Source organism: Oncorhynchus gorbuscha, linkage group LG14 (assembly GCF_021184085.1).
Source record: "Oncorhynchus gorbuscha isolate QuinsamMale2020 ecotype Even-year linkage group LG14, OgorEven_v1.0, whole genome shotgun sequence".
NCBI lineage: Eukaryota > Metazoa > Chordata > Actinopteri > Salmoniformes > Salmonidae > Oncorhynchus > Oncorhynchus gorbuscha.
In genome coordinates, this window is record NC_060186.1 from 26,300,826 (window position 1) to 26,433,325 (window position 132,500).

The following is a 132,500-nucleotide window of genomic DNA, read 5'->3' on the forward strand; positions in this document are numbered from 1 at the left end:
GCACACACACACAAACACACACACAAGCACACACACAAGCACACACACACACAAGCACACACACACATTACATTACATTTACATTTAAGTCATTTAGCAGACGCTCTTATCCAGAGCGACTTACAGTCACACACACAAGCTCACACACACACACACACACACACACACACACACACACACACACACACACACACACACACACACACACACACACACACACACACACACACACACACACACACACACACACACACACACACACACACACACACACACACACACACACACACACACACACACACACACACACACACACACACACACACACACACACACACACACAAGCACACACACACAGGTCAACTAGTGCTACGCCCAGCAGGTGAGGAGTGACTGGCTGGAGGAGGGAGGTATATACAGTACCTGGTAGAATATTTCAGACACACACAGCTGGCCTCTGGCAGTCAGCTAGGCTCCAGCCCCAGCAAGCCTAACTCTTAGATCAGAAGGCTTCAGACACGTTAGCTACAGTACAATATTGTTGTAGGCCCTCTGGCTAATGTCTCAATCTATAGGAGTTTGGAAAAGGTATGACTCTAGCATTATGTTCAGGGAAAAGAGAGAAAACGGGGGGGGGGGGATTCCACGTTATCCAATGCCCAGGTGAAGTTCGTCATCATGGCCTCCCGAGTGGCCCAACGGGCTAAGGCCCTGCATCGCAGTGCTAGAGGCATCACTACAGACCAGGGTTCCATCCTGGGCTGTATCGCAGCCGGCCGCGACTGGGAGACCCATGAGGCGGCGCACAATTGGCCCAGGGTCGTCCGTGTTAGGGGAGGGTTTGGCCGGCAAGGAAGTCCTTTTCCCATCGTGTTCCTGTGGCGGGCTGGGGCGCAGTGCACGCGGACACGGTCGCCAGGTGTACGGTGTTTCCCCCGACACATTGGTGCGGCTGGCTTCTGGGTTAAGCGAGCAGTGCGTCACTAAGCAGTGCGGCTTGGCAGGGTCGTGTTTCGGCCTTCGTCTCTCCCAAGTCCCTACGGGAGTTGCAGCGATGGGACAAGACTGTAACTACCAATTTGAATATCACGAAATTGGGGAGGAAAAAGGGGTATAAAGTAGAATAAAAAAATGAATTTCGTCATCAGTTCTTCTGCAGCTCTACAGTAAGTTGAAAGGCTCCAAGGTGATTCCACCCAGCTGTGTAACTAACCTGTGTTTGGCCTGCTCTCTGATGTAGGGGTGACTCTGGCCAGAAGCACAGTGTATCGTCAGGGACAGCTAAAGCAGGACACACTGACCTGGACGGACCTCTGTTCCACAGGAACGGCGCTAAAGGAGGAGACGGTAAGCCGTGATCTGATTCAAAACTCCGTCAAACTGTCCTTGTTAGAAGAGTTGATGGAGATGCTGTGTCGTCTTCACAGCAGTGAGCTGTGTGTCTGCATACTGTGTTCAAGTGTTGCTCTTTCTCTCCCTTTTGCCTTTTGGTCTGCCTCTCTTTTTTCTCTCTCTCTCAGACTCGGACTCGGACAGTGAGTTGTCTGTAGACGAACACAGCTCGTCCTTTGCCTCGTCTCACTCTTCGGACAGTGAAGATGATGACATGGACATCAAGCCCAAGTGGAACAACGAGAGACCGCCTCTACACAGCACACCTAAAGGGTCCAGCATCAAAGGTAGCCGTCCATTTCTCATCCAAAACACCCCTCACCCTAACCGGGAACCTATCAGTTACCCGGAACGTCCATGGTCTCACTGCTCAGAAAGCACTGCAGTTTCTCTCATTTAGCTTTTTATTCATTCTTAATGACTCACTGATAAGATGACACAAGTATTAGAATTAGAGCTGGATTATAGTGCATTATACCGTGTTCTCAACAGTGTTATCAACATGATTTATTATTGTGCTGTGGTGTGGTAGGTACTACCTACAACCAAAATAATGATTGGCTCATGTTTCTTCTTCCTCTGACCCCAGTGGAAGCAGTGTCCAATCATGTGAGGCCTCACTGGCCCAAGGAGGCGATGATAGCCAGTGACAGCGAGGATCCTGGGGGTGCAGAACGTCTGAGGGTGGAGACCAAGGTGAACGTGGAGCTGCACCAGGAGAACAAACACAACCACGTAGGAGAGACACCCCAGGACAGGGAGACCCCCACTAGGGAGAATGGACCTCTCAGTCTGTCCTCCAATGGGCCTCCCAGCCTGGGCCCCCACCAGCCTGAGCCCAAGAAGGGTGAGAGATGTAGACAATTTCATCTTTTATTTGTTTCTTTTTTTGTTGGTGGGTTGGTTTGTTCATTCAATCATTCATCCAAGCATACACTACATTGGCCCTGTGACTGAGTCTTCATGGATTTGTGAAAGCTTTGTTATTACACCTAAAACAAATGTCAGAAGATTCTGTATTTTTCCATCTCAGGCATCCTGAAGAACAAGATCACGTACCCTCCTCCCTTGACCGACAAGAACATGAAGAACCGACTGCGAGAGAAGCTGAGTGACTACAACCCTCCCACCATCTCTTCCTCCATCCCTCCACCCATCATCCCTCCGTCCAAGACCCCCTCCGTGGCCTCCAACGACGGGGTGCACCCTGTATCTGTGGGCAACAGCGCAATCATCAAGCCGCCGCTTGCCCCACGGCCACAAGTACCACAGAATGGGGGCGTGGCTATGAGCATGAAGGCGATGACGACCAACGGAGGCCACGAATCAGACTCGGAGTGAGTGGGTAGTCGTGTGATGATGATGCCATAGTGTAATTCTTGTGTGTGGTGTTTTTCAATGGAACAGACAATGTAGTGTCACTCAGCGTAAAGTAATGAATGATTCCTTTTTGCCTAAATAGTGAAGGATGAAGATTAGTTTTTTATATCAGATTGCTTCTGAATGGTATTTCATTATCGACACTTTAATGACATGTATCTGCTGACCTGCATGTATTAGGTGAAGTTTTTACACGAGGACATATTTCGCTATTGTCTATATGTACAGTATGAATGAAAGTTCCCATCCCACATATGAATGCTGCACGTGGTTGTACACTGTCTAGTGGTGTTAGCCTGCATCCCTACCTGCACACATCTAACCCAGCATGTCTCCCCTCCCTCTATCCTCCCCTCACTCCCTCTATCCTTCCCTCCCTCCCTCAATCCTTCCCTCCCCTCCCTCTATCCTCCCCTCCCTCTATCCTTCCCTCCATCCTTCCCTCCCCTCCCTCTATTTTTCCCTCCCTCCCCTCCCTTTATCCTTCCCTCCCTTTATCCTTCCCTCCCTCTATCCTTCCCTCCCTCCCTCTCCTCCCTCTATCCTTCCCTCCCTCCCCTCCCTCTATCCTTCCCTCCCTCCCCTCCCTCTATCTTTCCCTCCCTCCCTCCCCTCCCTCTATCCTTCCCTCCCTCTATCCTTCCCTCCCTCTATCCTTCCCTCCCTCTATCCTTCCCTCCCTCTATCCTTCCCTCCCTCCCCTCCCTCTATCTTTCCCTCCCTCCCCTCCCTCTATCATTCCCTCCCTCCCTCCCTCCCGTCCCTCTATCCTTCCCTCCCTCCCTCCCGTCCCTTATCCTTCCCTCCCCTCCCTCTATCCTTCCCTCCCTCCCTCTCCTTCCCTCCTTCCCTCCCTCCCCTCCCTCTATCCTTCCCTCCCTCCCTCCCTCTATCCTTCCCTCCCTCCCCTCCCTCTATCCTTCCATCCCTCCCCTCCCTCCCTCCCTCCCTCCCCTCCCTCTATCCTTCCCTCCATCCCTCCCTCCCTCCCTCCCTCCCCTCCCTCTATCCTTCCTCCATCCCCTCCCTCTATCCTTCCCTCCCTCCCCTCCCTCTATCCTTCTCTCCCTCCCTCCCCTCCCTCTATCCTTCTCTCCCTCCCTCCCCTCCCTCTATCCTTCCCTCCCTCCCCCCCTCTATCCGTCCCTCCCTCCCCTCCCTCTATCCGTCCCTCCCTCCCCTCCCTCCCTCCCCTCCCTCTATCCTTCCTCCATCCCCTCCCTCTATCCTTCCCTCCTCCCCTCCCTCTATCCTTCTCTCCCTCCCTCCCCTCCCTCTATCCTTCTCTCCCTCCCTCCCCTCCCTCTATCCTTCTCTCCCTCCCCTCCCTCTATCCTTCCCTCCCTCCCCTCCCTCTATCCTTCCCTCCCTCCCCTCCCTCTATCCTTCCCTCCCTCCCTCCCCTCCCTCTATTCTTCCCTCCCTCCCCTCCCTCTATCCTTCCCCCCCACCCTCCCCTCCCTCTATCCTTCCCACCCTCCCCTCCCTCTATCCTTCCCCCCACCCTCCCCTCCCTCTATCCTTCCCTCCCTCCCTCCCCTCCCTCTATCCTTCCCTCCCTCCCCTCCCTCTATCCTTCCCCCCTCCCTCCCCTCCCTCTATCCTTCCCCCCCCCCCCTCCCCTCCCTCTATCCTTCCCTCCCTCCCTCCCCCTCCCTCCCCTCCCTCTATCCTTCCCTCCCTCCCTCCCCTCCCTCTATCCTTCCCTCCCTCCCCTCCCTCTATCCTTCCTCCATCCCCTCCCTCTATCCTTCCTCCATCCCTCCCCTCCCTCTATCCTTCCTCCATCCCTCTATCCTTCTCTCCCTCCCCTCCCTCTATCCTTCTCTCCCTCCCCTCCCTCTATCCTTCTCTCCCTCCCCTCCCTCTATCCTTCCCTCCCCCCTCCCCTCCCTCTATCCTTCCCCTCCCCTCCCTCTATCCTTCCCTCCCCTCCCTCTATCCTTCCCTCCCCTCCCTCTATCCTTCCCTCCCCCTATCCTTCCCTCCCTCTATCCTTCCCTCCCTCTATCCTTCCCTCCCTCCCCTCCCTCTATCTTTCCCTCCCTCCCCTCCCTCTATCATTCCCTCCCTCCCTCCTCCCTCCCGTCCCTCTATCCTTCCCTCCCTCCCCCCGTCCCTTTATCCTTCCCTCCCCCTCCCTCTATCCTTCCCTCCCTCCCCTCCCTCTCCTTCCCTCCTTCCCTCCCTCCCCTCCCTCTATCCTTCCCTCCCTCCCTCCCTCTATCCTTCCCTCCCTCCCTCCCTCTATCCTTCCATCCCTCCCTCCCTCCCTCCCTCCTCCCCTCCCTCCCTCCCTCCCCTCCCTCTATCCTTCCCTCCATCCCTCCCTCCCTCCCTCCCCTCCCTCTATCCTTCCTCCATCCCCTCCCTCTATCCTTCCCTCCCTCCCCTCCCTCTATCCTTCTCTCCCTCCCTCCCCTCCCTCTATCCTTCCCTCCATCCCTCCCCTCCTCCCTCCCCTCCCTCTATCTTTCCCTCCCTCCCCTCCCTCTATCATTCCCTCCCTCCCTCCCCTCCCTCCCGTCCCTCTATCCTTCCCTCCCTCCCTCCCGTCCCTTTATCCTTCCTCCCCTCCCCTCCCTCTATCCTTCCCTCCCTCCCCTCCCTCTCCTTCCCTCCTTCCCTCCCTCCCCTCCCTCTATCCTTCCCTCCCTCCCTCCCTCCCTCCCTCCCTCTATCCTTCCTCCATCCCCTCCCTCTATCCTTCCCTCCCCCTCCCTCTATCCTTCTCCCTCCCTCCCCTCCCTCTATCCTTCTCTCCCTCCCTCCCCTCCCTCTATCCTTCTCTCCCTCCCCTCCCTCTATCCTTCCCTCCCCCCTCCCTCTATCCTTCCCTCCCTCCCCTCCCCCCTCTATCCTTCCCTCCCTCCCTCCCCTCCCTCTATTCTTCCCTCCCTCCCCTCCCTCTATCCTTCCCTCCCACCCTCCCCTCCCTCTATCCTTCCCACCCTCCCCTCCCTCTATCCTTCCCCCCACCCTCCCCTCCCTCTATCCTTCCCTCCCTCCCTCCCCTCCCTCTATCCTTCCCTCCCTCCCCTCCCTCTATCCTTCCCTCCCTCCCTCCCCTCCCTCTATCCTTCCCTCCCTCCCTCCCCTCCCTCTATCCTTCCCTCCCTCCCTCCCCTCCCTCTATCCTTCCCTCCCTCCCCTCCCTCTATCCTTCCTCCATCCCCTCCCTCTATCCTTCCTCCATCCCTCTCCTCCCTCTATCCTTCCTCCATCCCTCCCCTCCCTCTATCCTTCCTCCATCCCTCTATCCTTCTCTCCCTCCCCTCCCTCTATCCTCTCTCCCTCCCCTCCCTCTATCCTTCTCTCCCTCCCCTCCCTCTATCCTTCCCTCCCTCCCTCCCCTCCCTCTATCCTTCCCCTCCCCTCCCTCTATCCTTCCCTCCCCCTCCCTCTATCCTTCCCTCCCTCCCTCTATCCTTCCCTCCCTCCCTCCCCTCCCTCTATCTATCCTTCCCTCCCTCCCCTCCCTCTATCTTTCCCTCCCTCCCCTCCCTCTATCCTTCCCTCCCCTATCCTTCCCTCCCTCTATCCTTCCCTCCCTCCCTCTCCTCCCTCTATCCTTCCCTCCCTCCCCTCCCTCTATCTTTCCCTCCCTCCCCTCCTTCCCTCCCTCTATCCTTCCCTCCCTCTATCCTTCCCTCCCTCCCCTCCCTCTATCCTTCTCTCCCTCCCTCCCCCCTCCCTCTATCCTTCTCTCCCTCCCTCCCCTCCCTCTATCCTTCCCTCCCTCCCCCCCCCTCTATCCTTCCCTCCCTCCCCTCCCTCTATTCTTCCCTCCCTCCCCTCCCTCTATTCTTCCCTCCCTCCCCTCCCTCTATTCTTCCCCCACCCTCCCCTCCCTCTATCCTTCCCCCCCACCCTCCCCTCCCTCTATCCTTCCCCCCACCCTCCCCTCCCTCTATCCTTCCCCCCACCCTCCCCTCCCTCTATCCTTCCCTCCCTCCCTCCCCTCCCTCTATCCTTCCTCCATCCCCTCCCTCTATCCTTCCTCCATCCCTCCCCTCCCTCCATCCCTCCCCTCCCTCTATCCTTCCTCCATCCCTCTATCATTCTCTCCCTCCCCTCCCACTATCATTCTCTCCCTCCCCTCCCTCTATCCTTCTCTCCCTCCCCTCCCTCTATCCTTCCCTCCCTCCCTCCCTCTATCCTTCCTCCCTCCCCCCTCCCCTCTATCCTTCCCTCCCCTCCCTCTATCCATCCCTCCCCTCCCTCTATCCTTCCCTCCATCCCTCCCCTCCCTCTATCCTTCCCTCCCTCCCCCTCCCTCTATCCTTCCCTCCCTCCCCTCCCTCTATCCTTCCTCCCTCCCCTCCCTCTATCCTTCCTCCCCCCCCCTCCCTCTATCCTTCCTCCCCTCCCCTCCCTCTATCCTTCCTCCCCTCCCCTCCCTCTATCCTTCCTCCATCCCCTCCCTCTATCCTTCCTCCATCCCCTCCCTCTATCCTTCCTCCATCCCCTCCCTCTATCCTTCCTCCATCCCTCCCCTCCCTCTATCCTTCCTCCATCCCTCCCCTCCCTCTATCCTTCCTCCATCCCTCCCCTCCCTTTATCCTTCCTCCATCCCTCCCCTCCCTCTATCCTTCTCATCCCTCCCCTCCCTCTATCCTTCTCTCCTCCCTCCCCTCCCTCTATCCTTCTCTCCCTCCCCTCCCTCTATCCTTCTCTCCCTCCCCTCCCTCTATCCTTCTCTCCCTCCCCTCCCTCTATCCTTTCTCTCCTCCCTCCCCTCCCCTCCCTCTATCCTTCCCTCCCCTCCCTCTATCCTTCCCTCCATCCCTCCCCTCCCTCTATCCTTCCCTCCATCCCTCCCCTCCCTCTATCCTTCCCTCCATCCCTCCCCTCCCTCTATCCTTCCCTCCATCCCTCCCCTCCCTCTATCCTTCCCTCCCTCCCTCTATCCTTCTCCATCCCTCCCTCCCCTCCCTCTATCCTTCCCTCCATCCCTCCCCTCCCTCTATCCTTCACTCATCCTCCCCTCCCTCTATCCTTCCCTCCATCCCTCCCCTCCCTCTATCCTTCCATCCCTCCCTCTATCCTTCCCTCCATCCCTCCCCTCCCTCTATCCTTCCCTCCATCCCTCCCCTCCCTCTATCCTTCCCTCCCTCCCTCCCTCCCCTCCTTCTATCCTTCCCTCCCTCCCTCCCTCCCCTCCTCTATCCTTCCCTCCCTCCCTCCCCTCCCTCTATCCTTCTCTCCCTCCCCTCCCTCTATCCTTCTCTCCCTCCCTCCCCTCCTTCCTCCCTCTATCCTTCCCCTCCTCCCTCTATCCATCCCTCCCCTCCCTCTATCCTTCCCTCCATCCCTCCCCTCCCTCTATCCTTCCCTCCCTCCCTCTATCCTTCCCTCCATCCCTCCCCTCCCTCTATCCTTCTCCATCCCTCCCTCCCTCTATCCTTCCCTCCCTCTATCCTTCCCTCCCTCTATCCTTCCCTCCCTCTATCCTTCTCCTCTCCCTCTATCCTTCCCTCCCTCTATCCTTCCCTCCATCCCTCCCCTCCCTCTATCCTTCCCTCCCTCCCTCCCCTCCCTCTATCCTCCCTCCCTCCCTCCCCTCCCTCTATCCCTCCCTCCCTCCCTCCCTCCCTTCCCTCCCTCCCTCTATCCTTCCCCTCCCTCCCTCCCTCCCTCCCTCCCTCCCTCCCTCCCTTCCCTCCCTCCCTCCCTCTATCCTTCCCTCCCTCCCCTCCCTCTATCCTTCCCTCCCTCCCTCCCCTCCCTCTATCCTTCCCTCCCTCCCTCTCCTCCCTCTATCCTTCCCTCCCTCCCTCTCCTCCCTCTATCCTTCCCTCCCCTCCCTCTATCCTTCCCTCCATCCCTCCCCTCCCTCTATCCTTCCCTCCATCCCTTTCTCTCTCTCCCCGGAACAGCGGCAGTAATGAAACTTCAATCTGACCCAGCAGGAAAACCAGAGTCTCTCTGCCCTTATGAGAGGAGCAAAGATGACCTCTCTCTGGAGTAGAGGAGAGTAAAGGAAGAAGAGAAGAAAGGACAATGAAAAGGAAAAGAGGAGAAAACAAGAGAGTAAAGGAGAAAAGAGGTGGGAAAAGGATAGGCATAAAGAAAAAGAGAAGGCTTCATGCCTATGTGCAATGGAGAAGTGACCTCTCACCCTTGACCTCTCACCTTCATCTCCTAAGGAGAGCAGTATTCCTTCAGAGCCACACCTGCCGAACTAAAGACAAGGGAATGTATGTGTCAGACTAAACCAAGTAAAGGAGGAGGTCCTACCTACAGGACTAATGGAACCTCCTGTGCCAAACCACTAAAGAGGAGGTGAAGAAAGAGTCCATCCCCCAGAATGAGTGGCTCGCATTGGTTGGACATAGACTCGAGAGCCTCAGGGCTGATACAGACATGGATATATGACCACTGTGTGCTGGTACAGTCAGTTGTAGTCCAGAGAAAGACTTCTAAGACTACAAGTCCCATAGAGGCCAACAGGAAGTTCAGGAGAAACTCAGAGACGTACCATGTGCCCTGTTCCTCCAAGCTACTCATAGAAAGAGGAATTATAGCCTTTCACCCAGTGTGTTTAGAGTGTAATTAATATGTAGATATTTCAACAACAAAAAAATCTATATTTTGTATTTGAACTGTGTCATCATGGATGAGAGGCAAAAATACATGTTTGTAAATTGAAAAGAAAATGCTTTTGTAAAAACAACAATTCTAGAATCCCTTTCTGATTGTGGAGAAATCACACTCTGTTTATAGGACATGTTCTTCTGTGGCTCAGACTAGCAAACCTGTGCCTTATCACTGTGCAAACCATACCCATCCCAATGCCCCCACCCCCAAAAAAAAAAAATGTTTTTTTAGTATTTAAAGAAAACATTTGAACACAGGTCAGCTGCACACACCCATTATTCTGCTTACCAAAGTAGGTAAAGAACCACTTTACCATACCATACATATATGGTATGGAGTCTCTAATGTCAAGCTAACCACTACATAAGTAACACCTTTACAGCACTTCCTATCATGTGATCGGCACTGTACAAAATGTCTTTTTTTTTTGTATGATCAAAGACACTGGAATTGTTTTGTAACATATGTATATTTATTTTTATGGTTTCAAGACACTGGGGGAAAAAATGATGATTGTAACTGTAAAATTAAAGAGGACATGTTGATTTTTCTTTTTAAGCCGTCTGAATTCCGACCTCAGACACATTACAAAAAAAAAAGAAAAGAAATACCCTTGAGGGAGATAAAACGGTGAAATGAGGATAACTGTGAACGAGGTAACGGAGGAAAGAAAAGAGATGTACTTTGAATGGAATTTTTGTTCCTTAAAAAGCTAGTGTAGCTATGTCTTCATTGACTCCCTGTATATCATTACACTGTCCAAGGAATGTATTGTCTCTTTACACCTTGATACTGTCCTGTGCCAGGCACAACTGGGAGTGTATGTCTGGCTGGCTGATGGACTGTCTGCTGTGGGGTCCAAAGTCCAGACAGTGACTGAGGTCCAGGGCTAATCCTTTATGAAACAATGGTGCTTACCGGTCCTGCTGTGTGTGACCCTTCCGGGGTACCGTACTTTCTCTCTCTCACACACACACACACACACACACACACTGTGTTATCCACTTGACAGGGGCAAAGTCAGTGTGTAATAGAAGAGACATTTCTGAAGTGCGTTGAGTTTTTCCTGACACCCTGATAAAGGGTTTAGGTATTTTATCACACTTTCTTAGTCGTTCTCTGACAAATGGCTCAAAGTTTATGGAGTAGGTGACCTGAGGTTTAAGCAATGAGTATTGATGATGACAAGGAGGAGGAGCAGGAATGTGTCCTGATTGAGACCAGACCCTGTATTCACAAAGCGTCTTAGGATAGCTGATCTTGGATCAGTTTTGTATTTTATATCATAATGGGTTATATGGATTTTATTTGACCAGGTAAGTTGACTGAGAACACTTTCTCATTTACCAATGACCTGGGGAATAGTTACAGGGGAGTGGAGATTAATTAGGAGAAGCTGGGGATGATTATGTGGCCATGATGGTATGAGGGCCAGATTGGGAATTTAGCCAGGACACCGGGGTTAACACTCTTACTCTTACGATAAATGCCATGGGATCTTTATTTTTAGTGACCACAGAGAGACAGGACACCTGTTTAACGTCTCATCCGAAAGGTGGCACCCCACACATGGAAATGTCCCCAATCACTGAACTGGGGCATTATAAAAAATATTACCAGAGGAAAGAGTGCCTCCTACTGGCCCTCCAACACCACTTCCAGCAGCATCTGGTCTCCCATCCAGGGACCGACCAGGACCAACCCTGCTTAGCTTCAGAGGACGGGGAGAACCTGAGCCTAGATCAGCACTCCTGCTCTGAGACACCTTGTGAAAACGGGCCCTGACCCAGAAAGAAAACAACGGGTTCCTAGTTATATAGACTTTTAACTATGACCCAGAGTTGTTCCTTACCAAGTGAGGAGGTCAGGGAAACCCCCTGGCCTAAATGGTGACACTCACAGCACCCTTTAAAGGGGCATTTACAGTTGCCAAATACACCTGTGAGTTAATGATATGTACGCATTGATTCTTGAAGAATATAACTTATAAATGCCTCATGAGCTTAGTTCAACTGTCACACTCCACGAGAACCCAAAATATACGCTTGTTTTTCTCCAATGTTTATAAACATTGTAAATTTAAACAAACACTGACTGTATAGCCTCATGCCATGGTTAAAACTATGATGTCGATACCATAGATGGTCAGTCTTTGCATTCGTAGCTCTGTATATGATTTTGAGTGGTTACATTTTTACTGAAACAGGCTGGGAAACCATGTGTTGTTGGTTTCAATTGCTGATTGCCTCTTTAAAGTAAAGCCATGTGTTTTATTAGACATTTGACATCACACATTCTGTTCGTGTACTTTATAACCAACCTAAAAAGCAGGCAGAATTATCCACATTTCAGACCTGAATTCCAAGGCAAGCGCCTCGCCCTTTTCAGCTTTGGGTATTTCAGCTCCAGCGCGACATCGCCTTCGCATGGAGTTGATCAGGCAGTTGATTCTGGTCTGTGGAATGTTGTCCCACTCGTCAATGGCTGTGTGCAAAGTTGTTGGATACTGGCGGGAACTGGAATAAGCTGTCGTACATGTCGATCCAGAGCATCCCAAACATGCTCACTGGTTGGTGAGCATGCAGGCCATGGAAGAACTGGGACATGTTCAGCTTCCAGGAATTGTGTACAGATGAGCTTCCAGGAATTGTGTACAGATGAGCTTCCAGGAATTGTGTACAGATGGGACCTGAGTTGATGGCGGTGGATGAATGGCACAACAATGGGCCTCAGGATCTCGGCAATGTATCTCTGTGCATTCAATTGACATCTATAAAATGCAATTGTGTTCCTTGTCCATAGCTTATGCCAGCCCATACCATAACCCAACATCCATCATGGGACACTGTTCACAACATTGACATTTTAGAGTGACCTTATTGTTCCAAGCACAAGGTGCACCTGTGTGTAATGATCATGCTGTTTAATCCGCTTCTTGATATGCCACACCTGTCAGGTGGATGAATTATCTTGGCAAAGGAGAAAATGCTCACTAACAGGGATGTAAACAAATTTGTGCTCAAAATTTGAGAGAAATACACTTTTTGTGCACATGGAGGGTACTATTTAGCAAAACATTATACAGTAAGCAACTAATATCAACATACTACTCATCCTTTTGAGAAGGCGTAATTAGTCACTTTCCTCTGCTCAGACATTGCGTGCATAAACCAATGGTTGCATGCCACATCATCGACTGACAAGTTTGCTATAAAATATGTGATAAACGGATACGTAAAATACATATTCAGGCGATGCAAGATCTGGTGTGAGTCACCAATGCCTGGGCAGAGGAACGTGCCAATTGAATGTGCAATATATCATCGATTGACAGATTGCTACAACATATGTGGTAAACTGAAACGTAAAATACTTATCCAGGCGTAGTAATACTTGGTTTGCGTCTTCAACGCTAGGGCAGAAGAACGGGCCCATCGAATGCCCAAATTGCGCTTGTTCCCCGTTATTCGTACATTATTCGGATTATCAGCTGTTGTCGAACACACACATATGGGTGTGAAAAACTATTTTCTTCCTCACTCGTGTGCGGTGAATTCTACTAGATGAAAAAACGACGTCAAAGATGATCTGTGATATTGACAAAATAACAGATGTGTGGACTGGAGTCGCATGCCTTGGACTCGAGTTGCAAATATGATGATTTTAGACTCGACTTGACAAAATCAAAAAGACTTGCAACTCAACTTTGACTTTAACACCAATGACTCGTGACTTAACTTGGATTTGGGCCTTTTGACTTGAACGGACTTGATACCCTCCCCAAGCCCAAATATGAAAAATAATGCTATTTAAAAAAACTCTTAATTTAACAGATTACAGTTTGAATCGGACAGCAGCCAATCAAATTGTGCCAGCAGAGAAAAAATGCGCATGGCAGTTTAGAGGACTACAGTGTTGCCAACTTAGCGACTTTGTCGCTATATTTAGTGAGTATTCAGACCCCTCTAGCGACACATTTTCAAAAAAGAGACTAGCGACAAATCTAGCGACTTTTTCTGGTGTTATTGGAGACTGACGCGAAAGCACGTATCGTTCTTACTCTTCTCAACGAGCAGCGGGTGCTGCCGTGGGCCCCACCCATGTCCCAAAGCACTCACAGGCAGCCCAGTCCTCGAGCAGCTGTCCCTCCCAGCTGCAGTCAGAGCAGGAGATGTTCACCCCTCCTCAGACTGCAAATTAATCGTGCATGTGGGAAGCAGCCGCTGGCAGATCCCGCCCTGGCTTACATTAAAAAAATTTTTTTAACCTGAATCAGGGCCAGACTAGGTTATCATAATTTTCTCACATTGCCACTGACAGTTTTTTCTATTGTCTCTTTTTGGTCCATTTAGATTGTATACAAAAAAATGTTATGGTTAAAAATGTTAATGTTTTACTGTGACATGTGGTAGGCTCCTAAGTGGACCATAAGGGTAAAAACCAAACCAAATTAAGAAAACTAAACTAAAAATGTTTTAATACAAATAATAAAAAAATAAGTAACTCTGCCAAAAACTCTGGTTTGGGTCACTTTTGCTGGTCTCAAGCCCCCAATCAAGGAGGGCTGGAATTGTGACAATTAAAAAAACAATAATTGACATAAGAAAGTTCATTTGTTGTTCTAAACATATTTAGGGTGTTTTTTACTCACTTTTTGTCTCTCCCACGACGTTAATCCTCTCTCCTACAGCATCCATCACAATTACATGCACATGGCCAATTATGCAAATTAGGTGATGGCATTATTTAGCGACTTCTAGCGACTTTTTGGACAGCCAATAGCTACTTTCCATACTGAGGAGTTGGCAACACTGCAGAGGAACGTCGGTGGGTGAATTCAGACGGAGCCCTTGGAAAGATGCACCTAATCTTGGCACCTAAAATTGAGCTACAACTGGTAGCTGCTGTTCCTAAAACCATTGACATACGTTAGCCTACTGTAACCCCACACAGGGGTGTGTTAAGATTGGGCGATTGTGTACATGCCTACATCGCCCGATTCCGCCCCATATCGATCCTCGATAGTCGAGGGGGGTGGTGCAGTGCAGGTTTTATCTCCCATCTTTGGGATCTGTATTTTTTTCCACAGACTTTCAGGAAAGTGTTCAAATTGTAGGCCTACTTGAAGTTCAGTAGCAGTTATTTTGATGTACCTTTTAGCAAATGATTGTAACTTTATGGCAGGATTATTTTAGGTTTCTAGAGTATATCTGGAGAGAGAGAGCACTACAATATTTAGTTTTTGTCATATTGATGTCTTTCCCATGGCTACCCATGTATTTCCATGGAGATAAAGCTTATTTGGAAAATAAATATACTGTAGATATTTTTAAAAGCATTCATGATTTGTGTAAATTTAATATACTAACTATTATTCTTGTTAAAATTAAAAATATGAAATGGTATTAAATTTGGTGAAGAGCACATTATGACTTGTCTAGGACTCGAAAGTCAGTTTAGGACTTGAGACCTGACTTGTCGGTCTTGACTTGAGACTTGACTCGGACTTGCCTGTCTTGGCACTTGAGTGCTAAGACTTGAGACTTACTTGTGACTTGTAAAACAATGACTTGGTCCCACCTCTGAAAAATAGCCAAGTGACTTCTCTGACAATGGAAATATACGTCCTCAATTGATTGAAAGCAGGCGAGATCAGGTGGGGCCATTCTAGCCAATGAGAGGGCAGATACTCGTGTGGAACAACAGGCACAGCTTTAGTCCTTTTTCTCAAATGCCACATGCATCCACTTATATCAGTACATTTGTAACAGCCTAAACATTATCAAACTTCTATTCAATCAAATACGCCTCCCCTAATTTGACACGCTCTCATAGACCTCCATACAAAAAAGGGTTTGTCTCATGCGGACAGTTGTGTAAATCCTCTCGCTTTGCCTATTCCTCTCTTTTATTTATTTAACTAGGCAAGTCAGTTAATTAAGAACAAATTCATTTTTACAATGACGGCCTACCCCGGCCAGACCCTAACCATGCTGGGCCAGTTGTGCACTGCCCTATGGGACTCCCAATAACAGCCGGTTGTGATACAGCCTGGAATCGAACCAGGGTCTGTAGTGACACCTCTAGCACTGAAATGCAGTGCCTTAGACCACTGCGCCACTTGGGAGCCTCTCTGATGACATCCGGGCATAGTATAGGCTAATTGATTTTCAAATGTTCTGCCCTGCATACATTGTTTGTAGTTTTCCTCTGGACATTTAGGATTTCCATGTAGGTGAAATCTTGTTTTACAAGTGGAAACCCACTACTCGCTGCATAAAATGCAAATGGTTCAATGACACATTCAATTAGTTTTAGCCAAATTTGTATAGGAATTTCAATTTGAATTAGCTTTTTTATTCTGTAGAATGCCCTGCGTGCTTTCTCAGTTCATTCACTGCCTCATTTAGGTGTCCAGTTGAGCTTATTGTTTTATTGTAGCGTGTGAAGTACTCTATGGGCCTATTGTAACCATCGATGGCCACTAAATTATCACCAGCAGATCTCTTGTTAAACATAAATATGTGCTAAATTCATCCGCACAGCTGATCTCAATTGTAACCATTACCTCATCTCCGCTCCCTAAAAGATAGTGTTACCCTAAAAGCTTGCTACCGAAGTATTTCAAGATATGTTTTGCCCTCTGGTGGGTATTATCATCAGGACAACTTTGTCCTACTTTTTGAGCAGTCTCGGAGCGATGTATCTATGAGACAATTATTCCGTACAACTGAAATAAAGTATTTCCTAATTTCATAGGAAAAATAGCCACGGGGGGATGTGCCCCCCAATATTCAGAACAGGTCAATTCGTCCCCTACAATAATTGATTTAAAATCAATGTTCGTTAGCCCCCCCCCCCCCATCCTCATGGCATATTGTGAGGAATGGCATGAGATGAGCTATAAAAAGTACATTTTTCTCTCTGCTCATGGTAAAATATGTAGAATTGCAGGAAATTAGCTTTAAAACGGCAACATTCTTTTAGCCTAATGACAAAATGTTTTGAAATGCAGGAAGTTAGCTGTTTCCCCGCTCAAAAAGTAGTTTTCCGTAAAACTTTTATTTTTTGGGGGGGGGGCTTTGCTTTACCATTATACTTCTCATTTCGTACACTCATTCTTTGTAGGAACACCAGTCAGCCATGACCACTGTCAGTAGCTCAAACACGGAGTTTACCTTGCACTTTCTTCACACACTTGGCTAATCCAACTCCAGTAATAACATCTGCCTCTCTCCCATGGTCCACCTGGGGGCCACACGAGACACTTCTGCTCTGATGAAACCGGTGCACAGTCACAAAGGAATATTTTGGAAATACTTTGTCATTCAACATTCAACGGTGAAACGGGCCTGTAAAAAGCACACATCAAGTAGTCTTCACCTCTTTCACTGGAGTTAATTGTCCAGCTGTGGAGTGGTTCTACGTTTGAATTCTTTGTCCACAGATAAAAATGAAAGATTGTTAAACCAGGAAATGTCAACGAAATGACCAGACTGGTTCTTGCGAATGCTCTGTACTTTAAAGCAACTTAGTTACATACATTCTCCAGTGCTCGTACCTCTGACCATCCATTTAAAATCAACCAGGTGAGTGTTATCCCTTTTAAGCAGCACTGGAATAGAGAATAAACATCTGAAATCCTGTATATTGGCATTTCAAATGACCCCACTACTACTAAAGGTACAGAACCTTCCAGTTAGCCTATACTGACATAGAAAACAGAACATGAATAAAACCACTACTGAAGATTGATAACCTCCAAGTACAACTCCGTTAATGACTTTATACTGAAAGTATAGAGCCTTACAACATCTATAGAGTTGAACTAGTTAAATGTGTCAATTAGCCAGCTAGCTTGGGTGCTTGACTGCCGTTGTAAGATCAGAAGGCTTGGATCAACCGTTCTCTTCAGCCAGCGCGTCCAGTATGTGTTCTGGATTAGCAAACAGACAACGCTCTGAATTCACAAATTACCCAGAGCGCACTCTAACACACCGGAGGAATATTTACGAAGGCACCTGACAGAGTGAGAAGAATGAAGCTTGTACAGGATAAAAAAAATACTCTAAAACATGCATACTGTTTGAAATACTTAAAAACAATGTAACTTTTTGTCCTGAATACAAAAGCATTATGTTTAGAGCAAATCCAACACAACACATCACTGAGTACCTACCACTTCATATTTCAAGCATGGCGGTGACCACATCATGTTATGGGTATGCTTGTAAAGTTGTTTTCATTGCAAGTTTAAAGCATACTGTTAGCTGGCTAGCTAACGTTAGCTGGCTCGCTAGCTAACATTACGTATAGGATCTGTGTAGAAACCATTTGCATTTCTAGTTATAGCCTAATGTTAAAAAAATATAGATAACATTAAATCTAGTTGGGGTGATTACGGGTCATTTATTGGACTCGATAAAGTGGATTTTTGCTACTACATCACTTTTACACTTGACATCTTTGGTTGTTTACTACACGACCTTACTCTGTTTAACACCTGGCCTAACGTGAATACTTAAAGAGATGGGTTGAGCTAAGGCTTAAGAAGGTGAATGATGCTGAATGGGTGTAGACAAAGAAGAGCTATCCAGTAGGTGTACCAAAACATTCAAGGGCCATGTTATGGGTACATCCCTATCCACATGGACGGGACAGTAGTGGAGAAGGTAGTAAGTTTTAAGGTCATCTGCGTACACATCACGGACAAAGTGAATTGGTCCACCCACACAGACAGCGTCGTGAAGAAGGTGCAGCAGCGCCAACCTCAGGAGGCTGAAGAAATTTGGCTTGTCACCAAAAGCAAGCCAAGCCAGCCTGTCGGGCTGTATCACCGCCTGGTATGGCAACTGCTCTGCCCACAACCGTAAGGCTCTCCAGAAGGTAGTGAGGTCTGCACAATGCATCACCAGGGGCAAACTACCTGCCCTCCAGGACACCTACACCACCCGATGTCACGGGAAGGCCATAAAGATTATCAAGGACAACAATCACCCGAGACACTGCCTGTTCACCCCGCTATCATCCAGAAGGCGAGGTCAGTACAGGTGCATCAAAGCTGGGACCGAGAGACAGCTTCTATCTCAAGGCCATCAGACTGTTAAACAGCCATCACTAACCTTGAGTGGCTGCTGCCAACACACTGACTCAACTCCAGCCACTTTAATAATGGAAAAATGTATGAAAAAAATGTAACAATAGCCACTTTAAACAATGCCACTTAATATAAGGTTTACATACCCTACATTACTCATCTCATATGTATATACTGTACTCGATACCATCTACTGCATCTTGCCTATGTCGTTTTGTACCATCAGTCATTCATATATCTTTATGTACATATTCTTCATCCCTTTACACTTGTGTGTATATGGTAGTTGTTGTGAAATTGTTAGGTTAGATTACTCGTTGGATATTACTGCATTTTCGGAACTAGAAGCACAAGCATTTGGCTACACTCGCATGAACATCTGCTAACCATTTGTATGTGATTTGATTTCCAACAGACGCTGGGAGACAAATTCAACATTTCAACATGAGCTTACCAAGATGACATTGAATGTTCCTGAGTGGCTTAGTTACAGTTTTGAAAATCAATGGCAAGACTTGAAAATGGCTGGCTAGCGATGACCAACAACCAACTTGACAGAGTTTAAAGAATTTGTAAAATAATAATGTGTGCAAAGCTGTTAAAGACTTACCCAGAAAGACTCACAATTGTGGTCGCTGCCAAAGGTGATTCTAACACAAATTGATTCAGGGGGTTGAATAAATTATAGCTAATATATAGTATTAGTGTTTTATTTTCCATTAATAAACAACAACAACAAAAATATGTATTTTGTATCGATCGTTGACAAAAATGAATGACAATTAAATCCATTTTATTCCCACTTTGTAACACAACAAAATGTGGTAAAAGTGAATGGGTGTGAATACTTTCTGAAGGTAACCTGTTCTATTATAAGTGGTCTCTTCCATCCTTATGTCAAAGCTGGAAAGAGAGCTGACACCAGAGAAAATTAACTAGTGGACGGACAGGAGAAACATGGATGCCGACACTAAGGTCACCGTCAACCTTCCGAAATTCCCTCTTTCACCTATTTTTTTTTAAAGACATCTCAATAGGTCCAGGGCTTTCCTCTTTTCTTCTATATTGCTTGTCTATTGTTCCTCAAGGGGGAGGCCAATGACAGGAATTATTCCCATCAGACCAACTCCTTCAATGCTCTACTTCTTGAAGTTTGCCAAAAATACATATATTTTGGTATAAAATGTATTTTTTGACCCTTTAGTGTGTGTACTTTACTGTATTTATATTTGGGATATCGCTTTTCAACAGTAAAAGTTTTTTTTAAACGTCACTGGAGGATGTCTTTAAAGTTGAGGACAACCAAGACCATCTGTCTCAACTTGACGTGACTAACATGTTTGACAATGACAAGGCAACCCTGTCTGGGATGAACCGAACAAAAGCTGACGCATGTAGTGGGGTTAATGCGAGGCAAGTCACGTTATCCTAAAAAGAGGAACTACTTCAATGCAGACCACCCCTTACTCTTCTTCACCAGACACAAGACACACTCCATCCTCTTCCTCGGCAGATTTGAGTCTACTACAGAAGCCCTGAAGTCCACCCCACCCCCCCCAAAAAAGAATTGAACTCTTGGAATCATCTCGTCTGAACGACTTACGATCTCGTTGGAACGACTTAGTATCTCATTTTGATTTTTTTTTTTTACTAAGTCATTCCAACAAGATATATAGCAAGGCCACACTTAGCAAGGCACAATTAGTACGAAGTAAGTGGAAATGCTAGAATGAATGGTCTTGCTGAAGCAAGGCACACTAATAAGTACAGTACGCTGTGTGAGGGAAAGTGAGGGAACGTCAGTCAGCCCAGAGACAACAGGCTCTACCTCAGGTGACAGAGCTGGTGTGGGACAAAGACAGTTGAGGATGCGTGCAGGTAGTAATGGGGGGTGTTAAGGATAGAGGTAGTCTTGGGGGCACCTGAGACCAAGAGCTTTAAAAATCTCAAGATGTTGTGCTCTCGAAGTTGTGATTTTAAAAAAATGCACAAAATGTCATAGTGTTTTTCGGTCTGAGATGAACAATCAGCCAATACTCCTTTTATTTCATACTCTTCAGAATCATATGTTCACTGTATAATCACACTCCGTGTGTATCGTTGGGGGTTAAATAGGAGACACTTTAGCCTCCTTGGAAGACTGGCACTGACCTTTCCTCTCTAAATGATCTCTGCCCCACCTGAGTATCTCTCAGGCACTGTTATCATTTTAGTAATTCATCTTCCTGTAGGCGGGCCCATGGTGGCACCACTGGAAGACAGTGCCATACAGCAGATACACAGACTTCAGCAAACTGTCCCCCTTGTCGGCTCAAAAAAGCCCATGACAATGATCCTACACCGCCACCTATTGGTTGTGAAATAGTATCACAACAAGTACATTCTATTGCAGATACATTCATCTCACCTGCCCTGCAACAATAGATACCAGGGCTGATGGGTAGGGGTAAGGGCCCTGATTGAATATCTCTTGGTATGCTCTACTTGTCTTAAATCTGGACTAAGGGCTCCCTTTTAGGATTTTCTCTGGTGTGTGTGAAGTCTAGACTACACACACGCAAACACACGCACAGTTAGTGTCACTGAAATTTTAAAAGTCACCCCTGCCACCTCTCAGCGAGGCGTGTCACCCCTGCCGCCTCTCAGCGAGGCGTGTCACCCCTGCCGCCTCTCAGCGAGGCGTGTCACCCCTGCCGCCTCTCAGCGAGGCGTGTCACCCCTGCCGCCTCTCAGCGAGGCGTGTCACCCCTGCCGCACTCTCAGCGAGGCGTGTCACCCCCGCCTCTCAGCCGCACCCCTGCCGCCTCTCAGCGAGGCGTGTCACCCCTGCCGCACTCTCAGAGGCGTGTCACCCCTGCCGCCCTCAGCCGCACCCTGCCGCCTCTCAGCGAGGCGTGTCACCCCTGCCGCCTCTCAGCGAGGCGTGTCACCCCTGCCGCCTCTCAGCGAGGCGTGTCACCCCTGCCGCACTCTCAGCGAGGCGTGTCACCCCTGCCACCTCTCAGCGAGGCGTGTCAAACATACGCGAGGGGGATCAATCTGGCCCACAGGTGGTTTGAGCTAAAACAAGATGTTAAAAAAGACCAAATGGAAAGTGTCTAGAATGGAGATACATTTATACCATTTCTGACTGTATCCATCTCTCTAAATCACAGAAATTAAAGCTAAACAGTCAGTGACATTGTGTTGGTTCAGGATTATACATTTTTTGGGGGTGGGGGGGTGGGGTATCATTTAAGATGCTCTTTGACGAGGTACTGTTTTAGGTGTTTTCAGAAGATAGGCAGGGACTCGACCTCGTTGAAGCCCGAATGCGGAGTTGGACACCCCTGATCTAAAACTCAACCATCTCTGCACACCAGCCTCTTGACATCTTACAATGTATTTACATTCATTAAGGTTGCCAAGGCAGCAGCTACTCTTCCTGGGGTACAGCAACATTAAGGCAGTTACATTACATGACCAAAAGTATGTGGACACGTGCTCCTCGAATATCTCATTCCAAAATCTTTGTGCAGACCAGTCAAGTTCTTCCACACTGATTTCGACAAACCATTTAAGTATGGACCTCGGTTTGTGGACGAGGGCATTGTCATGCTGAAACAGAGAAGGACTTCCTCCAAACTGTTGCCACAAAGTTGGAAGCACAGAATCGTCTAGAATATCATTGTATGCTGGAGCAGTATTATTTCCCTTCACTGGAACGAGGGTGCATAGCCCGGACCATATGAAAAACAGCCCCAGGACAGTATTCCTCCTCCACCAAACTTTACAGTTGGCACTATGCATTTGGGAAGGTAGCATTCTCCTGGCATCCACCAAACCCAGATTCGTCCATAGGATTACCAGATGGTGAAGTGTGATCCAACGGTGGCGAGCTTTACACCCCCTCCCAGCCGTGTGTGGGTGCTCGGCCATGGAAACCCATTTCATGAAGCTCCCAACGAACAGTTATTGTGCTGATGTTGCTTCCAGTGGCAGTTTGGAACATGGTAGTGAGTGCTGTAACAGACAGACCATTTTTAAGCAGTACGCGCTTCAGCACTCAACTTTGAACGTTTCTTCAAATGCAGTCGCAAAAAACATAATGTGCTATGATGAAACTGGCTCTCATGAAGATCGCCACAGAAAAGGAAGAACCAGAGTTAAGTTAATTCGAGTTACCAGCCTCAGATTGCAGCCCAAATAAATGCTTCATGGAGTTCAAGTAACAGACACATCTCAACATCAACTGTCCATTGGAGACTGTGACTCAGGCCTTCATGGTCAAATTGCTGCAAAGAAACCACTACTAAAGGACTCCAATAAGAAGAAGAGTCTTGCTTGGGCCAAGGAACATCAGCAATGGACAGTATACCGGTGGAAATCTGTTCTTTGGTCTGATGAGTCCAAATTGTTTGTTCTAACCGCCTTATCTTTGTGAGACGAAGAGTAGGTGAACGGAGGATCTCCACATGTGTGTTTCCCACCGTGAAGCGTGGAGGAGGTGTGATGGTGTGGGGGTGCTTTGCTGATGACACTCGTTGTTTAAAAAAAAAATTCAAGACACACATAACCATCATGGCTACCACAGCATTCTGCAGCATTACGCCATCCCATCTGGTTTGCGCTTAGTGGGACTATCATTTGTTTTTCAACAGGACAATGACCCAACACACCTCTAGGCTGAATAAGGGCTAGTTGACCAAGAAGGAGAGTGATGGAGTGCTGCATTAGATGACCTGGCCTCCATAATCACCTGACCTCAACCCAATTGAGATGGTTTGGGAGGAGTTGGACCTCAGAGTGAAGGAAAAGCAGCCAACAAGTGCTCAGCATATGTGGGAACCCCTCCAAGACGGTTGGAAAAGCATTCCAGGAGAAGCTGGTTGAGAGAATGCTAAAGGTATGTAAAGCTGTCATCAAAGCAAAGGGTGGCTATTTGAAGAATCTCAAATATAACATATAATCTCAAATATATTTTTCATATATTTTTGGGGGGTTACTACATGATTCCTTATGTGTTATTTCATTGTTTTGATGTCTTCACTATTATTCTACAATGTAGAACATAGTAAAAACAAAGAAAAAGCCTTGACTAAGAAGGGGTTTCCAATGTTAATGTGGGCTATTTCTAGCACTTCTCTGGGATGCTTGGTTGTTTTTATTGCTTTACTTGGAAGCTTATCAGAAGTAGACATGACAATGTTATTTATGTTTGAGCTGAGAGTGCAGGGTGAGCTTCACACAGTGGACTTCCTACTAGGACAAACCGCCTCAGTGCTAATAGTATAACTCTGGTTCATAGGCACATGATTATCGTATACAATATCTGTATGATCGACAGAGGCATTCAGGGGAGTTAGAGGGACATGAATTAGGCTACTTACATTGTGACTGCCAACCCCACTGGGATAATGTACATTTCCTGCAGCATTACGACAACTCAGCGACACTATGGTAGGGATTATCTGATCTGGGCTTGGGTCATTGATAAGTCATTGTCTCAATGTAGCCTTGAAAAGCGTGGACAGAGTCCAGGAGCCAAGATGATTTATCACAGGGGCCAAGCTTCCTGCCATCAAGGAGCCTCTACACCAGGTGGTGTCAGACGAAGGCCCTAAAAATGGTCAAAAACTCCAGCCATTCTAATCATAGACTGTTCTCTCTGCTACCGCATAGCAAGTGGAACCGGAGCACCAAGTCTAGGTCCAAAAGGCTCTCAACAGCTTCTACCTCCAAGCCATAAGACTCCTGAACAGCTAATCAAATGGCTACCCAGAATATTTGCATTGGCCCCTACCACCCTTTTACGCTGCTGCTATTCTCTGTTTAATATCTATGCATAGTCACTAACTACATAGTCACTACCTACATAGTCACTACCTACATAGTCACTACCTACATAGTCACTACCTACATGTACATATTACCTCAAGTACCTCAACTAACCGGTGACATTGACTCTGTACCAGTACCCCCTGTATATAGCCTCCACATTGACTCTGTACCTTTACCCCCTGTATATAGCCTCCACATTGACTCTGTACCTGTACCCCCTGTATATAGCCTCCACATTGACTCTGTACCTGTACCCCCTGTATATAGCCTTCACATTGTCTCTGTACCAGTACCCCCTGTATATAGCCTCCACATTGACTCTGTACCTGTACCCCCTGTATATAGCCTCCACATTGACTCTGTACCAGTACCCCCTGTATATAGCCTCCACATTGACTCTGTACCAGTACCCCATGTATATAGCCTTCACATTGACTCTGTACCAGTACCCCCTGTATATAGCCTCCACATTGACTCTGTACCAGTAGCCCCTGTATATAGCCTCCACAATGACACTGTACCAGTACCCCCTGTATATAGCCTCAACATTGCTTCTGTACCAGTACCCCCTGTATATAGCCTTCACATTGACTCTGTATCGGTACCCCCTGTATATAGCCTCCACATTGACTCTGTACCACTACCCCCTGTATATAGCCTCCACATTGACTCTGTACCAGTACCCCCTGTATATAGCCTCTACATTGATTCTGTACCTGTACCCCCTGTATATAGCCTCCACATTGACTCTGTATCGGTACCCCCTGTATATAGCCTCCACATTGACTCTGTACCACTACCCCCTGTATATAGCCTCCACATTGACTCTGTACCTGTACCCCCTGTATATAGCCTCCACATTGACTCTGTACCTTTACCCCTGTATATAGCCTCCACATTGACTCTGTACCAGTACCCCCTGTATATAGCCTCCACATTGACTCTGTACCAGTACCCCCTGTATATAGCCTCCACATTGACTCTGTACCAGTACCCCCTGTATATAGCCTCCACATTGACTCTGTACCAGTACCCCCTGTATATAGCCTCCACATTGACTCTGTACCAGTACCCCCTGTGTATAGCCTCCACATTGACTCTGTACCAGTACCTATCAGTGTGGATGACGGATCACCACCTCAAGCTGAACTTCGGCAAGACGGAGCTGCTCTTCCTCCCGGGGAAGGACTGCCCGTTCCATGATCTCGCCATCACGGCTTTACCAAGCAAAGACTTATAGATGACCTGGAGCCAGTGGGTTTGGTGATGAACATAAAGCGAGGGTCAGCCAACGAGAGCATACAGGCCACAGTGGTGGGTAGTATATGGGGCTTTGGGTGACAAAATGACAAATGTTTACAGTCTAACAAGACATAGGTATTTGTAACTGTCCACATGTTCTAAGTCTGAACCGTCCAGAGTAGTGATGCTGGACGGGAGGGCAGGTTCGGGCAGCGATCGGTGGAAGAGCATGAATTTAGTTTTACTTGCATTTATGGGCAGTTGGAGGCCATGGAAGGAGAGTTGTATGGTATTGAATCTCGTCTGGAGGTTAGTTAACACTGTGTCCAAAGAAGGGCCAGAAGTATACAGAATGGTGTCGTCTGCATAGAGGTGTATCAGAGAATCACCAGCAGCAAGAGCGACATCATTGATGTATACAGAGAAAAGAGTTGGCCCGAGAATTGAACCCTGTGATACCCCCATAGAGACTGCCAGAGGTCCAGACAACAGGCCCTCCGATTTGACACACGGAACTCTGTTTGAGAAGATGTTGCTGAACCAGGCAAGGCAGTCATTTGAGAAACCAAGGCTGTTGAGTCTGTCGATAAGAATGTGGTGATTGACAGAGTCGAAAGCCTTGGCCAGGTCGATAAATACGGCTGCACAGTATTGTCTTTTATCGATGGCGGTTATGATATGGTTTGGGACCTTGAGCGTGGCTGAGGTACACCCATGACCAGCTCAGGACCCAGATTCCATAGCGGAAAAGGTACGGTGGGATTCGAAATGGTCGGTGATCTGTTTGTTAACTTGTTTTTCGAAGACCTTAGAAAGGCAGGGTAGGATAGATATAGGTCTGTAACAGTTTGGGTCTGGAGTGTCTCCCTCTTTGAAGAGGGGGAAGACCACGGCAGTTTTCCCAATCTTTGGGGATCGCAAACGATATGAAAGGGAGTTGAATAGGCTAGTAATAGGGGTAGTAATAGGGGTTGCAACAATTTCGGCGGATAATTTTAGAAAGAGAGGGTCCATATTGTCTAGCCAAGCTGATTTGTAGGGGTCCAGATTTTGCAATGCTTTCAGAACATCAACTATCTGGATTTGGGTGATGGAGAAATGGGGAGGCTTGGGCAAGTTGCTGTGGGGGGGGGGGGGGGGGTTGCAGGGCTGTTAATCGGGGTTGGGGTAGCCAGGTGGAAAGCATGGCCAGCCATAGAAAAATGCTTATTGAAATTCTCAATTATTGTGGATTTATCGGTGGGGACAGTGTTTCCTAGCCTCAGTGCAGTGGGCAGCTGGGAGGAAGTTCTCTTATTCTCCATGGACTTTACAGTGTCCCAGATATTTTGGGAGTTTGTGCTACAGGATGCAAATTTCTGTTTGAAAAACTGCCTGTGTATTGGTTCCTAACTTCCCTGAAAAACTTCCCTGAAAAGTTACATATCGTGGGGTCTATTCGATGCTAATGCAGTACGCCACAGGATGTTTTTCTGCTGGTCAATGGCAGTCAGGTCTGGAGAGGGCTATATCTGTTCTTGGTTAAAACAAAAATTGAATGGGGCATGCTTATTTAAGATGGTGAGGAAAGCACTTTTAAAGAATATCCAGGCATCCTCTACTGACGGAATGAAGTCAATATCCTTCTAGGAAACCCGGGCCAGGTCGATTAGAAAGGCCTGTTCGCTGAAGTGTTTTAGGGAGCGTTTGACAGTGATGAGGGGTGGTCGTTTGACCGCAGACCCATTACAGACGCAGGCAATAAGGCAGTGATTGCTGAGATCCTGGTTGAAGACAGCAGAGGTGTATATAGAGGGCAGGTTAATAATAATAATAATAATATATGCCATTTAGCAGACGCTTTTATCCAAAGCGACTTACAGTCATGTGTGCATACATTCTACGTATGGGTTGGTCAGAATGATATCTATGAGGGTGCCCGTGTTTACGGATTTGGAGTTGGACCTGGTAGGTTCATTGATACATTTGTGTGAGATTGAGGGCATCTAGCTTAGATTTAGGACGGCCGGGGTGTTAAGCATGTCCTAGTTTAGGTCACCTAATAGTACGAGCACTGAAGATAGATGGGGGGCAATCAATTTACGTATGGGGTCCGGGCACAGCTGGGGGCAGAATGTGGTCTATAACAAGCGGCAACGGTGAGAGACTTGTTTTTGGAAAGGTTAAAAGTAGAAGCTCAAATTGTTTGGGCACAGACCTGGAAAGTAAGACAGAACTCTGCAGTAGATTGCAACTCCTCCCCCTTTGGCAGTTCTATCTTGTCGGAAAATGTTATAGTTAGGGATGGAAATTTTTGGTGGCCTTCCTAAGCCAGGATTCAGACACGGCTAGGACATCCGGGTTGGCAGAGTGTGCTAAAGTAGTGAATAAAACAAACTTAAGGATGAGGCGTCTAATGTTAACATACATGAAACCAAGACTTTTACAGTTACAGAAGTTAACAAATGATAGTGCCTGGGGAATGGGAGTGGAGCTAGGCACTGCAGGGCCTGGATGAACCTCTACATCACCAGAGGAACAGAGGAGGAATAGGATAAGGGTACGGCTAAAGGCTATAAGAACTGGTCGTCTAGTGCTTTAGGAACAGATATTAAAACGAGCAGGTTTCTGGGCACGGAAGAAAAGATTCAAGGCGTAATGTACAGACAATGGTATGATGGGATGTGAATACAGTGGAGGTAAGCCTAGGCATTGAATGACAATGAGAGAGGTTTTGTCTCTAGAGACATCAATTAAACCAGGTGAGGACACCGCATGTGTGGGAGGTGAAACAAAGGGCTAGCTAAGGCATATTGAGCAGGGCTGGTGGCTCAACAGTGAAATAAGACAACAATCACTAACCAAAACAGCAATGAACAAGGCATATTGACATTAAGGAGAGGCACGTGTAGCCGAGTGATCATAGGGACCAGTGGGTAGCTAGGAGGGCTGGAGACACGACGATTCAGACAGCTAGCAGTCCGGGGCTAGCAGAAGGGTCTTTGGGGGACGTTGCGACGGAAGAGTCTGATGTAGCCCCCACGGATGGTTACGTCAGCAGACCAGTCGTGTTGGATCGGCAGGGCTCCGTGTAGGCAGTAAAAGGGTCCAGGCCAATTGGCAAAATAGGTATTGTAGCCCAAGAAATTGGCTGATGGTCCTCTTCAGCTAACAGTCCGATATGCTCTAGACAGCTAGCATGCTGCTGCTAGCAGGCTAGCATATGGGCCTTCAGGGGACGTCGCGACGGAGGAGCCTGTTGATACTCCTCGGCCGGTTTATGTCGGTAGACCAGTTGTGATGGATCGGCGGGGCTCCGTGTTGGCAGTAAAAGGGGTCCAGGCCAATTGGCAAAATATAAATGTATTGTAGCCCAAGGAGTGGCTGATGGACCTCTTCAGCTAGCCGGGAGATGGGCCTAGCACGAGGCTAGTCCCAGGCTCACTGGTGCTTGCTTCTGGACAGAGACGTTAGCCAGGGGGTAGCTACTCGGATAGCAGCTAGCTAGCTGTGATGATCCAGGTGAAAAGGTTTAGAGCTTGCGGTAGGAATCCGGAGATGTGGAGGAAAAGCGGTCCGATATGCTCTGGGTTGAATCGCGCTGTTCAGACTGGCAGGACTTGACCGGGCTAAGGTTAGCTGATGACCGCTAGCAGTGGCTAACTGACTACTAGCTAGTTAGCTGGCTAGCTTCTGTTTGGTGTTCCGGTTCTAAAATCTAGAAAATAGCAGATCCATACCACATTGGGTGAGGCGGGTTGCAGGAGAGGATGTTGAAACTGAGGTTAAAAATATATAAAATATATACGAAAGGAAAAAATATATACACACGGGACAGGACAAGACGAAGACAAAGACGTCTGAACTGCCACGCCATCTTGGAGACCCTTTTGGGTAGGGATCCCTGCAAAGTACCGGCCAGTCGGCTGCGGAGAGACCCATGGTGGGGGCGACACTTCCACCAAACCAGAGCGGCATCCAGCTACTGGGGTAGAAGAGAAAGAAAAAGTAGGCGGGCGTGGATTCCCCAGTAAGTTCTCTTCTTGACAGGGAATTCTCACCTGTCTTACATGTCAATCAAAAACGTCAGCCCAAGATAAGCCTAAAAGAAACACACAACTCATTTGAATTGTTGTAAAATTCACAATGCGTTAAGTGAAGTGAATGTCAACTCATCAGATATAGAAATAGGATATCGATATATCAAATATCATTATCAACGGCTGGGGTCACTTTACGTCCAGGTCCATAATTTCAGAAAGTGAATTAAAATTCAATAAATCAACTTTTTATTTTTTTTTACAATTGACATGCATATCAATTCATATCTGATCTCCTTTCTATCTCTTACAAAATGTCTAATCTCATTTCCCCTCATACAATTGTGTGTTTACATCATTAAAGCAGCACCAACCCCTCCAAGCTGTTCCATAATTGACTCAAAGTGTGTTAGTCGTGATTGCGTAAGAAGACAACATGTGCAATGAATGCTCTAGAAAACGTTCAATTGGGATTAGGACTTTTCTTAATAACATGGAGCGAGGATTTGGGCGCCTCAGCCCCACAGCTCTGATATATATATATATATATATATAATATATACAGTATATATATAAATAAATAAAAGAGAGAGAGTTGTGTTTAGGCCAGAAATAGAGTAAGGATTACTTACTGTAAAACCATGGTAAAAAATAATTGAGTTTCCACAAAACATACCTCCTGCTACTGTAACATGTCCAATGAGAAATTTGGGATCAGGATTTTATGTCTTAGCACTGCGATATTGTGTCAAATAAAATGTGTTACAATATTGTAAGACGGTCATTGAATTACCTCAAATATGGTCTCAGTGGATTTACGTAACACAACGCATATGCACAGTGGTGATTGAAGTTTTTAAGTCTTGAGTTCAATTTTCCTCTTAATCTTGCATGCTGCTGTATTACTTAACAATGTACGATAGTGTTGTGAGAGGATGACCTGGCATTTTATCTGATTGGTTTTACTGTAAGATGCTTGAATTGCAAAACAGTGCTTGCTTTGCTCATCCAGTGCAATGACGAACAGCTCAGTGACATTTTAGTGGGGTCCATCTGTTTCATGTTTGTTAAGTGATCCTCACCTCGTGGAGGACATTAAAAGAGAGGGAGAGAGAGTAAAGAGAGAGAGAGTGGAGAGAGAGAGATTGGGTAGGAAGAGAGAGAGGGAGACCAGACTTCTGCCTAGTCCAAAATCAAACCTTCTTCTCCTAGACCACTTTGTTGGTCTGAATGGATCAGATGGATGCAAACCATCATGAAAGCATGAATATTACAGCAGCTCCACCTAGCCCTCCATTCTCAGATCTAGGTTTACAGGACAGACAAGCGACAGAAGGAGGCTGGTTTTGGACTGGGCCAAAACACTGAACAAAAGTCCCATGTTACATGTGGTGAAATAAAAGATCCCAGAAATGTTCCATACGCAAAAGAGTTTATTTATCTCAAATCTGTACATCCCTGTCACTGAGTATTTATCATTTGCCAAGATAATCCATCCACCTGACAGGTGTGGCATATCAAGAAACGTATTAAACAGCATGATCATTACACAGGTGCACCTTGCAAAGGCCACTCTAAAATGTACAGTTTTGTCACACAACACAATGTTACAGATGATTCAAGTTTTAAGGGAGCGTGCAATTGGCATGCTGACTGCAAGAATGTCCACCAAAACTGTTGCCAGAGAATTGAATGTTAATTTCTCTAGCATAAGCCACCTCCAAAAGAGGTTAGAGAATTTGGCAGTACGTCCAACCGGCCCCACAACCGCAGACCACGTGTACCCATGCCAACACAGGACCTCCACATCTGGATTCTTCACCTGTGGGATCGTCTGAGACCAGCCACCCTGACAGCTGAGGAAAGAAATACAGAGGAGTATTTATTTCTGTAATAAAGCCCATTAGTAGGGAAAAACTAATTCTGATTGGCTGGGTATGGCTCCCCAGTGGGTGAGTGGGTGCCCAGTCATGTGAAATCCATAGATTAGGGCCTCATTTTTTTATTTCCATTGACTGATTTCCTTAAATGAACTGTAACTCATTGAAAAAAAAATCATTGAAATTCTTGCATGTTGAATTCATATTATTGTTCAGTATACATGCCAGAGAGGCATGTTTGTTCTACATAGCATATTACTATCTGAACATTCCAAAACATTGCATCCTGCTGAACATGCCCCAGTGTAAGTCTATATGCCTACTGAAGGGGTGTCCACATACTTTTGTATATATAGTGTATGTGGACAACCCTTCAAATTAGTGAATTTGGCTATTTCAGCCTCACCGTTGCTGACAGGTGTATAAAATCAAGCACACAGCCATGCAATCGCCATAGACAAACATTGGCAGTAGAATGGCCTTACTGAAGAGCTCAGTGACTTTCAACGTGGCACCGTCATAGGATGTCAGTTTCTGTCCTGCTAGAGCTGCCCCGGTCAACTGTAAGTGATGTTACTGTGAAGTGGGAAAGTCTAGGAGCAACAGCGGCTCAGCCGCGAAGTGGTAGGCCACACAAGCTCACCGAACTGGACTGCCGAGTCAGCACAAGAACTGTTAGTCGGGAGCTTCATGAAATGCTGTTCATGGCCGAGCAGCTGCACACAAGCCTAAGATCACCATGCGCAATGCCAAGCGTCGGCTGGAGTGGGGTAAAGCTGACCACCATCGGACTCTGGAGCAGTGGAAACGTGATCTTTGAAGTGATGAATTATACTTCACCATCTGGACAAATCTGGGTTTGGCGGATGCCAGGAGAATGCTACCTACCCCAATGCATAGTGCCCACTGTAGTGTTATGAGGAGGAATAATGGTCTGGGGCTCTTTTTCATGGTTCGGGCTTGGCCCCTTAGTTCCATTGAAGGGAAATCTTAACGCTAAAGCATACAATGACATTCTAGACCATTCTGTGCTTCCAACTTTGTGGCAACAGTTTGGAGAAGGCCCTTTCCTGTTTCAGCATGACAATGCCCCTGTGCACACAGCAAGGTCCATACAGAAATGGTTTGTCGAGATCGTTCTGGAAGAACTTGATTGGCCTGCACAGAGCCCTGACTTAAACCCATCGGACACCTTTGAGGTGAATTGAAACGAGACTGCGACCCAGGCCTAATCACCCAACATCAGTGCCCGACCTCACTTAATGCTCTTGTGGCTGAATGGAAGCAAGCCCACGCAGCAATATTTCAACATCTAGGGGAAAACTTTCCCAAATGAGTGGAGGCTGTTATAGCAGCAAAGGGGGATCAACTCCATATTAATGCTCATGATTTTGGAATGAGATGTTTGACGAGCGGGTGTCCACATACTTTTGGTCATGTTGTGTACTTTTGGCCATGAAGTGTATCAACAGTCTCATCACTGAGTCACAGACCTTGTCTCACAAAAGACTGACGACAGACAGACACAGGGTTCTAAGTGTCAGCCTGTACAATAGAACAAATTACTTTCAGCTGCTGGAGAGTATAGAGAAGACCATTCATTGTATGGTGACAATTGCATGTTGACTAGTTTACATTAGTTTTTGCGACAACTGCAATACAGGTCAAACGGCTTATACATTGTTTTGGAGCTCAATTCTGTAGATGATGTATGTTTAGATTTCTGCCTTGCTCAACTGAGTGGACACATGCAAAGGTTTGTATTCCAAAAACACTTGCCAACTGTTTGGTTATTTCATAAACAAATGGTTTTGTTGCAGTTTATATATAAATAATGTTTATATATGTGCAAATGTAAATTAATTAAATGTATGTATGTATGCAATATTCAATTATCACCTATATTACATGAGAGAACTGTCCCAATAATATATGACATCAACTGTGCACATGCAATACTGTAGGTAGGCCTACATCGTTAAAATACTGTCAGCCAACAGAGGATGCTGATGGGCATTATGAAAGCAGACGAACACATAGTGAGAAGTACAACAACAGCAAGGGCAGGCTTGTTGATAACTTTGAAACTCCATAAGCGGCCCCTTTAAGAAAGGACGTCTGCTGACGTGACGAAATGTCCTGGTCTTGTGTGTGAGAGCTATGAAATCAACAAGCGAGAGAGACTGGTTTCAAACGGTACTGAATGAGATAGTCTATGCTATTCTCTCTTAGGGGGGGGGGGGGAGTTGGCATTTCTACAAAACTAATCAAGGCTGCAGCGGGATGTAAAATCGTTGCTCTGGTTTACAAAAGAGCGGATTGTGATGGCGGGGCTGAGGCTCAATAAGCAGCTTGTGTCTTGGCGGTTGTGAGCAGGTGTACGCTACTGGATACATTCAAAGGCAATTCTCAGTGTTAATGAAACTTTGCTACGATTTACGGGCTGGGTAAGAACTTGATATTTTAAATATAAATAATGTCCATGCAAAGTAGCCTAGCTCAAGTATTTACGTGTGGTGTGTATGTTGGCTTTTAGTTGGGTAAATCATTATTATTTAATGGAGCGCAAGGTCTACTGTGCGGAGTCTCAGTTACGAAGATTACAATTTAATTGGGAAATATGAATTGGCCAGTACAAATAAACGAACGTTGCATCGCCATAGCGTCAAAAAAAATGACTGGTGGGAAGCTGAGACTAACCTAACGGACTTGTTACATTATGTCACAGCGGGCCAACACCTACTGTTGCTTACGCGCTTTGTTACAGTCGCGAAGCAACACAACACTGGTCCTTCATACTCCGTCAATCACGGTGTTTTTAGGCTCATATCTTACCAGTACCTTTTAGCCTTTTGAGCAGAAGTCTCAGTTCCATTAGTTCCATTCCACAAGTCATTGGATCAAGGCGTCTTCTGTACGGGGAAGGTTTGTTAAGAAACCCCCAGACGCTCGGCATGAACATTACATGCATCGCTTGCCGTACGGTTTTGGAAGCATACGGATCTTTCATATCAGAAATAAATCATTTGTGAACAATGTTAAATTTACACTTTTTCTATAGTGTTGGGAGGGGAGGGGGGATCAGTGTCCCCACATGGACACATATCCATGTTTGTGTGTGTTTATAGAAGACACCTGTTCTAATTTGCTATCTGGCATGCTCCCAAACACCTGTATGTAACAGAAGGCCTCTAAGAAACATGTTGTCACTGAAAAAATACGGTTGGCTGCAACTGTGGAAAAAGTTGTTAAAACGGTACACAACACAGCCTTGTTCACAGTGAAGGCCTTAATTCCACTATAAGTTTTGGAATACTGACTATCCAAACAGCAAGAGACAAGTGACCTAATTTGGATTTGTGTGTGTTCAGACCGCTGACAATAACTACGCTAGTTGTCATAATAAGTGTGTGCTCAGCCTCCCTTCAGAAGTGATGTAGTAAGCTATGGTGACAAACAATGCCTCCTGCCATGGATGTTTCCCAGTAAGAATACTTTTTTTTAAAAGCCTCAAAGGACGAGATGATCCAACTTTCAAAACGAAGTCCTTTTTGGATGGGCAACTTAGTTACCAACCTAGCTAGCTGTTTAGCCTTCTAGCACATTCACTCGCTTGTTTGGAAACCAATAAGAAATGCCAAGTAACAGTCTAAGAACCAGACGGGTAAATTAATCCGATTTGACCGTTCAAACAAAAGTCCCATGGCCGGGAATGAGATTTGTATTTGACTTCAAACCACCTACGAAGTTTCTTTGAAATGTGGCTTGAAATATCTACCACCATGTGCTTTTTGGCTGTTTAGATTGCAGGGAAAAATAACCGATTCTTATGGGATATGCAAAGAAACAGGATTTGAGTCGCTTCAAACTGCCAATGCTTAAGTGTTTATTTTGCATCTGTGAAAGGATTTTAATGTGACATGAAAGTAAACGGATTTAGGTTTCTAGAACCATATCGCAATTGAGAACCGATTCATGCTTAGTTTTTGGCTGCCAGAGCCTGTCTACCTTTGAACATAACATATATATATTCTACTTTGACTCTTTTAAGGAGTAATGGTAAGCTCCTTCAGAGTACATCTTGGCCTAGCAGTGCCTGTCCCTCACCGATTATGTGTTCATTGAATAGAGTTATTAGCAAAGTTGACATGGCGATTGGAATAATGGGGTCAGCTGTGGCTAGTTAGACTCGGTAGCCTACTGTAATTTATATTTGGGTCATAATTCGATCACCCATCATAGCCTTAATCACAGCACATTATCAAACATTGTATTGTGATGATGAGTCTTCTTTTCAACCTAACGATTTACAGTGTGCCTACCTCGGCAATATGGCCATCCGCATTGATTCCGACTGTAATCAAGTTAATTCCTTATTCGTCTCGTATGTTGTCATCCTGACTTAGCCTAGCTTCCATTTGTAAAATATGTGAGCTTGGACCAAGTGTAGTGAGACTCCTAGACCAAGTAGAATCTCAGCAACTTGGATGAGAGAGAAATAAGCATGACTATCTTTCTGGTGTCCTCAGAGAACTATACCAATGTCATTTTATAAATCCTAATTGTTGAAATTAGTTGTTTTTTTGTTCCTATTCCACAAAATTTGTAATAAAAATGACCGAACACTCAACTCCTTCACTAAAACGTTTCAACATATAGCCTAACTTTGACATTCATTCAGAAATCACTCTCTGAATGAACAATCACATGTAGACTACAGGTTCAGTGGGTCTGCAACCAGGAATGACATTGCCAGGGGGTTGGATGGTTGAGTGTATTTCATGTGAAACTAAACCTATATAAGGTGACTGTTCCTAGTAAATGTAACACCTACAGGTGGGTATGAGATGTGTAAAGCACTTGCCAATGGGGGTTTCCGGGTGGGCGTTTCTAGTTGGTATTATTCTCAGAAATCTCTCAATTTGTTTTACTATCCCTCACCCTAAACCTAACCATGTTTGATTTAATGTTTCTGTTGAATTCAAAAATGTCCTATTTTCTATGCAAGTGTGGGGTCTTCCATCACTGCTAACAATGCCCGTGACTATCCAGTTCCTAGAATGCTGTTCTCTTCTCAGAATGTGCTCAATCAAACACACACTAGGCATTGAGGAGAGCAGAGCCAAGTCTCTCTGTGGCCCCTTCTTTTTTTCCAGCAGACCCACATCAGAGGTGGGAAGCTCATTAACGTGAGACATGACAGCACTCATGGCTGGCATACAGTATCAATGGCTCTCATAGGAGTATATAGACTGATGTGCAGTCATAAGTACTGTGTGTCAATGTGCCTGAATATTTATGAGGTGTGTGTGTCTTGAGTCTGTGTCGTCTAACTGTGTATATGTTTGACTGATTGTATGATTAAGCAGTACTTCAGACCTCTCTGGGAATATCCCATTGAAGAACTCGCTCTTCTCTGAACAACATGACAGCTTTACCCTATAGTACCACCTCGCCTTGCTCCCGCAACTGTCCAAATGCTTCACTAAGCTGATGGTGTTGAGTTCTGTGGTCAGAGGTTCATCAACTCCTTAAATGGTCATGGTTAGGATTAGGGCAATGGTAATCTGATTCTAGATCTATGGTTAGGGGTAACTTCTACCTTGATCATCATTGGCAGGGGCTTAGTGACACACTGACCATAGACGTGTATAATGAGGTGAGCAGAGGACTTCCTAGAGATGCACATGAGGACACCACAAGCTTAGATGACATCCACCTTGAGAGCCAGATCAGATTCCCCTGGCCTGAACTATCCTATAGGAAGTCCTGTGCCTCCATGTGTGTCATCCTTTTTGTTCTGCTCTAATGGTGTCATCACTTGTAGGACACAGAGCTCTGATGCTCACCATTTTACATTAGAGTGAAGGATCCCTTTGCTGTGTAGATGTGTCATTGGTGCCATTCACATCATTCGATGCTCTGTCAACATTTAGGTTTGTTTGTGTGGGATTTTAATGAAGTGTGAATGAGCCAAGGCCTTTCAGGTAGGTGTGTGTGTGTATCGTGTTCTTTCTCTGTTCACGTGGGTGGAAAGGTTTTTTGTTTGTTTTTCAGCTGAAGGAAAGGGATAGAGGTATGATGGTCCTGATGGTTTCTCTGCCCACACAGAGACCGGAGTCAGTGTTGTGGTCAGAGAAACCTTGAGTATAATTCCTCTCCTCTCTTTCTCTCATCTACTGGGTGCCAGGCTTTCCAGCTCCTCTATCTCACTGTTACTCTGAGACGTGCTGCTTCTGCTCCAAACGAATACAAATGTGAAGGCTGTAGATAGAAAGATGCAGTAGGCCTATAACAACACAGCTAGAACCTTGAGAGCTGCATGGTGTTATCATGCCAGATCTGTTTCTAAGGGGAGGGGTGTGTGTGTGTGAGAGCTATTGTGTCACCCACAAAGTTTCCGCTAGCCCCTTTCCACCCCCTTTCCAGGGCCGGCTCCAGACATAAGCGGTCGCTTAGGTCCCCGACCAATTTGTTTTCTTCTATTCTTGTTTACAATGAAAGTGACTTGAAAGTGAATTCCCAACCATAACAAACTGAAAATGCATCCAAAAAGTTTGTAGAGTCACACTTGATGTAATCATTGCGTGCTAGGAATATGGGTCAAAATGCTGTCAAGTTTAATGTCATACACTATTAGTGAATTTGTCCAAATACTTGTACCTTCAAATGAGAGAGGGGGGGGATTTGATACAGAGTGAGGAAGTTAGACCTAAATGCTAACCTCCCTGTTATTGGTAATGGTGAGAAATTAACATGTTTTAGGGGTATGCTATTATGATACCTTTTGAATGGGAGGGGGGGGCTAGATGCATAAAGTGCTTTTATTTGTAAATGGTAGAACGGTGTATGTATGAAAATCCCTCAAGTTAAAGGTGACATTCTGCACTGTTGCATCATACGGAACATTTGATCTCAAATATAAAATACTGGAGTAGGCTATAAAACCAAATTAAACGTTTTTTTTTTTTAGCTTCACTGCCCAAATATATACTCAGAGGGGGTAGATCTAGGTCAAAAGGATTCGCATGAATCAAGTCGTTAAGTCATATTTTTGGAGTGTTTAGATGCGATCACCCTCTCACTTCAGTCTCCATCTCGCTCCACGCCTCGTTCTGGGGTTGTGATCATTTCCTAAGCAGGAAGGGTTGTGGCCCTGGATGATGGCTGACGACTCAACCACTGATGGGCCTTTGATGGATCTACCGCTAGACCTATATGGCTGTGTTCCAAATGGCACTTAATTCCCTTTTCTAGCTCACTACTTTTGAGCAGGGCACTGTAAAGGGAATAGGGTATTTTTTTAAACGTTTGTATCGGTAACACTCAACGATTGTCTTAACTTGTGCATCTGTGTTCCGTAGTGTTTAGGTACTTATTTACAAGAAACTACATCTGTGCAAAGAAATGTCTTGCTATCGACCCCACCCTTTCATTTTCAGTGCTTTTCAAAGGGGAACCTCTGACCCTTGTCTGTTTGTCTTTTCAGGATTGCTGTACACCATGCTAAGGTAAAGCCGCTGAAGAGAGGGGTGTTGAACATGCTTAAGCGGCTGGACAAAATCAGGTTCAGAGGTCAGAAGCGAGACGACTTCCTGGATCTAGCAGAGTCCCCCAACGGATCCGACAATGAATGTGGCGATGACATCCTGCTGAGGACGAGGCCTTCACTCAAGTCACAAGACACGGAAGAACTAGGAGACCCTGTAAGAATGCGTTCCACTTTGCTGTGTTCTTTGACTCAAATGAGAGACCGTGAGTAGGGCCACAAATTTTCCTTGCAATGTTACCCGACCAGGAAAAACTCTGGGCCATAGTTGGTCTGGAAAAACTCCACGTCAGTGTTTCCAAGCGGCCATGTTTTTACCTGTGCGTGCGCAAGCTTAGGGTTCTGTATACATATTGCCTATTATTTTGGCTGGCATGGCTAGAATAAGCAGTCTGACTTTGAGAGGCCTCAAAGGAGCATAGGGGGTGTGTGTCAGTCACCAGATTCTTGGAACGGCGCTTGACAAAACACACGGCATCAACAAAACACAAAGCTATGGAATTTATTGTGCAAGAGTGGTGTCGCATCCCTCCAAGAGTTCCAGACTCTTGTAGAATCTATGCCAAGGTGGATTGAAGCCGTTCTGGTGGCTCGTGGTGCCCCAACGCCCTATTAAGACACTTTATGTTGGTGTTTCCTTTATTTTGGCAGTTTCCTGTATATTGTGTCAGTTAGTGATGTGCAGGCTGACTCAACCTGCAGTTCCCACGGTTATATCCACAAGGCAGATGGGTTTAGGGTGGAAGTCGACCGATTAATCGGATTGGTCGATTAATTGGGTCAATTTAATTAAGGCCGATTTCAAGTTTTCATAACAATCGGAAATCGGTAAATGTAAACTCTGATTTTGCCGATTTAAAAAAAAGAAGTTTTTTACACCTTTTGATTTACCCATTCAAGTCAGTTCAGAACACATTCTTATTTTCAATGACGGCCTAGGAACGGTGGGTTAACTGTCTTGTTCAGGGGCAGAACGACATATTTTTTACCTTGTCAGCTCGGGGACTCAATCTTGCAACCTTACGGCTAACTAGTCCAACGCTCTAACCACCTGCCTCACGAGGAGCCCACCTGTTACGCGAATGCAGTAAGAAGCCAAGGTAAGTTGCTAGCTAGCATTAAACACTAATCAATCATAATCACTAGTTATAACTACACATGGTTGATGATATTACTAGTTTATCTAGCGTGTCCCGCGTTGCATATAATCGATGCTGTGCGCATTCGTGAAAAAGGACTGTCGTTGCTCCAACGTGTACCTAACCATAAACATCAATGTCCTTCTTAAAATCAATACACAGAAGTATATATGTTTAAACCTGCATATTTAGCTAAAATAAATCCAGGTTAGCAGGTAATATTAACCAGGTGAAATTGGTCACTTCTCTTGCGTTCATTGCACGCAGAGTCAGGGTATATGCAACACTTTGGGCCGCCTCGCTCATTGCAAACTAATTTGCCAGAATTTTACGTAATAATGGAACAGGAATATTTAGACATGGATGCCACCCGTTAGATAAAATACGGAACGGTTCCGTATTTCACTGCAAGAATAAACGTCTTGTTTTCGAGATGATAGTTTCCGGATTTGACCATATTAGTAACCTACGGCTTGTATTTGTGTGTTATTATGTTATAATTAAGTATGATTTGATAGAGTAGTCTGACTGAGCGATGGTAGGCACCAGCAGGTTCATAAGCATTCATTCAAACAGCGCTTTTGTGTGTTTTGCCAGCAGCTCTGCTGTTTAGGACTTCAAACCTATCAACTCCCGAGATTAGGCTGGTGTAAAGATGTGATGTGAAATGGCTAGCTAGTTAGCGGTGTGCGCGCTGATAGTTTCAAACGTCACTCGCTCTGAGACTTGGAGTAATTATTCCCCTTGCTCTGCATGGGTAACGCTGCTTCGAGGGTGGTGGCCAATTAATCGGTATCGGCCTTTTTATCCTCCAATCTGTGTCGGCGTTGAAAAATCATAACCGGTCGACCTCTAGTTTAGGGTCATGAAATATTGTGTGTGTCAGTTAGTGATGTGCAAGCTGACTCAACCTGCAGGCCCCACGGTTATATCCACAAGGCAGAGATGGGTTTAGGGTCATGAAATGTTGCGTGGATGAAGGGCAGGTGGGCGGTCGTGTTGAATAAACTGAATACATAAAAAAATACAAATTTATCATTCTTATGCCATTTATATCTATAGGTGACATTAGATTTTTCTTTCATAGTAAAAAAAATGTAATTAGTGTGTATGCCTGACTTGACGCGTGACAAATAGCCTTCACACCAATTTCCAAATGGGCAGAAAAAGTTAACTTGGATCCACTGAGGTTAAAAGGACAATGTCTGCGTGTTTAATTCAATAAGAGAGAAGCTACAAAATGGAGAGTTAAAAATAAAAGAAGGGAGGGCCAGAAAAGTGATGTTTGGTAAAGATTTGATGATGGTAATAGAGAATGATCAGTGCCTATGTTGTTTGAGGAGCTATGCAAATTCGCCAGTCACAAGAGCAGGACTTCAAATAGGCCTATGGCATGTCAAGGGAACTGTTGCCTACTGTTCAGAAGGATTAAATGTAAACTGAAATCTGGACACTGACTATACAGTGCATTTGGAAAGTATTCAGACCCCCTTGCATTTTTCCACATTTTGTTACTTTACAGCCTTATTTGAAAATGTATTAAATAGTTATTTCCCTGATATCTACACACAATTCCCCATGACAAATCAAAAACAGGTTTCTAGAAATGTTTGCCAATTAATTTTTTTCAACTACTGAAATATTACATTTACGTAAGTATTCAAACCCTTTACTCAGTACTTTGTTGAAGCACCTTTGGCAGTGACTATAGCTTCGTCTTTTTGGGTATGACGCTACAAGTTTGGCACACCTGTATTTGGAGTTTCCCCCATTATTCCCCCATTATTCTCTCTCTCAGGTTGGCTGGGGAGCTGCCCAGCTATTTTCAGGTCTCCTGAGATGTTTGATCAGGTTCTAGTCCGGGCTCTGGCTGGGCCACTCGGACATTTAGAGACTTGTCCCGAAGCCACTCCTGTGTTGTCTTGGCTGTGTGCTTAGGGTCGTTGTCCTGTTGAACCAGTTTGGCTGGGCGGCCAGCTCTAGGAAGAGTCTTGGGGGTTCCAGACTTCTTCCATTTAAGAATGATGGGGGCCACTGTGCTCTTGGGGACCTTCAATGTTGCAGAAATGTTTTAGTACCCTTCCCCAGGTCTGTGCCTCGACACAATCCTGTCTCCGAGCTCTACGGACAATTCGACCTCATGGTTTGGTTTTTGCTCCGACATGCACCGTCGACCTTATATAGACAGGTGCGTGCCTTTCCAAATCATGTCCAATCAATTGAATTTACCACAGGTGGACTCTAATCAAGTTGTTGAAACATCTCAAGGATGATCAATGGAAAAAGGAGGCACCTGAGCTCAACTTTGAGTCTCATAGCAAAGGGCCTGAATACTGATGTAATTAAGATATTTGTTTATATATTTGCCAAAATGTCAACCTGTTTTTGCTTTGTTATTATGTGTGTGTGGAGATGAGGATTTTATATAGTTCATTTTAGAATAGGGCTGTAACGAAACAAAATGTGGAAAAAGTCAAGTGGCCTGAATACTTTCTAAATGCACTGTATGTCTATGACCTGTCTTTAATATCTCCTGTTTTAATGTTACTACAGACGTGTGTGTGTGTGTGTGTGTGTGTGTGTGTGTGTGTGTGTGGTAGCTTCCAATGGAGTTGATTACATGTCCCTCAGGGAGACATAATGGACAAACTTACTTCAGGGAGGAAGGGAATGAGAGTGAAGGAAACACAGGGCGGTTTGATATGCTTTGTTCCTGTTTACTCTGCTCATTCTTCAGAGGGAGGGTTGGCTGGATGGATGGATTGATGGAGGGAGGGTTGGCTGGATGGAGGGAGGGTTGGTTGGCTGGATGGAGGGAGGGAGGGAGGGTTGGCTGGAGGGAGGGAGGGTTGGCTGGAGGGAGGGAGGGTTGGCTGGAGGGAGGGTTGGCTGGATGGAGGGAGGGTTGGCTGGATGGAGGGAGGGTTGGCTGGATGGAGGGAGGGTTGGCTGGAGGGAGGGAGGGAGGGTTGGCTGGATGGAGGGAGGGTTGGCTGGTTGGTTGGTTGGCTGGATGGAGGGAGGGAGGGAGGGAGGGTTGGCTGGATGGATGGAGGGAGGGAGGGTTGGCTGGATGGAGGGAGGGTTGGCTGGCTGGAGGGTTGGCTGGCTGGAGGGAGGGTTGGCTGGATGGAGGGAGGGTTGGCTGGAGGGTTGGCTGGAGGGAGGGTTGGCTGGAGGGAGGGAGGGAGGATTGGCGGGATGGAGGGAGGGTTGGCGGGAGGGAGGGAGGGAGGGTTGGATGGAGGGAGGGAGGGTTTGCTGGATGGAGGGAGGGAGGGAGGGTTGGCTGGATGGAGGGAGGGACACAGGGTAAACACAGTATTTCTATAGACTTTCATCCACTATGGTTACTCTGCTCAGTCTTCAGAGGGAGGGTTGGCTGGATGGAGGGAGGGAGGGACACAGGCTAAACACAGTATTTCTATAGACTTTCATCCACTATGGTTACTCCGTGAATTTATCCTCCCCTGCTTGCCAATTAATATATCATTACTGCCGATCTCAAGTGTTTGGACTTCTCTTGTCTTAAGGGGATATTTTAAACTGCACCGGTCATCTTGACTTTTTCATGCTTCATCAGCATCAGCCAGCCAGTGTTTTTCCCCCCACAAATTAAAACAGAAGATTAGTCTCTTGATTGTATAATTTCCTCAAAGGGGCCAGTTTCTTGTGCTCATCTGCTGGTTTCTAATATAAATTGAGTCCTTTGCAGGGTTAGGACTCGCGGCTGAGTGCACACATTTTGTGCGCACATGTGTGTACGTCTTCCAGTGTGTCCCAGTATTTGTGGAGGTCGCAGGCTGCCCACCGTGTGGTTCTATGCCAGGCATGTGGGCAGCTGCTCACTGAGTGGGTGTGCGAGGTCACTGACTGCAGGAGGCGTCAGGAAAACACACAAACATTGCGTACGCTCTTCATATACAGTGCCTTCGGAAAGTATTCAGACCCCTTGACTTTTTCCACATTTTGTTACATTACAGCACCTGTCTAGATAAGGTTCCACAGTCAACGGTGCATGTCAGAGCAAAAACCAACCCGTGAGGTCGACGGAATTGTCTGTAGAACTCGGAGACCGGATTGTGTCGAGGCACAGATCTGGGAAGGGTACCAAAACATTTCTAGAGCATTGTTAAATGGAAGAAGTTTGGATCCCCCAAGACTCTTCCTAGAGCTGGCCACCCGTCCAAACTAGAGGTCGACCGATTAATCGGAATGGCCATTTAAATTTTTTATTTTATTTTTTACCTTTATTTAACTAGGCAAGTCAGTTAAGAACAAATTCTTATTTTCAATGACTGCCTAGGAACAGTGGGTTAACTGCCTGTTCAGGGGCAGAACGACAGATTTGTACCTTGTCAGCTCGGGGGATTCAATCTTGCAACCTTACAATTAACCAGTCCAAAGCTCTAAGCACCTGATTACATTGCACTCCACGAGGAGACTGCCTGTTGCTAGCTAGCATTAAACGTATCTTTATAAAAAACAATCAATCATGTTTAACTACACATGGTTGATGATATTACTAGTTTATCTAGCGTGTCCTGCGTTGCATATCATCGTTGCGGTGCATATCGTTGCTCCAATGTGTACCTAACCATAATCATCAATGCCTTTCTTAAAATCAATACACAGAAGTATATATTTTTAAACCTCCATATTTAGCTAAAATAAATCCAGGTTAGCAGGCAATATTAACCAGGTGAAATTGTGTCACTTCTCTTGCGTTCATTGCATGCAGAGTCGTTGTATTTGCAACAGTTTGGGCTGCCTAATTTGCCAGAATTTGACATAATAATGACATAACATTGAAGGTTGTGCAATGTAACAGGAATATTTAGACATGGATGCCACCCGTTAGATAAAATACGGAACGGTTCCGTATTTCACTGCAAGAATAAACGTCTTGTTTTCGAGATAGTTTCCGGATTTGACCATATTAATGACCTAAGGCTCGTATTTCTGTGTTATAATTTTGTCTGATTTGATAGAGTAGTCTGACTGAGCGGTGGTAGGCAGCAGCAGGCTCGTCGTAAGCATTCATTCAAACAGCACTTTTGTGCATTTTGCCAGCAGCTCTTCGCAAGCACAGCGCTGTTTAGGACTTCAAGCCTATCAACTCCCGAGATTAGGCTGGTGTAACCGATGTGAAATGGCTAGCTAGTTAGCGGGGTGCGCGCTAATAGCGTTTCAATCGTCACTCGCTCTTGGAGTAATTATTCCCCTTGCTCTGCATGAGTAATGCTGCTTCGAGGGTGGCTGTTGTCGTGTTCCTGGTTCGAGCCCAGCGAGGAGAGATACGGAAGCTATACTGTTACACTGGCAATACTAAAGTGTTAATGAAATACAAATGGTATAGAGAGAAATAGTCCTATAATAACTACAACCTAAAACTTCTTACCTGGGAATATTGAAGACTCCTGTTAAAAGGAACCACCAGCTTTCATATGTTCTGAGCAAGGAACTTAAAAGTTAGCTTTCTTACATGGCACATATTGCACTTTTACTTCTCCAACACTTTGTTTTTGCATGATTTAAACCAAATTGAACACGTTTCATGATTTATTTGAGGCTAAAGTGATTGTATTGATATATTAAGTTTCCATTCAGCATAGTTGTAATTGTCATTATTACAAATCGGTGTTGAAAAATCATAATCGGTCAACCTCTAGTCCAATCTGAGCAATCGGGGGAGAAGGGCCTTGGTCAGGGAGGTGACCAAGAACCCGATGGTCACTCTGACAGAGCTTCAGAGTTCCTCTTGGAGATGATTGTTGTTCTAGAATGTTTTCCCATTTCTGTAGCACTCCACCAATCATGTATTTTAATGGTAGAGGGGCCAAATGGATGCCACTCCTCAGGAGCATGACGGCCTGCTTGGAGTTTGCCAACAAGTATCTCTGTTCTGATGAAACCAGGTTTGAACTCTTTGGCCTGAATGCCAAGCGCCACATCTGGAGGAAACCTGGCACCATCCCTACGGTGAAGCATGTTGGTGGCAACATGCTGCGGGGATGTTTTTCAGAGGCAGGGACTGGGATGCTAGTCATGATCAAGGCAAAGATGAACGGAGCAAAGTACAGAAATTTGGCTCAGGATCGCAGACTGGGGCGAAGATTCACCTTCCAACAGGACAATGACCCTAAGCACACAGTCAAGACAACACTGCGGTTGCGTTCTGAGCCCCATCCTGTACTCCCTGTTCACTCATGACTGCATGGCCAGGCACGACTCCAACACCAAGTTTGCCAATGATACAACAGTGGTAGGGCTGATCACAGACAACGATGAGACAGCCTATAGGGAGGAGGTGGTGGTTGCGTGGTTGCTCTAGAAGACCTGGTTGTGTTGTCAGGACAACCTCTCCCTCAATGTGATCAAGACAAAAGGAGATGATTGTGGACTACAGGAAAAGGAGGACCGGGCACTCCTCCATTTCTTATCGATGGGGCTGTAAGTGGAACAGCTTCAAGTTCCTTGGTGTCCACTTCACCAACAAACTCATGGTCCAAACACACCAAGACAGTTGTGAAGAGGACACAACAAAGCCTATTTCCCCCTCAGCAGAAAATATTTGGCATGGGTCCTCATCCTCACAGTTCTACAGCTGCACCATTGAGAGCTGGTTGCATCACTGCTTAGTATGGCAACTGCTCTGCCTTCGACCGCAAGGCACTACAGAGGGTAGTGCGTACGGCCCACTACATCACTGGGGCAAAGCTTCTTGCCATCCAGGCCCTCTATACCAGGTGGTGTCAGAGGAAGGCCCTAAAAATGGTCAGACCCCACCCACCACAGTCATAGACTGTTCTCCCTACTACCACATGGCAAGCTTGTACCGGAGCGCCAAGTCTAGGTCCAAAAGGCTTCTTAACAGCTTCTACCCCCCCCAAGCGATAAGACTCCTGAACAGCGAATCAAATGGCTACCCAGGCCGTAATAAAAAAAATAAAAAAAATAAAAAATAAATGATGCTGCTGCTACTCTGTTTATAATCTGTACATAGTCACTTTAAATCTACCTACATGTACATATTACCTCAACTAACCGGTGCCCCCGCACATTCACTCATTGCACCAGTACCCCCTGTACATAGCCTCGCTTGTTATTTTACTGCTGCAGTTTTAATAATTTGTTACTTTTACATTTTTTACTTACATTTCTTAACTTAAAGTATTGTTGGTTAAGGGTTTGTAAGTAATTACATTTGATTTGAGGAGTGGCTTCGGGACAAGTCTCAATTGTCTTGAGTGGCACAGCGAGAGTCTGGACTTGAACCCAATCTAACATCTCTGGAGAGACCTGAAAATAGCTGTGCAGCAACACGCTCCCCATCCAACTTGACAGAGCTTGAGACGATCTGTAGAGAAGATTGGGAGAAACTCCCCAAATACAGATGTGCCAAGGTTGTAGCGTCATACCCAAGAAGACAGAGGCTGTAATCGCTGCCAAAGGTGCCCCAACAAAGTACTGAATAACTGTAATTTTTCAGTTTCTTATAAATTAGCAAACATTTTTGAACAGTTTTTGCTGTGTGTGTGTAGATTGAAGGGGGGAGGGACAATTTAATACATTTAAAAATATATATTATTTACAATGACGGCCAAACCCTAACCCGGACGACACTTGGCCAATTGTGCGCCGCCCTATGGGACTCCCAATCACGTCCGGTTGTGATACAGCCTGGAATCGAAACCGGTTCTGTAGTGACACCTCTAGCACTGAGATGCCCTCCACTCGGGAGGCCATATACAGACTAGGAAGGTAAAAAAAGGGGAGTAGGATTCTTTAGACTATTGCAGTTATCTGGCAGGTGGCCAGATAACTGACTACACAGTTATCTGATAAAAGTTAGACAGTCCAGGAGCATCTCAAGTTCCAATAGTGATGGAAAGAGGACTATTTTTACGGTGAGGAAATCTAAATTTAAGTGCGGCACTCCAGACCTTGGTAAAGACTGAATGCGGGCCCTGGGAAAAGGAGTTTGACACCCCCTAATCTCACTGGTTAACTCGCACTTCTAATGAACTGGCACACAGTCACTGGTCACGAGTATTAATCCCCTGGCCACAGCACACCCAAAATGTTCTCCCTCTGTGATTTAAGCCTGCACTGGGAACAGTGCCAGAGATACTGGGTCACCAACCGTTGCCACGCCTTCTTCCCAGTAGCCTAGAGTACTGCTGCTGCTTCAGGTTACTCTGTATTAACGGTTAGCGTTACATCACCTTGTGGCTTCTTGGCATCAGATGATACGAAAGTAGTTGTTTTCCTCCACTTCTCGTCTCTTTGGTCTCACAGTCTCTAAATCTCGTCTCTTTGTGTTGTATGTACCTCTCTCTCGTTCTATTGTCTCTGTCTTGTTTCTGTGGGTTAGATGATGACAGGAGAAGGCTATTGATGGATGAGAAGTGGAGTAAATGTTTATTTTCAGCTCAATAAGATGTCTCGGCCGGTCTGTCTGTGAATAAGATAAAACAAATAGCAGGACAGGAGGCAATTCCTCAGCGGCGATATCCTGGCTGTTCTAGTATGAGCTATCTCCTGTAGCTTTTCATTCAATATCTCATACAACACTGAGATTGTAGGTGCAAGTGATCCATCCACATGTCAATGCACTGTCCCCATTCCTGATTTTTAAGGCTTTCTGCAAAGGTACAAGGCTCCGATGCATTCTAATCAATATTTAGCTAAACTATGGAACTTTCGGATTGGTTATATTGAGCAGGAGTACTGTTGACTGTATCTCGGAGCAATCATGACTCTATTCCATGCTTCTGTAATGTTATGGTTCAGCCCATTTAACATTTTTATCCCCATCTAAGTAGAGCAAATCTCACTAGGAGTTTTTTGCAAGTCATGGCCTGTGACTGAACCCAGAGGAATACCAAAAAAGCAGTGTTTCTACAGCTTCTAGAGGTGAGACTTGCTTTTTAACTCCCGACCTTCGCTAAGGCGTCGTTTGCTTGACCTAATGTGGAAGGAGTTCTATCAACGTGAACAGGCATCTACTTTAGTAGTCTGTCTGACAGACTGTATAGCAGTCCAGGCCCTCTCTACAACACCAGGCCAAGCCTGAGGGCTACAGCCTACAGCTGTCTCATGGGGCCCTTATTGCTCCCTATATGAACGGAGACTGTTTTGCACACATCCAACTTGGCACTGGAGCTGGACAAAACTATAGAAAGAAAGGGTAATGTCCTCACTGTTTTCTGCTATAAAACATCCATCCTTTCCCCCCCTAACACTCCCTCCTATCACAGCAGACCAGGTGGGTGGATCTGTCATTGATCTTTGCTAGAATGCTCTGATAGAGATGTTGAGGTCTTTCTGTTGTTAGGCGTGCTCTCTGATGTTTGATTGTGAGTGGTCTGTCTCTGATGTTGGGGATCTGTTATTGTCTGTCTTCGATTGGCCAAAATTGTTTCCCCTATAATCACATGTCAAATATACCATTATGTAGCTTGTAGTTTGACGGTTTGCCTGCCACAGATATAATTATTAGGGTTGGAAGGTATCCAGTTTTGTCATACCGTTTCTGTACCATATCGGGGTATACTGTATTACCGGAGGTTTACACAAGGGGCGCTATTACACAACAAAAATGGTACACACACACACACAGTGCATTCGGGAAGTAGTCAGACCCCTTGACTTTTTCCACATTTTGTTAGGTTTACAGCCTTATTCTGAAATGGATTAAGTTGTTTTTCCCTCATCAATCTACACACAAGCACCTTTTTGGTAGCGACTACAGCATCGAGTCTTCTTGGGTATGACGCTACAAGCTTGGCATACCTGTATTTGGGGAGCTTCTCCCATTTATTCTCTGCAGATCGTCTCAAACTCTGTCAGGTTCGATGGGGAGCATCGCTGCACTAGCAATTTTCAGATTTCTCCGGAGATGTTAGATCAGGTTCAAGTCCAGGCTCTGGCTTGGCCACTCAAGGACATTCACAGACTTGTCCCGAAGGCACTTCTGCATTGACTTGGCTGTTTGCTTAGGGTCATTGTCTTGGAAGGTAAACCTTCATCCTCAGTCTGAGGTCCGCAGTGCTCTGAAGCAGGTTTTAATCAAGGATCTCTCTGTACTTTGCTCCCTTCATCTTTGCCTCAATCCTGACTAGTATCCTATCCCGGCCGCTGAAAAATCCCCACAGCATGACGCTGCCACCACCATGCTTCACCGTTAGGATGGTCCCAGGTTTCCTCCAGAAGTGATGCTTGGCATTCAGGTCAAAGATTTCAACTTGGTTTCATCAGGCCAGAGAATTCTGTTTCTCATGGTCTGAGTCCTCCATGCAGGCTGTCATGTGCCTTTGTTTACTGAGTGACTTCTGTCTGGCCACTACTATAAAGGCCTGATTGGTGGAGCGCTGCACAGATGGTTGTCCTTCTGGAAAGTTCTCCCATTTCCACAGAGAAACTCTGGCGCTCTGTCAGTGACCATCAGGTTCTTAGTCACCTCACTGACCAAGGCCCTTCTCCCCCGATTGCTCAGTTTGGACGGGCTGCCATCTCTAGGAAGAGTCTTGGTGGTTCCAAACTTCTTCCATTTAAGAATAATGGAGGCCACTGTGTTCTTGGACATTCAATGCTGCAGATATTTTTTTGGTACCCTTCCCCAGATCTGTGCCTCGAAACAATCCTGTTCCGGAGCTCTGTGGACAATTCCTTCGACCCCATGGCTTGTTTTTTTCTCTCTGACATGCACTGTCAACTGTGGGACCTTATTTAGACAGGTGTGTGCATTTCCAAATCATCTCGAATCAATTGAATTTATCACAGGTGGACTCCAAGTTGGGGAAACCTCTCAAGGATGTTCAATGGAAGCTCAATTTCGAGTCTCATAGTAAAGGGTCTGAATACTAATGTAAAGGATACTGTTTTTTATTCATTAATTTGCAAAAATGCCTTCTGTTTTCGCTTTGTTATTATGGGGTATTGTGTGTAGATTGAGAAACGTTTAATCAATTTTAGAATTAAGGCTTTAATAATGTAACGATGTGGAAAAAGTCAAGGGGTCTGAATACTTTCTGTGTGTGTACAAATCATTAAGAACACCTGCCTTTTTACATGAGTCTGACCAGGTGAATCAAGTTCAAAGCTGTGATCCCTTATTGATGTCACTTGTTAACACCGGTTAAAGATGCATTTTTAAGCCTTGAGACATGGATTGTGTTCGTGCCTTTTTGAATGGGCTATGTTAGTAGGTGCAAGGCACATCGGTTTGTGTCAAGAACTGCAGAGCTACAGAGTTTCCAATGTGTATCAAGAATGGTCCACCACCCAAACAACCAGCCAAATTCTGTGGGAAGTATTGTAAACATGGGCCAGCATCCCTGAGTAACACTTTCAACTTGTTGTAGAGTCCATGCCCCAATCAATTTAGACTGTTCTGTTGGCAAAAGGGGGGAGGGGGCTTTGATATTAGGACAATGTTCTTTTTTTTTTCACACACACACACTGAGTGTACAAAAAATATTTAAATATTTATAATTAAAAAAATTATACACAACAATTTAGGCAACAGGGATCTTGATCCAGGAGGGGGTTGAATGTCTGGTGTAACCAAGAAGCTTGATCTTGACATCTAGCCATCTTAGTTTGCAAATGTATAGCTGGAGCACTGAAGTAGATGCATTAGTTGACACATCTTAGATTTCATGGGTGGGGGTGTCTTTTATGGGTACCCTTGAGCGGTATTGAAAATCTTACTGTCGATTATTTCAAAATAGTCCGTTATATGGTGTAAGCCTAATAATTCTATATGTTTTCTGCCCACGATCAAACATGAGACCGGCTCAATGCCAGCTGCTGACTTTCTAGTAATTTTCTGAAAAACAACTTTCACAATCATAGAAATAGAAGCATAGAACTGAGGGGGAGTAGACCTGAACAGTGGTTTTGTAAATGAAGATGCCCGTAATATGCTTCCCCCATTCATCCAGAGTTTGAGAAATAACCTTTTGTTGGGCGACGCAGCGTCCTAGTTCTTTAAATTTCTGGGCTCTGCAACATAGACCCCCCCCCCCAACACACATGCTGTGTTGTCTTCTTGTGTCTCTCTTGTCATGTTTTTTTGTCCTACACTTTGATTTTTAATCCCAGCACCCGTCCCCGCAGGGGGCCTTTTGGTAGGCCGTCAATTGTAAATAAGAATAAAAGTTGAACGAATAAAATCATCAAACACACACTCCATGCTAGTTCTGCACTGCTGCTTCTTTACTCCTCAGGACCAGATCACATGACCTGGGTGTTTACTTCCTGTTCCAGACGCACCCAGTCTAGCCCCTCCCCTCTTGTTTCTCTCTATCCTCCTCAAATCAACTCTCTCTGACATTTGGGCTACAGAGTGAAGGCTCTCCGTTTTAGTTTTTCATTCATCTCACCGTCTTTTCTCTTCATCCCTTGTTAATCACTGGCTGCATCGCAAGTAGGGCATCTTTAACTAAATTCCTTTCTCTCTTCTCATCCCTTGTTCTCTCTCTCATGCGGTGTTTGTCTCTCATGCACTTGACAGGCAACAACAGATTAAGACACGCTGCAGTCAGGAATGCTGCAGGGAGAAGAAGAAGAAGCTGCTGCAGTGCGTGTTCGGCTTTATGTGTGTGTTGGCCGTGACTGTCTTTGTCTGTGGCAGGAGCCTCTTAAAGGGACACCCTGCCTGCGTTGGTCCGTTGGACGGCTGGTAAACCTGCAATGGCTCAGAATAACTGCAGCTTCCACGCCTTCCTTCTCTCCTCACTCCTTTCATCCTCTGTCGCTTTCTTTAACACCTATTAACTCCTATTTCTGTCGCTTTCTCTTGACACATCTTTTTCATCTACTGATCCTCTCTTCCCCCCCCCCTTCCCCCTCCACTCTTCCCCTCTTTCACCATCTCTCTCTCACCTGGTATTGGTCTGGTAATCTATGGAGTAATGCGGTGTCGTGGACTACAGCCATGAGTCAGTTGGGGGTAGAGAGTGGTTGAGTCATCAGTGTTGCGTTTAAACTAGAGGACAGTCAGTCGGTAGGGATCTCCTCTGCAACGCTTTTCAAAACGGGAGGGAAACGCACTGGCTGTGTGAGTCATCATACTGGAGATATAGCTACTCCGCCGTGTGTGTGTGTGTGTGTGTGTGTGTCGGTTTTATTCATGCTTGTTTTAATGTGTGTTAAGTCGATCTGTATGTTTTTTTATATTTTTTTTACGTGTGTTTCTTCTGTGTGTGATGTCATGCCTGCATTAATGTTAATTTAGCCTCTTGGTGTGTGTTTGTGCGTGCAGATGAGTTCTGGGGCTCTCACCATGGAGCCCGCCTTCAGGACTTCCAGTGTGTGGGCGTGTGCGTTGATATTACGCTTGTATGAATGTGCGCTTCTCCTCTGTGTGCAGGCGGGTTCGGGGGCTCTCAACATGGCTGCAGCCTTTCAAGACTTCCAGAGGAGCGAGTCGGACCGGCTAAACGAGGTGAAGGGTCATCTAGAGATTGCCTTACTGGAGAAACACTTCCTACGTAAGTAACCTTAACCACCCTAACACACGTTTTAGCTACTGTAGCTTTTTTATTTGTCCTCCGTTGCAATCTGCTTGTGGACATGAATTGGGGAGTCTGTGTGAGAATGGGAGAGGCTGGAGGAATGGGTGTTGTGGTGGAGGGATGTACGAGGGAGTTGCAAATTCAATTGTGCCGATTCATGTTCATACTCTAACACACACACTTCTGTGCTGGGTCAGCCACACTCGTAATGCCTCTGGCCAATGTGGCTGCCCTGCCCCATTAACCCAACTCAGGGATGGGTACATACTGTACCAAGCCTATGCTACTGTAGTGTAGCACGTGTAGTGGCCTGTGCTGTTTGTGTGTGTGTGCAGTTTTTCCATCCACAGGTCTGCTAGTGTGCCTCTGCATCCCTGACAGTGTGAGTATGCATTGCTGAAGCTAACATGCGGGCTAAAACTGTATGGCCAAAGCCTTTTGCTAAGGCTACAGTGGGGCAAAAGTATTTAGTCAGCTGCCAATTGTGCCAAAAGTTCTCCCACTTAAAAAGATGAGGCCTGTAATTTTCATCATAGGTACACTTCAATTATGACAGACAAAATGAGGGAAAAAATCCAGAAAATCACATTGTAGGATTTTTTATGAATTTATTTGCAAATTGTGGTGGAAAATAAGTATTTGGTCACCTACAAACAAGCAAGATTTCTGGCTCTCACAGACCTGTAACTTCCTCTTTCAGAGTCTCCTCTGTCCCCCACTTGTTACCTGTATTAATTGCACCTGTTTGAACTTGTTATCAGTATAAAAGACACCTCTCCACAACCTCAAACAGTCACACGCCAAGCTCCACTATGGCCAAGACCAAAGAGCTGTCAAAGGACGCCAGAAACAAAATTGTAGACCTGCACCAGGCTGGGAAGACTGAATCTGCAATAGGTAAGCAGCTTGGTTTGAAGAAATCAACGGTGGGAGCAATTATTAGGAAATGGAAGACATACAAGACTACTGATAATCTCCCTCGATCTGGGGCTCCACGCAAGATCTCACCCCGTGGGGTCAAAATGATTACAAGAACGGTGAGCAAAAATCCCAGAACTACACGGGGGGACCTAGTGAATGACCTGCAGAGAGCTGGGACCAAAGTAACAAAGCCTACCATCAGCAAGGGCATTGAATATGAAATGTGGCTGGGTCTTTCAGCATGACAATGATCCCAAACACACCACCCGGGCAACGAAGGAGATGCTTCGTAAGAAGCATTTCAAGGTCCTTGAGTGGCCTAGCCAGTCTCCAGATCTCAACCCCGTTGAAAATCTTTGGAGGGAGTTGAAAGTCTGTGTTGCCCAGCAACAGCCCCAAAACATCACTGCTCTAGAGGAGATGCATGGAGGACTGCATAGAGGACGGGCCAAAATTCCAGCAACAGTGTGTGAAAACCTTGTGAAGACTTACAGAAAACATTTGACCTCTATCATTGCCAACAAAGGGTATATAACAAAGTATTGAGAAACTTTTTTGTTATTGACCAAATACTTATTTTCCACCATAATTTGCAAATAAATTCATAAAAAATCGTACAATGTGATTTTCTGGACTTTTTTTCCCTCATTTTGTCTGTCCTAGTTGAAGTGTACCTATGATGAAAATTACAGGCCTCATGTTTTTAAGTGGGAGAACTTGCACAATTGGTAGCTGACTTTTAGTACAGCTCCACTGTATATGGCTGAAGCTATAGGCTTGAAGCTATTGCTAATTGCCAGTGCTAAAGCTATATGTCCAAAGCTATAGTGAAGCTAAAGCTATATGGCTTCATGTACAGTGCTAAATATACTCCCCTAGTAATTATTTGGATAGTGAAGCTAAAATGTTACATTTAGCTCCATACTCCAGAATTTTGGATTTGAGATCAAATGTTTTATATGTGGCGACAGTACAGAATATAATTTTTATTTATTATTATTATTTTTCATACATACCGATTTAAAAATATATATATTTTTTTAGGAATGAAAGCACTGACTCGAAGTCCTGTTAAATAAAACAGCACACCGAAAGACTTCCATAATTCATAAATTACCAACCGACTCTGTAGTCAGAATGTAAGCTAATTAAAAGCAAGCTAATTGCAATGCCTCATAAAGATTCACATTGGTTAAAGAGGATGGGCTATCAGCTGATCATTCATGTTGTTGATTATGTAAATATACTAGTTAGGTAGCTATTCTGTCCCCCCCAAAATGTTTTTAATTGATTATAGTTTGTTCTGTTGCTGACGTGCCTCTTACCAGTGGCGATTTTGGCATGTAAATCTTGATGGGGCAAACACCCCATTTTTATTTAAATATATATATATATATATATGGGGTGTTTGTCACCATTATTTTGCAATTTATGTGTTGTGTAGTGGCTTTGTTGGCATGCATCAACTATAAAATAAATATATACATTTATTGCCATTCTGTACCTTTTGCCTCATACAGTACCAGACATCTACTCATTCAAGGTGTCCTATATATTTTTTTCCTATTTTCTACATTGTATAATAATAGTGAAGACATCAAAACTATGAAATACAACACACATGGAGTCGTTAAACAAATCAAAATAATTTGAAATTCTTCAAAGTAGCCACCCTTAGCCTTGACAGCTTTGCACACTCTTGGCATTTTCTCAACCAGCTTCACCTGGAATGCTTTTCAAACAGTCTTGAAGGAGTTTCCACATGCTGAGCACTTGTTGGCTACTTTTTCTTCAATCTGCAGTCCAACTCAGCCCAAACCATCTCTACTTTGTTGAGGTGAGGTAATTGTGGAGGCCAGGTCATCTGATGCAGCACTCCATCACTCTCCTTATCAAATAGCCCTTACACAGCCTGGAGGTGTGTTGGTTCATTGTCCTGTTGAAAAACAAATGATGGTCCCATTAAGTGCAAACCAGATGGGATGGCGTATCGCTGCAGAATGCCGTGATAGCCATGCTGTTTAAGTGTGCCTTGAATTCTAAATAAATCACTGAGTGTCACTATCACACCACCACCTTCATGCTTCACAGTTCGAACCACACATGCATAGAGCCGTTCACCTGCGTCTCAGAGGCATGGCGGTTGCAACCAAAAATCTCAAATTTGGACTCATCAGATCAAAGGACAGATTTCTATCAGTCGAATGTCCATTGCTCATGTTTCTTCTGCCAAGCAAGTCTCTTCTTATTGGTGTTCTTAGTAGTGGTTTCTTCGCAACAATTTGACCATGAAGGCCTGATTTTTCACAGTTTCATCTGAACAGTTGATGTGTCTGTTACTTGAACTCTGAAGCGTTTATTTGGGCTGCAATCTGAGGCTGGTAACTCCAATGAACTTGTCCTCTGCAGCTGTGGTAACTCTGGGTCTTCCTTTCCTGTGGCAGTCCTCATGAGAGCCAGTTTCATCATAGCTTTTTTTAATGGTTTTTGCGACTGCACTTGAAGAAAATAAATTCCACAAATTAACTTTTAACAAGGCACACCTGTTAATTGAAATGTATTCCAGGTGACTACCTCATGAAGCTGGTTGAGAGAATGCAAAGCTGTCGTCAAGGAAAAGGGTAGCTTCTTTGAAGAATCTCAAAATATATTTGTTTAATTAACACTTTTTTTTTTTTGGTTACTATATGATTCCATATGTGTTATTTCATAGTTGTTGATGTCTTCACAATTATTCTATGTAGAAAATAGTAAAAAGAAACCCTGGATTGAGTGAACTTTTGACTGGTATTATAAATATGTAATTTGATGTCAAATCCAAATGAAATGTTTTTAGCTAAAGCTGGTATGGCTGCCAGGTGTGTTCTGTTAAGTCTTTCTTATTTAGGTATATTGTTTTAGCAGTTTAATTATTTAGCCGTAGTCCCTCTCAGCCCTGTAGAGGGTCCTTATGAAGACCCTGTTACACACACGCACAGATTGATGAGAGACTCGGCATCTAATAACAGCACGGTCTCATCATCCAGTACTCATTTAGACAGACCAATAATGTCCTAATGAATGCTGTCTACAGAGTTGAGTGCCATTTGTGTCGTTGGTACTTAGCCCACTTTTTTTGTTTGTTGGTCAGGGCAATTTGCTCTTTCAAGTTCTCTCCTTTTTGTGTGGGATCTGTATGGAGAGGGGAGGCAGGTATAGGGGAGCTTTATCTAAAAGATCATCTGCATATATACTTATGCATTATTCACCTCTGCTTTGTTACCAATGACAGTCTTCCATAGCTGACGTTTGAGTTAGTGTTTAGCATGTTATAGAAGACATGGCAGCCTTGCTGAAGGTCCGAATCGAGATGTTGTGTTTAGTCCCTGGCCTCGCTACACACTTCATACTCAATGGCAGTAGGGGACTGTTGTGTTCGTGAACTGGAGTGAATCTGTTTCTGGGTTGTACAGGTCCTGACCAGGCCCCCCCCTCTGCTCTCTTTCTCCCGTCCTCTATCCCTCTTTTCCTCCCAGTGTAATTGGACCAGTAGGAGCGGTGAAGCGTGAGAATCCATTAGCAGCTAAATGGACTTTGCTCTGTTCATTCTTGCTTTCTGTTCATCTCTGCTTTCTGTTCTGTTCATTTCTGTTTTCATCTCTGCACAGTTTGTTCAGTGTGGGGAGGGAGTGGAGCAGGGCGAAGAGCGAGAGAGAGCGAGACAAGCATATGGGGTCTGAGTGGATGAGATTAAACTTGCTCGTGGTTAACCTATAGCATTGCCTATAGTTCTTCTGAGGCCTCAGTCTGAACAGCTTGAAAAGAAACTCACGCTAACTAGACAGGCAAATATGCTACTAGAACTCTCAGGCTATCTGTACACATGCGTTAAAGAGATCAATCGAACTCGACTAAAATAACGGATATGCCATTGAAAATGCGAGCGGAAAAGGTTGCCCCCCCCCCCCCCAGCAAAATTGGCCTATATTTTAGACTATTGTTACACTTGGACTGACTACCACCACTGATTTCTGTATGCTAGCTCTGCTACAAGCTTATATGAACAGGAGTTAGCACTTAGGAGTCATTTCTTCTAAACCTGAAAAGGGACCCTTTTTTTTAAATGTTGTGCTGTGAAAACGGCTATAGATATAGCTCTATCTCACTGTAGTAACCACGAGATCACGAAATCAAACGAGATTGTGGACTACAGGAAAAGGAGGACCGCGCACGTCCCCATTCTCCTTGAAGTGGAACAGGTTGAGAGCTTCAAGTTCCTTGGTGTCCACGTCACCAACAAACTATTGTGCTCCAAGCACACCAAGACAGCTGTGAAGAGGGCACGACAAAGCCTATTTCCCCCCCTCCAGGAGAAAATATTTGGCATGGGTCCTCAGATCCTCAAAGTTCTACAGGTGCGCCATAGAGGGCACTGGTTGCGTCACTGCCTGTTACGGCAACTGCTCGGCCTCCGACCGCAAGGCGCTACAGAGGGTAATCCGTATGGCCCAGTACATCACTGGAGCTAAGCTGCCGCTACTGGAGCACCAAGTCTAGGTCCAAAAGGCTTCTCAACAGCTTTTACCCCCAAGCCATAAGACTCCTTAACAGGTAATCAAATGGCTACCCCAGACTATTTGCATTGTGTACCAACATTCGTGTCTAGTTTGAGAAACGAACGTCTCATAAGTTCAACTGACAGCTTCATTAAATACTACCCGCAAAACACCCGTCTCAATGTCAACAGTGAAGAGATGACTCCACGATGCTGGCCTTTTGGGCAGAGTTGCAAAGAAAAAAACATATCTCAGACTGGTCAATAAAAAAGAAAAGATTAAGATGGGCAAAAGAACAGACACTTGACAGAGGAACTCTGAGACTGGTGTTTTGCGGGTACTATTTAATAAAGCTGCCAGTTGAGGACTTGTGAGGCATCTGTTTCACAAACTAGACACTAATGTACTTGTCCTCTTTCTCAGTTGTGCACTGGGGCATCCCACTCTTTTTTTATACTGGCTAGAGACAGTTTGTGCTGTTCTGTGAAGGAGGTAGTACAGTGTTTAAAAAAAAAATGTATTGCTTCTTTAATTGCTTTAACAGATTTCAGCTGTGCTAACATAATTGCAAAAGTTTTCTAATGATCAATTAGCCTTTTTTAAATGATCTTGGATTAGCTAACAACGTGCGATTGGAACACAGGAGTGATGTTTGCTGATAATTGGCCTCTGTACACCTATGTACAGTTGAAGTCGGAAGTTTACATACACTTTTAGGTTGGAGTAATTTTTCAACCACTCCACAAATTTCTTGTTAACAAACTGGTTTTGGAAAGTCTGTTAGGACATCCGCTTTGTGCATGACGCAAGTATATTTTCCAACAACTGTTTAGACAGATTATTTCACTTATAATTCACTATCACAATTCCAGTGGGTCAGAAGTTTTCATACACTAAGTTGATGGGGCCTTTTTAAACAGCTCGGAAAATTCCAGAAAATTATGTCATGGCTTTAGAAGCTTCTGATAGGCTAATTGACATCATTTGCGTAAAATTGGTGTGCCTCTTTGCTTAACATCATGGGAAAATCAAAAGAAATAAGCGAAGAGCTCAGAAAAATAATTGTAGACCACAAGTCTGGTTCATCCTTGGGAGCAATTTCCAAACGCCTGAAGGTACCAACAATAGTACAAACAATAGTACGCAAGTATAAACACCATGGGACCACGCTGCCGCCATACCGCTCAGGAAGGAGACGTGTTCTGCCTCCTAGAGATGAATGTACTTTGGTGCGAAAAGAGCAAATCAATTCCAGAACAACAGCGGAGGACCTTGTGAAGATGCTTGAGGAAACGGGTACAAAAGTGTCTACATCCACAGTAAAACGAGTCCTATATCGACATAACCTGAAAGGCCGCTCAACAAGGAAGAAGCCACTGCTCCAAAACCACCATAAAAAGCCAGACTACGGTTTGCCACTGCACATGGGGACAAAGATTATACTTCTGGAGAAAAGTCCTCTGGGCTGATGGAACTGTTCGGCCATAATGACCATCGTTATGTTTTGAGGAAAAAGGGGGAGGCTTGCAAGCTGAAACGCACCATCTCAACCATGAAGTACGGGGGTGGTAGCATCATGTTGTGGGGGAGCTTTGAGCAGGAATGACTGATGCACTTCACAAAATAGATGGCATCATGAGGCTGGAAAATTGTGGATAGATTGAAGCAACCTCTCAAGACATCAGTTACGAAGTTAAAGCTTGGTCACAAATGGGTCTTCCAAATGGACAATGACCCCAAGCATACTTCCGAAGTTGTGGCAAAATGGCTTAAGGACAACAGTCAAGGTATTAGAGTGGTCATCACAAAGCCCTGACATCAGTCCTATATAAAATTTGTGGGCAGAACTGAAAAAGTGTGTGTGAGCAAGGCCTACAAACAGACTACAGACTCTGGAGGAATGGGCCAAAATTCACCCAACTTATTGTGGGAAGCTTGTGGAAGGCTACCCAAAATGTTTGACCCAAGCTAAATAATTTAAAGGCAATGCTGCCAAACTCTATGCTAATTGATTGTATGTAAACTTCTGACCCACTGAATGTGATGAAAGAAATAAAAGCTGAAATAAATCATTCTCTCTACTGTTATTTTGACATGTCACATTATTAAAATTAAAGTGGTGATCCTAACTGACCTAAAACTGGGAATATTTACTAGGAATAAATGTCAGGAATTGTGAAACTGAGTTTAAATGTATTTGGTTATGGTAGTCATTTACAACATTAACAATGTATACACTGTATTTCTGATCAATTGAGAGAAAGCCAAGAGTGTGCAAAGCTTGTCATCAAGGCAAACAGTGGCTACTTTGAAGAATATAAAACATATATTTTGATTCAACACCTTTTTGGTTACTACATGATTTCATAGTTTTGATGTCCTCTTATTCTACAATGTAGACAATTGTAAAGGTAAAGAAAGAACCCTTTGAATGAGTACGTGTGTCCAAAGTTTGACTGGTACAACAGGGCCCAAAAATGGTGTACTATGTAGGGTATAGGGTGACATGTGGGATGCAACACCCCTCACTATATGAGATGGAAAGTCAGTGAGGAAACGGCAGGCTTGTCTGTTGTTGTGATCTTGTTTGTTCTTGTTGCCTGATCTTTATCACATTGATTATTGATTATTGATATTGTCAACTAATCACTCCTTCCATTTCAGTTCTACAGGGACCGTTTCCCAGTGCTGTTGTAGCACTAACCAGAGTCGTTGACACAATGTAGGTTTGTAGAGTGCCCCGCCCTATGGGAGTTCCGGTCACGGCCGGTAATGACCCATAATGTCACAGGCTGTAGTGACGCCGCAACACTGCGATGCAGTGTCTTAGAATGCTGGGCCCCTCAGGAGGGCAGGGCATATATAAAAAAAATATATTATTTCACATGTAGATGTGGGAAGCTAAAAATGCTAGCTAATTTGCAATTTTTTTTTAGCCGGGCTGCCAGCTAGTTACTGCTAGCAAGGGAAGGCAACTCTTCCTTGCATTCACAAACTGAGCTGACCAAGTTTCTATCGCCCCCTTGTGAATGGGAGTGTGTCCGGTGTGCATATCACGTTACCAAAAGGTGTCTGCTGCTCAAAAAAATCCCACTCCACACACCCACAGATCAACTGAGTGAAGCTTGTCGTAACATCCTCTTCCTCCTCATGTTGGGTCAGTGGGTGTGTTGCGATGCTTGATAGACAGAAAGAACAGCTGGTCCCTCTCTGTGTGTGTGTGTGTGTGTGTGTGTGTGTGTGTGTGTGTGTGTGTGTGTGTGTGTGTGTGTGTGTGTTACATTGTTGCTGTGTCACTGTTGCCCTGCGGTAGCTCCTGGCTCTCAGAACAGATTAGTACAGTTTAGATCTCGCTTTCTCTGTCATGGCTGAGTCAACCTCTCTTCCCTACAACCCTCTCACTTCATCTACCCTGTGAACAATCTGATAATGTCTCCTAGCTAGATCTGTGTTTTACGTGTTACTCGTTGTGCTGAAGAGGAATCTCAGTACTGTCTCTGGTTTGGTTTCCACTGCTTGCAGCCTGTTGCGTGGTTGTCCGGGTGTGTGTCTGTACTTCATGATTCTGCAGGCAGATACCTCCTGTAAGCATAAAATACTGCAGATAACGAGACATTGCACAGTGGATGTTTACATTTATATAAGGAGTTTAACTCGATCCATGAAACATTAGGCAGCAACAAGCAGGCCGCAAACAAACAGCATCCTCCTCCATCCCTATGTCTTCTCTCGAGCTATTTACGGTGGCATGCATCTCCCTGGTTGTCAGCAGGCTAATACTGTAATTATGCTGTTTAGGACACATCAGTTACACTATTCAATATGTTATATGGATGATATAACATACCGTCAGCAATAAAGTCATATTCATTTATATAGAATATAATTGTAGTTCTTTCAGTCGACTCAGATCTCACTATGGGTCATTGGTTAAGCCTTGTTCAAGCACGTCTAACAGGCCAATCTATATAACACCTCGCAATGCTATGGTTTCTTCACCACTTCACAACTCTATTTGGTTATTAGCTTGTTAAGCAGCTTTCTTCAGAATACTAGCTCTCTTAACGGTTCCTTTTGGTGTCGATTTGGTATTTTATTAGGATCATCATTTAGCTGTTGTGAAAGCACCAGCTACTCTTCCTGGGGATGCCACCCAACACAGAGCGTTGTGGCTTCTTTTCTATTTTCAGGAACTTCAGTTTAATTTGACTGATTTCAAGTTAGCTTGTTAGGAGCGCTTTTTGTAGACTGCTAGCTACGGTACACCTGTTGCCTGGCATGCATGCAATTAGCATTGATAGCTCGCTAGCTCCACTGCTTTAGCATCCCGCTTATGGGTTTCTACTAGTTTTAGCAAATGTTACCTGTGGTCTCTAGCTCACCATCGGTTCCCACCGTTCAGAGTTAGCTGAACATTCCAGTGTCTTCGCTAGCTAGTGGGCTAACGGCACCACGGGGGCTTTAGCTGTTAACTTCTGCGCTAAACCCCCATTCAGTTTGTTTGGCTAACATGAGCGCCGCTGTTTCTTCTTAGTGTGTTACGCCACCATTGAAGCACCATCCCTTTTTAAATCCCCCTGTAGAAGATGACCTAGCTGTGTGTTTCTACCTCGTGTTACTTGGTTTACAAACCGGGTCACTATTCTGTTTTTCACACGACGGCTAGCTAGCTGTCATCACTCAGGTGAAGATAATCAGCTAAGCGTCCCTGTTAGCTCTACTTTCACTACACCGAAAGTATGAAGACTGCATTTATTCCCCACCACCTTGGTAAATAAAGCTGTCATCCTGCTTACCTGACTCAAGCTCACGTTACCCAGTGTCTCAACTTCACGTTGTAGTAGCAGTGTGAGTAGCTAGCTATCTATTCCCACGGTAATTCCATTTGCTTTCGTCCGTCCGGTCGAAACGAGATGTTGACAGGCTTACAGTCAATTTGTCAGGGAAGAGGGAGAAAAAAGCACCCAAGCCTAGCAAAGCTTGCCTTTCAATTGTGGGTATGATTCCCATTGGATCTGTGCTACTTGCCTCGGCGTAGACCACGTTTTCGCGGCTCTCGTTAACTCTGCTAGCTCTGTGCAATGCGCTAAGCTGGGCCCTGGTGTCATTTAAATGTAGAGTACAGCACATGCACACATCCATTAGTCCACAACGTTTGGAGAATGTTTACTTCTGAACAATGTTTCCTTTATTATCACCACTTCCTGCCATAACCTTGTTGAGCTCTAAACTCTTATCTTTTTCTCTCTCTCACCTTTATATAACCAGGTAGGCCAGTTGAGAACGAGTTCTCATTTACAACTGCGACCTGGCCAGGATGCAGTGAAGCAGTGCAACAAAAACGAGTTACACAAACACATGTACAGTCAATAAAACAATAGAAAAATGTACAGTGTGTGCAAATGTAGAAGAGTAGGGAGGCCATAGAGGTGAAATAATTACAATCTAGCATTAACACTGGAGTGATGGATGATGATGATGATGATGATGTGCAAGTAGAGATACTGGGGTGCAGAAGAGCAAGAGGATAAATATGGGGATGAGGTAGATGGGTGTGCTATTTACAGATTGGCTGTGTGCCGTGATCGGTAAGCTGCTCTGCTCTGACAGCTGGTGCTTAAAGTTAGTGAGGGAGCTAAGACTACAGCTTCAGTGGTTTTTATTTTATTATTAATTGCAATTCGTTCCAGTCATTGGCATCAGAGAACTGTAAGGAAAGGTGGCCAAAGGAAGTTTTTGCTTTGGGGATGACAAGTGAAATATACTTGCTGGAGCACGTTCTACACGTGGGTGTTGCTATGGTGACCAGTGAGCTGAGATAAGGCAGGGCTTTACCTAGCAAAGACTTATAGATGACCTGGAGCCAGTGGGTTTGGTGCCGAATATGAAACGAGGGCCGTCCAACGAGAGCATACAGGTCGCAGTGGTGGGTAGTATATGGGGCTTTGGTGACAAAACGAATGGCACTGCATCCAATTTGCTGAGTAGAGTGTTGGAGGCTATTTTGTTAATGACATCACCAAAATCGAGGGTTGGTAGGATAGTCAGTTTTACGAGGGTATGTTTGGCAGCAGGAGTGGAGCCTTTGTTGTGAAATAGGAATCCAATTCCAGATTTAATTTTGGGTTGGAGGTGCTTCATTTGAGTCTGGAAGGAGAGTTTACAGTCTAACCAGACACCTAGGTATTTGTAGTTGTGCACATTCTAAGTCTGAACATTCCAGAGTAGTGATTCTAGTCGGGTGTGGGCATCAATCAGTTAAAGAGCATGCATTTTGTTTTACTAGCACTTAAAAGCAGTTGGAGGCCACGGAAGGAGTGTTGTATGGCATTGAAGCTCGTTTGGAGGTTTAAGTGTCCAAAGAAGGGTCAGATGAATACAGAATGTGTCGTCTGCATAGAGGTGGATCAGAGAATCACCAGCCGCAAGAGCGACGTCATATATACAGAGAAGAGTCGGCTTGAGAATTGAACCCTGTGGCACCCCTATAGAGACTTCCAGAAGTCCGGACAACAGGCCCTCTGATTTGACACAGAGTTCTGTGTGTGTGTCTCTCTAACCCAGTGGGATGTAGGGCAGGGCAGCAATAGGAGAATATTGATCAGTCAGCCAGCCAGTCACCAACAGAACAGGACAGAACTAACTGTCCTGTATGGAATGCAGTTGGATTGTGTCAGGACAGCAGTGACATCAACAATAGCATGAGGTATGGTGACATCGGGGTCACAGTAGAGTGGAGTTTGTGTCAATAGTACAGTGTCTCTGTGACCTGTAGGTTCTGTGTTGTTTAATAGATCGACCCTGTGTGCATGGGCTTTGCATGTGTGCCGGGGTTAATAGATCAGCCAATCAGTCTCTGACTGTCCCCACCTACCGATTTGACCAATCCACATCGTGCGTGTTAAAATGAAGTCTACGTTTACAGTACATAACACGGCCATGTTTAAAAAAAAATATTGACGTGTACATGCATGCATAGCGCTGTCTTACACTAACTACTTACCCTCGTTGTTGGTGTGTTAAGTACTGTACAGATTGTGATCAGTGAACACAGCAGGTCGGTGTGTGTGTGAATGGACCCATTGTTCTGCTGGTGTAATCTCATGCAGTACTTTTCCTTCTCTTAGCCTAGATGAGAGGTTTTCTTTTGGTCTGCTTGCATACACACATGGCATTCACACTGAACGCTGCCTCCGACTAGTATAGGGGTCCTGAGGTTCTGTCGGGACAGACTGCATGGGAGGGGAGTAGTCCAACGTACTTGGTTGATAGATTCCAGAACGTTTTAAGGACTCTAGGCTCCATCTCTAACTCTGCAGGCTGGAAGGCCTCTCTTGTATTTATGCTATAGGATCCAGCTGGGACTCGCTATAAGCAGACTTGACCCACACCCTGATTCTCTCCTCTGGAGTTTTGATCAGCTATGAGGTTATAAACGACGCAAGGCTATAAACTTGACACCTAGACCGGCTGACTGGGAGCTGTATTTGAGTGCAGGGAGATTCTGAGTCTATTTGGGTCAGGTCCGTTAGGCAGTAACCTTCCACTGAATCCCAACTTCAGTGTAGTGGGACGAGGTTGTTTGGGCCTGTATCAGTGCTGGCGGGTCGCTTTTCTGAGGTGTAGAGAGTTGGGTCGCTTCTGGATTTGGTCGATACCATAGCCCAGTTGGAGTGTGGGATCCTGTGGTGTCGGTCAATACCCTAGCTCAGCAGGGTGTGCTGGCTGTGCATCAGAGGAGATGGAGGACTGCAGCGGCCCAGGCCCAGACTTTGACGGGCTTGTCGACGGAGGTTGGACCGACAAGATTAAATCTCACAAGAGCAACCTCAACCTCAGTAAGTTAACATGACCCATTTGAGAGTTTAAGACTTCGCTCTCCCACAACCTCAGTAGGTTCATGTGATCCATTTGGCTGTCTGTCTGTCTCGATAGCCCCAGAATATTTAACCTGCCTTTTCTGGGTAACTATCTCCTAACGCTCTGACCTGTCTGTGTACCTCCTATAGATTTTAACGTTTCATTGGTTAGACCAGCAGCTCTAGGGTGTGACACCTCACTCTAACTGTGAAGGGCTCTGTCTCCCCACTGTGTGGATGAGTGGGATATGGATTATGAGGAGATGGCACTCAAACCAAAAAAAATCTGTTTCTTCTCAGCTGGTCAGTGGAGAGAACGGGAGAGCGACACTCAGGCATGATTCTTAGCTATTTAAGGACAGTTGAACCACACACATGATGTTTGTGCATGACTCTGACCCTGGGTTGTAGGATGTTGTATGTTACTGGGGTTCATTGTGGCCAGAGAGGAAGGGAAACGGGCACGCTCTGTTACTGTGCCACTGTGACCCAGGGTAAACTGCACTCCTGATTCTGACGCTTAAGTGTTAGAAGTACACTAGCACCTCTATCTCTGCTTGGAGCACAGGTGTGCTTTCCATTGTATTCACAGTTACATTTAATTATCACGTCTGTATAAATTGTATTTCCAGGCACTAGCGTTTTGTCCCGTCCTAAGTTGGTTTAGACATGATTCTTCCGCCCCCTGGCTGAGTACAGAGAGAAATATGGTGTCTCCTATTGCCCTGGAAGAGGTTGTCTTCACTGATATATCCCTTAATCAATGTGAACTGTGCCTTGGTCTTATTATCGCTCACACATTTTCTGTTTGCCGCAAAATTGAAAAGCAACTGTGAGTCAAAATGCGTTGCGATCTGGAGGGTGGCCTTTTCCACCCTCACCCCCGTGGTTCTAATGTGGAATCTGCACCATTGCCGGAATCATGGACAGTGTGTATTTTAGAACATTCCATGATTTTAAAGACTCATGTACACTGAGTATACCAGACATTGGGAACACCTTTCTAACATTGAGTTGCACCCCCTCCCCTTTTGCCCTCACAACAGCCTCAACTCGTCGGTACGTTCCACAGGGATGCTGGCCCAATGCTTGCCACAGTTGTCAAGTTGGCTGGATGTCCTCTGGGTGATGGGCCATTCTTGATACACACTGGGGAAACTGATGAGCGTGAAAAACCACAGCAGTGTTGCAATTCCTGGCAGCTACCGTGCTCCATTCAAAGGCACTTCAATCTTTTTGTCTTGCCTATTCCCTTTCTGAATGACACACATGCACAGTCCATGTCTCGATTGTCTTTAATCGGTCTCCTCCCCTATATCGACACAGAGTTTAAGTGTCATCAATAAGGGATCATAGCTTTCACCTGGTCAGTCTGTCATGGAAAGAGCAGGTGTTCTTAATGTCAAATCAATGTGTATTTGTCACGTGCGCTGAATACAACAGGTGTGGACCTTACAAGGAATTGCTTACTTACAGGCTCTAACCAATGGTGCGGAGAAAAAAAAGTGTGTGTAGGTAAGTAAGGAAATAAAGCAACAGTAAAAAGACATTTGAAAAAAAAGAGTAGCAATGCTATATGCAGACACCTGGTAGTCAGGCTTATTGAGGTAGTATGTACATGTAGGTATTGTTAAAGTGACTGCATATATGATGAACAGAGAGTAGCAGAAGTGTAAAAAGAGGGGGTGGTGGGACACAAGCACTGGTTGGTGGGGCCAATTTAGGTAGTATGTATATGAATGTAATAGTTAATATGACTATGCATATCAGATAAACAGAGAGTAGCAGCAGTGTAAAATAGGGGTTGTGGGGGCACACAATGCAAATAGTCTGGGTAACCACTTGGTTACCTGTTCAGGAGTCTTATGGCTTGGGGGTAAAAACTGTCGAAAAGCATTTTTGTTCTAGACTTGGCACTCCGGTACCGCTTGCCATGCGGTAGTAGAGAGAACAGTCTATGACTGGGGTGCCTGGGGTCTTTGACAATTTTCAGGGCCTTCCTCTGACACCGCCTGGTGTAGAGGTCCTGGATGGCAGGCAGCTTTGCCTCAGTGATGTACTGAGCCGTACGCACTACCCTCTGAAGTGCCTTGTGGTCGGAGGCTGAGCAATTGCCGTACCAGGCAGTGATGCAACTGGTCAGGATGCTCTCGATGTTGCAGCTGTAGAACCTTTTGAGGATCTTAGGACCCATGCCAAATAGTTTTTGTTTCCTGAGGGAGAATCGTCTTTGTCGTGCTCTCTTCACGACTGTCTTGGTGTGTTTGGACCTTGATAGTTTTGTTGTTGATGTGAACACCAAGGATTTGAAGCTCTCAACCTGTTCCACTACAGCCCCGTCGATGAGAATGGGGACGTGCTTGGTGCTCCTTTTCCTGTAGTCCACAATCATCACCTTAGTCTTGGTTAGGTTGTTATTCTGGCACCACCCGACCAGGTCTCTGACCTCCCTATAGGCTGTCTCGTCGTTGTCGGTGATCAGGCCTTCCACTGTTGTCGTCAGCAAACTTAATGATGAGCAAACTTAATGATGGTGTTGAAGTAGTGCCTGGCCATGCAGTTGTGGGTGAACAGGGAGTACAGGAGGGGACTGAGCACACACCCCTGGGGAACTCCAGTGTTGAGGATCAGCGTGGTAGATGTGTTGCTACCTATCCTCACTACCAGGGGGTGGCCTTTCAGGAAGTCCAGGATCCAGTTGCAGAGGGAGGTATTTAGTCCCAGGGTCCTTAGCTTGGTTGTGTGCTTTGAGGGCACTATGGTGTTGAATGCTGAGCTGTAGTCAATGAACAGCATTCTCACATAGGTTTTCCTTTTGTCCAGGTGGGAAAGGGCAGTGTGGAGTGCAATAGAGATTGCATCGTTTGGGTGGTATGCAAATTGGAGTGGGTCTAGGATTTCTGGGATAATGGTGTTGATGTGAGCCATTACCAGCATTTCAAAGCACTTCATGGCTACGGACGTGGGTGCTACGGGTCTGTAGTCATTAAGGAAGTTTGCCTTTGTGTTCTTGGGCACAGGGACTATGGTGGTCTGCTTGAAGCATGTTGGTATTAGACTCAATCGGGGACATGTTGAAAATGTCAGTGAAAACACCTGCCAGTTGGTCGGCACATACCCGGAGCACACGTCCTGGTAATCCATCTGGCCCCGCAGCCTTGTGTATGTTGCCTGTTTAAAGGTCTTACTCACATCGGCTACGGAGAGCGTGATCACACAGTCGCCCGGAACAGCTGATGCTCTCATGCATGCCTCAGTGTTGCTTGCCTCGAAGCAAGCATAGAAGTGATTTAGCTCGTCTGGTAGGCTCGTGTCACTGGGCAGCTCGCGGCTGTGCTTCACTTTGTAGTCTGTAATAGTTTGCAAGCCCTGCCACATCCGACGAGTGTCGGAGCCGGTGTAGTACGATTCAATCTTAGTCCTGTATTGACGCTTTGCCTGTTTGATGGTTCGTCGCAGGGCATAGCAGTTTTTTTTTTTTTGTCAGCTTCTGGGTTAGAGTCCCACACCTTGAAAGCGGCAGCTCTACCCTTTAGCTCAGTGAGAATGGCTTCTGGTGGGGATATGTACGTACAGTCACTGTGGGGACGACCTCCTCAATGCACTTATTGATAAAGCCAGTGACTGATGTGGTGTGTTCCTCTGTCATCGGTGCTTCCTGCTTTAATTTTTGCTTGTAAGCAGGAATCCGGAGGATAGATTTGTGGTCGGATTTACCAAATGGAGGGCGAGGGAGAGCTTTGTATGCGATTCTGTGTGTGGAGTACAGGTGAGCTATAATTTTTGTTTCTCTGGTTGCACATTTAACATGTTGATAAGAGATTTGGTAGAACTGATTTAAGTTTCCCTGCATTAATGTCTCCGGCCACTAGGAGCGCCGCCTCTGGGTGAGTGGTTTCCTGTTTGCTTATTTCCTTATACAGTGACTGAGTGCGGTCTTGGTGCCAGCATCTGTCTGTGGTGGTAAATAAACAGCCACGAAAAGTATAGCTGAGAACTCTGTAGCCAAGTAGTGTGGCCTGCTGTTTGTACACCCAGTGTATATTATCTGTGTCCATGTTCAGCCAAAACTCAGAGAAACAGGGTATTAGTTATTCAGGTCCGTGTTCTTAATGTTTTGTATACTCCGTGTATTTTAACAGACAACTCCTATTTTTACAACTTAGGTCAGCTATTCTGGCCTATAGAAACTACCAAACCATCCAATGATGGGATTTATAAAGAAATGATTTGTGCTTCCGAAAGGATTGATCTCCATATAAACAACTTTTAGAAAGCTCATTCTGAGCTGTTAATGAATGTGAACAACCCTTTAACTGGAACAGAATGGGAAACAATATTACCTTGACATCCCGTAATCCGAACCATCTATTTAAACATTTTAAGTTTGTTCAGACTGGTGTTTAAATTCAAGGAAAAGTTTTTTTTACAATTGAAATGTGTTTACTGTTCCCCCTAAATCAGGTAGGCACATTCCTTCATATGGTGTGGGAGTGCCCTACAGTTACATTTCAAAGTGCGTGAATGTAAATATCCAATGAGTTGCATCTACTATGTTACGAAACTTCAGTAGCTTCTTGAATCTCTCAAACGATCAGAGACCATTACTACTGTCAGGCAGCACATCAAAAGAGATGTTGGCACTTAGAATCACCCCCCCGTCACTGTTAGAAGTTGCAACATTAGAATTATTGACAGTGAGAGCAGAGCGAATGGTGTCAAATAACAATTAAGGCCTGGAAAATTATACCCATACAAATAAACAAACGATAAAACCAACATTTTTACAAAATCTTATTAAAAAAAAAAAACTTTCTTTACTTTCAGACCCACAGGGAAGGGGTGGAATGGGGAGGGTGGAGGTAAATGCATCCTCTGTTGATGAGCAACCTTAGATGATTTTCGGTGGGGTAGAGGGAGTCCGGGCTTAGGGCAGGCAGGCCCAGTGTTGGGTCCATCTCGATGACCTGCTGACGGGATGAAGAGTGACAGAGTGTGACTGGCTCTGCCTGATTACTCCAGTACATTCAATACCCATTACACAAGCATGGGGAGAGGCCTGTGTGTTACATTACCCAGAATACTTCACTCTTATTACCTAGGCTGCCTCTCTGTCCTGTCAGCTGTTGTCTAATAGGGTTACAGGCCTTTTCTGCCACTTAGCACGAGGTCACAACTAAGCTACTTATACCACGCAGTGCTCAAGTCGAGACTAACTTTTTCCACCGGTGGCGCTTGTGCTACAAACTTTTTCAGTTGATGGGCCCCAGCACTTGATTTGGTCGCACACAATAAAAGGCCACTCTAAAATGTGCAGTTTTGTCACACATCACAATGCCACAGAGTTAAGGGAGTGTAGAATTGGCATGCTAACTGCAGGACTGTCCACCAGAGCGGTTGTCAGAGATAATGTTATGTTCATTTCTCTACCGTAAGCTGCTGTTTTAAAGAATGCATCCAACCTGCCTCACAACCGCAAACCTCAACCGCCAGCCCAGTTCCTGCGGGGTCGTCTGAGTTCAACCACCCAGACACCTGATGGAACTGTGGGAATTTCTGCACAAACTGTCAATTGTCTCCAGGGAAGCTTATCTGCATGCTCGTCGTCCTACCCAGGGTCTTGACCTGACCGCAGTGGGCAAATGTTCACCTTCAATGGCCACTGGCATGCTAGAGATGTGTGCTCTTCACAGATAAATCCCAGTTTCAAATGTGCCGGGCAGATGGCAGTCGGTGTGTATGGCTGAGTGATTTGCTAATGTGAGCAGTGTCCCATGGTGGGGTTATGGTATGTGCAGGCATAAGCTATGGACAATGAACACAATTGCATTTTATCGGTGGAAATCTGAATGCACAGAGAGACTGTGACGAGATTCTGAGGCCCATTGTGCCATTCATCCGCCGCCATCACCTCATGTTTCAGCATGGTAATGCACGGCCCCATGTCACAAGGATTTGTACACAATTCCTGAAGCTCAACATTTCCCAGTTCTTCCATGGCCTGCATACCCACCAGACATGTCACCCATTGAGCATGTTTGGGATGCTCTGGATCGACATGTACAACAGCTTGTCCCAGTTCCCACTAATATGGTTGTCCTTTTTAATTCAATTGCGCGTCGTTGTGTTTGGCTAGCTGTTTATGTCCTGTACAGTGTAGGCCATATGTGAAGGCTGAGTTTGCTAAACGAATGCCCCGCGACTGATACAAATCATCACATCATTCAGCCAGGTAGGCCTACTTTGCAGTCAACATTTTAATTAGGAAGGGTTTTTAGGAAAGCCTTTACAAATGTTCATTCAAACAGATCATAATGACCGAATTGCGCATTGGCAAAGATTCAACCAAAACGTTGGGACTATTTGCATACATGGTATGCAATACCCATTGCTGTTCTGCATAAATCTTGACAATTTTAAAAACAAAGCGAATTGTGAACCAACAACTTGCTACATATTTTTTTTCAGTGGCACCCTTGTGCCACGCTAAACTAGCAGGGCTGACACAGAACCTTTACCCTATAGGACACACACAGACGTTTACATAAATACACATTTACGATCATGAATACACATACAAAGTGGGGTAGAGGTCAAATAAATCAAACTTCCATTGTTAAAGGACTGTAGTAACTTGTATGATAAGCCGAATTGAAGCGGAATTGTACTAGCTACTAAGTAAGTGGGCTTGTTTTAGATGCATTCAGATACTCCAGTACTACATGGGAGTGTACAGTAGAGCTATAGTCAGGTGGGCCATTCTGCCAGTGCTTCAGCCAACTCTGCCGTGTTCATTCATACCAGATGGTATCTGTAGGAGGACGAGGCTTGCCATTTTTTTTTTTCTGCAAGACATATGAGCTTTCCACCCAGACGGGTACTTTTATTCATACACTGACAGAACACAATGAGATATTCCATTCTACCTGTCTGGGGGCCATTATTAACTGGATTGAGGGACAGAGAAAGGGAGGAAGAGATCTGTACAAGGAGGGAGGAAGAGATCTGTACAAGGAGGGAGGAAGAGATCTGTACAAGGAGGGAGGAAGAGAGGTGAAGGGAGGGCGGGGAATGTATGGGGATGGGAGAAAGACAGCTCATCTGTCGTCTGGGTTCTATATCCTAGAAATGGAATGAATTCTATACTATGTTCTGTATCCTCCAGCTCAGAGAGAGAACTTCGATACTCTGCTTGTGGCTGTGCTAGCAGGTAGGGGGTAGCGTGGGGGACTGATACATATTTGATGAGGGTTAACAGGTAGAAATGAGAGCGATGGAGAGAGAGAAGTGTGACACTGCTGTAGTATAAATCTCCGATGTTAGATAATTAGGGAGATGGTGGTAGAGGAAACCGTCTGTGAATTATACATGTAGCCCTACAGGGGGGAGTAGCGTCTCTTTTGCCCTCAACCTCTTTTTGTCAACCCCCCCTCTTTCTCTTCTCTCAACATGCACTCACCGGGTGGACAGAAATCTATTGATCTGTTCTTTCTTTTTTTCCCTCTCTCACCCTCTCTTTTGTCCTTTGTTTTGATTTTGACCCCTAGTGTCTGTGCTGCTTTGGAGTCAGAGTGATCCTGGTGACTGGTCTGTCTAATCACACTGTACAGGCTAGCGGGTTTGCTGTGTAAGGTTACTTCAGTACATAGGCGACTCGGAATAAGATGGGACATTAGTAGCAGCACGTGTTCTTCTGGAACGGCACTATTAATGTTTAGGAGAAAGACTGATCGGAGGCTGTGGGGTAAAGTAACACCAATATCTATATGGACGCATGTCATGTGGGTGCAGTAGCTTATAGCATTAGGTCAGCCTCGGAGTTATGACTGGTGTGTGTGTGTGTGTGTGTGACAGGACATTATACCCTTGTAGTTGTATGGAGACGAGCGTTGTGATGTGGTGTGGGTAGTCATTTATAATGGATGTTCGTTCCACTGGCTGTTGAGCTGTGTTAATTTACTGTAATTGACATTCCCATAGAAAAGAAGTACCCTGAGCGGTGAACCTACACACAACAACACAGTGGTGTAGTGAAGGGTAAACGCTGTTTACCTTTTTTGTGTGTTTGTTTTTTGCTTAAGCTTTTTACCCACCTTTTGCAGAAGAAAAGAAATGCATTGACAATATAGGAGCTTTACTTCACTCACTGTGAACGGCGGTGTATTTTTATCACTGATAATACATTTGACAACCTCTCACCTCAGCACTGATCTACAGTATGGCAGTGTTTACCCTACCCTTCCTTACCATTTGTATAAGGGCGGTGGATCTCCTCACTTTGCTTTGTTGCTCCTTACCAGAGCTTGACTTCTATTGTTTTCCAACTGACAACTCAGTTGTAGGACTCGACTCATCTCATCCTCTGCTCCAGTCTTTTTTTTCTGTTTCCTTTTGTTTTGTTGGGTGGGGTGGATCGGCTTTAATATTTCAAATTGATTGTGGCTTCTACGTTGTAGAATTAATAGTGAAGACATCAACACTATGAAATGACACATATGGAATCATGTAGTAACCACAAAGTGTAAAAAAAAATATTGTCTAAATATTTTATATTTGAGATTCATCAAAGTAGCCACCCTTTGCCTTGACAGCTTTGCATACTTGGCATTCTCTCAACCAGCTTCATGAGGTAGTCGCCTGGAATGCATTTCAATTAACAGTTGTGCCTTGCTAAAAGTTCGTTTGTGGAATTTCTTTCCTTAATGCGTTTGAGATAATTAGTTGTGACATGGTAGGTAGGTGGGTGTGGGGTGTGGGGTGGGGGGGGCTATACAGAAGATGGCCTTATTTGGTAAAAGACCAAGCCCATATTATGGCAAGAACAACTCAAATAACCAAAAATAAATGACAGTCCGTTGTGACTTTAAGACATGAAGTTCAACATTTCAACAAGGTCAACATTTCAAGAACTTTCATAAGTTCAAGTGCAGTCGCAAAAACCAGGCGCTGTGATGATACTGGCTCTCATGAGGACCACCTAAGGAAAGGAATACCCAGAGTTACTATTGCTGCAGATAAGTTACCAGCTTAGGAAATTGTAGCCCAAATAAATGCTTCAAAGTTCAAGTACCAGACAGATCTCAACATCAACTGTGAGTTTGTGAATCAGGGCTTCATGGTCGAAATGCTGCCAAGAAGCATGGTGGAGGAGGTGTGGTGGTGTTTTGCTATGATTTTATTTAGAATTCAAGGCACACTTAACCACCCTTCTGCAGTACTACACCATCCCATCTGGTTTGCGCTTAGTCCCACTATCATTTGTTTTTCAACAGGACAATGACCCAAAACACACCTCCAAGGCTGGTTAACGGCTATTTGACAAAGAGGAAGAGTGGCCTCCACAATCACCTGACCTCAACCCAATTGAGGTGGTTTGGGATGAGTTGGACTGCAGAGTGAATTCAAAGCTGCCAACAAGTTACCTTACAACCTGTAATTAAAATATATTTTTGGATCATTTGATTTAAACAACATGCTTACCACTTTGAAGATGCAGAATATTTTTTTATTGTGAAACAAACCAGAAATAAGACAAAAAAAACAGAACTTGAGAGGTCATAACTATTCAAGTCAATAGTTTGTAGAGCCACTTTTTGCAGCAATTACAGATGCAAGTCTCTTGGGGTATGTCTCTATAAGCTTGGCTGATCTAGCCACTGGGATTTTTGCCCATTCTTCAAGACTGCTCCAGCTCCTTCAAGTTGGATGGGGTTCCGTTGGTGTACAGTAATCTAAGTCGTACCATTGATTCTCAATTGGATTGAGGTCTGGGCTTTGACAAGGCCATTCCAAGACATTTAAATGTTTCCCCTTAAACCACTCGTGTTACTTTATCAGCATGCTTAGGGTCATTGTCCTGCTGGAAGGTGAACCTCCGTCCCAGTCTCTCATCTGTGGAAGACTGAAACCGGTTTCCCTCAAGAAATTCCCTGTATTCAGCGCCATCCATCATTTCGTCAATTCTGACCAGTTTCCCAGTCCCTACCAATGAAAACCATCCCCACAGCATCACTTGGCAGGTTTGTTGTGGTGCCATATTCTTTCCATTTTTTTATAATGGATTTAATGGTGCTTTAATGGGATGTTCAAAGTTCCGATTTTATATATATATTTTTTTAAATATTTTATAACCCAACCCTGATCTGTACTTATCCATAACTTTGTCCCTGACCTGCTCCTTTAAAAAAATATATTATTATTTTACCTTTTAACTAGGCAAGAATCCTTATGTTCAATGACGGCCTAGGAACAGTGGGTTAACTGTCTTGTTCAGGGGCAGAACGACAGATTTTTTTAATATATATTTTTTAACTTGTCAGCTCGGGGATTCTCTTGCAAACTTTCGGTTACTTGTCCAACGCTCTAACCACTAGGCTGAATGCCACTCCTTGGTCTTCATGGTGCTGCTTGCTTGTTGGTGCCCCTTGCTTAGTGGTATTGCAGACTCTGGGGCCTTTCAGAACAGGTGTGTGTGTATATATATATATACTGAGATTGTGTACAGGTGGACTTTATTTCAATAATGATCTAACTTCTGAAGGTAATTGGTTGCACCAGATCTTATTTAGGGGAGTCATAGCAAAGTGAGTGAATACATATGCACCCACCACTTTTCAATTTTTTTAATAAGGGGGAGGTTAAAAACAAATCATTACATGAAATTGTCCAAATTGGTTAAGTGTATGTTCAATACATGAATTCCAAATAAAAATCAATTTAAATGACTCGTTCTTATGCAACAAAATAGGAAAAATCGCCAAGGGGAATTCATACTTTTGCGTGTGTGTAAACTCAGCAAAAAAAGAAACGTCCCTTTTTTCAGGACCCTGTCTTAATTCATAAAAATCCAAATAACTTCACATATCTTCATTGTAAAGGGTTTAAATACTGTTTCTCATGCTTGTTCAATGATCCATAAACAATTAATGAACACGCATCTGCGGAACGGTTGTTAAGACACTAACAGCTTACAGACCGTAGGCAATTAAGATCACAGTTATGAAAACTTAGGACACTAAAGAGGCCTTTCTATTGACTCTGAAAAACACCAAAATAAATATGCCCAGGGTACCTGCTCATCTGTGTTAACATGCCTTAGGCATGCTGCAAGGAGGCATGAGATCTGCAGATGTGACCGGGGCAAGACATTGCAATGTCCGTATTATGTGACGCCTAAGACAGCGCTTCAGGGAGACAGGACAGACAGCTGATCGTCCTCACATTTGCAGACCACGTTGTGTGTTTATTGTCGAAAGAATGAGCGTTACACAGAGGCCTGTACTTTGGCGGTGGGGGGTCCGTCGTGGTCTGGGGCTGTGTCACAGCATCATCGGACTGAGCTTGTCATTGCAGGCAATCTCAATGCTGTGTGTTACAGGGAAGACCTCCTCCTCCCTTGTGGTACCCTTCCTGCAGGCTCATCCTGACATGACCCTCCAGCATGACAATGTCACAAGCCATACTGCTCGTTCTGGGCGTGATTTCCTTCATGACAGGAATGTCAGTGTTCTGCCATGGCCGGCAAAGAGCCCGGATCTCAATCCCATTGAGCACGTCTGGGACCTGTTGGATCGGAGGGTGAGGGCTAGGGTCGTTCCCCCCCAGAAATGTCAGGGAACTTGCAGGTGCCTTGGTGGAAGAGGGGGTTAACATCTCTCAGCAAGAACTGCCAAATCTGGTGCAGTCCCTGAGAAGATGCACTGCAGTACTTAATGCAGCTGGTGGCCACACCAGATACTGACGGTTACTTTTGATTTTTGACCCCCCCTCATTCAATTTCTGTTAGTCACATGTCTGTGGAACTTGTTCAGTTTGTCTCAGTTGTTGAATCTTATGTTCATTCAAATGTTTACACATGTTAAGTTTGCTGAAAATAAACGCAGTTGACAGTGAGAGTACGTTTCTGTTTTTGCTGTGTGTGTGTTGCAGTCACGTTGCAAAGATTTGAATCTTTTGCGTCACTTTTGGTATCTGTTAATGTGCCATGTTCATCAACCATGTGCCTCCAGTCTTTGTGAGGAGCTGCCCTCTCTCTTCCAGTATTCATGAGACTCTGGTTGTGTGAGCATGAACACAGGGCTGGGGCTGAGAGGAGTCATGGTCTGCCCGGTCACCTGATGACACCTGACACTACTGGAGTGAGGGAGGGAGGGAGGGAGGGAGGGAGGGAAAGAAGAGGATCGGAGAGACTGAAAGAGGAAGCGAGGGAAAGCGGAAACGAGAAAGAAACGGGACGTTAGTGAAACAATTACCGGCGTGTTCTGTCGGCTGTGTATTGTGACTAGTGACCAGCCTCTTAGCATCGCAGTGGCTCGGCTCAGGATACATAGCATAGCAGTGAAAGGAGCCAAGTGGGACAATATAAGAGGATCACAATCTCATCCCATGATTATCATTCTGTACTGCCGTCTGCAGAGGTTGAAATTTAATCACAGCTCAGAAGCTACCAGAATAACACTGTTGTTGTTTTGAAACGGCCCCTTGTAAAGATGTGACAATATGATCCAGATCATCTCAAAGGTTTTGCAAAACCAGATTTTGAACAAATGGAAATTGTATTCTAGAATCTATTTGTCTGTCTGTGGATTAACAACTGGGGTAAACAAATGTGGTGATAATCAGCATTGTCATCATGATACCAGTCATTAATGTGTTGTTTTTCAGAAGAGGAGTTGAGGAAGCTACGAGAGGAAACCAATGTGGAGAAGATAAAGGAAGAGCTCGAGAGGGAGAGAGGGAAGAGGCTCGACCTCGAACTGAGAATGAACGAGGTGCTAAAATCCAGGTCGGTGATGGAGAGAGCGAGGGGAACAATGCGTGTCATCTCATTCTCTAAGTGTTGCTCACTTAGATGGTCACATCCCTCTCTGTCTGTGTGTATGTCTCTCTGTGTGTCTCTCGGTCTGTCTGTCTTCTGTGTGTTGTTTTTGTCGGACTGTTTTGCTTTATCTTGGCACGGTTGCAGTTGTAAATGAGAACTTGTTCTCTACTGGCCTACTTGGTTAAATAAAACAACTCAAGGTGTGTGTGTGCTGCCTTCAGTGCTGCAACCCTGCCTACCCCAGTGAGTTGTCCTTCAGTGCTGCAACCCTGCCTACCCCAGTGAGTTGTCCTTCAGTGCTGCAACCCTGCCTACCCCAGTGAGTTGTCCTTCAGTGGGGTGGATCACCCTGCGCTCCAGCCGGCATGAATTAATTCCACCATGTGGAATGTCTCCTTGTCCTTACAGTAAGGTCTACAAGGGCATGGAGGGGCATGAAGACACACTATACATCAAATAACCCAAATTTAGACGCGGCATAAATCCCATGAAGGGTGTACTTGAATGAGTCTTTGCAACACTATGTAAACAAACAATCTTTCTCTTTTTATTCCTCCTCCTTTTTATTCTATACTTCTTCTATACTTCTATCTTCTATCAGGTTGGAAGACTCGCCGCCACAGCCTGCCCGTAAACCCCCGTCTCCAACGCCTGCTGCCAATGGCAAAGACGCAGGTAAGCAAGGCAGAAAGTGGACTACGGTGTAACGCCTATGATCGCTGATGGTAAAACCCCAAAAACCGCCCCCCTATCTGTACGGTTTATGGATTGAAGAGACCAGATTGATACTGCTCACACGGATCCCAGATCTGTAAAGATCTTAAATAAGATGCCTAGTTTCAGTATTTAACGAGCCTTGGGTCAGAAGAAACCTTTGTCAGAAACGGCAGTAACTCCCATCAGTGAAATAAAAGGGTTTGTAGGACTACAGGGCAGCCAGGGACTGTGGGAAGGCATTCAGGAGTCCGGTTGAAGCCAGTGATAGTCCGGTGGGGCTGTAGACCTGACGGGACAAGAACAGGGGACCAATGTTTCCTGTGACTCTATAGGGACTGTGGGAAGACTGTAATAACCCTGTGTGTGTGTGTGTGTGTGTGTGTGTGTGTGTGTGTGTGTGTGTGTGTGTGTGTGTGTGTGTGTGTGTGTGTGTGTGTGTGTGTGTGTGTGGGAGGGGGGATTCAGGATGATCTATTTTCTCCATGGGGGATTTCGCTTATTGACAAACACTCACTTAAATCACTTGAGACAATGCAGAATACCTGTTTTTTCATCAGAGTTAGGTGTGTGTGTTCTCGTATCAACACAATTTCTTCAAAAAGGATCCGTTTCCCCATTCATTTTAGAACTCTAACCCAACCGTAAGGACGAGCAGCTTTAATAGCAGTGTTTAGTGCAGAACACATTCTGGGCGCTGAACATCCTCTCTACCAGATATATTTTAGCGTGTGTGGAGCACAGATTACTGGCAGGCAGCCTATCTGCCAGCAGGCTGGAAGAAAGACACTGTTTGTGTACGTGGGACGGAACAGTTTGAACTGTAGAAGTATCTTTTGTAAAAGCAAAAATCTTGATTCTTTTAGGGTTCCAGAACCAGTTTGTCTTGTAGCTTCAGGTGCTGGTGACACTGGCAAGAGTCTTATTTTAGGGTTCCTGATCACTGTTTTAGGGTTCCAGAACCAGTTTAAGTAGCTTCAGGCGCTGGTGACACTGGCAAGGGTCTTATTTTAGGGTTCCAGAACCAGTTTAAGTAGCTTCAGGTGCTGGTGACACTGGCGAGGGTTTTATTTTAGGGTTCCTGATTACTGTTTTAGGGTTCCAGAACCAGTTTAAGTAGCTTCAGGTGCTGGTGACACTGGCAAGGGTCTTATTTTAGGGTTCCAGAACCAGTTTAAGTAGCTTCAGGTGCTGGTGACACTGGCGAGGGTTTTATTTTAGGGTTCCTGATTACTGTTTTAGGGTTCCAGAACCAGTTTAAGTAGCTTCAGGTGCTGGTGACACTGGCAAGGGTCTTATTTTAGGGTTCCTGATTACTGTTTTAGGGTTCCAGAACCAGTTTAAGTAGCTTCAGGTGCTGGTGACACTGGCAAGGGTCTTATTTTAGGGTTCCAGAACCAGTTTAAGTAGCTTCAGGTGCTGGTGACACTGGCAAGGTTTTTATTTTAGGGTTCCTGATTACTGTTTTAGGGTTCCAGAACCAGTTTGTCAAGTAGCTTCAGGTGCTGGTGACACTGGCGAGGGTTTTGTTGTAGGAAATGGGCGAGGTTTAATCTAGGCCAAACAGGCCCGTGGTGTTAGTTAGAACAGCCTCGCCAACTGTAGAATGTGCGTACATGAATTTGTGTTTCTGTACGAGACACACAAGGAGCTCAGTGTGTAATTTAGGTTAATGGGTCTTTGGTATTAACTCTAAATTAAACCAACGTCTTAACAGGGCGATCTACAGACCTGTATCTCCTTCTCTACCCGTCTTCATTTAATAAACGGCTTCAGGTAGTTAGTTGCCCTTGGTCACAAACTCCAAACTGACAGGGAGGCAACTTCATTGTACTTATTATAAACCTGCACTGCCTGTAAACCTCTTTTCCTGTGTCTGTCTTGTCCTCGCTCTCCCTCGTTCCCTGTCTTTCGAATGTGCATTTTATTAATGTTCAGTGACGAGATGAAAGACAAAAAGAACAGACATGAGTCCTCTTCGTGTGCAGTAACGTGAAGCGCCCAGTAACAAATAAAGAAGCCTATTGAGACCGTGACCTTCAACTCTGCCCCCTCCAGACAAAGAGAAGCCGCCGCAGGGGGAGACCCTGTACTTGCGGGCGTGGAGGTGGCTCTATGACAGGTTGGGGGTCTACATCGAAGACTTCCGCTTCGTCCCGGAGGAGAACACTGTGGAGGCTGAGGAACCGCTAAGCGCTAAAAGGTGCGTCGTTGTGCTCATACGATGGCTCGTCAAAATCCTAGAAATACAATAGAATGAATGGGTCCACCCCATCATGGATTATTGGTTTAAATTGGAATGTCTGTTCTTGTAAATGTATTTCTATGTTCTAAAAGGTGAGTACTGAGTGAGGTGGTGAAAACACCAGTCACATTGAGAGGCTGCGTTGTAGTTGTCCGTATCGGAAAATGGTGAATTTGTTGCACCCCACATGGCCAGTACTCTACCACTCACAGAAACAGTAGTCTTTCACCCCAACCTTAGCAGTAGTGATGTCAATCCTATACAGACACTAGATCTCTGGACCTTCTCTATATGTTGCACATCACTGAATACAGTGTCTGTGCCCTCTGGTGGTGGCTCAACCACACTACCACACTCCCTGCAGCCAATGACTGAGGCTATAGACATTGCCCTCGGGCACTGATTTAGGAACAGCTTCACTATCCCCCAATTCTAACCTTAACCATTAGGGGGTCAATTCCTCACTGATCCTAGATCAGTGTCTAGATGCAACTCATACATTACGCTCCACTTTAAGCTAGCTGGGTTCAGTCTAGGACTTGGCTCATTTTGCTGCTCAGCACAGATCAGATTGTACAGGGTTTACTCATCCTTCAGGTCATTGGCTGCTGTGACCGTAGGCAGGCGAGTACTGTAAACACACACATACGTACACAGTTTGAAGTGCACACGGATTGGATAAAAGTTGGCAGCACAGGTAGAAAGCTCTAGAAATAAAGAATGTAGAATGTATTGTAGCAGACCTTTGTGGAGAGAACCTAGAGAAATAGATTGAGCTCTTCATTCTTTCCTCTCCTCCTTGCCTCTGTGTGACTCATAAACAGAATGATCAGTGGGTTGAGGTGTCGCTACCTCCGCAGGAACATTTCGCTCTTTTAGTAGACGTTTGAGGATTGTGCTCCCCCACTGTGTGGTGTCTGTGTAAAGTGCATGCTAAAATTCCTGTTGTAACATCTACAGTTTTGTATGTCCCTCTCTCCAGGCTAACAGAAAACATGAGGCGACTCAGTGAGTATTTATAGATGAATTCCCACTCAGAACAGTCACACCTTCTGCCGTTGAGCTACTGCTGTCAGATATTGTAATGTGACAAGTGGATGACTGATTTTGTATTTTCCCCAGAGCGAGGAGCCAGACCTGTCACTAACTTCATGAGGAACCTCTCAGCCTTATCCAACTGGCACTCCGTGTACACCTCAGCTATTTCCTTCATAGTGAGTACAACTGCTCCTATCGGTCTTTTTTTTTTTTTTTTTTTAAGAGATATGCGAGTCATGTCCAAATCATCTAGAAGTAACTTCATTGTGCTACACAATTCATTTGAGTAACTTTTACGATGATTTGGACATGAAGCCCCCAAAAAATGCTAATATTGGTATTGTTGACTTGCATTGGAGTTGTGCCACAAATATAAAAAGTTGGCATTTGGTAACGGTGACTGAAAAACAAAACCAAAGCATGGATCGCTGTCATACCATGTCCATAGACTGCTTACAGGGTAAGGAAACGAATATGTAACTGTAGGAGTTTGACTACTGGAAACCCTTCTCTCGACTTTGACACGTGCTATTCCACAGAGATGGACATCGACCAAATGTCTCTTCTGTTTGTCTCTTCAACTTCCTCTCATTCGATGTCCCAGATCTGCCACTATATTCAGTAGTGCTTGTCATTTGGAAGACTGGTATATTACATCTAGTGATTGCGAGAAATGGGATGCAGGTTAAGTGCTGGATGAAATGACGAATGCCATTTGTGTTTCCTCCGGTCTCAGATCTACATGAATGCTGCGTGGCATGGCTGGGCCATCCCCATGCTCCTCTTCTTGGCCATCCTGAGGCTCTCCTTGAATTACCTCATTGCTAAGTGAGACATGCACACACGCACACACACACACATTGATATTACATTGTCATGTATTGATGACGCTGAGTGATCCAACTACACTGAACCAGAGTATGTGAGTGGAGCTCGAGCGGAGTCCAAATTCCCAAAGACTGGAGCGTCGGACTTCTCATCCGCTCCAATTTTGTTCAGGTAGCACTCTACTTCGCGAGCTCGGGGCATGCCTGGCCCAGCATGCATCAGTCGTCTACTCATAAACTTTTCATTAACTGATAAAACACACAGGTGCTAAATCGAGGTGACTTTTATAAAGATGAGGACCAAGAGAAGGGAGTGCAGTGATGTAGTGTTCACAACTAAGGTGGATATATAACGAAGTGTGTGTTGTTGTAGCAAAGTATTTCTAACAAATCTAAATCTCTTCAATGTTTCGTATGTTTTTTGTTCTATTATCTATACAATAGGCCATAATTGATTTTTGTCCCAATAGGCCTGGCATATTCCCACGTTCAAGGAGCTTTCTGTTTTGATTGGGTTATTTAGCCTAAAAACATTTTTTAGACCTACATATAGATTTAATTTTAATTTTAAACAACTCTGCATCTCTGCACAGCCTGAAAAGATTTGCCAAAAGGGTGTTTATCATCCCCAGTGGCTCTGCAAGTGAGGAGATATTCTCTGCTCCTGGCCGGCTCTCCATGTACCATCACGTAAGCCTGACGCCCCAGACTGGCCAAACTCAGACAGATTTCTAAAAATGTATTATAAAATTAAAAGGCACTTTAAAAAAATGCAACGGAATGCTGAGTGCTTTATGTCCCTACCAGCCTATTGTGTAGCGCTCGCAAATGCTTCACAATGTATTTCTTTGTAGGCTATAGCCTTGAAATAATACAGCTCTAAATAATTATTTTTCCTTCCTCTGGCTCCCTGTCTGGCTCCTGGCCTATTTAGACTGTTTATATACTGTTTAATGTGACATGTAGCCCATTTGAAATGGTTTGCTTCTTCCAGTCACCTTTTTCATCTTTAAACAAATACTTTTCATTCAAATCCGTTTGGTTTCTTAAATACCAATTGGTAGGTCCAGGTAGTCACAAAAATAGACGGGTGTTGGTTAAATTGTGATTTTAATGAATGGAGCTTATTTGGAGTGGTTTTTAGCTGAGCTGTAGGAAAGGACATGGAACGCTGTGAATGTAAACATGCAACAATTTCAAAGATTTTACGGAGTTACAGTTCTAAGGAAATCAGTCAATTTAAATCAATTAGGCCCTAATCTATGGATTTCACATGACTGGAAATGCAGATATGCCTCTGTTGGTCAGAGATGCCTTTTTTTAAGAAAGAAAAGTAGAGGTGTGGATCAGAAAACCAGTCAGTATCTGGTGTGACCACCATTTGCCTCATTGTGGGTGACACAGCTCTGTCGCATAGAGTTGATCAGACTGACGATTGTGCAATGTTGTCCCACTCCTCTTCAATGGCTGTGCGAAGTTGCTGGATATTTTGTCGGGAACTTAGACACGCTGTCGTATACTTCGATCCAGAGCATCCCAGACGTGCTCAATGGGTAATATGTCAAATGCAATTGTGTTTGTTGTCCGTAGCTTATACCATAACCCTACCGCCACCACTACAGATGAGCTTCCCTGAGAAGGTTTCTGACAGTTTGTGCTGAAAGTTCAAGGTGCAAACCCAGTTTCATCAGCTGTTCGGGTTGGCTGGTCTCAGACGATTCCGCAGGTGATGTGGAGGTCCTGGACTGGTGTGGTTACACGTGGTCTGCGGTTGTGAGGCCAGTTAGACGCACTACCAAATTCTCCAAAACAACATTTAAGGCGGCTTATTGTAGAGGAATTCATTTAATCTTATCTGGCAACAGGTTGGACATTCCTGCAGTCAGCTTGCCAATTGCACACTCGCTCTAAACTTGAGACATCTGTGGCATTGTGTTGTGACAAAACTGCACATTTTTAGTGGCCTTTTATTGCCCCCAGCACAAGTTGCACCTGTGTAATGATGTTTAATCCGCTTCTTGATATGCCGACCTGTCAGGTACACTATCAGTCAAAAGTTATAGAACACCTACTCAAAGGTTTTTCTTTTATTTTTAGTGAGGACATCAAAACTATGAAATAATCCATATGGGATCATGTAGTAACCCCAAAAAGTGTTAAACAAATCCAAATATATTTTATATTTGAGATTCTTCAAATAGCCGCCACTTGCCTTGACAGCTTTTCTAACCTTCTTGAAGGAGTTCCCACATATGCTGAGCACTTGTTGGCTGTTTTTCCTCCACTCTGCAGTCTAACCCAAACCATCTAATTTTGGTTGAGGTAAGGGGATTGTGGAAGCCAGGTCATCTGATGCAGCACTCCATCACTCTCCTTCTTGGTCAAATAGCCCTTCCACAGCCTGGAGGTGTGTTGGGTCATTGTCCTGTTGAAAAGAAAAATGATAGTCCCACAAAGCCCAAACCAGAAGGGATGGCGTATCACTGCAGAATGCTGGTTAAGTGTGATTCACTCAAACGCATTAAGAAATTACACAATTTCTTTTTGTTGAATTTTACCATGCAAGTCAGTTAAGAACATTCTTATTTTCAATGACGGCCTGGGAACAGTGGGTTAACTGCCTGTTCAGGGGCAGAACGACAGATTTGTACCTTGTCAGCTCGGGGGTTTGAACTCGCAACCTTCCGGTTACTAGTCCAACGCTCTAACCACTAGGCTACGCTGCCGCCCCACAAATAGACAAGGTACACCTGTTAATTGAAATGCATTCCAGGTGACTACTTCATGAAGCTGGTTGAGAGAATGCCAAGAGTGTGCAAAGCCGTCATCAAGGCAAAGGGTGGCTATTTGAAGAATCTCAAATATAAAATGTATTTTTGATTTAACACATTTTGGTTACTACATGATTCCATATGTGTTATTTCATAGTTTTGATGTCTTCACTATTATTCTACAATGTAGAAAATAGTACAAAATAAAGAGAAACCCTTGAATGAATAGATGTTCTAAAACTTTTGACCGGTTGTGTAGATGGATTAACTTGGCAAAAGAGAAATGTTCACTAACAGGGACATAAAGAAGTAAGTGTGTGTATGTATGTGCACATTATATTTCAGCTCATGAAACAGGGGACCAATACTTTTACATGTTGAGTTCATATTTACCAAGTTTTGATCAATAAATTCATACTCCACTCTCTTACATGTAATTCCACTGTACCTACCTATTTAATGTGGTGCAGCTCATTTTCTCAGAATCTATTTAGAGCAGGCATGGGCCACTTTCATAGGGGTGGGGGCTTCCAAAAATCTAAACTCATCATGGGGGACCACCGAGGCTCGCGGGTGCAGACCCACACATGCAGTCAGAACGGTCCCTCGTCTTTTTAGAGACCCTAAGCAAAACTTTGTTCCCTGCCACTTTGCAAAACAAAACATTTTAACGGCCCCCTCTAGGACTGCAGATAAAAGAAAATGCAGATTTTAATTTTGAGTGAATGACTTTAAAAATCAAATGGTGCGATTCATAAAAGGTGTAGATAGCTGGCCGCTAGACTAATTTACCAATCTAAAAAAATATTAGCTGACACGGGCAAATTACGTGACAGTCAGTGACTGACATAAGAGAAACTGCTTATGCACGACCAAAATGTGTGTTCTTTTATTTGAACTCTAAGATCATTTGAAATTGATCCGCAGGTGCGGGCTGCCAGTTGCCCGTCCTGCTTTTAGTTGTTGTTGTTGTTGACATTTTTACATCTTCCCTTTTTTCCCTTTTCAGAGGTTGGAGGATTCAGTGGAGCATTGTGCCGGACATTACGGATCCTATAGTAAGACTCCTCCCATTTCACATGACTTCCTCTTAGCTTCCTGATCCCACAGGAAGTGGCCTGTCGTATTTCCTGCCTATGGCAATGAGCTGATTTTGTTTGGGTTTGTTTCGTGTAGGAACCGTCAAAGGATGATTTGACTGTGTCTGAAAAGTTCCAGTTAGTGCTTGATGTTGCACAAAAAGCCCAGGTACAGTAGTAGCCAGCACCGACACACAAGCACGCATAAATACGCACGTCATCACACAAATACACACACACACACACACACACACACACACACACACACACACACACACACACACACACACACACACACACACCACATTAAGACTTTGTGTGTTTTGGGGAAAGTCATTTTTCTGGGCTTTTTTTCACAGAACCTTTTTGGTAAGATGGCGGATGTTTTGGAGAAAATAAAAAAGTAAGTAAGAAATGGCTGTTTCACTGTCTTACCATTCTATGCTCTGTCCCTCTGTTGGTCTGAATAGTTAATCAAAACGGTTTCTCTCTCGCTCTGTCGTGTGTGTGTGTGTGTGTGTGTGTGTGTGTGTGTGTGTGTGTGTGTGTGTGTGTGTGTGTGTGTGTGTGTGTGTGTGTGTGTGTGTGTGTGTGTGTGTGTGTGTGTGTGTGTGTGTGTGTGTGTGTGTGTGTGTGTGTGTGTGTGTGCGCAGCCTATTCATGTGGGTGCAGCCTGAGATCACTCAGAAGCTGTACATCAGCCTGTGGGTTACCTTTCTCTCCTCCTGCATACTGCCCTATAAACTTGTGGGCTTCATGATTGGTGAGTACAAGCACACATAAACATATATATACACACACACACACAGAGTGAAATGCTATAGTTACGTAATATTCAATATAAAAACACCCCTTTGTTCTCTTCATTGCTGCTCAGGGGCATTGTGTCTCTTGGCACACTGAGATTCATTGTTTGTTCCTCTCTAAAGCAATTAGTCTTCTCCTGTGTGTTCCCTGTTGGTGCCTGTTTAGTTTACAGCAGACACACGTTTTATGAAATGCATAAAAAGTGTAAACAATAAAGTATACCAACAATGTTTTTTTTTTGTGCAATCCATAGTGCTTAGCAACATTACTGTCAACTTTTTTCATTTTTTTTTTAATCTGAAGAGAATTGGCTTTTTAAAGTCTCTTCTTTTTCTCTCAGGGCTGTATGCAGGGATCAAGTTCTTCGTCATAGACTTCTTGTTTAAGAGCTGTCCCAAGCTGAGGGACAAATATGACACCCCTCACATCGACTGGAACAACCTACCAACTGATCCACAGCTGAAGGAGAGGACCAACGCTACGATGTCCCGACGGGTGAGGACGCACACTAATGAGTGCATACACAGACGCACATGTACATATCCACACACGCACGCAACATATCCAGCATGCAATAACACACACATACACACACACACACGCACACAACATATCCAGCATACAATAACACACACACACTGTCATCTGACATAACTTACTCTGGGCACGCACAAATAACTCTCCCCCCATAGAGAAAGGAACCAATTGTTTATCCAACCCAAACTTCCCGAACACTATCCCTTATCCAAATGCTAAATGACTAAACCATAACCACATTACAAAAGTATCTACTACAACTCAAGCATAGATTTTTGATAGAAAAATAACCATGAGCCTTAACCACTTTTTTTTTAAATGGAGCCCTTTAAACAAACCTAATTTACCTCGACACTGCCACCTGAATGTCATGCTCTGTCATATGCGTGTGTGTGTGTGTGTCTGTATGTGACCGTGTGTTGAGTGTTTGCGATGTCTTATCTTGGTCTGTTTCCTCAGCCAGTTGGCAGTAATGTTAGTGGTGCAAGATGGTCTTTTGCTTTAGTGACTGTCAACTATACGTTGTGTTTTGTTTCTCTCTCTCAGCTGTCTGGGTCTGAGAAGGTAGGGACTCTGGTGTGCCTCTGTCCCCTTACGTTACACAGTGCCTGTGTGTGCCACCGGCTAAAACATGTATAAGTGTGTGTGTGTGTGTGTGTGCGCGCGTGGTTCACGACAAAACCTCCCAGCATTAACTGAGTGTTTGAATAAATGGATCAAAAATGTCATTGTAAATATCCACTTTTAGTGGGCCATAATGGCATAATGTTGAACCCTTTACTTGAACCAATTCTGAATTGATTTGTGACATTTGTTTTAATCCATTTTCCCAGACATACTCTGTAGTAACCAGGTTGTTCAGTGTGCTGCCACAAACCCAAAGCACCACTGTTACAAGCAACTTCAATGTGACTAGAGTAGTAATACACTGTAGTCCGGTTTACAGTAGCACCTCTTTTTCTCCCACATAGTTTACCTCTAGAACACACAATTCTTATTCCTTCATATCGATGGTAAGATAACCAGGTAAGGGAAAACGTTCTAGTGATTCCGATATAGTAGAACAATCACTCGATTTTAAAATCATTTGCCAGGTAACCCTTGGAAAAACGGAGCTAACTAGTGTGTCTGAATTCCACAACTATGTAGCTCAGACTTATTTTACTGCTATTCTAAGACTTATTCTACTTCTATGTAACGTTACAAGTAATCCCATCTATCTACTGTATAGTTAGGGGCCGGCCTGCCTGCCTGCAGCATGAGGGCGTATATTGTACTATAGCTGTAAACGGCATGGCCATTTATCTGCAGAGCTCCCGACTCTCACTCCCAGCATTACATACACTAACTAATCCACTACTATACCATACTGTCTGTACTGTACACTGACTTCTGATTCCCCCCCCCCCCCCCGCCTGACATGTGCACTCGCTCACCCCCCTTTTGGGATTTACCCTTCACTAAAAGCATTGGATTGGTGGGTGTAAGTATGCATAGGCAAAAAAACAGGTGGGCAATGTTCCACCATAAATCTATACATTGAGGGGTAGTGAACCAGTGCACACTTCAGGGCAGAAGTGTAGAGGATGGAATAGACGATTCAATAAATTAAGTTTACATAGCAATGTCCTCACTTAGAAATGAAACTAACAAAGATGACTGATTTACCTACATGTACTGTGTCGATATGAGTGTGTCTGGGGGGGGAACTGCTCTGCGCTTTGCACGAGAACCTCACCCTGAGGCTGATGTTAGATAAGACACAAGTTGTTTGCAAGGCTATGTTATGAGGAGCACATACTCCTACTGTGTACAGATGAATGGCCTCCATCTTATGTTTCCTCTCTCTCTGTGAGAGGCTGTCTCCCAGTTTAGTCTCCGAGAGAATCCGTAGTGTTAGATGGCTACAGTAGTGCTCTGTAGTAAAAATTTTCCTCTTCTTCCTCCTCCTCCTTTCCCACCCGCTCCCCAACTCCTTCTCCTCATTTTCCTCCCTCCGTGTGTCTCCCACACCCCTCCCCCCTCCTCCCACACCCCCTCCCCTCTAGATTCAGCCTGTGGTGGCTAGAGGTAGCCTAGCAACCGTCCCGTGCGGTGTAAACCTGGATGCTGACAGCGCCAGGATTCATAGCACCAAGAAGGGAGCCTTTCATGAGATCTTCAACGTCTCAGAGAATGAGCGCCCTCTACCAGGTCAGAGGACTTACTGCACCTAAAATATTGAGTTTTTATTTGATTTTTCTTCCATTTTTAACTTTTTTGTTTGTTGTTAAAATACATTTGGGGAGCCGCTTGTGGAAGTAAATCAATATAAACAGTTTTTCTGTTTGTGTGTCTACAGTGTGTGAGAATGGGTGGAGGTGCTGCCTCATCAACAGAGACCGGAAGATGCCAACGGACTACATACGGAACGGCATGCTCTATGTTACAGAGAAGTAAGTAAGACCTACCTCATCACGTACGGATTCTCTATGAGACTAAACTGGTAGACAGCCTCTCATAAGTGGCTTTCCACCTCTAGTGGTCTGCTCATCCTCTTAGGTGTGCCGCCTTTACTCTCTCTGATGTGGCTGTGTACAATATGCCACAAAATGTTGCCATTATGCTGCAGATTCTCGGCGCTAGATCAAAGAGTGGATGATTTTGTGCTGACTCTCCTCCTCCTCTTCTCTCACCATCTGTCTCTTTGTGTCTCAGTTATCTGTGCTTCGAGAGCTCCAGTTCCAAATCGACCTCCTCCAAGAAGAATAAGGTCATTAAGCTGGCGGACATCACAGATATCCAGAAGGTGTCGATCTACACACTCGACTAATTCAATGTTTTTTTGTCATATCCTTTCTGTGATGTCACATCCTGATGTGCATCTTCCAGCAACTGATGGATTCCTTTTGAAATGAATGGATCATAATTGTATTTGTCTGATACCTTCTCTGGTCTCTGTTCGCAGTACAAAGTGCTGTCTGTCTTACCTGGGTCAGGAATGGGAATCTCCATAGCCACTCCCTCCACACAGAAGGTTTGGAAATAAAGACTCATTTGACCTTTTTATTATCCTTCACATATTTCTGAGTGAGTGAAATGTGATTTGTGGATTTCTGTCTCCTCAGCCTCTGGTGTTTGGTGCCATGATCCATCGAGACGAGGCCTTCGAGGCGATCTTCACCCAGTACATGAAGATCACAACCACCTCCAGACAACCCTTGGGCAGCCCTGAGCTGTAGCCCTGAGCTGTAGCCCTGCTATCCCCATGGAAAGAGGCCTGGGTTGGGGTCAGGGCTGGGCCACCTACCCCTGAACCCTCCCTGGCTGGAGAAAAGACCATTTGGGGAAGTGATGGGACACACCTCTTCTCCTCACTCTTATTTACAGTGACTGGACAATCTTCTTTTATGACTGAGAGGTGTCTGGTGTGTGCGCTCGCCCCTCTGTCTGGTGTGTGCGCTCGCCCCTCTGTCTGGTGTGTGCGCTCGCCCCTCTGTCTGGTGTGTGCGCTCGCCCCTCTGTCTGGTGTGTGCGCTCGCCCCTCTGTCTGGTGTGTGTGAAGGTGGGACTTATAATCCAATAGGGATGGTGAACACATTCCAACACTGTAGGAAGAAGGATGGGGGGGGGTCATTATTTTTAACAGACTTCTCATCATAGGGGAAGGAGCTGGCTCTCCTGCCTGCCTGCCTGCCAGCTTTCATTTGCTTCAGAGAGATGTGTGTGTGTGAGCTGCCAAGACATCGTGCGTCTCTGCTCACCTGTCTTCTCTCTTGAGTCAGTGTTACTGTTACTGCCGGTCCGTACGGTAGCTAGATGTTTGTGTAGAAAACAAAAAGCTGTGAACATCGAGCATCGGAAACAACGTTCAACACGACAAGAAGCCTTTTCCGTCCGTTTACATCGTTGCTGTAGATTTTCCTTGGAGACACTCGCGCACATTTCAGCAACAAACCGTCTGCTTTCAGATGTCTGTTTGCATATGACGTGTGTGTTGTACGTTCAACACTCACGACTGAACTGTACTGTGTGTCACGCACAGCGGTGGGGACCTTGGCGATGATGTTCGTTGTGAAACGTTTTCAAATGCCTTTCTTTTGAATTCCGCTTATTTTTCTAATTAACCAATGGAATGATGAGGAACTGGACTTAGTTAAAGGCAGGTCCTGGATCTGTGGATTGTGTTATAAAACTAAAGCACACGCCCTGTTGGAGTCATAGCAGACCTAAACCCTGAATAACGTGTGGAAACTGAAGGTACGTAGTTTAAATGTAACATTGCTGGTTCAGTGAACAACACTTGTGTGCTGAGTAACCCCGAGGCCTAAAAGACGAGTTAATGCCTTGGCTTTAGCCTAGTAGACGAACGCATCCTTAAGGTGCGTACTGTAGGTCACATATAAACATACTCATGATTTTTGCAGTGTCTCAAGGCCCAGTACCTGTTACTTCAGTATTTAGTGACATGTTACGGTATGGTAATACTATGGTAGTTTTTAACGGTAAACCACCCTGTACTATTAACACTGGAGTGGTCAGATGTGTACAATGTGCTGTCCTGTTCAGGAGTAAATTTGAACTTGGTTAACTTGACTAGTAACTAGTTAATTAGTCCGGGAGTTTGTCAGTATTTCAATGCAAGTCGAGGCAGTCAACTGGCTCGGTTCCGTACTATTCATTCACAGCAGGATGAAGAAGTAGTTTGAACGGAATATTTCAATGTCACTTTATCATTGTCACCGGTGTGGGTTTAGAAGCTGGTCTTTTATTTCTCAGATAGGTTTGACATGTAGAATTGTCATGAATGCCAAACCCAGTGGATGTGGGACACCTTTCTGTGTTTTGTAAAATGGCTGGAAGAGTTATTGTGGACATCTGGGCATATTTCTGGTCTATCGTTTGCTTCAAATGAGGGAGTAGATTATACAATGCTCTCAGACCCTTTTTTTTTTAGCCTCTCAGCACAACAAGCTAGTCCCCTAAAAAGCATTCATCTTCCCACACTGTTAACAAGCCCGTATGAACTGTGTCAGTTATTGTCTTATGACTGGGTGTGAAATGTCATTTCTATAGGTTGTCTATTGTCTAAGGAACTCATGCTGTCAGTGTGTTTGATTTGAACGATTGTCTGACTTCGCGTTTACTGTAGTCTTCATGCTTACCTGGAACTTAGTCGAGTAGTAACCACCAACTTTGAAATCAGGGTCTGTCCTAAAAGAAGCACACAGAATGTATTGTGTTACTGCTGTAAACTCCTCGTTTATGTTTTGTTGTTGCCAAAACCTCATTGTTTTTCTTCATCTTTTTACTGCTGCTTTTACTGCTGCCATGTTCTGCCAACACCTACATGTTTACTGAAGGTTGGGTTAAAAGACAGAGTTAATTTCTTGTTTTTTTTCTATTCTGTTTGGTATGCCGGTTTGAGCTCCTTGCCACAGGTGGAGTCATGAAGACTGGACAGATATCTTCCTATTGCGTTTTTGAGTTAGTGTGTCAACTGTCAGCTTTAAAAAAATAATAATAATCTGCTCAGACTGGTCTCAGGACAACCTCTGCTGCTCAGCTTCATCCCAACGGCGAACGTAACCCTGATCCCTGATCTGTTTTATAATACTTTAATAGCTAAAGCTAAAGTTTAGCTGTTCAGTTTGTCATTAGCATGTACTGAGTAGCATGGTGATGACAGTCCAAGGAGTTGGATCCATGCATCTAGTGACAGACCTGGGACCAGGCTAAGAGTAGGTAGACGGTGACAGCCGAGAACATTCTAGACAGATTATATTCACGCTGCAACAAAGAAATGTCAGTGATCGTTCATAGGGTAGTGCTGTGCGGCACATGGTACAATCATGATCATCTTTTAGCTGTTTTTGGATCACTCACAGGCCTTCCTTACAGGCAGCAGAGGTCATCATGGTGACTCGGAGAGCTGCTGTTCACTGGTTTCTATTGGTCTCCTTCTGTGCACCAAGTATTAGTTCTAACTAAATGTAAACCGTTAGTCAATTACTTCATGATATTCCCGTACAGTATATCACTGTGAAGTTCAATATACTGCAATCATCTGACAGTTGTGGGTAATTATGTCATCTGTGTGTCCGAGGACTAAAATGACGAAAGATGAATTTATATACAGTAACGTAATCCTTTTGCGTTTTTAAAGAAGACTATGTCTATTGTAAAATATGTGATGTACATTTTTTTATTTAAATAAAATTAAGTATTTCCCATTCTCTGTATTTGTAAATCCTTTGTACTACACCTATCGATACTTATAAGAGTAATGTTAGTCATTCCAAATGAGCATGGAGGTACTTGTTGACTGAGGTCCGGAGACTGCAATTCCCACATTCGGCCACTTGATGTCACTACAGGACAGATGGATGGAGACCTGATAATGACCCTTACAGAAATTAGAGGGCAGGTGTTTCAAAGGCTGAAATCATGTAAAAAAAAAAAAAAAAAGTCCCACTGTATAGGTCACACAAACGATAGTGTTTCTCAACACCAGCTAAGTATATTGTAAAGACCTGTTTTGTTTTGTGTAATAATGTGGTGGAAGGGAATATGTGACTGCATTCACACAGTGGGGTGTTTCGTCTTTCCACTTGTTTTATATTAATGGTAAGAAACGATTACGATTTCATGATTGCAATGATGCATATATTTTCATTTGATGCTCCTAACGAATTCTTATTCTTTGCAGTGAAAAACAATCTCAAGTTATTAATAACTGCAAAAGCTTTTCACTGACAACTTCTACCCCCGACACAAAATCAACAATTTGGTAAAAGTATCCTTATATTGGTACTGTAGATTATTTCCTGTTGGAAACATTGACATCGTCCCAGTGTGGATGGGTAAATAGTGGATGGGTACATAGTGGATGGGTGCATAGTGGATGGGTACATAGTGGATGGGTACATAGTGGATGGGTACATAGTGGATGGAGTGGATGGGTAAATAGTGGATGGGTAAATAGGGGATGGGTACATAGTGGATGGGTACATAGTGGATGGGTACATAGTGGATGGGTACATAGTGGGTGGGTACATAGTGGGTGGGTACATAGTGGGTGGGTACATAGTGGGTGGGTACATAGTGGGTGGGTACATAGTGGATGGGTACATAGGGGATGGGTACATAGGGGATGGGTACATAGTGGATGGGTACATAGTGGATGGGTACATAGTGGGTGGGTACATAGTGGGTGGGTACATAGTGGGTGGGTACATAGTGGGTGGGTACATAGTGGATGGAGTGGGTGGGTACATTGTGGATGGGTACATAGTGGATGGAGTGGGTGGGTACATTGTGGATGGAGTGGGTGGGTACATTGTGGATGGAGTGGGTGGGTACATTGTGGATGGAGTGGGTGGGTACATTGTGGATGGAGTGGGTGGGTACATAGTGGATGGAGTGGGTGGGTACATAGTGGATGGAGTGGGTGGGTACATAGTGGATGGAGTGGGTGGGTACATAGTGGATGGGGTGGGTACATAGTGGATGGGTACATGCTACACTACGAAGAGTCGATGAGACGCAGCATCCGTCACACACTTTCCTCTACTTTAGGCCTTTGGCAGGATGGGGAAGTTAGTTCAGAGAAACTTTAACAAATGATACCCCTGAGTTGCCTGACAATTTGATGGCGCCAGTGTATTTTTAGGCCTTCTGATTGAAAGCGACATTGCCAAGATACCCCCTCCTGCTCTAGTTGACAGGGTAGTTTGTACACTTTGACAAAACAGTGACACTCTCTCGCCAATGGCTCAAATCTGTCTGACACACACACACCACAACTGTGGTGAGTGATGTCTCCCATCATCACCAGTGGGCTGAGGTGACCTCCCTAGCTCTATGGGAGGTGGAACGGTGGACATTTGGCTCTTTGTGAAGTGGACATTATTCACTGTGGTCATGTCCCAAATGACACCCTATTCTCCATATAATGCACTACTTTTGACCTGGTCAAAAGTAGTGCACTATGTAGGGAATAGGGTGCCATTTGGGGTGCATTCTGTATACATGTTAAAACGATGTTCTCCCCACAAGGATACCAACCATAGCCATTCCTCTCATTGTGCGGCCTGGCTGTCAACACTGCTTGACTGAATACTGATTACCCAACGTTAGGTCTACGGTGCCAGTCTACCAAACGCTCAATAACTTTGTAATATGTAACTATGTTACCAAGGTAATCACAGCACAACAACACTGGTATAAGACCAACTTAATGTAGTGCGTACTGCGTTTGTCTCGTGTACTTTTGGTCCTGTTCTCCTACTTCACCCATATTCCTGTATATGCGGTTATAAAAGCAACTAAGAATCCCAGAGGTTTTATTTGGGCCGCCATTGTACGTTCCTGTTACTTCTCCCATATAATATTCCTGTGGAGTTGAGGGAACTGCTGATTTCCCATGCGTCTATGATCTATGTTGTTCGCAACCAGATGGGTAGAGGGTTAAATCAGGATTGGTGGGTAACGGATTACATGTAATATGATTACAAAATAAATGAATTGTAATCAGATTACAGATACTGGGAGAGACTGTTACATCCGCCCTCCGTTCTACTGGAGAATAAAGTGGATGAGCTCCGTTCAAGACAATATTATCAACAGGACATTTAAAAACTAATATTCTATTTTTCACAGTCGTGGCTGAATAAGGACATAAATAATATACAGTTACCCAGGTTTTCCGGGCATCTGCAAAACAAGATCGGGGTGGTGGTGGTGTGTGTCTCTTTGTCAACAACAGCTGGTGCGCAATCTCTAATATTAAGGAAGACTCAAGATGTTGCTTGCCTGAGGTAGAGTACTTCATGATAAGCTGTAGACCACACTATTTACCAAGAGAGTTCATCTGTATTCTTCGTAGCTGTCTATTTACCACCACAACCCGATGTTGACACTAAGGCCGCACTCAATGGCTCATAAGGTCATAAGCAAACCAGAAAATGCTCATCCAGAGGCAGCACTCCTAATGGCCGGGGACACTTTACACTTTGCATTTATATTTTTGTTCAATCCAAAGTTTTAGAACACCTGCTCATTCAAGGCTTTTTCTTTATATATACATACAAAAGTATGTGGACACCCTTTCAAAATTAGAGGTGTATCAAATCGAGCAAACAGCCATGCAATCTCCATAGACAAACATTTGCAGTAGAATGGCCTTACTGAAGAGCTCAGTGACTTTCACCATCATAGGATGCCACCTTTCCAACTGTAAGTGCTGTTATTGTGAAGTTGAAATGTCTACGAACAACAACGGCTCAGCCGTGAAGTGGTAGGCCGCACAAGCGCACAGACTGAAGCGCGTAGTGTGTAAAAATCGTCTGCCCTCGGTTGTAACACTCACTACCATGTTCCAAACTGCCTCTGGAAGCAACGTCAGCACAAGAACTGTTCATCTGGAGCTTCATGAAATGGGTTTCCATGGCTGGGCAGTCACGCACAAGCCTAAGATCACAATGCGCAATGCCAAGCGTCGGCTGGAGTGGTGTAAAGCTCGCCACCATTGGACTCTGGTGCAGTGGAAACGGATTCTCTGGAGTAATGAATCACTCTTCACCATCTGGCAGTTAGACGAACGAATTTGGGTTTGGCAGATGCCAGGAGAACGCTACTTGCCCGAATGCATAGTGCAAACTGTAAAGTTTGGTGGAGGAGGAATAATGGTCTGTGGCTGTTCATGGTTCGGGCTAGGCCCCATGTTCCGGTGAAGGGACATTTTAACACTGCAGCATACAATGACATTCTAGATGATTCTGTACTTCCAATTTTGTGGCAACAATTTGGGGAAGTCCCTTTCCTCTTATCAGCATGACAATGCCCTCGTCCACAAAGCGAGGTCCATGCAGAACTGGTTTGTCCAGTGTGGAAGAACTTAACTGGCCTGCACAGATCCCTGACCTCGATCCCATCGAACACCTTTGGGATGAATTGAAACGCAGACTGCGAGCCAGGCCAAATCGCCCAACATCAGTGTTGAACCTCACTAATGCTCTTGTGGCTGAATGGAAGCAAGTCCTCGCAGGAATGGTCCAACATATAGCAGAAAGCCTTCCCAGACGAATGGAGGCTGTTATAGCAGGAATGGTCCAACATATAGCGGAAAGCCTTCCCAGACGAATGGAAGCTGTTATAGCAGCAAAGGGGGGACCATTTTGGAATGAGATGTTCGACGAGCAGGTGTCCACATACTTTTGGTAATGTAATATATTATATATACACATTAAATACTGTATATAAAGTATATGTAGAACCGAGATATACACACACACACACACACGTTCTCTCACTGGGTGAAAGCAGAAATGAAGGCAATGACAAGTGGAAGCATTCCTTAGTCCAACTAAATTAGTTGTTGTGGTGACAGCAAGTGACAGTGTCACTTTTTATTATCCATCCTCCCCTGTCCAATCGCTCACACTCAGCTGCCAAACTCTGCGGAATGAGGGGAGGCTAGCTGGGGTCAAGCCACTGTCAAGACTCGGTATCTAGTGTTTTCCATTTTTTTTCCCCCCACAATACAGACTATTTGCCCAGAGCCTCGGAGAAAGCAATTACTGGTAGTGTTATGAATTGTTTACTGTTATGAACGGCAGGGCTATTGATCCAATGTCATTAGAGTGATTTGAGACGAGGTTCTTTTCGATCTGTTTTGCTGAAGCGTTCCAATTGGAAGGCAATGAGCCGACATACGTGAATGCAGTCTCCACTAACTCGGGAACATTGACGTTACATTTCAATCACGCTGTAATGCTGAACTTCCTTGATACAGGTTGAATAGAGCCCAAGGTCTGCAGTAACATAATGGATAGACTTATCTGGCAACCATTGAGCACGTTTTTGTTTAGTGTTGTTCAAGAGGGGGGGGGGGGGGTGTTTTATTTGAAAACTTTAATGACGAAGAGAAGAGACAACAAAAACAACCCAAGTCATTTTATCACTCCGGTTGAATATATCTGAGAGGCCAAGACCCTTTCAGATATGTGTGGGGGAATTAGCGGTGTTTCTCTGTGCAATGTTGAGCAAACATCTGTGATGTGTCCCCCCTTAAACTTAAACACCTGCTGTTCAAAACGCTCCCTCTCGGAAGGGAGGGAGATCCATAATTGATGAAGGGTTTTTATGCGAGGGAGAACCACTAAATACTCTGATAGGAAACTTCCTAGTCAAATATTAAATATTCATAAGAAGTCAGATAACTTGGACAGCGGGAGATTGAGGTAAGGAGGCTTTGATGATGAGGTATTAGGAAGTTTAGGGCTACATTCTATCAGATCTATGCTAGCTGACATCCACATAGCGGTTGTTTTGGCAGTGTCAGAGGTGGAACTATGTTATGCCCATTCACATTAACAAATTTATTATGACCTACGTCCTCTTCAGTGAGTCTTGTTCCGCTACTGGACGCAACAATTCCTGGCATAGGAAGACTGGGGAAATTGTCGTGAATATTCATGAATCCCGGCGAGTGATTGGTTGACCCTTCTTGAGTGTGCGACATCACAGATGCTCTACAAAGCCTTCTGTTTAGCTAGCACGTACCGCCTGCATGATCAGAGCACTGACCGAACAATCAGCTTTAGCTTGATCACCAAATTCATTGGAAAATAAATAAAAGCTTCACCAGCTAGCTAACAATCTATTTTAGATTCACTGTCCGATCAAAACCGGTGGGGTTTTTTGACGGTTGGCAATGTTATTGGTGCATTACCAGAGACAGCACTAACAACATCACTGGCAGTGGGAGGTGTTCCTAATGGTATTCCTAATGTTTGGTATACTTAGTGTACATCTACCTGGTTTTTCTATGCATCGGCAAGATCGAATGGCAGCATCAGGTAAGCTGAAGGGGGTAGGTGTGTGTCTCTGTTAACAACAGCTGCAGCGCAATCTCTAATATTAAGGAAGTCTCAAGGTTCTGCTCGCCTGAGTTAAAATACCTCATGATAAGCAGTAGACAATACTATTTACCAAGAGAGTTTCTCATTTTTCGTAGTTATCTATTTACCACCAGAAACTGATGCTGGCACTAAAGTCACACTCAACGAGCTGTATAGGGATAAGCAAACAAGCAGATGTTCATCTAGATGTGGCGCTCCTAGTGGCCGGTGATTTTAATGCAGGGAAACTGAAATCTGCCTTACCTCATTTCTACCAGTATCTCACATGTGCAATGAGCAGAGACAAAAAAACTCTAGATTACCTTTACATTACCACACACAGAAATGCATACAAAGCTCTCCCTCCGCCCTCAATTTGGCAAACCTGACCATAACTTTATCCTCCTGATTCTTGCTTACAAAAAAAAAAGCTCAAACAGGAAGTACCAGCGACGTGCTCAATATGGAAGCGGACCCATGAACCGGATGCTAAGCTACAGGACTGTTTTGCTAACACAGACTGGAATATGTTCCAGTACTCATCCAATGGCATTAAGGAGTTTACCTCATCAGTCACCGGCTGCATTGATAACGTCAATATTTGCACCCTTGGTAAATATGAGCAAAACGGGCTATGATAAATGTCTTTGCTGTTATCCTTTTTGGTCTTTCGTTCAACATATTCACAAAAATTCCCTGCAATGACCTCCAACAAGCCATCAAAAAGGCAAAGCTTCAATACAGGACTAAGATCAAATCCTACTACACCAGCTCTGACATTGGTTGTTTGTGGCAGGGCTTGCAAACTATCACAGATTACAAAGGGAAACACTAAATGCCCACTGACGTGAGCCTACCAGATGAGCTAAATGCCTTTTATGCTCATTTTGAGGCAAGCAACATTGAACCATGCATGATAGCACCAGCTGTTCCGGATGACTTTGTGATCACGCTCTCTGTAGCTGATGCGAGTAAGACCTTTAATAAACAGGTTAACTTTCACAATGCCGCAGGGGCAGACGGTCCGCAGGACCAGGATGTGTACTCAGAGCATGTGCTGACCAGCTGGCAAGTGTCTTCACTGACATTTTCATCCTTTCCCTGACCCAGTCTGTAATAACTACATGTTTCAAGCGGACCCCCATAGTCCATGTGTTCAAGAACGCCAAGGTAACCTGTCTAAATTACTATCATCCCATAACACTTCTCTTCTTTAGCCATGAAGTCCTTTGAAAGGCTGGTAATGGCTCACATCAAGACAATCATCCCAGACACCCGGGATCCACTCCTATTTTCATACCACCCCAACAGATCACACAATCTCTATTGCACTCCACACTGCCCTCTCCAACTTGGACAAGAGGAACACCTATGTGAGTATGCTGTTTATTGACTACAGCTTAGCATTCAACACCCTAGTACTCTCAAAGCTCATCACTAAGCTAAGAACTCTGGGACTGAACACCTCCCTCTGCAACTGGATCCTGGACTTCCTGGCGGGCCGCCCCCATGCGGTGAGCTAGGCACCAACACATCTGCCATGATGACCCTCAACATGGCGGGCCCTCATGGGTGCATGCTTAGTCCCCTCCTGTACTCCCTGTTCCCCCACGTGACACCAACACCATCATTAAGTTTGCTGACGACACAATGGTGGTAGGCCTGATCACCGCCAGGGTTGGGTAGGTTACTTTCTAAATGTAATCCGCTACAGTTACTAGTTACCTGTCCAAAATTGTAATAAACAGTGTCAATTTTAGATAACCCAAACTCAGTAACATAATCTGATTACATTCCATTACTTTGAGATTACTGTAACAGCGTTTGTCTGTTGAATGAAGAGAGTCAGACCGAAATGCAGCGTGTAGATGACTTTAATGAACAGAATAGCGGTACATGAAATAACTGTAATACAAAAACAACAGAACGGAACGAGAAACTAATTACAGCCTATCTGGTGACTAATAACACAGAGACAGGAACAAACACCCACAAAATACAAAGCGAAACTCAGGCTACCTAAATACGGTTCCCAATCAGAGACAACGATAAGCACCTGACTCCAATTGAGAATCGCCTCAGGCAGCCAAGCCTATAAAACACCCCTAATTAGCCGCGATCCCAAATAATACAAACCCCAATACGAAAAACAACATATAAACCCATGTCACACCCTGGCCTACCCAAACATATAACAAAAACACAAAATACAATGACCAAGACGTGACAGAACCCCCCCCTAAGGTGTGGACTCCCGGACGCACCTCAAGAGCATAGGGAGGGTCCGGGTGGGCGTCTGTCCATGGTGGCGGTTCTGGCTCGGGACGTGGACCCCACTCCATTAATGTCCTATTTCCTCCCCTTCGCGTCCTGGGATAATCCACCTTCTCCGTCGACCATGGCCTAATAGTCCTCACCCAGATCCCCACATAACTGAGGAGCAGCTCGGGACAGAGGGGCATCTCAGGACAGAGGGGCATCTCGGGACAGAGGGGCAGCTCGGGACAGAGGGGCAGCTCGGGACAGAGGGGCAGCTCGGGACAGAGGGGCAGCTCGGGACAGAGGGGCAGCCCGGGACAGAGGGGCAGCCCGGGACAGAGGGGCAGCTCGGGACCGAAGCAGCCCGGTACTGAGGGGAAGCCCGGTACTGAGGGGAAGCCCGGTACTGAGGGGAAGCCCGGTACTGAGGGGAAGCCCGGTACTGAGGGGAAGCCCGGTACTGAGAGGAAGCCCGGTACTGAGAGGAAGCCCGGTACTGAGAGGAAGCCCGGTACTGAGAGGAAGCCCGGTACTGAGAGGAAGCCCGGTACTGAGAGGAAGCCCGGTACTGAGAGGAAGCCCCGTACTGAGAGGAAGCCCCGTACTGAGAGGAAGCCCAGTACTGAGATGAAGCCCAGTACTGAGATGAAGCTCAGGCAGGTAGTAGGCTCTGGTAAATCCTGGCTGGCTGGCAGATCTGGAAGAGACTGGTTGTCGAGCAGATCTGGAAGAGACTGGTTGTCGGGCAGCGCTGGGCTGACTGGCGGCACTGGCGGCGCTGGGCAGACTGGGAGCACTGGTGGCGCTGGGCAGACTGGGAGCACTGGTGGCGCTGGGCAGACTGGGAGCACTGGTGGCGCTGGGCAGACTGGGAGCACTGGTGGCGCTGGGCAGACTGGGAGCACTGGCGGTGCTGGGCAGACTGGGAGCACTGGCGGCGCTGGGCAGACTGGGAGCACTGGCGGTGCTGGGCAGACTGGGAGCACTGGCGGCGCTGGGCAGACTGGGAGCACTGCTGGCGGCGCTGGGCAGACTGGGAGCACTGCTGGCGGCGCTGGGCAGACTGGCGGCGCTGGGCAGACTGGCGGCGCTGGGCAGACTGGGAGCACTGGGCAGACTGGGAGCACTGGCGGCGCTGGACAGACAGGAACTCCGGCAGCGCAGGAGAGGAGAAAGGCTCTGGCTGCGCTAAACAGGCGGGAGACTCCGGCAGAGCAGGAGCGGAGAAAAGCGCTGGCTGCGCTGAACAGGCGAGGCGCACTGGAGGCCTGGTGCGTGGTGCTGGAACTGGTGGTACTGGATCGAGGACACGCACAGGAAGCCTGGTGCGGGGAGCTGCTACCGGAGGACTGGTGTGTGGAGGTGGCACAGGATGGGCTAGACCGTGAAGGCGTACTGGAGATCTTGAGAGCAGTGTAGGCACAGGACGTGCAAGGCTAGGGATGTGCACAGGAGGCCTGGTGCGTGAGGCTGGCACCAACTTCACCAGCCGACTAACACGCACCTCAGGTTGAGTATAGAGCGCTAACTCAGGTGCTATCAAATCCCCGACACGATCCATCGGACGAATATTATATCTATAGCACCAAGCTAGCAACTCCCTCATTACTCTCCACTCCACTTTCCCCATCAACTCCTTCACAGTCTCTGCTTCGCTCACCTCTAACACTGGCTCTGGTTCTGGTCTCCTCCTTGGCTCCTCACGATGAACAAGGAGAGTTGGCTCAGGTCTATTTCCTGACTCAGCCATACTCTCCCTAAGCCTCCCCCAATAATTTTTTTGGGGTGACTTTCGGTTTTCGCTCTGCGTCGCGTTGTTTTCCTTTTCGACTCCATTCGTCTATAGCCCTCTTCGCATTGCTGCAGGGAATCCCAGGCGGTCTCCTGCACTCTCTCTGGGTCGGCTGCCCACCTGTCGATTTCTTCCCACGTCGTATAATCCATGCCCCTACCGTCCATAACATCCTCCTTTAGCTCCTGCCAGTTATCTACGTTGTTGCCAGTTACACGCTGCTCGGTCCGTGAGCGGTGGTGGGTGTTTCTGTAACAGCGTTCGTCTGTTGAATGAAGAGAGTCAGACCGAAATGCAGCGTGTAGGTTACTCATGACTTTAATGAACAGAATAGCGGTACATGAAATAACTGAAATACAAAAACAACAGAACGGAACGAGAAACTAATTACAGCCTATCTGGTGACTAACAACACAGAGACAGGAACAAACACCCACAAAATACAAAGCGAAACTCAGGCTACCTAAATACGGTTCCCAATCAGAGACAACGATAAGCACCTGACTCCAATTGAGAATCGCCTCAGGCAGCCAAGCCTATACAACACCCCTAATTAGCCGCGATCCCAAATACTACAAACCCCAGTACGAAAAACAACATATAAACCCATGTCACACCCTGACCTACCCAAACATATCACAAAAACACAAAATACAATGACCAAGGCGTGACAATTACCTTCCCCTTAAGTGGCATTAGAAGAAGACAAAAATGTATGTTACCAATTTAACAACATTTATTGCAGGATAGCTGGCCATATATGGATGTTACATTTTACTTTATGTTATGGGTTGGTTATGTAGGCTTCTCCTAACCCATCTCTTTCTATTACATCTAATAATACGATTAAATTATATCTTTACATTAAAAACCAAAGTCCATCAGAGTTCCAGTCATTCCAATAAATGTTATACTCCTTGATCTTCAAGAATAGGACTTGGAAGTATAGATTAGCCTAATTGTTTTACCTGGGCGTGACCCCAAAACTAAGGATTTACTGTATTACGCACGTCTGTTGTTTATGATTTTGTTGTCAAAGAGTACTGATTGGGCTCATTGATTCGAGTTGAAAAGTAAATGCTGCGTTCATGGAATGGAATGCTTTGAGCACTACTGAAAGGTGCTATTTACAGTTGAAGTCGGAAGTTTACATACATTTACATACACCCCCCAAAAAATTGTAGAACTCCACAAGTCTGGTTCATCCTTGGGAGCAATTTCCAAATGCCTGAAGGTACCACGTTCATCTGTACAAACAATAGTACGCAAGTATAAACACCATGGGACCACGCAGCCGTCATACTGCTCAGGAAGGAGATGCGTTCTGAACGTACTTTGGTGCGAAAAGTGCAAATCAATCCCAGAACAACAGCAAAGGACCTTGTGAAGATGCTGGAGGAAAGGTACAAAAGTATATTTTTCCACAGTAAAACAAGTCTCTTATTGACATAACCTGCAAAGATTGTAGGTTACAAAAAAGTACAAAGATTGTACTTTTTGGAGAGATATCCTCTGGTCTGATGAAACTTAAATAGAACGGTTTGGCCATAATGAACATTGTTATGTTTGGAGGAAAAAGGGGGAGGCTTGCAAGCCAAAGAACACCATCCCAACCGTGAAGCACGGTGGTGGCAGCATCATGTTGTGGGGATGCTTTGCTGCAGGAGGGACTGGTGCACTTCACAAAATAGAGGAAGGAAAATAATGTGGATATATTGAAGCAAGATCTTAAGACATCAGTCAGGAAGTTAAAGCTTGCTCGCAAATGGGTCTTCCAAATGGACAATGACCCCAAGCATACTTCCAAAGTTGTGGCAAAATGGCTTAATGACAACAAAGTCAAGGTATTGGACTGGCCATCACAAAGCCCTGACCTCAATCCTATAAATGTCTGAGCAGAACAGGCCTACAAACCTGGTTCAGTTACACCAGCAATGTCAGGAGAAATGCTACCAAATACTAATTGAGTGTATGTAAACTTCTGACACTGGGAATGTGACGGAATAAATAAAAGCTGAAATAAATCACTCTCTCGACTATTATTCTGACATTTCACATTTTTTAAATAAAGTGGTGATCCTAACTGACCTAAAACAGGGATTTTTTTACTTGGATTAAATGTCAGGGATTGTGAAAAACCGAGTTTAAATGTATTTGGCTAAGGTGTATGTAAACTTCCGACTTCAACTGTACATGTGAAAAATGAATGTCATATGCTTCATTTGCTAAAGGCCTATTGTTTACCTTTTTGTTGGCGACACTTTGATATCTTGATAATATGCAGCTGTTTAAAGGGCAAATTCACAGATGAAACAATAACAAAACAGTGCCCCGCCTCTGTTTTGTAAAAAGCTGAGGGGTGGGCCTGGAGAAATGTAACCACTCTCAGATTAAGCTATGGATGCAAGAACTGACCATCCATGATATCAACATTATAGTTTTAACCATGAGGCTATACAGTGTTTGTTTACATTCACAATGTTTACAAACATTGGAGACAAAAAAAGCATTATATTTTGGGTTTTACATTTACATTTACATTTAAGTCATTTAGCAGACGCTCTTATCCAGAGCGACTTTCATTTCTAAGTTATATTCTTCAAGAATCAATGGGCATACACTACCTTTCAAATGTTTGGGGACACATTTGGCATAACACATATGGAATAATGTAGGAACCAAAAAGATTTTAAATCAAAATATATTTTATATTTGAGATTCTTCAAAGTAGCCACCCTTTGCCTTGACGACAGCTTTGCACACGCTCGGCATTCTCTCAACCAGCTTCACTGGGTAGTCTTGGATTTTACTTCAATTAACAGATGTGACTTGTTGAAAGTTAATTTGTTGAATTTCTGTCCTTCTTAATACGTTTTAGCTATGTTGTGACAAGGTAGGTTTGGTATACAGAAGATAGCACTATTTGATAAAAGACCAAGTCCATATTATGTCAAGAACAGCTCAGAGAAGCAAAGAGAATCAACAGTCCATTATTACTTTAAAACATTAAAGTTAGTCAATATGGAACATTTCAAGAACTTTGAAAGTTAATTCAAGCCAATTGCAAAACCCATCAACCACTATGATGAAACTGGCTCTCATGAGGACCACCACAGGGAAGGAAGACCCAGAGTTTCCTCTGCTGCAGAGGTTACGTTCATTAGAGTTACCAGCCTGAGACATTGCAGCCCAAATAAATGCTTCACAGAGTTCAAGTAATAGACATCTCAACATCAACTGTTCAGAGGAGACTGCATGAATCAGGCCTTCATGGTCGAATTGCTGCAAAGAAACCACTACTAAAGGACACCAATCAGAAGAAGATTCTTGCTTGGGCCAAGAAACATGAGCAATGGACAACAGACCGACCGATGGAAATCTGTCCTTTGGTCTGATGAGTCCAAATTTGGCATTTTTGGTTCCAGTCTTTGTGAGACGCGTAGTAGCTGAACGGATGATCTCCGCATGTATGGTTCCCACCGTGAAGCATGGAGGAGGTGTGATAGTGTGGGGGTGCTTTGCTGGTGACACCGTCTGTGATTTATTTAGTGTTCAAGGCACACTTAACCAGAATGGCTACCACAGCATTTTTTTCAGCGATACACCATCCCATTTGGTTTGTGCTCAGTGGGACTATCATTTGTTTTTCAACAAGACAATGACCCAACACACCTCCAGGCTGTGTAAGGTCCATTTGACCAAGAAGGAGAGTGATGGAGTGCTGCATCAGATGACCTGGCCTCCACAATCACCTCACCTCAACCCAATTGAGATGATTTGGGATGAGATGGACCAGAGAGCGAAGTTAAAGCAGCCAACAAGTGCTCAGCATATGTGCGAACTCCTTCAAGACTGTTGGAAAAGCATTCCAGGTGAAGCTGGTTGAGAGAATGCCAAGAGCGTGCAAAGTTGTCAAGGCAAAGGTTGGCTACTTTGAAGAATCTAAAATCTAAAATATATTTTGATTTGTTTAACACTTTTTTGGTTACTGTATGATTCCATATGTGCCATTTCATAGTTTTGATGTCTTCACTATTATTCTCCACAAATAAAGAACAACCCTTGATAAGTAGGTGTGTCCAAACGTTTGACTGGTACTGTAAATATGATTTTACGTCCACAAACAGATGTGGCAACTACAGATTGCCCCTTTAAGTCTACCAAAAGTGTGCCAGTTTGAACATATGTCCATTAGGCCTATGGAAAAATATGTTTTATCAGTATGAATTAGATTGAGCAATAAAAGCCCCACTTTTATTCCATAGGCTGGGATCCACACTGTGCAGCTGTTGCAAGAGCGCATTTTTCACCGGCTGACCACTGGTTTCAAAAACAACGATTGATAGGCATCTTAATCTTCTTGAATTCAACCATTAATGGGTTCAAATACGCATTTAGATTTGTGAACAGCCATCCACAACAACCACAATCCGTAAGGCGCAAATGGCTAAATGAGAGAGCAGCAGTGTGATTCACATCAATGCGCTATGTAGATATCAATAATAAGTGATATCCGTATCGCCGTAGACTACAACACTGCTGTCATCCTTACCTCCAAGCGTTTATTCCAGTTGGATAATCTTTGGATGCCGACAGCAGTTGCACCATTGAAAGGAATAGCTTGGACTGTAGCCTACAAAAGCCTATTCCTGCTCTTTTCCCGCGATCCATCAAACCCATGTGCTGTGTCATCATAGTGGTCTCTAACTTGTGTTCAGACTCGCTCAGGTGGAACAAACTAAAACTTGCGACTTTTTTCAATGCTGATTTAAATGTCATTGAGAAAACAGAGAAGTGTTAAATATTATTTTTTTCCCACAAAAATCCCTTCTGAATTGAAAAGCAATCCTCGAAGTAATCATATAGTTTTTCAAAAGTATCTGTAATCTGATTACAATATTTTTGATGACAGTTACCGTTTTATTGTAATCTGTTACTCCCCTACCCTGCCGATGAGACAGTTTATAGGGAGGTCAGAGACCAGGCAGTGTGGTGCCAGGATAACAATCTTTCCATCAATGTCAGCAAGACAAAGGAGCTGATCCGTGGACTACTGGAAACGGAGGGCAGAGAACCCCTCCATTCACATCCACGGGGCTGAAGTGGAGTGCTAGTTGAGAGCTTCAAGTTCCTCGGTGACCACATCACTAAGGATCTATCATGGTCCACACACACCAGAACAGTTGTGAAGACGACACGACAAAGCCTCCTCCCGTCTAGGAGGCTGAAAATATTTGGCACGGGACCCTCAGATCCTCAAAAAGGTCTACAGGTGCACCTTTGAGAGCAAGTCATAGATTGCTCTCTCTGCTACCGCACAGCATGCGGAACTCGCACAGCAATTCTGGAACCAACAGGACCCTGAACAGCTTCTACCCTAAGCACAAGACTGCTAAATTAAATAGTTAACCAAATAGCTACCAGGACTATGTGCATTGACTGAGCCTTTTTGCACAACTTTTTTGACTCATAACATATGCTGCTCCTACTGTTTATTATCTATTCTGTTTCCTAGTCACTCTAGTTATATGTACAAGTACATATCTGCCTCAATTACCTCTGCACATCGACTCCGTACTGCTACCCCGTGTATATAACCAATTTATCATTATTCATTGTGTATTTATTATTCCTTTTCTATTATTTCTCTATTCTCTCTGCGTTGTTGGGAAGAGCCAGTAAGTAAACAATTCACTGTTAGTCTACACCGGTTGTTGGTGAAGCATCTGGATTTTTGATTTGAATTTACAATTTTGGAACACTGAAATGTGAGATGTTGTCTACACCTCGATTACACTGATAGAAATTGTCATTATTGAGCTAAATGTTTTGCAATTTGAGCGTCATTATTTCTATATAGCCCACGCTCTCTCGTTCTGAAATTCGAACTCGTGTCAGACAGGTGCGGCTTGACAGTGATCACAAGAGCAGCTGCTCACCGATTTGACAGCTCCAATGCAGTTACTCCTCCAACACCACCAAAACAACAGCTATGCGGGTGTCAGCTACCGCCCGTTAACGCTTGATCTAATTGAATCTAGGCCTTGGTTTAGTTCATGTTGCTAGACTATGTGAGATTCCCAGTTTCCCACCCCTCCCCTCAACTCCCTGCGTAACACTGACTGATGATGGTTGTTGGTATTAATAACTGTTGGTATTAAGCACTTCAGTGCATATTCCCCCAACATGGGTCTGCTGCTAAATGGCCTGCAAACATGCAGAACACACAGTAGCAGATTTACCACAGGCCTATATAAATCACTAGGACTTTAACACAGACTGCAGGTCTCGGGCACGGTTCCTTATCGTGTAAGCGTGGTTCACCAAACCACCTCTCCATGTCTGTGTGGTAAAGCCAGAGACACAGAGGTCTCTTTTCTTCCAGGTGAGAGAGAACGAAGATTCCAATCTAACTCACCTTTAATCCCCCTCTCTTATTGTAAAAAAAAAATGCCTGATGACACGGCTTTCCTACAATCACTATAATTTCCTTCACATCCAAGTGTCTTTCTGTCAATATCCTGGTAGCGTCCCAAATGGCACCCTATTCCCTACATAGTATACTGCTTTGTAGTGATTAGTGTGCCATTCGGGATGAACGCCGTGTCCACACTACACCGGCAGATTAAATTACCTTTGTGGCACGCGGCCGCTGTGATACACCCAGCGCTGGCTAATCATACCGTGGTGATTCAGACGGTAGGTAAGAAACTAAAGGAATGTAATTGCTGTAAACATGGACATGCTCCCCAGTTAGGTTATGGTAATTAAGGGTATTAATTAGGGGTATTAGTGCTGTGTGGAGGTGGTAGAGAGCTGTAGCCAAGGCACTTCCGAGTCTGGAGAGACATGAAGTCTTCCACAATCGGAGGGGCTGAGCTACTGTTCTCTCTCTTGCCTCAAGCCTCTCTTCCCTTCTCTACTCTCCCCCTTCCCCCATGTCATATATTCTCTACTTATCCTCCAATAGTGACCGAACCTTTTTGTGCCATGGCCCACCAAGACCTTTCCTTTAAAACCAACCTGTGTTGATTCTCGACGCACCATTTGTGGACCACTGTGCTTGCTTATGGCCATTTCAAAAATAGTTGTGTTAAGGCCACTCTGTTTATTGGCTTTAAAATGCTTATCCCCCCCCCCCCCCCATTTAGAGGACTGTAGCAGACAGGCAGATACTGTGCTGGAGGAGGAGATAGAGGAGATGGAGAGGTTCTCAACAGCAGGTGATGGAAGATCAGGCCATTTACTTTACTTAAGCTGCTGACTGGAGCTGTAGAGAGCCAAAGTGGGCTGAGGCTAAAGCAGTGGCCCAATTAGCACCCTATTCCCTGACTACATAGTGCACTACGCTGTGGGCCCTGGTCAAAAGTAGCACACTTTAAAGGGAATAGGGTGGAATTTGGGATGTAGAATACTGTACATCCTTACGGGAGCAGAGGGAACGCTAGGATGGAAAGAAGAAGGTGGCTCAGAGTTATTTTGAAGCCTCTAACATCACTTTAAATGGTCTGTTTAGTAAAACAGAATGGTGCTTGCTGTGAAGCTAAGATGACGGAAACATAGTCTAGACATTTGATGTGTAATAATAACGACAATAAGTCTGATGTCTTGTGGAATTACCATCATCTCCTTTTGATTTGGAAGAAACTATTGAAAACGGCAAACTGTGTTTGGGTTTACTTGACAAAGAGACTAAATCATATTTTACTATATTTTTTCTACATACTCGATTAACAAGTAATGAAATGTATAAATCACACCTTAAAGTTGTTGTTTCTGGTGTTGAAGAATCTTATTGTTCAGAAATGTGGTGGGTACTCTCTTCGTTCGCTGGACTTTATCCTGCTAACTGTTCCAAATGTCCCAACTGAATTTGGTAAAAGGGCTTTTATGTCCTCTGCGCCATCGTCTTGGAACACCTGACAAAATACTTTTAAACTGGAAGAACTTGTCCCGATTGGTGTTTTTAAATCACAGATAAAGGATTTTGAGGCTGATTCCCTGACCTGTCATTGTTTTTAATTAGCTGTTTTATACTCTTGTGAATTCAAAGGTTTTTACTCGATTACTTGTAGTTTTTCACGCTGTTTAGCTGGAACTCTGTGGGTGCTGTACGATCTGTAATACCCCAGGTGACCACTGTGTGTCAGTCCCTGAACACGGTAGTGAGTACTGTACTGAGACCAATAAAAACAGGAAGGTCCCTGATACTTGACTGCTGTCCACATAGTAACAGAGGGCAAAAAGCATCCCGTGTCAGTGCAGCGCTCTCACTACAAGAGTGTGTGTGCATAAGGGCGACCAATGGACGCCTATATGTCTGGTCACAAACCCATACTGAGGCTCATGGGAGCTGTAACACTGTAAACGTTCTTGTTATCCTGAGAGCAGTTACCAAGGTTACCCTTCTAAAACGCTTTCAGTCTAATGGCACTTGGTCTCTTCCCTCGGTCTCTCTCTCTCTCCCTCGGTCTCTCCCTCTCTCTCTCTCTCTCTCTCTCTCTGTCTCTGTCTCTGTCTCTGTCTCTCTCAAGCAATAGCTTTCTTCTTCTACAAGTGAGAGAAAAACAACACTGGTGATTTAGTTTACTGTGGTTGACTCGCCGCTCAGTTCAGTGCCCTTGTGTGGTCCATAAGTGGACGCCTACCTGCTGTGCGTACCTGAGCGTGTAAGTGCGTGAGTATGTACCTAAGTGTGTACCTGCTGCTCACCAGTAGTGGTTTCCACATCTGAAAGGTTTGTTTTTTCTATGCTGTCTGGGCATGGTTCTTTACATGGTTTAGAAATAGCCCAGTCAAAACATATTCCATCAGCCCCCCAACACTGAGCAAACACAGGGATTAGTTATGTGTGGAGGTGTGTTAACTCTTTACCAAATCTCTCCTCAAGACAAGTTCACAAAATGCTTCACATTCTCATTTCAGAAGCTATTACCAACCTATGCTACAAAGGCTAATCAGCTTCGGAGGTCTACAATCGGAGCTTTCGAGCACTTAGAAAGTGGTTTAAAGTATCAAAGAACCATAGGGTCTTGTCTTCACATAAGAGCTGGTCCCTTTGTTAAGGCTAAGCTATTAAAAGGCAGAACAAAAAGATTAACATCTCAGTCCTGTCATCTATAACGGTTCACTAAAATAGACTGGTGATATTCTACTCGTCCCACTCGCCTCTGGTCTGTCCACTAACTCCCACACACACCTACATCCCACGACGCTTTCCAACTCTCCTAACGAGGAAGGAGTGGAGTATGGTTGGTGTGTAGACACGGCTCTACCTTGCTATGCTTATGTATTTATGTCATTTATAACCTTTAATTTACCCAGACAAGTCCGTTGAGAACCAATACTCATTCACATAACATTGCAACAGTGAACAAGGACCACGGAAAATACACGAAACACACCATACAGAGGAAAAGTACAGATTCATCAAATACACAACAATAAGAAATATACAGTGGGTCAGAGCAGAAAGTCCAAGGCAACACGGCAGACTTAATGGTCCTCAGATAGCAGTTCCGTGAAATATGTTTTTGAACGAGCGCAGTGGGGACGAACGTATCAAGTCTGAGGGTCTTTCGCGGCTCGTTCCAGTCGTTGGCGGCGGGAAGCTGGAAGAAATGATGACCGAACGAAGTGAAGGCCTTGGGCATGAGTGAACACAGGTTGCTAAAGTTATGACTTGCCCATGAGGGACTTCAACTGGGAGCACTGGGTCGGACGTTTTGTACGTAACGAGGGCCAGTTGACCAGGGTGTAAAGGTCACAGTGACGAATGTGGCAGGGGACACTGGTAACAAAGCAGATAGCAGTGTGATAAATGACATCTAGTTTATTGAGGAACGTGTTGCGGGGCAAGCCTGTAAACTAGATCGCCATAGACCAGGATGGTCATTTCGGTCTAAATCTCTGTGTCTTTGGCTGTTAGACTCCACTCTGTCCCGTGTAATCACCACACAATAGTATAAGTAGAGCCAAAATCCGAATAGGTTGAACAGAATGTTGAGCAGAGTTAGATGCCAGGTGTACTGTGGGTTGTAAGGTTGTGTCGTCAACCCTCCTCTTGATCCTTGGAAGAACAGGAGGCCATAAGGTGACGGTCTAACTATTGGCGGGCAGTTGGGTCTTTCTCCCAGGTTGCCATGGTGAGCTCTCAGCAGAATGAAGATGAAAAGCGCGAGGGGAACAGTAATCAGATTGTCTCCGGCAGTCTGCCTCTGGATTCATCTTCTCCTGCGAGTCTAGAACACACGCCGGCATGCGCCCCGCACCTCCAAATCTCAGCGCCACATTAATCACCATCCAGCCCCAGTCACATCTCATTCCACCAGAGCCAGGGAGAGGCAGCCACCACTCTGCTCTAAGCCCAGATTCAGGCACTTCGACTGGGACACACTCAGTCGTCTTCCACCACCCACCATTTCTTCTTTACACTAGATATTGTTTGTTACACCCAGAGGTCCCAAATGAGAAAGCATTTGGGGGCTAAAAGCATAATGATTTTGTCTACGGGAATCACAGTGACTTTCTCTGTTGGATTCACTTTGTAAAATAGTAAAGCTCAACAACAAGGTTCTCCCTCTCTCTCCCTCTCCCTTGCTCTTCTCTCTTCTCTGGTTCTCTCTTCCTCTCATCCCTCTCCTCTCGGTTGCTGTTTGTCATCTTCGCTGCAGGCAGCTAAGAGCAGCTTAGCGCGTCGCGGTCATAACACCGCTACGAAAGCAATTCATAATTACAAAATGGTTTATAATTACGCTGTGGTCACGGGTTGTTAGCTGACTCCGTATGCGTACTGCATTGTGCACCAACCTCCTGTGGTTTTACCTATTAAACCCTCACTCAGTCTCCCGCTCTCTCCACCTCCGTCTCTCTGTCTCTCTCAAATTCAAATTCACATTGCTTTATTGGCATGAATTGCAATTTGTAGATATTGCCAAAGCAGTGTAGTGGTACAGCATTTCAGTAAATATAGTAGAATGCAATGAGAATGACAGTTCATTTCAGTAGAAATAATAGTAGTACATAAAATCATGTATACAAGTACGACACTACTGCTGTTGTATTGCGTAATCTTTGTTCAATAAATGTAATGAAATAAAAAAATAAGATGATAAATGGCAGTTGCATTTCACTGCGTTGTACCACTCCATTTTAGGAGTATGTTGGGGGACTTAATAAACTGTTGGGTAACTACAGTACCCCTCTCTTTCCCCACACACGCACGCACACACACACACAACATGCAAGCACGCGCACACACACACACACAACGTTCACTCAGACATACCCGGCAAATTAATCTCCCAGCTCCCAGATATGACATTCCATATTTATTTTCGCTCCAGTCTGCCCCAGTACTTTAGTGACACCGACCACATGAGTGTAAAGAGAACATCTGGTGGCCTTCTGGCTGTGATAGTGGAGGGTGAAGGTATATGTGGCACCCTATTCCTTATATAGTGCACTACTTTTCACTAAAGCCCTATGGGCCCAGGGCTCTGGTCAAAAGTAGTGTACTACATAGGGAATAGGGTGCCATTTGGGAATTAGCCAGTGTGTTTGTCCCCCACCGATATTCACTACACACCAACTGTTCTCCACATTGGAGAAACAGATCCTCTCTTGCACCCCCCACCCCCCCCCCACTGCTCCTCCCCTCCTCCCTTTTTTACTCATCCTCCCCTCCTATACTCTCCTCCACTCATCGTTACCAGGTCAAGGTTTTAGCTGACTCACCTGTTCTCCTAATGGGCCTGGGCACCTGCAGCCGAGCAGAAATACATCTGTAGTCATCACTACTGTACATGTATGTTGCCATCAATAGCTCTCATGTTCAGTATGAACCTCCTTCCAATCCTAGTGGACCCTAGTTGGAAACACAAGAGAAAGGACCATGCAAAATACAGGTCTAGGCATGTATACAGTCCCTAAAGAGAGCCTATCATTGTTGAAATGGAAGTTTAAAATCAAACTTGCTGTGAATGTACACAGACAGCTAGTTCGTAAAGCATGCAGTGTATGTTGCTTCTGACGTCTGTCTCTACACTGTAACGGAAAACAGTCATTTATTTGGTAATTTTGCATATTAGCAACCGTAAAAAACATACTGCAATGCACTGTAAATGATGGTGCTTTGGAATAGTACATAGTACATTCCAATACAGCACCGTATTAATGAATCCATTCATTCTGATTACGATTATTGCATTTACTTCTTTTTACAGTGTAATACATGCCATGTTACAGTATTGTACTGTAAAATTAAATACAGAATTTTACTTACCACCGAGCATGTAAATTATTGTCATGGTGTGTGTGTGTGTGTTCCTTGATGTGTGTGGTTGAATGCACTGTATCATCGGTTGCTTGAGTTGGTGAGGCTGATGACAATGTCTGATGATAGACCAGCGGAACATCAAATAATTGGCATATACATTACTCTTACAGAACTTCCACATGGGCAAGGATATTGGACATTTTATCAAAGCTTATTGGAGAATGACTTGTTTTTAACTAGGACAGAATCATTTGGAACGTTTCACGACATAATATAGGTACAGCAGATCCCCTTATTGTACGAGACACTTTTGAATGTGCCTTTTAGAGGCCCTGCAATTCAATACTTATCTTTAAAACAAAATCAATTTAGGTCAAAATGATTCATATTATTAACAAAGGAAATAGAGGGACTAACAGTACAGATAGACAGCAATACAAACTGTACCATAGAGGCAGAGAACAAATTAGGAAGGAAAAACAAAAATAAATGGAGGAAATTATTCAAGAAAGATATATAATATGTTATAAAAAATAATGCAAACTGGATGGAATAGGGGGTCAAATGCACCAAATACTTTATTTTTAGAATAGAAATGCTACCCAAAATAATTTATTGAAACTTTGTTTTAGAAATGGAGTCACCCATGGTTCACTAAACTATATGAAAGAGTCACCCATGGTTCACTAAACTATATGAAAGAGTCACCCATGGTTCACTAAACTATATGAAAGAGTCACCCATGGTTCACTAAACTATATGAAAGAGTCACCCATGGTTCACTAAACTATATGAAAGAGTCACCCATGGTTCACTAAACTATATGAAAGAGTCACCCATGGTTCACTAAACTATATGAAAGAGTCACCCATGGTTCACTAAACTATATGAAAGAGTCACCCATGGTTCACTAAACTATATGAAAGAGGAAGCAAAGTACTTTGATCATGTTTTAGTGTCAGTCGCTTCCATCTCCACTAACCAAAGTCAATTTGAAGGATTATTTTTTTCTATTAACAATGTCAAATGAACAGCTGTCCAGAAAGACTGATGTGAAGACCAAATTACAGAGGAGGAACTTCTTGATGCAGTTAAAGTGCGGGAAAACCCCAGGGCTGGATGGCATACCAGTTTTGGTTTGACCTAACTTTTTGTTTTATGTACTCAGAGGACTGTTATTAGCATGTTTTAACCACTCCTATAAACATGGTTGATTATCAGATCCTCAACAAGGTCTGATTTCATTATTCATTATTAAATACTTATTTTCCACCATAATTTGCAAATAAATTCATTAAAAATCCTACAATGTGATTTTCTGGATTTTCTTTTCTAATTTTGTCTGTCATAGTTGAAGTGTGCCTATGAAAATTACAGGCCTCTCTCATCTTTTTAAGTGGGAGAACTTGCATAATTGGTGGCTGACTAAATACTTTTTTGCCATGAATATGAATTCGGAGGGCAGAAATGATTAATAATTAAAGCATTAGACCTCTCATTAGACCTCTTCAGTCATACAGAAGTTATACTTAAATCCAAACTGGTTCTCTAGCAGATTTAGGACGTCTCAACCCATGTTCAAGAATGGCCTTTTCTCCTTTATTCAGATTACAACTTCTCACTTTTGGTAACTTGAAAATGAAATCTTCTCCAAAATATCGCTATTTTTAAAACAAGCCATAGAAAGTTTAATCCACCAGAAAGGACAACAAATATTACAACAAATATTATGGTTAAACTAAAATATAGCAATTGATCAAAAATAACTACATTTTTGGAAAATATATTTAAAAACTGTATAATCTTAAGACTGGTGGAGGTATGTCACGCATCATGCACTGGTGGAGGTATGTCACGGTATGTCACTGCTCTACTCAAAATGACAACCAACTGATTACCACAAAAAATGAAAGAGGAGAGTGCAACTTGTCTGTCAGCTCTGAATTAAAGACCAAAACTGGTTAAAGAAAACTGTAATAAATAAAAAAGTATACCAGTTTCATTTGAGGACCCAAATCTGACAGCTGTGCCATATAGATTGCTAAATAGTTGAGAAGAGATTTTTGATGTACCGATTCCATGGCACTTGGTTTATGAACTTAAAGTTTTGCCATTTAAATGATGATACAACCAATATATATATATATATATATATATATATATATATATATATATATATATATATATATATATATATATATATATATATATATAGGGGATACAACCATCCCAGCTCTGCAGATTTTGCTGCGAAGAGACAGAATCATTAGGTCATTCATTTGTAAGTCGCTCTGGATAAGAGCGTCTGCTAAATGACTTAAATGTAAATGTAAATTTATTTTGGTACTGTCCATATGTAGCTTGTTTTTGGTCACAAGTTCTGGAACGGCTGAAGAATTGTAAATGATGCAAAAAATTACATTGATGGGAAAAAAAGACTGATTGTAGATATAGAGGTCCTAACAACTTAACAACCCAAAGTGTTGCTGTCTGAGTGCTGTACAGAACCCCCTCTCTGTTCTCAGAGCCATGCCCAGTCTATTGAATAGACTCCACTATATTCTCATCACAGCCGAGGAGACAAAGGGAAATGTCTGTCTGGGTATAGCGGACCTGTGTAAGGAAACGTGACTTCAGGGCAGTGTACATCTGAGCCTCTTGAGCTAGTGCTCAAGGTTTCTGATGCAGCGTACATACAAGTACAAAGAAATAGGCATACACAAATATACACAGGCACACACTCACGCATACACCGCACACACACGCACGTGCGAACTCGCACACACACACAGCAACGGGGGACAGCTGAATGCCTGGCGAGGTCGCATCAGTAATTAACATCTGTCTCGGCTCCAGCTCAATTCATTATGTTCTAATCTTACTGGTCCTGGCCCCTGTACCATGTCAGGTCCCTACTGAGGGCCTCACACATGCACGCACGCAAGCACACATTCAGGCGCACGCATGCACAGCCCTGAGTGCACAAACACACACACGCAAACTTGCATGGAAGCGTACATGCACGCACTTACACAGACACACACACACACCAGGTCTCCAGTGACGGCCCTTGTCTGAATAGATTCGTGCTCTCATTACCACGCCGTTGTGTGGGCAACATTCATTCCCACATTGTTTTGATTGTGTGTGCGCGCCTGCGTTCGCGTGTGACTGCTTGCCCGTGCGTGCATGCCTGTGTGTATCTGCGTGCATCACAATGTGTCCAGAGCCCGTTAGGGGACTCCAGTAGACTGACTGCACTGTGCTGATACGGAGCGTCTTTTGTCTGCCTATGCGGTACTCCATATTAAAAATCAAAAAGGTGCAAATCTCTCTAAGAGGCAGTTCATTACTCTGCACTCCAACGGAAGATGGGGACATTATCCCGTGTGAATAGCCATAACAGTTTTGATACATTCTGATTTCACACAAAACCTTTACAACGTGTTTGTGTAAGGCTGTAGAATGTCAAATCTCTAAAGCGACAGCAGAGTGGCTTTAAATGATCTTATATTTTTATCCCCAGTTTTCTTTGACTTATTTTACTGCCTCAATTCAATGAAATATATTTGAACAAGAGATATTCAGTTTTGTTCCTCTGCGTTTAAGTAACAGGGTATCGTGTCCTTTTCATACGCTGGGTATTCCTATCAGAACGGGTCAGCAATGTGGATGAAACGTTGCCTTAGGGCTCTATTTAATCGCTGAAGCATTACAGATTGCGTGATCGAAATGTGAAGGTCATTTCCAATTGAGCCGACATAGGCAGCGTTTACCGTGAGATGCAGTCTCCCTAACGCAGGAACATTGCTTTTAAATTTCAATCACACTGTAACGCTGAACTTCCCCGGTACGTATTGAATAGCGCCCTTACATTACTTTCAAAAATCAAATCAACATTCCTGTCTCCCCTAACCTCGATACAAACATCTACATCTACTCATGTTCAAATCAACGTTTCCGTCTCCCCTAACCTCGATACAAACATCTACATCTACTCATGTTCAAATCAACGTTTCCGTCTCCCCTAACCTCGATACAAACATCTACATCTACTCATGTTCAAATCAACGTTCCCGTCTCCCCTAACCTCGATACAAACATCTACTCATGTTCAAATCCACGTTCCCGTCTCCCTAACCTCGATACCAACATCTACTCATGTTCAAATCAACGGTTCTTTCTCCCCTAACCTCGATACAAAAATCTACATCTACTCATGTTCAAATCAACGTTCCCGTCTCCCTAACCTCGATACGAACATCAACATCTACTCATGTTCAAATCAACGTTCCCGTCTCCGCTAACCTCGATACGAACATCAACATCTACTCATGTTCAAATCAACGGTTCTTTCTCCCCTAACCTCGATACAAAAATCTACATCTACTCATGTTCAAATCAACGTTCCCGTCTCCGCTAACCTCGATACGAACATCAACATCTACTCATGTTCAAATCAACGTTCCCGTCTCCCTAACCTCGATACAAACATCTACATCTACTCATGTTCAAATCAACATTCCTGTCTCCCCTAACCTCGATACGAACATCAACATCTAATCATGTTCACATCAACGTTCCCGTCTCCCTAACCTCGATACAAACATCTACATCTACTCATGTTCAAATCAACATTCCCATCTCCGCTAACCCCGATACGAACATCAACATCTACTCATGTTCAAATCAACGTTCCCGTCTCCCTAACCTCGATACGAACATCAACATCTACTCATGTTCAAATCAACGTTCCCGTCTCCGCTAACCTCGATACGAACATCAACATCTACTCATGTTCAAATCAACGGTTCTTTCTCCCCTAACCTCGATACAAAAATCTACATCTACTCATGTTCAAATCAACGTTCCCGTCTCCGCTAACCTCGATACGAACATCAACATCTACTCATGTTCAAATCAACGGTTCTTTCTCCCCTAACCTCGATACAAAAATCAACATCTACTCATGTTCAAATCAACGGTTCTTTCTCCCCTAACCTCGATACAAAAATCTACATCTACTCATGTTCAAATCCACGTTCCCGTCTCCCTAACCTCGATACAAACATCTACATCTACTCATGTTCAAATCAACGGTTCTTTCTCCCCTAACCTCGATACAAAAATCTACATCTACTCATGTTCAAATCAACGTCTCCGCTAACCTCGATACGAACATCAACATCTACTCATGTTCAAATCAACGTTCCCGTCTCCCTAACCTCGATACAAACATCTACATCTACTCATGTTCAAATCAACGTTCCTGTCTCCCCTAACCTCGATACGAACATCAACATCTACTCATGTTCAAATCAACGTTCCCGTCTCCCTAACCTCGATACAAACATCTACATCTACTCATGTTCAAATCAACGTTCCTGTCTCCCCTAACCTCGATACACACATCTACATCTACTCATGTTCAAATCAACGTTCCCGTCTCCCCTAACCTCGATACAAACATCTACTCATGTTCAAATCAACGTTCCAGTCTCCCTAACCTCGATACAAACATCTACTCATGTTCAAATCAACGTTTCCGTCTCCCCTAACCTCGATACAAACATCTACTCATGTTCAAATCCACGTTCCCGTCTCCCTAACCTCGATACAAACATCTACATCTACTCATGTTCAAATCAACGGTTCTTTCTCCCCTAACCTCGATACAAAAATCTACATCTACTCATGTTCAAATCAACGTTCCCGTCTCCGCTAACCTCGATACGAACATCAACATCTACTCATGTTCAAATCAACGTTCCCGTCTCCCTAACCTCGATACAAACATCTACATCTACTCATGTTCAAATCAACGTTCCTGTCTCCCCTAACCTCGATACGAACATCAACATCTACTCATGTTCAAATCAACGTTCCCGTCTCCCTAACCTCGATACAAACATCTACATCTACTCATGTTCAAATCAACGTTCCTGTCTCCCCTAACCTCGATACACACATCTACATCTACTCATGTTCAAATCAACGTTCCCGTCTCCCCTAACCTCGATACAAACATCTACTCATGTTCAAATCAACGTTCCAGTCTCCCTAACCTCGATACAAACATCTACTCATGTTCAAATCAACGTTTCCGTCTCCCCTAACCTCGATACAAACATCTACTCATGTTCAAATCCACGTTCCCGTCTCCCTAACCTCGATACAAACATCTACATCTACTCGTGTTCAAATCAACGTTCCAGTCTCCCCTAACCTCGATACAAACATCTACATCTACATTTACATTACATTCAAGTCATTTAGGAGACGCTCTTATCCAGAGCGACTTACAAATTGGTGCATTCACCTTATGACATCCAGTGGAACAGCCACTTTACAATAGTGCAACTAAATCTTTTAAGGGGGGGGGTGAGAAGGATTACTTTATCCTATCCTAGGTATTCCTTAAAGAGGTGGGGTTTCAGGTGTCTCCGGAAGGTGGTGATTGACTCCGCTGTCCTGGCGTCGTGAGGGCGTTCCTGTCCGCTGTCCTGGCGTTCCTGTCTCCCTAACCTCAATACAAACATCTACTCATGTTCAAATCAACGTTCCCGTCTCCGTAACCTTGATACAAACATCTACTCATGTTCAAATCAACGTTCCCGTCTCCCCTAACCTCGATACAAACATCTACTCATGTTCAAATCCACGTTCCCGTCTCCCTAACCTCGATACAAACATCTACTCATGTTCAAATCAACGTTCCCGTCTCCCTAACCTCGATACACAAATCTTATTTGAGGCTGACATTGACTTTATCACTGCCTTTCGTTGCCCCGAAGGTGGAAAAGGAGACGGTCTGCTTATCGTTCTGCTTATCGCGGACAGAGTTTGACGGGAGTGAACCCTCTCACTTCTCCTCTTCCATTCTGACTGGACCTAGACAAATTGACCTCATTACCTGGGTGACCACCAGAGTGGCTGTCAGAAAATCACAGTTATAGTCTAGGGTTTCCCAAACTGTTTCACTCAGGCCCCCCCCCCCCTTTGTCTTTTATTGTATGAATTTGTTGTTTGTCTGCCACCAGGTGGAATGGTTTGGTTTTTGTCTTACACAACCAAAATAAGAAAAAAAGGTTTAAAAAAAATCTATGAAGAGAAAAGAGTGTAAGGGTTATGTTTGATAGATAGGTAGTTGCAACACTATGTCCTCCCCCAAAAGCAGTGCTTACTCAAACATATGCTGCTGTGGACGCCCGCTGGGGTTTGTGTGTGTGACCATACATAGACATGAGTCTCCTGGACCAGTGCTGCCTAGATTGGCTGGTGGTTTGCGGCCCGGCTTAGGCCTCATGAGGAGTGGCGGTAACAGGAAGCCCGCGTCCCAAATGGCACCGTTTCTCCTGTAGTTATACCCTGGTCAAAAGGTAGTGCACTAAATGGGGAATAGGACGCCATTTGGGACACACATGCAGCCTCCTGTTTGCCTGACACACAACGTAACCTTTGAGAGGATGGATCCTGACACAGCGGGCCGTGTTTGACTTCACAGCCCGGGAATGTGAGAATCCAACTGTCAGCGGCAGGAAATCATCAGCACAGGCCTGCTGGCTTCCCCGCAGACACTGGCCTGAACACACACGCACCCATGCACACACACACACTGCCGACACTCTCCTCTCCCCGGAAGGAAATGTTTCTTTAGCATGCCGTGTAGGAGACGTGAGGTGAAGGATTGCTCTGCTTCTGTGGAACAAAGTGTTTTGCTGTTTTTGTTCAATCATACATTTAAGAGGATCTTTAATTGAAGGCTGGACCTACGTTGATTGCTTTGTTTATTTCAATTATTCTGTTCAGTTCAAATGAAAGGAGGATAGAAATGTAGTGTAGAGACCTGATGAGACTCTCTGTTCCACATGAGAGAATGTCTGTTCTACACAACCTATTTCTATCTGCAGTGGTCTTTAGCATTTCAACCACATCAATGCACCCAAGGTGTAATGATATCTGTAGTGAAGGGGAGGGGGGCACACAGAGCCATTTGTTTTCCTTCTACACCTGCATTGCTTGCCGTTTGGGGTTTCAGGCTGGGTTTCTGTACAGAACTTTGTGACATCTGCTGATATAAATACATTTGATTGATTGATTGATTGATTAACTGGTTGAAAGGCAAGGGGATACAGCCGAGATGGATATTTGACTTGCTAAGGCGACATGGAGAGAGTCTTCTGGCTTTCTGGGCATTGACGACAGTCAGACAGACCACCCTTCGGGGACCGCTGTGATGATCAATGACAATATTACCTGTCGTCAGCAGCCTCTTTGGACCAGTACACCTACCCCCCCCCTCCACACACACACACACACACACACACACACACACACACACACACACACACACACACACACACACACACACACACACACACACACACACACACACACACACACACACACACACACACGGAATACATGAGTGTGGTCAATGGTCTATGAAAGGAGTAGGTCAGTGCTGTATGCTGGTGTATGATAGTATATGCCACCCAGCTCTGCTCCATTAACCAGGCTGCAGAGGGTGTTGACATCTGAACACCCTCTACAATAACAAGCAGGGAGAGAGATGGTGGCTTTCGTCTTGGACTCTCTGAATGTCAATGTGAAGATAGATACTCAGGACTGTAGGGGCTGTAAATACCAACAAGAACAGATATAATAAGTGCAGAAGGGACTCCGTGCTGTGGCGTGTTAGTCAGAAAGAGAGAAAATCCTTCAGTCTCTCCATACAATCACAGATTGGGACATTTCTGTGCTGTGTCCCTGTCGACATGCATGCAGGTGTAAGGTCAAATATTAGCACCATAGGAGCTGAGGAAAGACTTTGCTGTTCCAACAAACCCACCTGTTCACCGTCCCAGAGGGTATGCAGTGTACCGACAGAAGTCTTATCATTCCAACACTGTGCGTCCGTGCCTGTGTGTGTGTTTAACGCAACAGTTTTTGTGACCAAACGAGTTGAAAATGCGATGGAAACACATTGAACTTCGGATGTTTAATTCGGTGTATAAAAACTTAAGCGAAAAAAAAGGTACATTTTGTGTACATCATCATCATGCACTGATTTTCACCCACAACAAGTCTGTTTAGTGAAAACACAACACTGGCAGGAACATTTGCAGATTGTAGAATATTCGCATGAAAGTCTGTCACCAATTGGATGGACATCTAGCTAGTGTTATCATTCCATGCTGTGTCCACACTCCAACACACCTAGCTAGTGTTATCATTCCATGCTGTGTCCACACTCCAACACACCTAGCTAGTGTTATCATTCCGTGCTGTGTCCACACTCCAACACACCTAGCCAGTGATGGAGGGGGAAAGACTGTAGAGAGAGGGAGAGATGGAGGGGGAAAGACTGTAGAGAGAGGGAGAGATGGAGGGGGAAAGACTGTAGAGAGAGGGAGAGAGAGAGAGATGGAGGGGGAAAGACTGTAGAGAGAGGGAGAGAGAGAGATGGAGGGGGAAAGACTGTAGAGAGAGGGAGAAGACTGTAGAGAGAGGGAGAGAGAGGGAAAGACAAGAGAGCGAGAGATGAGGGGGAAAGACAAGAGAGAGAGAGAGAGATGGAGGGGGAAAGACAAGAGAGAGAGAGAGAGAGATGGAGGGGGAAAGACAAGAGAGAGAGAGAGAGAGAGAGAGAGAGAGAGAGAGAGAGAGAGATGGAGGGGAAAGACAAGAGAGAGAGAGAGAGAGATGGAGGGGGAAAGACAAAGAGAGAGAGAGAGAGAGATGGAGGGGGAAAGACAAGAGAGAAGAGAGAGAGAGAGAGAGATGGAGGGGGAAAGACAAGAGAGAGAGATGGAGGGGGAGATGATGGGGGAAAGACGAGAGAGGGGAAGATGGAGGGGGAAAGAGAGAGAGAGAGAGAGAGATGGAGGGGGAAAGACAAGAGAGAGAGAGAGAGAGGAGGGAGGAAAGAGAGAGAGAGATGGAGGGGGAGAGAGAGAGAGAGAGATGGAGAGAGAGAGAGAGAGAGAGATGGAGGGGGAAAGAGAAGAGAGAGATGGAGGGGGAAAGAGAGAGAGAGAGAGAGATGGAGGGGGAAAGACGAGAGAGAGAGAGAGATGGAGGGGGAAAGACAGAGAGAGAGATGGAGGGGGAAAGACAAGAGAGAGAGAGAGATGGAGGGGAAAGAGAGAGAGAGAGATGGAGGGGAAAAGACGAGAGAGAGAGATGGAGGGGGAAAGACAAGAGAGAGAGAGAGATGGAGGGGGAAAGAGAGAGAGAGAGAGAGATGGAGGGGGAAAGACAAGAGAGAGAGAGAGATGGATGGGGGGACAAAAGAGAGAGAGAGATGGAAGAGAGAGAGAGAGATGGAGGGGGAAAGAGAGAGAGAGAGAGAGAGAGATGGAGGGGGAAAGAGAGGAGGGGAGGGGGAAAAGAGAGAGAGAGAGATGGAGGGGGAAAGATGGAGGGGGAAAGAGAGAGAGAGAGAGAGATGGAGGGGGAAAGACAAGAGAGAGAGAGAGGATGGGGGAGAAGGAGAGGAGGAAAGAGATGGATGGGGGAAAGAGAGAGAGAGAGAGAGATGGAGGGGGAAAGACAAGAGAGAGAGATGGGGGAAAGAGAGAGAGATGGAGGGGGAAAGACAAGAGGGAGAAGAGATGGAGGGGGGACAAGAGAGACAAGAGAGAGAGAGATGGAGGGGGAAAGACAAGAGATGGAGAGAGAGAGATGGATGGGGGGAAAGACAAGAGAGAGAGAGAGATGGGGGAAAGACAGAGAGAGAGAGAGAGAGATGGAGGGGGAAAGACAAGAGAGAGAGAGAGAGATGGAGGGGGAAAGACAAGAGAGAGAGAGAGAGATGGAGGGGGAAAGACAAGAGAGAGAGAGAGAGAGAGATGGAGGGGGAAAGACAAGAGAGAGAGAGAGAGAGGATGGGGGGAAAGACAAGAGAGAGAGATGGAGGGGGAAAGACAAGAGAGAGAGAGATGGAGGGGGAAAGAGAGAGAGAGAGAGATGGAGGGGAAAGAAGAGAGAGAGAGAGATGGGAGGGAAAGAGAGAGAGAGAGATGGAGGGGGAAAGACAGAGAGAGAGAGAGAGAGATGGAGGGGGAAAGAAGAGAGAGAGAGAGATGGAGGGGGAAAGAGAGATGGAGGGGGAAAGAGGGGGAAAGAGAGAGAGAGAGAGATGGAGGGGGGAAGAGAGAGAGAGAGATGGAGGGGGAAAGAGAGAGAGAGAGATGGAGGGGAAAGAGAGAGAGAGAGAGAGATGGAGGGGGAAAGACAAGAGAGAGAGAGGAGATGGAGGGGGAAAGACAGAGAGAGAGAGAGATGGATGGGGGAAAGACAAGAGAGAGAGAGAGATGGAGGGGGAAAGAGAGAGAGAGAGATGGAGGGGAAAGAGAGAGAGAGAGAGATGGAGGGGGAAAGAGAGAGAGAGAGAGAGAGAGAGATGGAGGGGGAAAGACAAGAGAGAGAGAGAGATGGAGGGGGAAAGACAAGAGAGAGAGAGAGAGAGAGAGAGAGATGGAGGGGGAAAGACAAGAGAGAGAGAGAGATGGAGGGGGAGAGAGAGAGAGAGAGATGGAGGGGGAAAGAGAGAGAGATGGAGGGGGAAAGACAAGAGAGAGAGAGAGAGATGGATGGGGAAAGAAAGAGAGAGAGATGGAGGGGGAAAGAGAGAGAGATGGAGGGGGGGAAAGAGATGGAGGGGGAGAGAGAGAGAGAGAGATGGAGGGAAAGGAAGAGAGAGATGGAGGGGGAAAGACAAGAGAGAGAGAGAGATGGAGGGGGAAAGACAAAGAGAGAGAGAGAGAGAGATGGAGGGGGAAAGACAAGAGAGAGAGAGAGAGAGAGAGAGATGGAGGGGGAAAGACAAGAGAGAGAGAGATGGAGGGGGAGAGAGAGAGAGAGAGATGGAGGGGGAAAGACAAGAGAGAGAGAGAGAGATGGAGGGGGAAAGACAGAGAGAGAGAGAGATGGAGAGAGAGATGGAGGGGGAAAGACAAGAGAGAGAGAGAGATGGATGGGGGGGAAAGACAGAGAGAGAGAGAGAGATGGAGGGGGGAAAGAGAGAGAGAGAGAGAGATGGAGGGGGAAAGACAAGAGAGAGAGAGAGAGAGATGGAGGGGGAAAAGAAGAGAGAGAGAGAGAGAGAGAGATGGAGGGGGAAAGAGAGAGAGAGAGATGGAGGGGGAAAGAGGGGGAAAGACAAGAGAGAGAGAGAGAGATGGATGGGGGGAAAGACAAGAGAGAGAGAGATGGAGGGGGAAAGAGAGAGAGAGAGAGAGAGATGGAGGGGGAAAGACAAGAGAGAGAGAGATGGAGGGGGAGAGAGGGAGAGAGAGATGGAGGGGGAAAGAGAGAGAGGGGGAGAGAGAGAGAGAGAGAGGATGGAGGGGGAAAGACAAGAGAGAGAGAGAGAGAGATGGAGGGGGAAAGACAAGAGAGAGAGAGAGAGAGATGGAGGGGGAAAGACAAGAGAGAGAGAGAGATGGAGGGGGAAAGAGATGGAGAGAGAGAGAGAGAGATGGAGGGGGGAAAGACAGAGAGAGAGAGAGAGAGAGATGGAGGGGGAAAGACAAGAGAGAGAGAGAGATGGAGGGGAAAGAAGAGAGAGAGAGAGAGATGGAGGGGAAAGACAAGAGAGAGAGAGATGGAGGGGGAAAGATGGAGAGAGAGAGAGATGGAGGGGGAAAGACAAGAGAGAGAGAGAGAGAGAGATGGAGGGGGAAAGACAAGAGAGAGAGAGAGATGGAGGGGGAAAGACAAGAGAGAGAGAGAGAGAGAGAGATGGAGGGGGAAAGAGAGAGAGAGAGAGAGATGGAGAGAGAGAGAGAGGATGGGGGAAAGACAAGAGAGAGAGAGAGAGATGGAGGGGGAAAGACAAGAGAGAGAGAGAGAGAGGGAAGAAAGAGAGAGAGAGAGATGGAGAGAGAGAGAGAGAGAGAGATGGAGGGGAAAGAGAGAGAGAGAGAGATGGAGGGGGAAAGACAGAGAGAGAGAGAGATGGAGGGGGAAAGACAAGAGAGAGAGAGAGAGAGGGGGGAGGGGAAAGAAGAGAGATGGAGGGGGAAAGACAAGAGAGAGAGAGATGGAGGGGGAGAGATGGAGGGGGAAAGACAAGAGAGAGAGAGATGGAGGGGGAGAGAGAGAGAGATGGAGGGGGAAAGACAGAGAGAGAGAGAGAGAGAGATGGAGGGGAAAGACAGAAGAGAGAGAGAGAGAGAGAGAGAGAGAGATGGAGGGGGAAAGACAAGAGAGAGAGAGAGAGATGGAGGGGAAAGACAAGAGAGAGAGATGGAGGGGAAAGAGAGAGAGAGATGGAGAGAGAGAGAGAGAGGGAATGGAGAGACAAGAGAGAGAGAGAGATGGAGGGGGAAAGACAAGAGAGAGAGAGAGAGAGAGAGATGGAGGAAAGGGAAAGAGAGAGAGGGAGAGAGAGATGGAGGGGGAGAGAGAGAGAGATGGAGGGGGAAAGACAGAGAGAGAGAGAGATGGAGGGGGAAAGAGAGAGAGAGAGAGAGATGGAGGGGGAAAGGAGAAGAGATGGAGGGGGAAAGAGAGAGAGAGAGAGAGATGGAGGGGGAAAGACAAGAGAGAGAGAGAGAGGGGGAAAGACGAGAGAGAGAGAGAGAGAGATGGAGGGGGAAAGACAAGAGAGAGAGAGAGAGAGAGAGGGAGAGAGAGATGGAGGGGGAAAGACAAGAGAGAGAGAGAGATGGAGGGGGAAAGACAAGAGAGAGAGAGAGATGGAGGGGGAAAGACAAGAGAGAGAGATGGAGGGGGAAAGACAAGAGAGAGAGAGAGATGGAGGGGGAAAGAGAGAGAGAGAGAGAGATGGAGGGGGAGAGAGAGAGAGAGATGGGAAAGACAAGAGAGAGAGATGGAGGGGGAAAGAGAGAGAGAGAGAGAGAGATGGAGGGGGAAAGAAGAGAGAGAGAGAGAGGATGGAGGGGGAAAGAGAGAGAGAGAGAGGGGAGGGGAAAGAGAGAGAGAGAGAGATGGAGGGGGAAAGACAAGAGAGAGAGAGAGAGAGGGGGAAAGAAAGATGGAGGGGGAAAGACAGAGAGAGAGATGGAGAGAGAGATGGAGGGGGAAAGACAAGAGAGAGAGAGAGATGGAGGGGAAAGAAGAGAGAGAGAGAGAGATGGAGGGGGAAGAGACAGAGAGAGAGAGAGATGGGGGGAAAGAGAGAGAGAGAGAGAGATGGAGGGGGAAAGACAGAGAGAGAGAGAGATGGAGGGGGAAAGACAAGAGAGAGAGAGATGGAGATGGAGGGGGAGAGAGAGAGATGGAGGGGGAAAGACTGGAGAGAGAGAGAGAGATGGAGGGGGAAAGGAGAGAGAGAGAGAGATGGAGGGGGAAAGACAGAGAGAGAGAGAGATGGAGGGGGAAAGACTCTGGAGAGAGAGAGAGAGAGAGATGGAGGGGGAAAGAGACAAGAGAGAGAGAGAGAGAGAGAGATGGAGGGGGAAAGACAAGAGAGAGAGAGAGAGATGGAGGGGGAAAGACAAGAGAGAGAGAGAGAGAGATGGA

General features: G+C 45.1%; 2 protein-coding genes across 10 annotated transcripts in view; both read left to right on the forward strand.

The window, feature by feature from the left end:
• Positions 1-9,922, forward strand: part of celsr1a (cadherin EGF LAG seven-pass G-type receptor 1a) — a 135,030-nt gene extending 125,108 nt beyond the window's left edge. For 2 of the 4 annotated variants that reach the window (XM_046297652.1, XM_046297655.1), the window contains exons 33-37: positions 1,241-1,347; positions 1,521-1,679; positions 1,982-2,239; positions 2,426-2,729; positions 8,682-9,922. In XM_046297652.1, the coding sequence (XP_046153608.1) occupies positions 1,241-1,347; positions 1,521-1,679; positions 1,982-2,239; positions 2,426-2,729; positions 8,682-8,712 (859 nt within the window). In that variant the 3' untranslated portion in view covers positions 8,713-9,922. Of the gene's footprint in view, positions 1-1,240; positions 1,348-1,520; positions 1,680-1,981; positions 2,240-2,425; positions 2,730-8,651 lie in introns of all 4 variants that reach the window. The other 2 variants (XM_046297656.1, XM_046297653.1) reach the window with 2 other exon arrangements.
• A 23,634-nt stretch (positions 9,923-33,556) lies between these two features.
• On the forward strand, positions 33,557-96,009 carry gramd4a (GRAM domain containing 4a). 6 transcript variants are annotated; one of them, XM_046297662.1, is made up of 20 exons: positions 33,557-33,626; positions 38,920-39,136; positions 53,500-53,620; positions 79,623-79,743; positions 80,381-80,454; positions 82,552-82,696; positions 83,721-83,746; positions 83,861-83,952; positions 84,513-84,604; positions 88,384-88,432; positions 88,551-88,622; positions 88,813-88,856; positions 89,107-89,216; positions 89,601-89,755; positions 90,344-90,361; positions 91,846-91,990; positions 92,139-92,232; positions 92,495-92,585; positions 92,745-92,813; positions 92,905-96,009. In XM_046297662.1, exons 2-20 carry the CDS (start codon positions 38,972-38,974, stop codon positions 93,016-93,018), a joined length of 1,797 nt encoding a protein of 598 aa, XP_046153618.1. In that variant the 5' UTR covers positions 33,557-33,626; positions 38,920-38,971; the 3' UTR covers positions 93,019-96,009. The 6 variants fall into 6 exon arrangements, with proteins under 6 accessions (XP_046153618.1, XP_046153616.1, XP_046153617.1 ...); XM_046297660.1 differs by lacking the exon at positions 33,557-33,626 and adding an exon at positions 33,675-33,877; XM_046297661.1 differs by lacking the exons at positions 33,557-33,626; positions 90,344-90,361 and adding an exon at positions 33,675-33,877.
• Positions 96,010-132,500: the final 36,491 nt, after the last annotated feature.

Coding starts and splice junctions, on each gene's coding strand:
- gramd4a (XM_046297660.1), top strand. CDS start 33,849: ATGAAACTTTGCTACGATTTACGGGCTGG. Junction 39,137..53,499: donor CGGAAGAACTAGGAGACCCT/GTAAGAATGCGT, acceptor CTCTGTGTGCAG/GCGGGTTCGGGGGCTCTCAA. Junction 89,217..89,600: donor ACTTGTGGGCTTCATGATTG/GTGAGTACAAGC, acceptor TTTTTCTCTCAG/GGCTGTATGCAGGGATCAAG.